The sequence below is a fragment of the Centroberyx gerrardi genome, chromosome 22, assembly GCF_048128805.1.
Source record: "Centroberyx gerrardi isolate f3 chromosome 22, fCenGer3.hap1.cur.20231027, whole genome shotgun sequence".
NCBI lineage: Eukaryota > Metazoa > Chordata > Actinopteri > Beryciformes > Berycidae > Centroberyx > Centroberyx gerrardi.
In genome coordinates, this window is record NC_136018.1 from 5,734,073 (window position 1) to 5,841,572 (window position 107,500).

The 107,500-nt window shown below is 42.3% G+C and overlaps 6 protein-coding genes across 9 annotated transcripts in view; 3 read left to right on the forward strand and 3 right to left on the reverse strand.

The window, feature by feature from the left end:
* The window catches only part of smpx (small muscle protein X-linked), a 13,515-nt gene extending 2,070 nt beyond the window's left edge, over positions 1–11,445 (forward strand). For all 4 annotated transcript variants that reach the window (XM_071895499.2, XM_071895497.2, XM_071895498.2 and 1 more), the window contains 4 exons: positions 3,081–3,140; positions 5,881–5,967; positions 6,676–6,828; positions 9,908–11,445. In XM_071895499.2, the coding sequence (XP_071751600.1) occupies positions 3,105–3,140; positions 5,881–5,967; positions 6,676–6,825 (273 nt within the window). In that variant the 5' untranslated portion in view covers positions 3,081–3,104 and the 3' untranslated portion in view covers positions 6,826–6,828; positions 9,908–11,445. The remainder of the gene's footprint in view (positions 1–3,080; positions 3,141–5,880; positions 5,968–6,675; positions 6,829–9,907) is intronic.
* A 2,242-nt stretch (positions 11,446–13,687) lies between these two features.
* klhl34 (kelch-like family member 34) lies at positions 13,688–15,556 on the forward strand. The gene is made up of 2 exons (XM_071895513.2): positions 13,688–15,089; positions 15,150–15,556. The coding sequence occupies exons 1-2, from the start codon at positions 13,688–13,690 to the stop codon at positions 15,554–15,556; spliced, it is 1,809 nt and encodes a 602-aa protein (XP_071751614.2).
* A 3,877-nt stretch (positions 15,557–19,433) lies between these two features.
* Positions 19,434–60,754, reverse strand: cnksr2a (connector enhancer of kinase suppressor of Ras 2a). The gene is made up of 24 exons (XM_071895397.2): positions 60,691–60,754; positions 49,092–49,255; positions 48,359–48,561; positions 43,502–43,589; positions 42,936–42,977; positions 42,032–42,151; positions 41,077–41,136; positions 40,601–40,669; positions 38,198–38,344; positions 37,280–37,392; positions 36,932–37,086; positions 36,418–36,507; positions 34,804–35,018; positions 31,145–31,196; positions 28,673–28,848; positions 27,454–27,527; positions 27,242–27,313; positions 26,276–26,343; positions 25,894–25,991; positions 24,613–24,831; positions 23,704–23,845; positions 22,774–22,998; positions 21,704–21,891; positions 19,434–19,631 (listed from the first exon to the last, which is right to left on the reverse strand). Exons 1-24 carry the CDS (start codon positions 60,752–60,754, stop codon positions 19,434–19,436), a joined length of 3,042 nt encoding a protein of 1,013 aa, XP_071751498.1.
* A 9,755-nt stretch (positions 60,755–70,509) lies between these two features.
* Positions 70,510–77,141, forward strand: LOC139908662 (uncharacterized). The gene is made up of 4 exons (XM_071895404.2): positions 70,510–70,622; positions 71,055–73,700; positions 74,621–74,738; positions 75,810–77,141. Exons 2-4 carry the CDS (start codon positions 71,183–71,185, stop codon positions 76,042–76,044), a joined length of 2,871 nt encoding a protein of 956 aa, XP_071751505.2. The 5' UTR covers positions 70,510–70,622; positions 71,055–71,182; the 3' UTR covers positions 76,045–77,141.
* Positions 77,142–77,248: 107 nt separating this feature from the next.
* ccl20b (chemokine (C-C motif) ligand 20b) lies at positions 77,249–79,737 on the reverse strand. The gene is made up of 4 exons (XM_071895408.2): positions 79,551–79,737; positions 78,919–79,021; positions 77,900–77,974; positions 77,249–77,747 (listed from the first exon to the last, which is right to left on the reverse strand). Exons 1-4 carry the CDS (start codon positions 79,630–79,632, stop codon positions 77,720–77,722), a joined length of 288 nt encoding a protein of 95 aa, XP_071751509.1. The 5' UTR covers positions 79,633–79,737; the 3' UTR covers positions 77,249–77,719.
* A 13,607-nt stretch (positions 79,738–93,344) lies between these two features.
* map3k15 (mitogen-activated protein kinase kinase kinase 15) overlaps positions 93,345–107,500 on the reverse strand; it is a 29,203-nt gene continuing 15,047 nt past the window's right edge. The window contains exons 18-29 of the mRNA XM_071895402.2: positions 106,822–106,927; positions 104,421–104,578; positions 103,436–103,619; positions 101,505–101,682; positions 100,093–100,267; positions 99,318–99,503; positions 98,603–98,708; positions 98,117–98,357; positions 96,218–96,330; positions 96,006–96,112; positions 95,765–95,841; positions 93,345–94,534 (exon numbers count right to left, since the gene is read on the reverse strand). Coding sequence (XP_071751503.1) covers positions 94,444–94,534; positions 95,765–95,841; positions 96,006–96,112; positions 96,218–96,330; positions 98,117–98,357; positions 98,603–98,708; positions 99,318–99,503; positions 100,093–100,267; positions 101,505–101,682; positions 103,436–103,619; positions 104,421–104,578; positions 106,822–106,927 — 1,722 coding nt within the window. The 3' untranslated portion in view covers positions 93,345–94,443. The remainder of the gene's footprint in view (positions 94,535–95,764; positions 95,842–96,005; positions 96,113–96,217; positions 96,331–98,116; positions 98,358–98,602; positions 98,709–99,317; positions 99,504–100,092; positions 100,268–101,504; positions 101,683–103,435; positions 103,620–104,420; positions 104,579–106,821; positions 106,928–107,500) is intronic.

Sequence of the window (107,500 nt, forward strand, 5' to 3'; positions counted from 1 at the left end):
GGGCAGCTGTTGTACCCATTCAAGAATTTTCCCATGGGCCAACATAAATATCATCACACTGTGTATGCATGAGTACGAGCGTGTGTGTGGGTGTGTGTGTGTGTGTGTGTGTGCATACGGTTGTGTATTGGAGTGTCCAGGCTTTTACTCCCGCCTCAAGGACAGCAAAGCCCTCACTGTATGTTGTTGCACAAACAGCACCGTGGAAACGGTAACTAAGTGCTGCTATTGAACGCAGCAGCAGCGGCCAGACAGACTGAAACACACACACACACTCCGCTTCTCCAGTCTGGATTCTTCTGCTCTGCTCTGAGCTACTTGTAGATAAGGTAAATAGGCCATGGAAACTTCACCGATTAGCAACCACTTAGGTCTGTGTTTATCTGCAAGATGACAAGAGGGAGAGAGGGAGGAGGCAATAGACGAAAAGAGACTGAGAGAGGATGAGGAAGAGGGGGAAGAGAGTGAGGGATGTAAAGAGAATGAACAGTGAATGAAGTTATAGAAGAGTTTGACCGATAGGGGTTTTTGATAGCCGATGCCGATATCTCTAGCTAATATTGTGTGCGGTATCTTTAAATTTGGCAAATTCCATGCTAAAAAAAATTCCAGAATTGTATTCTTGTCAAGGTGGAAAAGCTTCTGAAACTCCATCATGTGACACTAAAACTCTTATGTTATGTAATGTATGCATTGTTTATGTATTGTTCTTAAGAGGACCACAGTGGAATTAAGTCGTTGACTTTACTGTGTTTTTATCCTCGATTGTTATTTAAATGCATGTGCTGGGCTTCATCTGGAGCGAAATGTGCATGTATTTATTTTAACTTTCAAATAAATCCAATCCAATCCAATCCAACTCTCCACTGAATTATAAAGGACCAATATTGGCCCTATTATATTGGTCTGATTCTAGTTAGATGATGAAAAGATGAATGGAGAGGATAAAGAAATACAAAGTGGCATGCAGGAAGGCTGAAAGAGTGGGAAGAGGGAGGGAGATTAGAAGGAAAAAGAAAGAAAGAAAGAAAGAAAGAAAGAAAGAAAGAAAGAACAGATAAACAAAGGAACAGTGTAAATGTCTAGGACAGCTACTCAGTGAAGTACAGTGCGGGTCAGACAGGCTACAGAGTTTCAAAGAAAGGTGCAAAAGAAAACAAGACTACTGGACCATAATGTGAACAACCAGGCCAGGCAACAATGACCACAGATAAAAACAACAAAAGGACACACAGTAGTACACCCTGTTAACCCCGACGTGCCTGAATCTATTTCTAGACCTGAGCTGGTTTACCTACTTTGTATTGCAACTGTTGGAGAGCAAAGCCATGCAAACACCAGGAGGAAGATTTGGATGCACGTCTGACACTTCTGGGTGTTCATGGTTTCAGGCGCCACTGGAAAAATCTAACTTCACAAGTCATTAGCTCTTGTATTCAGTCTATTCAGCTCCATTTATCTAAAAAAGCAAGTAAAAAAATGTAGTTTGTAAGTAGAGCTAGGTTTTTTTCACTTGCATTTCAAGTGAGACAAATGGAGAGTGTTGAACTGTTTGAAGAAAATTCTTGTTTGGGGAAAAAAGCAAACATATCACACTCCATTGGTAGTTAATTTCACTTGTTTTAAGAAAGACTTTAAGACAGAATACAACATTTAAAGGTGTATTTTTCTTTTCTTTCCTTATTCCAATGGATAACTGGGCAAACGTAGACGATGTCACATCATAATATTTTCCAGTGCTACAATGGAGTTTGATTGCAGAACAACTGTCAACTATCTAAAACAATGTATGTAAAGGTGTAATGGTGATTTTTGGCCAAAAGCACCTACAGTCTACAGCTCCATAATACCTAAAACATCAACAGGTTTTGGTGTCAGTCCCTCAGCATCAAAGAGCGAGGGCTTCTTTCTACACTCACCATTTTGCACCGACATTCAACAATCATACAGGGAGAAATCCATCATGTAAGAGGCAGAGAGACCAGGCATTTTCAGTAATGGTCGTGACTTTATCTAGATTGGAAAAACTCTTGCTCTCTTGCTGTTATTATGCTTATCACTATCGCTAGTTCAGGCCTGTTCTCTAGGGGTTGTTGAGAGGCATTCTGGGAAATGTAGGAAATCACTAACTAGGAAGAAGAAGACGAGGCAGATTGGGGGGAAGTGGGTTCACCAAAAAAAGTAAATTACAACACTTCATCACAAAATAACTCCTGGAATGTATTGAGCATCACAGATTGATGATATATGACAGTGTGAGAGTATTCAAGGGTAGATTCTTCTTTAATGAGTTATTTCTGCAGTGCAGGCTGCTCATGTTGCTTGTTTCCTTCTCCTTGAGATGTGACCAGGTCATGTGATATGCTTGTAGTAGAGGTGAGACATAACTATTAGCTCAGATTAGTAAGGTGTTACTTCAGTAACGTGTGTAGAGTTCAAACAAAAAAGCAAACGGTTGATAGTTTGACAGTAAAATCACTAATTCTGTGTTGGTGGCTGTGGTGACATATAAAGGTTTTCTTCATAAGCATTTTGGAATCACATGGAGAGCATTTTCTGACTTACTCTGGGAAACCTTAACAGTATGTAACTCGAAGCTATTGCAAAATGGCATGACTTATATGGTTTGTTCAGATTTGAATTGAGGGCAATTTGATCGGTAAGCCTATTTAGAGCCTGTCACTACTGTTCCTATTCGGAGCAGACGACTGTCAGGGAAGGGAGATTGAATGCATTTAGATTCAGATTTCCTACTTAACCTGCCATACGCCTGTCATTTCAAGGCTTCCCTGACACATGCATGCTGAATTTGAGATACCCATGCGCTTTTATTTTGACATTCCCCGCTGTCTCTCTCTCTCTCTCTCCCTCTCATGAATGATTCAGCGAACAGTTCCTGTACCTGCTTCTCTCTGTAAGAGTCGCTAAGCAACTGAAATGCTATCCCAGGCCTTGAAAACCACAGAAACGGAGCCACAATGCCCCCAACACGCACACACACACACACACACATATATATATACACACACACACACACACTTGCCCCGAGGCTGAATGCCTGTGATCTGTGTTTTCTGTAGGACAGTGGACTTCCCAGGGCGATTATGTCCAAACCTTCGTCCAACGTCAAGGCCCTTCAGGTAAAAGATTTCCATCTGTGTGTGAGTGTGTGTGTGTGTGTGTGTGTGTGTGTGTGTGTTTGTGCGTACCTGTGCGTGTGACACTAAAACCTAGTATTAGTCCGATGTGAGTGTGATGTCCTGCATGGATGTATAACTTCTTTTGGGTACAGGCAGAATACAGGAAAATTGCATAATACTTTATTTATTTAAAAACACCATGGCCAAGTATTGTGGTCTTACTGTATAGCTCAATGGGTTGAGCATGGCATTAACACAGACAGGGGTTTGATTTCCACTCTGGCAACTCATGCTAACATGTATGGTACTGCAAGACACATTGGTTAAAAGCATAATGCTCCTGTTTAAAATGAAGATACCCAGAAGACAGAGATATTTCCACATTTAAGTATTTATTGGTAAAGGCAGATACAGTACTGTACTTTTTGATCTCATTTAGAGTTCAGACTGTGCATATATCAAGGCTTTATTAGTGCAGGGCTTTAGCAAGGCGAAGGGATGCAGAGTTGTCTGTATATATGTGTGTGTGTATCTGGAAATGTGTGTGTGTGTGCTAATGGTTGTATGTGTGTGTATGTCGGAGAGGGTTTCTTACATCGTCTCTCTTCTCGTTGTGCTCATTTTCTTGTCTAACCATGGGATAGGCAACAGGACAGAGAATTTTAAATACCGGTACAGTACAAACACGAGGTTCATAGTTCAGTCTCCAACCCTTGTTCTGGAGAGCTAAAGAATCCATCTCAGCACACATCACAGGTTTATTTCGCCATTTTCATCTGGAAAATCTTTCATTAACTATTGGCCTGTGCAGGGAAAGAAACCAGGCACTCACTGTTTTACCCGACAGATAGTTTAGAATAGAAAACAGCCACCAGACAGTAGTTGGTTCCCTGCCATAATGGCTGTTAGAACTGACAAACCTACCAACCCACAGCCAAAATGATAGTATTTAATTAACACTAGTAATTATAGTATCATAGTATTTGGTTAGTGGCTGGCATTTCACTCCCTGGCTGCAGGGTGAAGTTCAAATTTCTACATTTGTGTGAGTTTTGTTTGGGCTGAGAAATTCCCCTTCTCTGTTAGTAATGTGACACTTGATTGATCTCCAGAGGGAAATTCTCCTGTTGCTTGCCCTCCTCTGTGGAGGATAAAGTGCAGGCTCAGCTACAGAACAGCGTCCTTTCGAGCTGGAGTCAGTGTCTTGCTCAAGGACACTTCAGCAGGGCAGATGCTTGTTGACATGGGGCTTGACCACCAATAGAAAGTCTGTTGGTCGAACACTTGGCCACCCTGCTGCCCCCCCCCCCAAACACCTCCTTATCTAGACCTTCCCTTCATGTTCACGTAATGCTTTCACCAAGTTTAGTCAGGAGGCGAGCTTAAAGGATTAGTTCACCCCAAAATGGAAAGTCATTATTTACCCCCGTGCCAACTCCACTGAAGTTCGCAGGACCATTAAACTCACAGCGAGTTAACCCCTGTGGTTCCATCTCAGCCTTCTCCCAAATTAGTGAAGTTAATGGCGCCATCTTTTTACAGCTCCAAAAAAAGCATAAAATGTCCATCGGTTTTCTCCAAATGGCTCGTGCAGCGTGATTCAAGTGTTTCATAGCCAACAGAATGCACTGTGGGTCCCAAAGTCCAATATTTACCTCATTATCTGCTATATTTTCCTCACTGGCAATGCTCTGGTCGAACTGTGCATCCTTAGCAGAATCTAAACTGTAGGGTGTGTAGCAGAGCATTGTCAGTGAGGGAAACAAAGGGGATAATGAGGTAAATATTGGACTTTTGGACCCGCGGAGCAATCGATCGGCTACAAAACACTCGGATTATGCTGCATGGGCTGTTTGGAGAAATCTGATAGACATTTAATAACGTTTTTGGAACTGCAAAAAGGATGACCTTGTTAATTTTAATAGCTCGGGAAAAGGCTGAGATGGAACTATGGGTGTTTGGTGGTCCTGCGGATTTCAATGGAGTTTCAACAGACATGGGGATGAGCAGATAAAGACTGAATTTTCATTCTGGGGGTGAACTATTCCTTTAATCTTTGGTTGTGCCCAGTGGAATGTCAGAAGATGATTGCTAACAGCACGCTAAGCATAAATCAGTAATAAATCCATGCCAAAGCAACATTTATGCAAATCTCAGCAAACATGCTGCGGATGAGGCGATTCTGTCCAACGCTTTTTGTTCAATCTTTGTACCTTAATCTCTCTCTCTGGGAAAAATATAACTCTCTCATATGAACAACAGCCTCCTGTATACAGCTTGCATTTCTCCAGGACCAGGGTTGGTGACACACGCCACACTCCCTCTCTGTACAACTGTACAATATGAGGATAATATATACAATACAGTACAGTACAATACAATACAAAACACATCACATCCAAGTGACAGGACGTCTGAGCAGGCTGCATTACAGTAACATCAACTTAGCGGGCAGACTCTCATCTCTGAGCTTTGTGTGTGTGTGTGTGTGTGTGTGTGTGTGTGTGTGTGTGTGTGTTCATTTTCATAAAGACACAGGACTCTTTATGGACATGATCATACCAGGAAGTCGTGGTCATAATCAAAACAGAGGGTTTTGAGGAAACAGCAGGAGCACCCACACAGACACAGATGCTCACACACACACACACACACACACACACACACATACAAAAGGAACTTAAGTATTCGTTTGGGTGTTGAAAGCAGCATCTCATTGGTTGCTCTTGCTGTCCGTCAGGCTAATTTGAACATCCCGATGGGAGCTCTGCGTCCAGGGGCGGGACATCCTGTCAGAAGGAGAGAGGAGACAGTAGACACAGAAGAGGTAAGGCAACACAGAAGACACACACACACACACACACACACACACACACACACACACACTCAGGGGGTTGGGTAATAGCGGAGTACTTGTAGGGGTGTAATGTATTCTAAATACAACAAATTTTGACTGTATTCCATTACATCTGATTACAGGTGCTTGTCAAAAAATTGTAAATAGTTGCAGAAGATTTTGTTTTGTATGCAAACCACAAATATATTTCCTGAACTTTGTAATTTTTCACTTTTTCGTATCTTTATCTTTTCATACCTTTATACCTCAGATATGGCAAAGTAATCTGAAAGTAACTGAAAGTAATCAGAATACGTTACTGAGTAATCCCTTGGATTATGTTAGTGATTACAATTTTCATGAGGTAACTAGTAAATGTAATGGAATAATACATTTTTAAAGTAATCTGAGTGCTGCACACACACACACACACACACACACACACACACACACAAAATAGTTTGGGCTTGGTGATCTGAAGAACCAATATGTAATTTACTGTAGTAGTTTGCCAAAGAAATCCATTTTTTATTCCATTTTGAAGGACAAACAACCAACAAACTCTGGAGAACACTCAGCTTTTATAGTGATGCAGTTCACAGTTATCAGCCACCACCATACAAGCAGCAGCTTTGATGTGAGACATGCAACCCATTTTCAGTTTCTATTTCTGATTGGATTTGGCTGGCTGATTGACAGCCCCCTTCCCCAGACCTCCCCCAGGCCACGGCCCAGACGCCGGAGGAGAAGAAGACGTTGCCGGGCGCGGTGAAACTCCCCGGTCCTGCCGTCAACCTATCAGAGCTGCAGAACGTCAAGAGCGAACTACGATGGGTCACCAAGGATTAACACGTAGGTACTCAGCTGGAGTCACTCTTAAAGGGGAATAGCCCTGACTTTCAGCTGTGAAATATGAAGAATATCACTGCAAATTAAGATACACACTTGAAAAAAATGACACTGTTACAAAATGATTGATAGCACAAAATGTTAACAAATTATGGTGTTCTCTAAAGCATAGTAGTTAACTTAGCTTCACAACCGACAAATTGCTTCCACTCTGACAGACTGGATAACTTCAGGTATTTTATTTTTTTATCAAAAAAAGGAAATACAGCACTTTGGTAGACAATTTAAGTCCCATTATTCTGTCGCCCAAAGACAGAATGGGAACCAGAGTACATTTTCTGGTTTTTGAGTTAGTGCTACTATGATATGAACCTCATTTGGATGCAAAAGCTCTGGCAAACCTTGTAGGCTGGGACAGTGATGAATATACAGAGAATGAACAGAGCATTAAAAGGTAGCCTAAAAGTAAAAAACAGAAAGAAAGAAAGAAAGAAAAAAGAAAGAAAGAAAGAAATCAGAGGAGGTCTAGAATTCATAACACCTAGTATAGGGAGCTTCAAGGCAATGTAACTGGCGGCCATATTGGAGGTGCTCAGCTAAACGTACAATTTTGCTATCTCAACAGAATTTACTAGACAAAGTTAATTTCTGTGCTGTTTATGACTAGGACCTGATCAGCAAACACATCTAGTAAAAGTTAGTAGTTGCAAGTAGTTGTATGTTAACATTAACATCAGTTGCTGTGGTACATTAGCCTTCTGGCTAGTTAGCTAGCTAACACAGCCGAAACCAACTGTTTTAGCTGAGCTGACTCTTCTCAAGCTACAACTCGCAATGTTTTGGCGCATAGGGCTGAAGACAAGACAGTTTCCATGGGTCAATAACCTAAATTTGGAAATAAATCTCCCTTATCAGACTATTTACTTTTACTTCTAACATAACATTGACCTAAACCAACACCACAACAATCTCTTTTCAGGTGTCTCTCTTATGCTAGCCTGGCTGTTACATTTAGCCATTACTTGCATACAGCTAATTCTCCACTAAACCTCATCAGGCGTGTTCGCTACAGGAGATTTGTGACTAAAACTGCAAAGCCTATTCAGTGTTGTTGTTGTTGTTGTTGCAGATCAGGCAACAGAGTTTCCACGAAAAAATGCAAATGAAAGCAAAACTAAGGGACCACAAAACTGAGTAGGTTTTGAATAGGAGTTTCATGCAAAACACAAAATTGACTCTCATCTCATTTTGCCATATCATACAACTATTAAAATTAGAGTAGATAAGGCTATTGAATTCTCAACATTGTTCTTAGAAATAGAATTTGACTCTTTTTGATGAGCTGTTTTGCCTTCTGTGCGCACTGTACTGAAACTAATGGAATCATTATTAGCCATCTAAAAAGAGTATAACCATTAACATACATCACATGGTGACAAAAAGACATTTCTGAGCTATTTTAGAAGTTAATCAGTTATTTATTGACACTTTTCCATATTTAAACGTTCTAAAAATGTATGGGATGCTAGTGTCCAGCGGGAATATAGTCTTTTCTCAATCATCCCTTTTCTCCTCAAATTGCATTAATTATGAAATTGAGTGCTGTTTCCCTTGAAAGATCCAAAGCAACTCTTTGATGTTTTATTGGTGGCAAGTGAGGCTTTTTACAGCATATTTTAAAATCTTATCCTGGCAGGAAATATGTGGATGTGTTGATTGTTTTGATGTGTGGACTTACTGAACATTTACAACGACATCAGTGTCATTATGTCACTGTAACAGTATGGGAGTTAAAGGGTTGAATGCACAGATGTACTGGACAGTATTACTGGGACTTGCCTTCACAGTAATAACAACATGCAGTGGTCAGAGTTCACCACAGGGAGTCAGTGTGGGCTGCAGAGCGTTGTTTGGGTCAGGAGGAGGGTGTGTTGTTGATGCCTCTCTCTGTGTGTGTGTGGGCAGTAGGGTTTGAGTCAGGCTCTATTTATACATGTGTGAGAGTGTGTGTTTTGGAACGAAAGGGAGAGAGAGAGAGAGAGAGAGAGAGAGAGAGAGAGAGCAGCAGAGGGGCAGTCTGTGCTGTGACTTTCTCAGCGGGACACATAAACCACAATATCAAAACACAGTGGCTCCTGCCCTGCCCAAACAATGTGGGTATGCTGTGTAGGAGAGAGAGAGAGGGGGGGGGGGGGGAGAGAGAGAGGGAGAGAGAGAGAGAGAGAGAGAGAGAGAGAGAGAGAGAGAGAGATGGAGAGAGAGAGAGATGGAGATAGAAAGAGAGATACAAAAGCAGATTGTAGTTTTAGTTATGCAAACATTTCTCGGAGGCAGAGCTGCCCTGGGGGCCAGAAATAATCTCATTGGTTGAACTAAACTTAAATGGGCGGAGCCAATGAATGAGTTTTCCAGACCCCAAATTAGCTAACTGGCAAACTTGAATGGCAAAGGAGAAACAGAATTGTTTTCAGCCATTCATGACCATGCCATTCATGATGTTGGAAGGTCAGCAGGCAGATAACTATAGCTTAACTAGATAATAGGCTAGTATGGCTAGTTTGAGGTCAGCTAGGCTAACTAGCTAACCTAGATAACTTAGTATGGATAGACTGCATCTTTTCAGTTAGTAGCAGAGCACTAGGCTTCATAATATTAGCTTCCACCTCTTGCCTTTTTCACTGGGCTTCAGTCTAACATTACTCAGCCAGAAAAACTTTTTTGGCTTTGCCCATTGAGGTTTAACTCCACCAAAGAGATTATTTCTGCCTCCAGAGCAGCTCTGCCTCCAAGAAATTACTTTTATAACAAAAACTCCAATCTGTAAAGAAACAGAACAAGTGACAGACAGAGATATTTCTCTCTCTATTGCCCACAGGGGGCAATAGAGAGAGAGACAGAGAGAAAGAGAGAGCAGTGATAGGTGATAGATCAACTATCCATGAATATGATGACTTTGCCCTGTCCTTGTCGTCCTGGCCGTCCTGCTCTCTCAGGATCAGCTGCTGTAGTTGTGTAAACCTCTGAGACCAGACAGTGGAAATCCCTCACAGTGTCTCTCTGTGTCTCTCTGTGTCTCCTCCAGCATCCCCGAACAGAGTGGAAGGCAGATATCTTCATAGACACAGACTCGCCCATTGCCACTGAAGACAAACTACAATCAAATCCCTACATGTTGAGCAACACCAACAGCTTTCTGTTAAGCCAGGCCAACGATCTACGGGCAGAAAATGTCAACAAGAAGCAGGCATCCATGAACTGTCTTCCACTCAATTAACAGGCTGCAACACTGCAAAAAAAATGTCTGTCTTAGCAAGTCATTTAATGCTGTGTTTTGTTACTAAATCTTATTTTTTGAAAAGAATTATAGAAATGGAGTGAGACAATTTCACTTGTTTCCAGTGCCGCTTCACTTGCTTAAAATAATTTTCTTGACAACAGTAATGATGTATGAAAATGAGGCAGACAATTTTTTTTTGCTTGTCTAAAGAAAAATACGATTTTAAGACTGAATACAAGACTAAATAACTGATTAAGATGGACATTTGCTGCAGTGAACACGTGACAATCGACTCAAACCACTCTAACCCAAGGAATCAAAAACAGCAACTGTGATTTCCCACTAAACTCTGTGACCAACCAACTTTAAGAGACTAGAACCCTGACAAGTAACTGATTGGAAAAAAAAGCATTTATTCAGCTGCTGCCTTGTTCAAAAACATGCAGTTTAAGTGTAAGAACACTGTTTCTTTTCCCTTGTTGTCATCACTAAAAACTATTCAGCACTGCTTTATAGTGATGCTCTCTGTTAAATTATTCATTTCTAACTGCAGTTGTACACCATAATTCATGATGATGTTTAAGTTAATTTGTAAAACTGTTTTTTTTTTCTTGTTGTTTCATTGCTATGGTTCCCAGAAACAGATTTCTTCAGCAAACCGCTGCAATAAATCATATAATGGTTCTACAAACCCAAACTCTTCTATCTGCTACTGTATACATCTGGCATTAAAGGAGAACACCAGTGTCATTTAGAGTTATAGTCTATTTACTACTGTCTACATCTAGTTTACATTTCTAACATTCTAGTTTATATTTCTAACATTCTAGTTTACGTTTCTAAACTACAAACTTTACGGTGTCACACCTAGCTTTAAATTCACTGCTGTCCCAGCTAACAAAGACGCCTCAAATAAGAAGACATGGATGGAAGGACAATAAAGTTTGTGTAGTGACACGTTTTTTTAGGGATTATTTGCTGGAGGAGACTTCCATTTCTTCCTGTGTGATTGACAGGAAGCAGAGCGAAATGTAACGCGCGCTCTGGGCGCAATGAAATAACGATAAAGCAGAAACTTTACGGCTTCATGGCGTCATACTGTGAATGATTATCTTGCTCTGGTGATTTTCAAGTGTGTGGAAGTTGTTTTTCATGCTGTACAGGAATGGATGGCAGCAAAAGGCTTCTTCTGAATTTAGGAAAACGAGCGCTGATATCTCCAACTACGCTGACTGTGTGCAGACAAACCAGAAATAATGTAAATGAGAGGGGCAACCTGGACGATTGGCACAAACTTAAAAAAAAAACCACTGGTATTATCCATTAAAGGAAGTTTGAGAGTGTTTCTGTGTGAGTGTGTGTGTGTCCCTGCAAATTCACATTCATACATGGGCAACATTTGCGTCCACTTTTTTCTGTGTGTTGTATGTGATGGATGTACCGGGTTTTGGGGGTCAGCTTTGTATGTGGAGTCTCTTTGATCCCAGCCTAAAGCCTCAAAATCCATCTGATTCAGGAAGGAATGTTAGATAACATAACAATGTGACGGACCCCCCCCACACACACACACACACACACACACACACACACACACCCACACACCCACACGCACACAAATGCCCCCCCATCTCTCCCCTATCACTGCGTATCCATCATCGCATCACATGTCCACACACGTACAAACGCACACACACACACACACACACACACTCACACACCGCAGCGGACAGCTGTAGCTAACTTTAGCCTCCATCATGTCATAGTGGAATATTTTACTGAGAAAGAAACACTGTTTGTGTTTTACCAACTGTAAGAAAGGACTTGACATTGTGCGGGAAAGATTAAAAACATGTTGCAGTTTCAAGAGAGGCGAGTCTGTTTTTCTCTTTGGGAGTATGTCCTTTGCACTGTATTTTGGACTAGAGTAATGCTTCCATAAAACAAGCACACACACACACAGACACACACAAGCACGCAAATACACACTCATCGCCGTGACTGTGAGCCAGCGTCTATTCAGAGACGATGATCATAATTCACTAAAAATCTTGTGAGAGCGCCGCAAGAACTTGTAAGTACGCAATAAAAAGACATCGTTTGCATATTTATGTGAGTGTGTGCGTGTTTGTGTGGATCAGTGTGTGTGTCAGACAGTAGCAAATCACACAGTAGCTCAGCATTAATCAGACAACCGTAAACACGGCGGACACCTTGGAGCCCGATACTGCCAATAAATCCATTCCTTCATTCCTTTTTTCACCCTCCCTCCCTCCCTCCCTCCCTCCATCAGCTCTCTCCCTCCCCTCTAACCCCATCTACCGCTCCACACAAACAATAGCACAGCATCTATCCACAATGCTGAATATTTCAATAGTACGCTACAGGCCACAGAAAGGTTAAACGCCTTGCAAAAGGGCACGGCTTACCCTAATACCAAAAGCTATGCGCTCCTTTGACACTCGTAAAACCTTTCATACCTAGCTCACTGACAGCTTGGCAGAACTTTCTCCGGTTCGATATGTACCTCACGCCGAGCTGATGTGTGTCTGGCTGTGTCCGTGTTTCTATTCCTGTCGTCATGGCGATGAGGGCACAGATAGGCGCCGTGGCAACCGTGCCCTGGAATCTTGGGCACAGACTAGCAGCTGCATTTACCAATGAGTTCATCCACTGGGATAGACACTAAACCCTGCCAAGCTCCCTCTCTCTTTGTGTGTGTGTGTGTACGCGCGTGTGTGTGTGTGTGTGTTTGGTGTGTGTATATGCTGGTTTAGTGTGTATGTTTGATGCATGTATGATACTCCCTCCTGGACACAGAGGAAAGGGCAACACAAACGCCGAGGCACCATCACAGAGACAGACAGGAGGTCATGGGATGGTGCAGGTTTATGGGCCAGGGGGCGGGTACATGGGACTGTTTGTGTGTGTGTGTGTGTGTGTGTGTGTGTCTGGGCGCGTGTGTGTAGGGGGTAGCTGGTTAACCTTCCTATCATGCTGCTAACGTGTCACATGCCCGCCGCTGCAGACAGAGCGAGACAAAAACACAGATGGAGACACTTCGGCTCAGAAGACGCACTCTCTCCTCTCCTCTCCTCTCCTCTCCTCTCCTCGACTCTCTTCCCTTTTCCCGCTCTCCTGCTTTCCTACTAATCCCTAATCCACTTTGCAAATCTTTGTCGAGTGTGCTTCTTTTGTCTGGCTTTGCTTGTCGGTCACATTGTCTTTTTCTCTTCTTTTTTGTACTTGTCTGCTTCTCTTCGTCACTTCCACTGATTCCGCTTCTCCTTCTCATGCTAACTTTTTCTAAACTGCCCTTTTCTTCCTCCTTTTCCTTTTTACATTTTATTTCTTTAATGTTTCCCCCTGTCATGTTACTTTTCTCCTCAGCCTCCTGCTGCGAGCTCCCTCTCACTGCTGCTTCATTAGTCTTTCCTGTCTAGGCTTATTCTTTCTGATCTTTCTACTCATCCTCTAACTCCAGTCTCTTTTTGTCTTTCTGCCTTTGACTTTCCCCCACTCAAAGAAGCCAGTCTCCTGTCCTCTTTCCTCCTTTCCTTCCCTTCCTCCCTCCCTCGTGTCCTTTGGATGGAGAGTTACTCCCTCCTCTACAGTTCCTCCCACAGGACGGGACTTCTCTCGGGGTTCCAGCGCCTGCGCTCTGAGAGGAGGATGTGCGATGTCGTCCTGGAGACGGGGGGCACGTCGTTCCCCTGTCATCGCGCCCTGTTAGCCAGCTCCAGCGACTATTTCTGGGCTCTGTTTGGAGAGAGCACAGCGGAGAGATTAGCAGCCTCGATTAGCCTGCCAGCGCTAACACCTGAGGGTTTAGAGGCCATTCTGGACTTCCTGTATTCTGGCTGGCTCGGCCTATCGCTGCCTACGCTTCCCGTCGTCTTGGAAGCAGCCAGGTACTTGCAGGTGCAGACGGCCGTGTCGATATGTGAGCGCTTCATTACCGATGGCTTGTGTGCTAGCAACTGCTGCTGCTATGCTAACTTGGCAGAGTGCCACGCCCTCCCAAATGCACTTGCGGCTGCAAATCATACGATCGCCATGGAGATGGGGAGGTTACTACAGGAAAACAGGGAGGGACTTCTCGAGCTCAACATCCAATCACTGATGGAGGTGCTAGATGCCGACGACATACCTGCTGTCAAGGAGGTGGAGCTAATAAAACTGGCTCTGGATTGGTTAGATGCGAATGGCCCCCTCCCGCTGCTGAGATCCAATCTTCTGCTGAGTCGCCTGCGCTTCGGATTGGTCGCCGCTTCTGACCTCACTAATCTCAGCCACTCCCACAGAGCAATGGCCACGCCTCTAATAAGAAGTCAGCTGACTCGAGCGCTGGAGTACCATGGGCTGGGTTCAGCTCAACCAATCAGACAGAGCAGACAGTCCTCGCTCAGAGCGTTGCCCAATCGTGTGCTGCTAGTGGGAGGAGGGGCCAGTCCGGATTGGCCAGAACAACAGGTGCTGACCTTTGATCTCACGGACAGGAAGTTTTCATCGCTGACTTCTGGTCTCCCGCGGCGACTGAGAAAACAGTGCGTGTGCTCAGTGGGAGGTTTCCTCTTCGTGATCGGAGGAGAAGAGATGAGAGAGGGAGATGAGGATGGAGGGAAGTCCGTTCCCGTGACGACATCCAACCGGGTGTGGCGATACGATCCTCGCTTTGAATGCTGGGAGGAGGTGGGGTCGATGCTGGAGAGAAGGGCCCAGTTCGCCTGCTGCATCGTGGAGGATGTTATTTATGCCATAGGGGGGCAGCACACACGTCCGGAAACAAACACACACACCTCTGTGGCTTCGGTTGAGTTTTACGACATGGCAGCGGGGACGTGGAGGAGAGGAGCGGCAATGCCCCGCCCACTTTGCGGCCACGCTTCGGCTGTGCTCGATAATGGAATCTATGTGTCAGGTGGGGTTCCAGGTGACAATGGCAATATAGAGGGCAGTGACTGGGGTGGTAACCAGGACGGTAACCGGGGTGCTATCCAGGATGGTAACCAGGGTGATAACCAGGGTGGTAACCAAGGTAATCGGCAAGAGAGCAGTCGAGAAGTCCTGTTCTGGGACCTCAGAAGCAAAGTCTGGGAGAAGAGAGCCTCCATGTCCATTGCCAGATTCGGTCACCGCATGGCAACCGTCCACGGCCATATCTACGCCTTGTTAGGGATGTACGAGCCCTTCTGTGACATCGAACGATACGATTCGCGGGCAGACCACTGGAGCCGCCTCCGGCCTCTCCTCATTGGCTCATTCAGCTACGGGCTGGCAATAACGCCGTCTGGGAGCCTGCTGCTGTTTGGAGGGAGGAAGTGGAGCGAAGGGCAGGAGGTGACGGTGAGGAGCGTGTTGGAATACGACACGGAGAGAGACCGCTGGAGAGAGATCTGCCAGCTGCCCAGGCCGCTCACTGGGACAGAGTGCACGCTGCTGCCCCTGCCAGACTGAGTGCTAAAAGAAATCTCCATCTTAACAAGGGATGTGATCTAGTATCTAGAGTCTGAAGTGAGACAGTTTCACTTGATTCCAGTGCAAATCAACTAGTTTCAAGAGTTTTCTTAAATCATTATTGTGCAACACAGTCTCAAAACTTTGGGAAATGAGCACACATTTTGAAATGCAGAATAATGTGAAGATTATGTACCTCTATTATGAAAGGATTATGTGACAGTAGCTCAAATTGGACACGCCATTTTCACATGTTTGTCAAAGTTATCTAATGGTTACTTTTGGCAGAGTGTAGATATGCATTATTCCAAGATAAACATTTCAAACAAGTGAAACTGCAATTGAAACAAGTGAAATTATCTCACTCCAGTGAAGATTTTCGACTACAAAATTACACAAGTTGTTAAGATGGACGCTTTTTATGACAGAATGCTGGTTGAGGAGTTGAAAGAAAAGAATGAAAAAAGATGCGACCAAAATCTGTCAGAAAGGGTGATTTGCATCTGCATTTGAAGTATTGAGGTGATGCTGTTATTGAGAGCTACTTACAATGAGTGCAACAGTAGAATAAGCTTAAACTCCTAGATCACCAAAATGGTAAGAAACCACCAGTAAGGAGTGCAAGAGCTAAGGAGAGATATAACGGGGATTTAGAGTGAGTAGAGGAGAGGGGGTGAGATTTAGTGGCAAGAAAGTCATGTAAGGTACTTCTTGAAAAGATGAGTTTTCAGGCGGAGTCGAAACAAGAGATAAGGCGGCGAACGTTAGCAGGGGAGAATAAAGGATGTAATGGGAGGACACCTTTGAAAATAAAAACTACAGCAACGCTAAGCTAAATATTTAATGAAAGTTGTAGATAAAAGTATCATGCATGTAACATTCCTGTTGCAAGAAATGCTTGTTTTATTTACCAGTGATGAATGATTTATGCTTTCTAAATGACAGAAATGGAAGGAGGGGTATTGAGTGACCTTTTTCTGTCTTGTTTCCTTGTTTCATTTCCTGTATCTGCACTGACAAGCAAATGGACAAAGTGGGTCAAAAGCAACAGAGTAGAAAAAGCATTATCTATCATATGCATGAGTGGTAGCTAATAGCTGTTATCAGGTCCTTTAGTTCATAATTGAAGGACTTCTGTGTTTGAATCTATGTCCATTTAATTTTTAATGCATACTGTTTGCATAGACATTATTTATTTGGTATATTTTATTATGTTTGAAGCTACTATTTGATTCAAAATTACTTGGGTTTTGATTTATATCCTGTAGTGTCATTATTTTCAAAAATAATTGTTTCGATTTGATGCAAATTGATTGCAGAGTTGTACAATTGAACATTCCAAATGTTAATTATCGTGATGCCCTTTCCAGACATCACAGTCAATCTGCTGTAATGCAATTGCATCTCTATTGTTTTGAATTCTGATACACCAAATAAACTCGGTGTGATCAGATCTGCAGGACAAGAGCTTAAACAGATGAAGTATATTAAAACAAATGCAGAATAATTTATTCTACCAATAAAATAGGATTGCAAAATTGACTACTTTGGGTGTGTTTGTTTGAATGACGACTGTCCACCTTGCTGATTGGCATGTGAGAGGAAGAGCAGTGGTGGGTTATCACACTTGTTTGTGATTCTCTCTCTCTCTCTCTCTCTCATTGACAGAGACAGCAGCTGCTCATCTCCCCCTCTTCAGCCCCTCCTCTCCCCATAACCGAAAAACTAAACAAACCACAAAACACCTTCATCCAAATGACTAAACTTTATTGACCCAGGCTCTTCCAACAGAACACTCGAATGATCAAGTAAATAAATACTGTATATCATAAACTATAGATTAAACATTAAAACAGACTTTACTCAATGACAGCCCGTCCAAAAAAACGATAGAATTAGAGAACATATGCATGACACTTAGTTTGCACTCTATGTAGAGAGATCTACTGTATCTAGAGATTTAAAACACAGAAACAGAAAGGGAGTAGTGTATTTATCTACAACAAACACATGCTACTACAACCAACCACGGGCAGCAGCATATAAAGAGCATTCAAACTGTACGTGTGTGTGTGTGTGTGTGTTTGTTTATGTGTCTTTGTGTGTGTGTGTGCGTGTGTGTGTGCACATGCTCAAGCTTGTGGGTTTGTCTCTGCATGCGCACACGTGCATGTCTATGTGTGTGTGTGTGTGTGTGTATGTGTGTACGATTGCTTTCATAGTTTTGTGCAGTGTCTCTGAGTAGTAAGTCATTTGGCAGCAGCGGTACAAATAACAAACTAATATATTCTAATTAGAGTCATAATTCAATTCCTATGCAAATATTTCCTCACATTTCTATGTGGCATGCAGTATATGGAGAACCAAATGATCTTAAAGGAGAAATCCACCCTCAGATACTCTCACACTGTTAGATATCATCAATCTGTGAGTTATTGTGTAATTTACTTTTCTGATGTACCCACTTTTCCCTCAGCCTGCCTCCTCTACTTCTACTTCAGTTATTGATTTCCTACATTTCCCAGAATGCCTTTCGACAACCCCCCCCCCAGAGAACAGGCCTGAACTTGTTGCATTCAGCTGTGGGGTACATGTAAGTGGAGAGAGCGATTGTGATAGTGATAGCATGGTAACAGCAAGAGAGTGAGTTTTTCCAGTCGAGACAAAGTGGGAGTCACGCCCCTCACTCAAAATGCAACATGTCTTGTGGCTGCATTGCATTCTGGTCTATTGAGGCTACAGTCACTGAAGAAATTGGTATCTTTCCCTCTTCTACGATGGATTTCTCTCTGTAACCAAAACCTGACGTTTACCGTTGATGTTTTAGGATCTTCTGCTATCAAACTCCATTGTAGCTGCACTGGAAATACACCATCAAACAAGAAAATGCAATTGTCAATAGCTGCTTTTTTAACAGTGTTAAAGCGTTTTTAGGGTGGACTTTTCCTTTAACTGGGGTCCTATTCCAGGAGAGCTATAGGATGTGCATGCTTTAGGTCCAGCCCAGCACAGTACATAATTCTACCAAACCAGCACAAACATAGCTCTCTAAAACCAGATATAGAAACTACTTCATTAAAAAAGGCCTGTGCTTATTGTTCTCTGCTTGCCTATACAGTAACACCCACTGTACAGTAAATATCATCATAGACATCAAGTATAAGGCTTGATAGGATACAATGTATGTCACTCGGTGGCTATTAGACCATCTATGAGACTTTATTTTACACTGTGCAGTCAGTATAAACATGGCACAACAAGCAGGATGAAAACACTGTTAATAATATTACCAATGACAGCTCATACAGATACGGCTCTGTAATCCCATTGGATGGTACATTATCTCCATCTGTGTCAGGAGGGCCAATCAAGACAAAAGTCATCCAACGTAGGTTCCTGTTCAGCGTGGCGATTGGTTGATCCTGCATCGGATAGGTGAGTTTGTTTTATGTAAAGAACGCAAAAGCCAACATGGACTACTTTAGTATCGGTCTACCCTCCGCCCTCGAGCCAGCTGGAGTGGCATAACCAATCAGCTTGTAGATTTACTCAGATGTGACAAGAGGGCATGAGTAAGCCCTGAATCACTCAGACTTAACATTGACGCCTCAAAAAGCTGTCATGTCGCAGATGTACACTGTGGCTGCTGAAAGCGTATCGGGATGTGATGTCAGCTATCAAGTTGTCCCTACTTTCCTCTCTCTCTTTGCACAGTCCATTACTATCTGCGGTAATGCCAATGTTTCCCTTTCACTGAGTTCAACCCTGATGCATCGGAACTGAAAAGTCAGACATCAGCTGCAATTTGTTGAAATCTTTCTGGAATGACAATCAGGACATTTTGTGTCTGTGCATGTGTTGTGTGTGTGTGTGCTTGTCAAACGTGGGTCTCAATATAGGAGTGTGTGTGCGAGAGTGAGGGAGTCAAGGGCGGGGCAGGATCTGATTCAGCGGTTGTGATTGGCTCCTGAGAGAACAGCTCCTGATAGGCTCTCTTCCACTCCTGGAACTCTGCCGACGACAGCTGGGGATTGGCCAACAGCCTGTCAATCAGCGCTAGCTCCCCCTCCCTGTCCTATGGGGATGCAGAAACACAGGAGGGGCGGGTCACTTCTCTACCGCTATGCTGTAAAACGCACACACATGTAAAGAAAGACACAACACAGTTAAAGGAATACACTAAGCTTTTGGGAGATGGGTCAAGCATTGGTCAACTTACTCATTATGTAATGAGAAGATAGACGCCCAAAATCATCCATGTGTCCCCGGTACATCACTAGCCCTGGTGCTCCATGCTAACACTTTAGCATACACTATGTTGAGTGATAGTAGGCGACTAGCATTGTCTCAAAAGTGAGAAAATGAGAACTTGTAGCAGCTCTAAAGCTAAACGGTAAGTAATTGTAAATCATATGCGGCTAAGTCTGGCTTTTTTGTGCGGGATATTGGTAAAGTTTACATGAAATATGATACATACACTGTTTTAAAGTACCAAGGACTACATGGGAAGTGAAAGTGGTGGGCAATGGGAGACTGTGCACTGCGAAATATCACTGTGGAGGAGGAATATGTGGAGGAAGTGGAAGAATATGTGGTTGTTCACCTGGAATAGTTCCAAAAATAAACCAAAATAAACAGCATTATTGAGTTAATGACATTTAATTGTTAAAATGTATGATTCTACAGGCCATATAATACAAACCACTAACAACTTATTACTTTACAGGACACATTTCTTACTTTGGATAATGCTAGTGGTCTACTATCACTCAACATAGTTTATGCTAAAGTGTTAGCATGGAGCACCAGAGCTAACGATCTACCAGGGACACCATGGAGGATTTTGGTGTCTGTGTTCTCATTATTTGACGGGGAAGTTGACCAACAGGCCGATCTCTCAGAAACGTCGTGTTTTCTTTTAAAGAGACGCCAGACAAGAAACAAACATGTGAGAAAAGCTACTCCACCCAACCTATACCAGCAGACAAAGGGCAGCCAAAGCCACAGACCCTCGCAAAAAGCTAGCTACACACACAAGCAAACAAAGCCACACGCCCTTGGTGAAACATCCACGCCCATATACACTATAGAAGCAACAGAGATACAAACTCCAGAGACAACATGACAGCCACAGTGAAAGAGCCATTCACAGGCGACAGAGGCAACCAGCCCAGTAACATAACCATGCTCACACAGCATGAAGCCACAGACAGGCTGCTTAACAAAGCTAGACAGAGAAAGACTCAACCCAAACCGTGGAGACAGACTCAGACAGATGACTGCACTACAACTTACAGGACAGAGACGGCTGCCAGCAGTGTGTGTGTGTGTACGTGAGTGTGTGTGCATGCATATGTGTTTGTGTGTACATCAGGGTCAGAAATTAATGCGGGCTCTGGGCAAAAAACGCCCATGAAATTTAAAATGCAGCGGCAAAATAATGCTCCCAATAATCCGGAGTACCCGTTTTTTTCCATTTCACCTTGCTCGCATTTTATTCGTTGCGTTGTCACATATTCACGGGAGTGTGGAACGAGGTGATTCGTGGAAGCCCGTAACTTTCCCGTGCGCTCTGGGCGAGAAAGATGGGAGCGTTTTTTGATTGGAAAATAATTGAGTACGCAGCCTGAAGCAGGAGAAAATGTTGGCACCGTGTAGCCAGCGGTATAGGAAAATGCCGACCCCACACAAAGTGCTGCGTCAGCAAAAAATAAAACATCCAATATTGTAAAAAAAATGTAATGCTCTTCTATAAGGCCTGCCGCCAGTTTTCCCCGCAGTGGAGGAGAAGTGTGGGACAAGTGGTATATTACAATTCAAAATAAAGCAAATCTTTCTAGTGCAAATTGAGTGTTTATTTGCCAATATGCAGTGCAAATGTATTATTTAATAGTTCAATAAAAATCCTAAAAATCATATCAAGAGGGGAAAAAAAGCCCTCTGAAAAGTTTCATACCCATTTCATTCCCTGGTGCATATGCGTATGTGTGTGTGTGTGAACATATTCCTGTTTGTGTGTGTGCAGCATGGTGTATGCATTTGTGCTGTGTGTGTTTGTGCATGCACATTTATGCCTATGTGTCCTGCACATGCTCACGCTTGTGTGTGTGTGTGTGTGTGTGTGCGTGCGTGCGTGTGTGATCCTACCTTCAGCGTGGAGGTCAGTATACGGAGGCGATGCAGGCGGTCGTTGAGCTGAGGGTCGGCGGCCCGTCGGAGGAAGGACTGCCTGAACTCTGATTGACCTTTGACCTCTGGCGCGCGGCCCAGCGGACACACCCCGCCCTGCTCGCACGCACGGAACAGGTCGCCCAGGGACGCGCCCTCACTCCCACCTACACACAGACAGAGAGAGTCAGACAAACACACAAAAAAGAGTGATTGAAACTCTCTTTCCCTCTCTGTTATAGTTCTTTTCACAGATCTCACATGATTTGAACGGGTATAAGTAGTAGAACTGTCTAAAATCTAATTGGGTTGAGTTATATCCCACTGCAACCACTGGAGGACAGCAGCACACACATGACCACTTGTACTAGTATTATGTATTCACCTGTGTTAGTCATAGAAAGAATACTAATGATGGCAATAGCTCTCTCTCTCTCTCTCTCTCTCTCCCTCTCTCTCTTTCTCCCTTCTCGTTTCCTCTGCTTGATTCATTGAATGAGAACTCGGCAGGTTATTGCATCTCATTGTAATGCACAGCGCATGTTTACGATTAAACTTTGCCGTTTTCTCTGCAGGCCATTTCAGAAATCCATTATCACCCACACACACACACACACACACACACATCCTCTGTTTACGCAGATCAGCCACATCTATTTATTGTTTCGGCCTTGCTACTTCTCCCTGCGCACCCTTGGGTGCACCTTGGCAACCTGTGCGCCATCGTCTCATTAGCCTCAGTAGATCATTATATGGCTCGAGTGCCCGTTGTCCTATTAGACACTGATGATGATGGAAATCAAAACGCGTCTGTCTAACCATTGTTTGCCACTGTGCCTTTTCATTTATGCACATGTATTAAAGTCACACGATGGGAGAGTATTTTACCTCTCTGCTTTTTCCTGATACTCATACTCCCAAAACTGTTTTTATTTGCTTATTGGTCAAAGCGCAGCTCTTTCTATCCCTCTACATTATCTATTCATAACCGTTATACGTTTTGCACTGCAAGCCTGTTACTGAGTCTCTATCAAAAGCACTTAACTGACCAGTGTGTGTTTGCTGTTCCTCTCTGGTGGGGGGCGTGAGGAGTGTGTGTAGGTTGCTGTCTCGTGGCAGTGTGAAGCTGCGGGGTTTCCCTCCCTGGGTTGCCATGGGAATGAGCCTCTGCATCGCCATGGGCAACGGGACATTCCTCTGTGCAGGAAGAGTGTAAACTCCTCCCAGCGTCATCGTCCCGCCCCCTGGGCCTGGCTCGGCGAATACGGCGTCCTCTGTAATGAAAAGAGACAACGAGACAAGTAATAAAACAGCAATGAAATGTTCCGTGTCCCATTTGGTTAAAATGATCAACAACGGCATAACACAGTGAGACGATGCGGCATCACTGATGGAGAATGAACCACCAAGTTTCTGTGGAAAATGTATACAGTTTTACAGATTTTATCCCTCTAACTTTAGATACTTTTCTTGTCAGTGAACTACATTATATAATATATTGTTATCCATACAGCAGTAGCCTTGTAGAAGTCTGCCCTCTTGGTATATTGTACAATAGTACAGCAATTTTCTTGTGTGTGCAATAGTACAGCAATAATAACAACAGGCCTCTACAATACATTAGTCAATCAATCTCAACAAGTTATGTGTAGCTTGTTTTGTTTTCCTGTATTCCATAGTATGTATAGGACACAGGAATTGTAGCATTTAATTCAAAATGAGAGTCACCATTTGAAAAAAGTGACACTATCTCTTAATTATTGATAGCGCAAAATTATAACAGTTTATGCTACGTTTTAAAGGGTAGTAAGTAATGCTTGTTGACAAAATGAAGACACTTTTACAGGCTGGATCCTCGGTTTTAGAGAAACTGACTGCTGAACTTCAGGTAATGATGTTTTTTCTTCCAAAATGGATATGCAGAGTATTGTAAATGTGCTCTTTAGCTCGATCCATGCAGCCAGTGGTTTGTGCGTTACCTAGTGGTCCAGTTTGCAGGTAGTGCAGACCAGCCTCGGTCAGCGGGGTCTCAATCAGGTCCTGCCAGGAACGCCGCTGAGACGAGGAAGAGCGTCCCGGGGAGCCTGTCTCACTGCTGCCCCCCGCAGGACTGGAGCGGTACTGCAGGAAACACGGGAGAAGAATCAGACATTGATGGAGTATGTTTTTCAGCAATATTATTCACCACTGCGAAAGTAAAATTGCTGAGGGAATAGACCAAGTTTTTGGGGGAGATGGGCCCGTCAATTTACCCCTTAAGTGACAACATAGACACCAAAATCATCCATGTGTCCCCGGTAGATCATTCGCTCTGGTGCTCCATGCTAACACTTTAGCATATACTGTGTTGAGTGATAGCAGCATTATCCAAAGTTAGAAAACTGACTTTTTCTTGGTAATAAAAAGTTGCTAGTGGTTTGTATTATATGGCGTGTAGATTCATTCATTAAAAATTACGTTTCATCCGCTGCTCCGTGATTTTTCGCTGCACACAGTCTCCCATCACCCACCAGCTTCACTTCTCATGTAAACAGGGAAAGTAGTCCCTGGTATAAACAGTATATTGTTTTTGTATCATATTTAGTGCAAATTTGACCAATCTCCTACACAAAACTGCCAGACTCAGCCGCATATCATTTAAGATTACTTAGCATTTAGCGTGAGAGCCGCTAAACGTTCTCGTGTTCTCACTTTTGAGATCATTTTAGTCGCGTGCTATCGCTCAACATACTGTATGCTAAAGAGTTAGCATGGAGCAATGGAGCCAAGAATTCGGGGACACATGGATGATTTTTGTGTCCATATTCTTATAAATGAATGGGCAAACTGACCAACTGGCCAATCTCTTGGTATATTCCTCAACGTTAATCACACACACACACACACACCTCTACAGGATCACATCGGTACTGCAGGTCGCTGCTGTTGCTGCCCCCGGGCTTCCTGCCGCTGTGTGTGGTGCCTCCCCCTAGAGGGCCGGGGTGGTACTGCGGCTCCCCGCCCCCGACGCCGGGGTCACCGCACAGGAAGTCCTCCTGCGAAGAGCGAGAGCGAGACGTCTCCGTGGAAGACAGTCGGGTGGTCCTGCCTTCCAAGTAGGCGCTCATCTGAGAGAGAGAGAGGAAGGAGCGAGATTGGGGGAGGCGTCGCTTGGATCGCCCGGTCTCATTCAATTGTACTGACACACACTTCAAAAACGATCATGAAGCCGGGGAGACACCTGCCCGTCAAGGAGGTAGGGTGATGATAGAAGTGTGTGTGAGTGTGTGTGTGTGTGTGTGTGTGTGTGAGAGAGAGAGAGAGAAAGAGAGGCAAAGAGAGAAAGAGCAAGAGAGAATGTGTGAGTGAAAGAGAGAGGAAGGCAGAGTAAGAGAGGATGTAAGAGTGTGTGGATGTGAGTGGGTATGACTGCGTGTGTCTCTCTGTGTGTGTGCGTGTGTGTGTGTGAGAGAGAGAGAGAGAGAGAAAGAGAGAGAGTGTGGGTGTGTTTATGAGTTGGGTCCGGTTCCACAGCGGTGCATTAGAGTGCCTCAGATAAAATCAATTCACCCTCAGTTTTAAATGCCTGTTTTTTCCCCGTCTTTACTCATAGCTGCTTGAGAGCACTCCAAGTCATTTGATTTCAATTCGTTTGGCTAATTTCTGTGACTATACGATAAACTCATCTGTTTCAATGACTAATTCTGCTTCAATGACCAATTTGGCTTGAATGACATTAAGCGTCTTGCAAGTCAGCCTGGAATCAGTGTTGCTTGAGCTAAATAGCTTAAAAATCACTGTGATTTTAAATATTTAGGAGTTATTTTGTTGCAGCTATTTTACCAAACCAACTGTTCAAAGTGCAGATAACTGCAGACCAGTGTCCGATATTCACTTTTTGGCTCACCTGCCAAATGCTGGTAAACTTAAAAAAAAAAATAAAAAAATTACCTGCCAAGAATAAGTTTTAACCGCCAAATTTAGATCTCCCACTCCCTCAGGCTGAACTGGCATTAACCCAAACTGTTAAAATGAACTGCGGAGCGGAGGGACACTGAGCATGATGCTGCTGATGGAAAATGTGTGTTGCCTTTCTGAGTTTGCCTTCGTGAGTACATGTGTGTACGTGTGTGTGTGTGTGTGTGTGTGTGTGTGTGTGTACTACCACCATGCGTGTGTGTGTGACTCACTGATGGAGGCCGTGGGTAGGTATCATAAGGAGGCGGGGGGCTGTCCTGTTTGGGGCTGGAGGTGGCGTCGTCCTCGTGTTCGCTCTCACTCCAGTAATCTGCAGGAGACCCACACACAGTCAGTCAACTATCTATCTATCTATCTATCTATCTATCTATCTATCTATCTATCTATCTATCTGTATGTATGTATGTAATCCTATAATAAAGTTTAGGAGGTTACTAGGAATATTCTAGGAATATTACAGCGATACCATAGGAGATAAAACATATCATAAAGTATAAGGTCACTATAAAGTCCGCCCTGCTGAAATGCCCTTGAGTAAATCACTCAATGAATGTGTGTGTGTGTGTGTGTGTGTGTGTGTTTCGCCTCCCTCACCCTGCTCCTGGCGTATCCTCTCTCGCTCAGCATATCCCACGGCAGCCATGTTGAGACGACTCAGCCACCTACAGACCACACCCACAAGGAAGGAGTTTAGGTTTACTTATTTCATTTTTTACCCACACTAATGATAAAATGTTCAAAAAAAGTCAGAGAGAGGGAGTACACACTGTGAGGGTGTACCCACTCAAACACACATCAAGATAGCGAAGACACTAGTGAACTGGAGATTGAAACCATATGACATCAAAAATAAATACAGAGGAGATTTATACAAAAACAACTAAATGCATTAATAACATGTAAGGCGGAAAATGTAAAATAGTTCCAATGCAAATAATGATACAGGGAAAGTAAAGTGTTAGTGAGAGGGAGGCTGCATGCATGTGTGTGTGTGTGTGTGTGTGAGCGAGACAGCAACACAATAGAAAAAAAGTATAGAATAGTATTGAGTAGTAATGTATAGTAATGAAATGTCTAGTAAAATATAATACAAAGGTATACACATTACTGTAATAATGAGGATAATTTCACTTTTTTTCCAAGGCAAATCAACTTATTTCGAGAATTTTCTTGAATCTTTCTGGATACAAGAGGGGTGATGTGCCTTCTTTTGAGATGAATGAGTTAAAAGTGAATTGGAAACAAGTGAAATTATCTCACCAGTCATTTAGTCTCATTTTTAATGAGACTAAATGACTTGTTAAGACAGATTATGCAGCAGAGTTTGGAGCTTTGCCATAGGTCGCCATATGGACACTGGACCCTCCAGAGGAAAATGTGGCAAAATTAGATTTTCGATGTAGACATGAAAACAAATCTCGCTTTTTCATTATCAAATAAAAAAAAAAAACATCTTGGTTTTGCGCGATGGGGATGATAAACGGAGGCCTGCTCTCCTGCCACCCGGGGAGTTTGCCCTTCTGCATAACCTTCCTCTGTGTTTAGCACATGCTGCTCTACCTGTTCATGTCATCCACTCCATCTGCTGCAAAGTAGAAACTCTTGACCTTGGGGTGACAAGCTTTAAAAGCGCTGCAGACACATGGGGGAATAGAGAGAGTTATTCCTGCAGGCACACATATGTACGTAGGCGGCATAAGAGCATGTAAACTACACATACTGTCACATATATGCACATAAATATGCAATAAGATGTCTTTCTATGCACTTACTACTTCTTGCGGCACTCGCTGGCCCGGTCGATCTTAAACTCCGGAAGACTGACAAACCCCTCTGCCTTCTCGTCCTGAACGAAAAGGGAGGAAAGGCGGAGGGGGGAAACGGCGATAAATAACGAGCTGATGGGAAGCGGGAAGGACAGACAGAAAATGTTAAAGACCCCCTGAAGTGAAAAATGACTTTTCGGAGTTGTTAAGCAATGCACCAGACCATAAAACGCTCCTAAGAGATCGAATCAGTTCAAAGAGTTCGCGGAAATTAGACTTTGTAGAAACGTATGCTCAAAACAGGCTGAAATCTGTTTTTTTTTTCTCCTCTCTTGCAAACATGTTGTGAGGTTTTGATGACTCATCCTCTACCTGAGGGCGTAATATTTTGACTAGCGAGCTCGGGGTGCTGTGCTGAAGGCTCGTCTTCAAGGTAACCTGTGTGCAAAGTTCTTGCTCCATTTGCCTTTGCCACAATTTGGCTTGATAACTATTTGAAACTCTTGCATTTGCTCCCAGTAAGGCAGAGCAAGCACAGTTTTTTAACATATTTCATCACTGTTTCTATTCCAGCTTCCTTAGACACTGTGTTACCTGCCACCGTCTTTGGGAATTTGTTTTACCCCTTGCGCCCTGAGTTTATCCTTAAATGTCCTCTTAAGTAGCTTCGAAGTTAGAAAAACATTTTTTTTCCATACACTGTCACATACACATTCTGTATCTGCTCGTTCCAACGCTTCATTGAAGCTACAGCTGCTTATATTGAGCGAAATATTAAGGTTATTATTAATTAATAAGGTGCCATGTATGGCTTCACCATTAGATCAAGTGGAAAAAACCTAGATGTTTGTGCACCATTTTATACACATTTCCCTGTAATGCAGCATGACATGTTTGGTATCTTTGGAAACCTTGGGATCTCGACTAGAATTTAAAATTAAGTTCTGTGGGTTTGAAGAAAGTTTGGCTGTGAAACATGTGTTTGTACAGGGTAGAAATGACGCATCACATGAAACGTCGTCACTGCCAACCTTCAGCTCCACTTCAATTCCAGCTCATATTTCCTTTTGAAGCATGATCATGCTTCAAAAGGAAATACGAGCTTAATTTGTGATTCGAATCACAAATTAAGTCCTCATTTCCATTGTGTGGGGTCAAAAACACCAAGACTAATTATTCAAACAGCAGGTAGGAATCAGGGGGCGAAGATAAAAGAGAGACTCACCTCCTCGTTGATGTACCAGTACAGGCAGGTGTCCTTCAGCACAAACCAGTACTTCTTCCATTTGTGGGAGAAGTAACCTTTGGCGTCTCTCTTCCTCCACAGCCAGCCCTCACAGTCTCCTCTGCCCAGCGCCTTGCAGGAGACACGCCTCCGACTCAGCGAGGCCAAACCTCGGCCTGGACGGACGGGGGGGGGGGGGGAAGAAGGAGGCGGCGGCGATGGAGAGAGGAAGGACGGAGAGAGAACAGACAGAAAAACATCAAGAAAATGGGTAAAATGACTTGTCGCTCAGTGGGTAGAGCATGGTGCTAACGCTGCCTGGATGTGTTCAATGCCCACTGGGGCCACTCATGCGAAAAATGTATGCGCTGATGGTGGTGATTTGAATAAAAGCATCCACCAAATGGCATATCCTAATGTAGCAATAATTCCTGGCGAGAGATCAGTCTCTTGGCATGAGCTTTTGACAGCATTGTGCTGCACTGCAGTAAGGTAAGAGGAGTTTAAAATAAATTGCCTTTACTTCTTGCTTAAAAGCACTATCAATTGTATTCACAGCAGGCTCCTCATTAGAGATTACCAGGGAACTTGGCTCTCAGTTGAGCACCACTAAGAAACTTTAATTGTGCTGCATCAAAAGTTATGAGACTTTAAAGGGGAATGCAATTAAACAATCCATTTTTTTTTTTTCTATGCCGCGGGACAGTTCAGTGTATATTTGCAAATACAAACAACTCTCTCCCAAAGCTAGAAACCAGAGAACAAAGCCCAAACTTGTGATGTCAAATGGTATCAAGCCTAGAGTGGCTCCACAGATAATGAATGGGAGACAGATTTTTTGTTGACCTGAAAAATGTTTATTTGGGATCTTATACTCTGGTATAAAGAATACAGATACAATATGAAACAGAAAATAACAGAAACTCCCCCTGTGTGTTCTCCCAGTCACTTCACCAATTATTCTAAATTGTCTGTGCAGCAGCTCCAGACTAAAGACCAGATAACATCACAAGTTTGAGTGTTAGCTGTCTGGTTTCTGGCTTTGGGAGAGATTTGTTCATGTTAGCAAATATTGATTAGGCCCGACCTGGACCAAAAGAATAACACATTTTCAGACATTAATATAGCTGCTGTAAACAAACAAGGCCAACGGCGAGTAGACGGTGCAGATGGAGCCAAAGCTTTCAGAGTTTCTCACGGCGGCAGATGGTGGAACAACTGAAAGTCTGATGGAAAAATCACTTCCAACATGTTTATCCTCTTCAGCGGAGCAAGAGAGAAAACCTTCGGTCAAAGAAGCAATAAAAAAACAACGCCAGGGAGGAGGAGGAGGAGGTACTAACATCCTCTTTGAAATAACACGGTTTATGGGACATGTGGTCGTAATTTTGAGGAATATTAGCACTAACAACCACTGGTGTGAGACTGAGCCTTCTAATTGCCTCCACCATCGTCTCAGTTGTTTACAGCAATCATACCAAGGTATTACAATTAATCTTGCAGTGTCATATCGGTTTAAAAATGCTTCACATAACACCTTTGATGGCAAGAGGACGGTACAGTAATGTCCTCCTGATATAAAGAAATACTTAATCACTGGAACCTTGCATGTGAATGTGCAGTACATTTGGACTGTATGTACAGTACATGTCAAACAGAGAAACAGGAGACAGAAAGCTGTCTGGCCTGCAGTCCGGCCTGCTCTCATGACATTTTGTGAAATGAGCACGATGTGTTAAAATGCAAATAAAAAGTGAGAAAAACACATTTCCCCACCATGGAAGGATTACGCGGTGGAGAGCCAATTAGAAACAATTCCCGACTCAGAAGATGTAGATTGCTACTGTCAGTGAAGTTTTCATTTTCAGTGAAAGTTTTTCTTATCTTACACTTATTACTTCTGTACTCACACACATATAAGACAAAGCAATTTGCAAGGCAACAGGGAAACCCTCCCAGTGTTTTACTACTTTGCGCAGTCTTTAAGAGACAGAGGGGAAACAGCCAACACACACAAAGTGGGGCTTGCCGGAAAGCTCTACTCCTCTAGTTTCACAAGGGAAAAAACACATCTCTCTAGCTAGTACTAACTCTAATCCTAACACTTTGGTGAAGGTTAACCATTACTAAAACCTTTCCATAACCCTAACCAAATTACTTTAGTTGCCTATCCTTAACTCTAACCCTAACCTTAACCGAAGTTGTTTCACTTGCCTAAACCTAACCGTTATCTAAACTTTTCACGTGACGAACACTTGAAAATGTGTCCAATTCGTCACATAATCCTTCATATTATTCTTCCAGAACACGTAATCTGTAAGACTTCGTGCTCATTTCACAGGTTTTGGTGAGACCCGTGTTTGCGCAGCCGGACAGCTGATTGGTCAGCAGGCGAGGAAACGCCGCTCTGAGGAAATGGAACTATATAACCAGTGTCCATGGGTCTTAAGCTTTTTCTGCTTTTCTGCTTACCTTTATTCTTCTTCCTGTTCTTTGACTGCAGGGAGGAAGACTGTTGGTATGTCTGGGAGAGATAAAGAGAGAAAGAGAGATTGGAAAGGAGAGGGAGAGGGAGAGAGGGAGGGAGGGAGAGCAGGCTGTCAGGATGAATCAGTGGCCTTTGTTCACTGCTAAGAATCCTGGGATATAAGAGATGACAGATCTTAGCGAGTGGAGGAGCGAGGAGACGAGCAGAAGAGGCAGAACACACACGAATGCACAGGAAAACTCACACAAACACAACGCAATCTCTCTCTCTTTCTCTCTCTCTCTCTCATTATCTCTCTCTTGCACACACACACACACACACACACACACACACATGGGGTGTGGATGGAAAAGTCAACCTCATGGCGGACTCCAGCAACTCTCACACCTCTAAACATAGAACAGAGAGAAACAATGGATGCGGAGCGGAGGGAGGGAGGGAAGGAGGGGCGGCGGCCCGATGGGAGGTCAGGGCGAGGGAGGAAATGTGAGAAAATCGAGCCATATGGCCTCAGGGAATAAACTACAGAAAATACATAAAACATATAAACACAACATGAGGTACAAACATCTAAACACATACACTACCAGTCAAAAGTTTGGACACGCCACATTTTTCTTACTATTTTCCACATTTTAGAATAACGGTAAAGACATCAAAACTGTGAAATAACACAAATGGAATTATGCAGTGACCAAAAAAAGTGTTAAACAAATCAAAACTATCATATTTTAAATTCTTTAAAGTAGCCGCCCTTTGCCTTGATGGAAAAGCAAAGGCTTTGGACATAAATTCATACATAGGCATCAACTTCACTATTTATATTTGTCTAAGAAACACATTTCAAGCATTTAAGCAGAAGCCTTTAGATCAAAATGGCTTTAAGATAATGAAAAACGTAGTACATTCAATCAGGTGTGTCCAGACTTTTGACTGGTAGTGTGTATTGTCACCAGCATCTCGCAGCTTTGACCTCTCCTGACAGGTCAGATGGGGCAGCAGACCAGCTCTGATGTCACGGCTTTACACATGTCAGCGCCTGGAGCTCAGCCATTCACAGCCCTGCGCTCAGCAAGACAGATGACATGGGCCCGCCCACACCCACTGACACGCCATCTGCCATCGCAGCATCCAAACACCCTGCACGCACTGTACACACACACACACACACACACACACACACACACACAGGCACGCGAAACACGCACGCACTCAAACACATTTCATTTCCAACAAGAGATGCTGTCAAGATCTATAAGGTCGCTGCGGGACAAACTAACTGTCTGGATCGGAGAGAGCGGTCCACACAGACGGACAGACGGACAGACAGACAGAGAGACAGACAGACAGACAGACAGAGAGACAGAGAGACAGAGAGACAGAGAGAGAGACAGATAGACAGACAGGCAGACAGAGAGACAGAGAGACAGACAGAGAGACAGACAGACAGACAGACAGGCAGACAGAGAGACAGAGAGACAGAGAGACAGACAGAGAGACAGACAGACAGACAGACAGACAGACAGACAGACAGACAGGCAGACAGGCAGACAGAAAGACAGACAGACAGGCAGACAGAAAGACAGACAGAGAGACAGAAAGACAGACAGACAAATATACAGACAGACAGATAGACAGACAGAAAGACAGGCAGACAGAAAGACAGACAGAGAGACAGACAGACAGACAGACAGACAGACAGACAGACAGAGAGACAGACAGACAGACAGACAGACAGACAGACAGACAGACAGAGAGACAGACAGACAGACAGACAGACGGAGAGACAGACAGACAGACAGACAGACAGACAGACAGACAGAGAGACAGACAGACAGACAGACAGACAGACAGACAGACAGAGAGACAGACAGACAGACAGACAGACGGAGAGACAGACAGACAGAGAGACAGACAGACAGACAGACAGACAGACGGAGAGACAGACAGACAGACAGACAGACAGACGGAGAGACAGACAGACAGACAGACAGACAGACAGACAGACAGACAGACAGACAGACATCATAGAAGTGGCAGGGGGGTAATAACTACTCAGCATTCGTGCAGAACGGCCCGCTCAGATCGCATTCCACTACAGCCGTTTCCAAAGTTCAAACGTTTTTTTTTCTCAGTTCCGAGAGTCCTGTCTGTTAGATTCAATATCAAAACAAATTAGAGAGGAAGAGGATTTCTACCCCATCTAACCTTTTCCACAACGGTTTGGGGAGGCTGCCGGAGGGAGAGGCATGCGGAGGAATCAATGGAAGACACTTTGCGGCTGTGTTTCTATTCCATAATGTTCTCCTCCTCTCTGATAGATGAGTCTAGCCTATTAGTGATATTGCAGTATTGCAGAAGCACCTGCCACCTTAAATGGAATGAATGGCAGCTTTAACCCCTTAAAATGGTAATCCTTGAGTTCCTCATCTTTTAGATTTTGGCAACATCTTTGGTGCTCAGCGCTCATTGATGTGGTGTTTCTGCACTTCACTTCCCAGAGATCACCTGTCAATCAAACAGTGTGGGCGGGACTGTGACGTCTTTTTCCTTTGATTTTCTGTTTCCCTGGGAAAGACCTACCAGACACCGGGTGTTTAGAAAAGCAAACATAAAAACTTTCATGAACTGGGTATAGGTTGAATGACTATTGTGTTATGCTAATTGGTGATAGAGAGGAGCAAAACAGACTCTTATTTGCATGAAAATGTCACAGATTATTACTTTAATTAACCTGGCAAGTTGCCTAACCTCATGTCTTATTCACAGGAACTGCCTGGTAGAGCAGTTTCAGGGGGAGGGATGGATACACACATTCACACACTCACACCAGGAAGCAGCCCAGTCTGCCACAGGCTTATATTGTTGGCCACTGAGCAGCTCTGCTAGAGCAGCTGGGGTTTCAGTGCCTTGCTCATGGGCACTTAGACAGTAGTTGTTTAGGCAGTTAGTTCACAGCCAGACTGGGGGTTTGAACTGGCAACCTAATGGTCACAACTTCTCTAACCTTAAAGTCGAGATGAAATGAAAAATGCCTTTTTAACCCTTTTAGATCACATCCCCGGTCATATTGTGCACCTATTTAACAATATATGCCAAAAAAAATACAAAAAATCAATTTCTTTGTGTTCTTATATCAAAATTCAATCATGTTTTCTTCCTGTAAAACAAAATATGCCGTGTGCTTACGTAAGCATGCCCGTAACCAATTTCAACCAATAATATCATGACATCCACCCATCAATCAATCTTCAACTTTTAGCGCACAGAGCTAAGAGGCTAAGATTCATTAGTTAGCTAGCTAGCAACAGCACGGTACTTCGGTGTGTCTTCGGGTGTTATGACACGCCCACTTTTCAACGTTCAAATCAAATTCCTCCCAACGTTATGTCCCGCCTGTCTTTCCTGTTTCACTCGGAAATACGTCATGATACGGAAGTTAGATACTCTCGGAATGCCGTTTCATCTCGACTTTAACACTAGAAAGGTTTGTACAGAAATTGGGTCTAGGAAAAGTCATTGAGCGACATTTAGAAAGCTACACTATTTTAGTTCTGAAATTCAAAACAGCAGTCAGCTGACAGCGCTCAGTCTTTCTAGTGTTAAAAATATTGTGGAAAAAGAAAAATACGAATTGACTTACATGGTAAATGGAGGCTGGGTCTCTCGGTGGTGAATCCCTTTGATTTGTCTGAAGGACGTAGTGGGAGGGGCTTTGGCTGTGGTGGCTCCGCCTCTTGGCGCGCTTGGCCGTGTCATTGGACCGTTTGCCCGCACGTGCCGTGTGGGAGGAGTAGTCGTCAGAGCCGGCCCTCTCCTCCCCACTGGCCAATCCCACGTAGCGCATCAGTGACGCTTCTGTGGAACAGCCAATCATAACACAGATTTAACAAGTGAAACATATTGTCCCCCATGAATGATGCAGGCAGCCCCTTGGGCCAATCAGTGACAAGATTGATTTTTGCTCTCTTACTTATTATCCATTACCCTTTAGTGTGTCTTGTTTTGTTGCTGTTTGTTTGCTGGCTTGTTTAGTCTGTTTTGTTGTGTTCTCTTGTGTTATGGATGTATGTTTTTATGAGCGCACTGCAGCAAATCCCAAGCATCTGTCTAGTTGATGTGGCAATAAAGTAAAGTAAGTAAAGTAAAGATGCACCAGCCCTCCAAGTCTCATCAAAATTGGCCCAGTGGTGTCTGAGATGTCATATGTGACTTGAAAATTTTGTCCTCATTAGGCCAATCTGTGTTATTTTTAAATACTAGAACACAGTGCCAAGAAGCTTCAACTCTACAGGTTTTGTCAAAATCGGACCAGTGATGTAGCAGCTATGGCCTTTCAAAGTTAGAAATTTTGCCCTTTAATTATAGCGGCCCCATTAAGCCAATTAGTGTAATTTGTTTAAATGTCAGAACACAGTGTCAAAATGCATCATCCCTCCAAGTTTTGTCAAAATCAGATCAGTGGTGTCGCATTATGTCATGTTTGATGGACGGATGGATGGACAGATGGACACAGCCCGATCCATAATGATGTATCTGTGTGTGTGTGTGTGTGTGTGTGTGTGTGTGTGAGAGAGAGAGAGAGAGAGAGGTACAGTGAGTCTCTCCCAGCTTTTCAAACCAACTTCTCTCCACTGCTCTACCAGGGAGACAACTCAGGTTTCAGGTCCCTCTCCCTGCTCCCACCCTCTCCTCCCCTGGTTGCTAGGCAGCGGCCAATGGAAAGTGAGACACGGAGAAGAGCTGCTGTCAGCGTCACCATGGCAACTGTGTGAGTGATTCAGGTGGAGGTCAGAGAGAATAGTCTTTTTCTGTTTCTGCCTCCTCTCTCTCTCTCTCTCTCTCTCTTTCTCTCCCTCCTTTCCTGCCTCCTCCAGCTTCCCCCCTCCCAGTCTCTCTTCCTCCCTCCATCGCTTTTATTCTGTCTCTCTTCATGGCTGGCTTTCATTTTCTCTCCCCTTTGTGTCGACTGCCTTTTTTCCTTTTGCATCCTTCCTTCCTTCCTTTCTCATCCCCTCTTCTTTTCTTTCTCTGTGATGCTAATCAGAGAGAGAAAGAGAGAGAGAGAGAGAGAGGGGGGGGGGTGCGCATTGATCTCCGTGCATTGATCTCTTCATAATGCAGAGAGACAGAGGCATTTAACAGAATCTAACAGGCTCCCGAGGTGATAGACACGCACAGGCACACGCACACGCACACGCACACACATGCACACACACACGCACACACACACACACACACACACACAGGCACTCACCTCTGCGGCTTTCTCTGTTCAGCTTCGTTGGGTCTTCATAGTCGCCCACCCAGTTGCACTCCACAGGCATTGAGATAGGCCTCAGCCTGCCTACAGGTGTATATACACACACACACACACACACACAAAATTACAAAACTTAATAATCTCCTCAGAGTCCCAGCCTTTGAATACTGATGTGCAGAGATATTTAGGATTCTTGCTAAGATTCAGAGCTAAGTGTTTCTAGTCAGTCCCTCCCTGATGCACAGCAGATTCTGTTAGACCAGAGAAGCAAAGCTCCATCACTTTTAAAACTTATATGACATCATGCATAGACAATCACACACACACACACACACACACACACACACACACACCTCCCTGGCTGGCAGGTGGCTCCCTAGCTTCATGATTGTTTTTGAAGTGTGTCAATATAGTAGAATGAGATTGGGTGACAGATTTCTCTCTCTCTCTCTCTCTCTCTCTCTCTCTCTCTCTCTCTCTCTCACACACACACACCCTAAAAGTGTACCATAGGTGGGCGTGGTGCAGTAGACGGGCTCCTCCTCTTCTCGCCGGTGAGTCTCTTGATCCAGGAAGGAGTTTGGTGACTCAGAGCGCTTAGCAACCGCGACGCCGCCATGGTTACGAGATGCCTCATCTCCAGACAAGGCTCCTGTCTCATCTCTATGGCAACAGCAGAGGCAGATTTACCGGCAAACGTGTACACGCAGAAACAAATGTACATCAAGGTAATAGCTCCTCTTTGCTCTCTCGCCAGCTCCTCTTTGCTTTCTTTCAAGTTACAAATGTTCCTTCAAAGCAGCACACATTCTGGAAAATACACACACACACACACACACACAAACACACTAGTTACCTGGGTGTGTATGGCTCAGCTGGAGGAGGGGGGATGTAAAGGTCCTGGAGGGCGGAGCTCTTGGTGGGCGTGCCTGAGGGTGTGGCCGAACTGCTGCCTGGGCTCCTGGTTGGCTGCAGAGACACAAAAGTGGGCGGGGCTACAACAATCCATCTTAAAGGTTTCTGCAATCTTTAATGTCATGCATTGGTACCGGTTAGCTAATGTACGAGTCTTGGTACACTGCAAAAAATATTCATCTTAACAAGGCATTTAATCTCATGTTCACTCATGCCAAAAACCGCCAAGAAAACCTGCCAGTAGGGTGAGATCATTCCTCTTATTTCCAATGCAGTATCACTTGTTTTTTGCAGTATCACAAGGATTTTTTTTGTGTAAATATCTTGAAATAAGGCAGAAGAAGGCAGATCACCAACTAGTAGTGAGAAAATAACATTTGATTAAAGACAATGGATTTGCATTGGTGAGCAAGTGAAATGATCTCACCCCACTGGTAGATTTTTTCACTTATTTTAAGAAAATGACGTTTTTAAGACTCAATACTAGACAAAATGACTTGTTATGGTGGCCATTTTTTGCGGTGTAGTTGGTGTGGTCATATAAAACGGTGATGGAAGACTGAGGAAAAGTGCTATTTTTTCCTCTGTTTCCTCTTAATTGTGTAATCAGGGTTAATTAGGGAGATACATTTCATAATTTGTGCCAGCATGGGGAGTGTGGGTGGGGAATGCCACCGCTTTCCCCCTCAAAATCTCTTCAGTGTGTTTCAGCCGGCAAACGAAACCAAGCTGAGCCACAGCGCCCTGACCTAATTACACGCTTTGGCTGAAACCGTACAGGGAGAGGGAATGCTTCGGGGAGTTATGTGGGCCAGCGCAGTGCTTTAATAAAGTCTATAAAAGGTAGAGCGAGTCCCACCTGCAGAGCCAGGGGTTTCCAGCGCATGTTCTTCAGCAGCGCGGGGGCGGAGCTGAGCGTGCTCTGTGGACGCTTCTTCAGGGTCAGGGACACGCCCCCCTTATCGGCCCTCAGCGAGCCGACCAGGTTACGCAACTGCCAGCCCACCTGGGGGCGGGAGAGGACAGAGAGTCAGGGCATATAATGGACTGACTGATGCAGCGGTCTGCTAAGTGCCATCAAGAGCCATGTGTATTTTAGATTAGATTTGATTAGATTTGATTAGATTTGATTAGATTAGATTAGATTAGATTAGAAAACTTTATTATCCACATATGCGGAAATTTGCCTTTGGCTACCCGTGGCATATAAAAACACATAACAGGCATTAAGACATACAACACATAGGCATCGTATAATAAAACACATAGGCATCGTATAATAAAACACATAGGCATAGTATAACATAGGCGTTGTATATTCCATGAGTGTTTACAATAAAAAGATACGATGAAAGTACAAAGAGAGAAAGAGTAAAGAAGTGAAATCAAGGATTACTCAACAAGGATGTTCAATAATAATCTACCCTATGTATATAGTTACTATATAGTACTATATAGTATATTGCAGTCTAAATTTTAACAATTCAGAATGGTTACCACATTTGGGACAAAAGACAGAGACGGAGATTATGATTATTATAGAGATTATGCAGGTTTTCCTCCCAACTAAACACTGCACCAGCTGATTTCCCTGATTACTTCCTCCTCTCTGGTTGATGATGTGCTAATCAGTGGAATCAGCTGGTCTAGTGTTTGGATGGAATTAAAACCTGCATACACATGGCTCATGATTACAGACCACTGTGCTAATATAACATAAATTATATATATATATATGGTGAGGCACAAAAATACCTTATCGCAATCTGCATCTGGGTTCTGGATATCCTATTCAGATAATGACCATGCCCTTTCATTCACACCTGGTGTAATACATGTTCTCGTTGTGTGCATTCTGGCCGCATTGTATTCACATCTCATTTGTTCGCGCAGATTACACAAAGCGGATGTGTAGGTGGGGATGGAGCAAGTCTGTCTATAGAGGGCTTTCAGTTGACGGCCATATTAGAGGTCCTCATCTCTTGAGCAACAATGGCTGTGAACAGCTGATTGCGTTTCCAAACATACGACTGGACCGTCTGAATAGAATTGAATAGATATGGTTAATTTCTATGCTCTTTTTGACTGGGAACTGATAATTTCCCCACTGATACATCTGATAAATGGTGTGTTTAGATAATGTCAGCTTGTTAGCTAGCTAACCATAGTATCTGGTCAGCTAACCATCACTGTCTTGTTGTTAAAACATCTGATTTGCACACTAGTTAACGTATCTGGAAGAAGCTACTGTTAGTAGTGGACAGCAGTCACATGTTAACATTAACATGCAACTGTTCAGGTTAACTGAGCTGACACTTCTCAAGCTACAACTCAGTGTTTTGAGTAGAGACTAGGACTAAAGACAAGACAGTTTACTGTGTCACAGCAACAAAAACTTGGAAATAAATATACTTTATCAGACTATTTACTTTTACTTCTAGCAGCACTGAATTGACCTACACCTACATCATCAAAATCTTTTTCAGGCATCTCTCTTTTTCTAGCCTAACCTCCATGATGACGGTTGCTAGGAGATTTGTGACACAACTACAGCACAAAGCCCCTCTACCGTAAACAAAAACAAAAAATGGTAGGTGTCGGGTCACCAGAGCTCGTTACTGTACTTTGTTTTCCTTTGCTGTGGAAGAGCTCATCCTCTCTGAGCTCATCCTCTCAGTAGGAGGCGCGCTGATTATGTTTCTACTCCGTGGGCAGATACTTTCTCATTAATGCGAACACACTGTCTGGATCGCAGTTACACCTGGCTGACTCTGGCTGATGCGATCCCGTCATAATGCGAGCGCAGGTGTTCTGACAGATCTGATCACTTTCCGATCGCGGCGCGTGCTGCGAGTGTTGACGCCTCGCATAAACATGCATTTATCCTTATCCCAGTAGGAGATACAGATTCAGATTGTGTTTTAGCACCAGGTGGATTAAAGCGCGCATACACACACTCACATACACGCACACACACACACATATGGATAACAAACAAGCACAAAAAAAGCATGCACAGAACACAAGCACACACACACTCTTACTCACGTGTAGAACCGCACTACACGTGCATAGAATCACAATATACACATTCAGGCCAAAACACACTCTTAATCATAAATCACACAGTGTACAGTACTGCCCACACACACACGCGTGCTTGGAAGTACATACAGTACATAAACACACAAAATAGACACTGCTTTTAACGACAAATATACACACAAAGACAAACAGGCAAAGACAAACACTCAAAACGCACCACAGTCTGGTGGTTGACTTGAATGACCTCATCTCCAGCATGGATCTTCTTACAGCGGTCGGCCGGAGACTAGAGGGGAGAGAGAGAGAGATACAGAGAGAGAGAGAGAGAGACATGGAGTTGACTACGAATTGATCTGAGCTCATTGATCTCTTCATAACACAGTGTGTGAACGTTTTACGACAAGCTGTACTTAAATAAGCAATAATACAGCAGAGGTAGGCTACAGCCTGGCATGGCGGTTCCCTGTGGAATCCGACATGCTGGTATGGATTCCAATTTGCGTCATTTTTTTTTTCTCATGGATTCTGAATTGGAATCGGTTTTCAATCCCCTTCGACCCTCCTTGGGCGGACGGAGGGAAACCCGGTTCACGGCGTTTGTGTGAAGGAGTTCATTTCAAGTCACGGGCGAAACAAACTGCCTGGCTGCCGTACAGTAGTGAACGCGTGCAAATGGGATTGTAAGCGTCTCACCCCCTCAGTAGTTCCTGTGATCACATGTAGGCCATCATAGGTTGACTTGATGTACATTCCCTGATGGAGAGAGAGAAAAAGTGAGAGAGACGGTTTTGTGCGGCTCAACAGGTAAAGTGTGGCATTAAGGGAAAAATCCACACTAGGATATTTATCGTTGTTATTTACTTTTTTGATGTACTCACTTTCCCCAAGCCTGTGTCAACTACTTCTAGTTCAGTTAGTGATTTCCTACATTTCCCAGAATGCCTTTCAACAATCCCCAGAGAACTTTTGCAACAATTGCAATAGTTTTTCCAGTCAAGAAAGAAGTGAGAGTCGCGCCCCTCACTCAAAATGAAACATGTCTTGTGGCTGCATTGCATTCTGGTCTATTGAGGCTACAGTCGGTGGAGGAATTGATCTCTCTGCCTCTTCTATGATGGATTTCTCCCTGTATGAGAAATCCATCCTGTATGCTGTTATCAATGGGAATAAGAAAAACACACCACCAAACAACAAAATAAACCCCAAAAATGCAAGAAACATCGCCAGTAGCTGTTTTTTTTAACAGTGTTAAAGTGTTTTAGGGTGGATTTTTCCTTCCAGACTGTCAGGGTTGGAGGTTCAATTCAGCTGAGGCACTTTGGATGAAAACTACCAACTGGCGAATGTCGTCTTAGAGAGAGAGAGAGTATGTTCCTAACCCTAACCCTAGAATGAAGCACTTCCAAGAAAAAGTCAATGATGAAGTGTCATAGGTTCCTCGTTATTGCAAGACACAGCAGACACGCGATGACACACAGTTCATGATACACAGCTCATAACAAACACATAAACAAAAACAGTGATGATACCCACACACAGTTTGTGCCACACACACAAACACAAGGTTGGACACCCGTAGAGAGTTTATGACACACTCAAGCACACACTCAAGCACACACACACACACACACACACACACAGTTATTACCAGGCCTTCAGAGGGTTTGATGTTGGTGAGGTGGACCAGCTCGAGGTGGGCTGACTGAGAGACCAGCGGGTCCGATGACACACACACAATGTGTTCACACACCTCCGACAGAGTCTTACACTAGACAGATAAGAGAGAGAGAGAAGTCAAGTAAAATAGAACAGAGCTTTTATCAGGCAACAGATTTGCCACATAGTGCGTGACACAGGACATAAAAACAGATGAAAACGAGACAAAAGGAAGAACCTGTAGCTTTTTTAAACATCCATATATCATTGTCAAATTAATTGTGATACCTTGCTATAATTACCGTAAATAAATGAGACCATGGTCAAGACGATTGATAGCAGCTATTGTACACTAGTATTGTTAGTGCTAGTATTTCTCAAAAAAGACCATATTTTCCATAAACCCCTTTGCTGCTTTGCTTCTTCGGTCAAAGGTTTTCTTTTTGGCTTTAAAGGATAAACATGTTGGAAGTGATTTTTCCATCAGTCTTTCACTCGTTCCACCGTCTGCCATTGCGAGAAACTCTACAAGCTTTAGCTCCGTTTGCTCTGGAAGAACAGCGCCCTCTTCCTGTTTTGTGCCGTAAAGCGATCCAGCAGATTTCCCGCCAAATCCAAGCAGGTGGCATACAATGTAAAATGCAGCGTAGAGGCTGGCAGAGGCTGGCAGTCTCCTTGAAGATGGTCTACGGTAATTATACTGTCTCATAATTAATGTGGCAATGATTTATTGATGTCAGAATGCCACACATAGCACCTTTAACATATGGGTCTAGAGCTACGACTTGCGTCTGTGTGTGTGTGAGTGGATTTGAGGGAAAGTGATCTTACAAAATGGAATGCTACCCATCTACAGAGCGCAAATAGCGACAGCTGGCTGAGGAAACAAGACTCACCACATGAAGGATTTTGTTCTCCGTCTCAAACACCGTACAGTCCTGGGAGACAAGCAAAATTTAATGTAGCGCAGGCAGAACATCCTGTCATGCAAGCACTCAAACACACACACACACACACACACACACCATCTCACGTCTCACACTGCTACTGCTGTACACTATCCAGGCCTTACTGTGCTCAACCGCGCGCACACACACACACACACACATACAGACAAAAATACACCCACACAAACAGACGCATTGATCATTTATTTATATCCACATCAATCATAAAAAAGACATACTGTAAGGATGTAAATAGTAAAGATACAAGTCTTGCTCAAGGATACAGAGAGCAGAGTCTTCTATATTGTATGCTGCTGCCATACACAGACAAACACACCCACACCCACACCCACACACACACACACACACACACACACCGTTCAGGAGGATGTGACAACCCACAGCAGCCCCCCTCTGCCTCACACTTCAAGTGGAGCAGGAGAATAAGAGCTATCAGCCTCCTGCAAACACACACACACACACACACACACACACACACACACTATTACACACACCTGCTGTACAATGGTGGTGAGCTCCAGGCAGAGCTGGATGACATTATTTCGGGTTACGGAGTAGTCTGCCACCGCAGCAAAGGGAGACCTGGGAGGAACAGATAACACAGCAGTATGTTTTATAATGTTTCTGCTTCATTAGATAATATACAGAGGAGATGGACAGCACAAGGTGGGAGAGAAAGGGGAGACGGACACACACATTCATGTGAGGACCCATTTATTCGGCGAGTACAATGCATGAATGCTCTTTCTGCTACTTAACATTAAAAAACATATTTTGGAGGGAGGTCATGTTGTTAAGGCAAAGTAACAGCCTATCACACACAGGTGACCAGCCTACGTAATTGTCACCAAATCATAATTTATATTTTTCTCTGATTTTGAAATGGTTAATCTAGCGTGACATATAATGTTTTTTAGATATTGTAATAGAAGAAGAAGAAAGAAGAAAATGGGAATGACAAAATTGGGAGAAAAAAAGGGAAAAACAACAACAAAAAAAGAACTTAAATCAAAGCTAAATCAAGTCAAGGTCAACTTTATTTGTCCCAGAGGGCAATTTGAGATGCAACAAGGCAGCACATAAAAATGCATAACATATAAACACATAGCATAAGAACACGGCACATAATAAACACATAGCATAAGAAGACATAGCAGAAAAAGGAGCTTGATGGAGTCAAGATGGATTGGAGACAACAAAAATGTTGGATTTTTCCAAAATATACGTCACTCCGCTGCCAACAGAACCGCTGACCACAAGAGGGCGTTGTGTCAAAATCATGTCCCATAGTAATGAATGGGCTGACGTACCGTAACAAAACAGACTAGTCAAACGTGAACGAGGTGTTAGTGATATCGGTACAAGGTCATGTTGCAGCTAATGGAGCACTAAGAAGTGCAAACACAACAGAAAGTCACATTCAATGCACATCACTCAACATACATGCAGTCAGCATTATATCACAGTGCAGATTCAGGCAGAATGGCTGAACATTGTGGTTGCAGCTGTAGAGATGGTGAGCGTTCAGAACCGCATTGAAACAATGCACTGAACAGCAAGAACGCACGCATGCACATACACACACAGACACACATACATGTGCATTCACACACATAAACAAAGACACACACACACATACACACCCCGTTACCTCACTTCTTTGTTCTAAAGACCCAGATTCAAATTCGGCCACAGCCTCTAGTGTATAGTGTATCTGTGTGCATGTGTGTGTATGTGTGTGTGTGGTGTGTGTGTGTGATTTGGGTCATCAGTATTGAGGCTGTGTGCTATATATACGCAGGACCTAAGGCTACACAGACTGCTTGCTAACCATCAGGCTTCAAACCCTCAAACAACTCTGAAGCAACACTCCGGTCCAACAACGGCCAGCTCAAACCTCGCCATGGCTAATCAGACCGTCCGTGGGATATTACAGCAGAGAAAACCCCATATCGGTTTAAAAGGGTAAGTTTCACAAATATCACAGTAATAGGCCACTGCAATAAACTGCCTATTCAAATCAGCAAGCAAGTAATCACAGGGATTTTTTATTTTCCTTACAGTTTTCGCCACTTCTTGCCACGTTTCATTGTTATTTTGATTTTTCTTTTTCTCTCTAGGGGTTAGATGCTTTTTTTCTTACTTCAAAACTAGCCAAAACCCAGAGATCCCATTATAAGAATCCAGCGTTTTGAAAACTTTCGATATCTTTTGGCACCTTTTGATGTCTTATCATCAATATTAGTAAGGTACCAAGAGGTTTCGTCCTTCAATAACCCGCCCTGTCTACGACTTACACCAGAGAAAAGATAACTATTAAAGCTTACTTGCCAATTCTCTCGATTTTCACTGGAGACCCCTGATTTTCACGCCCTTCTCCTACAGTTCTCCCATGGTCTCATTTCTCCCAATCTTCTCCCATAATTCGATCAAATGGCCAACTCTGCTCATTTAGGTCTACTATATTTGTTAAAAACATTAATACAAAAAATCTAGGCCCTATACAGCCAGCAAAATATGTCACACAAAATGCAGTTTTTATTAATTCAGGGGCGGTTGGAGTTCAAAGGAAAACCGTAAGTTTCAGTTGTCTTGGAAGGACGAGTTCACCTTTCTCACTGACAGGTTTAAAGGGAAAGCGTTTGCCTTCTGCAAAGTTTCTCGAGTTGATTTGTGGGGGGTTGAAATAATGTCTGTCACCACAAAGAAACAGTTAAGCATAAGAAGGCGATGGCAGGGCAAAGATAGGAAGGAAGATACTGCACACTATTCCAGCAAATAGAAACCCTGGTCCGCTAAACACATATAGGGGCAGGGAATCCATTTTGCATGAGTAAAACTGTCTAAAACTACAATATTAATGAATAATAATCATTATATATGCAATAATTAATGAAGAATCCTCATGAATATTCATCACATATCACATTTCACTATACTACGCATGTGCGAAACGGAGGCACCTGCTCAGCAAGATCGTTTTTTTTTACTAATTTAAAGGCGAAGCTTGCCAAGACTTTAAAGATGACGCAGTTTTGCCTAAATGAAATAAGCCCCTGGCATAAAAAGAGATGTTGGTATGAATGTGAGACACTGTCATTGACTCCCAGCCAAAAAAAGGAGCAGTCTAGTCTGCCTAACGGTGTTTCTTCAGTGAAGACGTTAAGTAGCTGGAAGTGAGAGCCGTCGCTTCGCCTGCATACTGTCTGGGCAGGGCATCAGAGGGAAAGGAAAAGGAAGATCTGCACTGTATTTTCATTGTTGTTTTATGCATGAAAAGTCACCGGGACACAGGAAATGAGGTCTCTGAATCTTAAAATCCTCCCCCAGACCCCACGCTTTGATTTTGAAAATCACCCTTCATTTCTAGACTGCCAAAGTTGGCAAGTATTTACTCTCGTCATTTATTAAGTAGAGAGTGATAGAAGAAGCCGTACATTTACTGCGTGCCTTCTGAACTACTGCTGCACTTTTATTCCATCCCAGAGGGTTATTGCTTGGAAAAATCAAGTTTTGCTCTTTTCAGCAGTTGAAAGTTACAAGGAACGGTGTAATAACTAGCTGACTGAGAGACATGAGAGTTCGGTTTTAACATATGCTAATTTTTGCTCTGCTGTACAACATTCAAGAAACAGTGGTGTCCGCAGTATTAATGTGGGATAGATGCTAGCCCGACATATAAAGCACAACATTTTCCAGATTGTTAGGGTCCACTAATGAATTCAACATGCATAAGTATGATCCACCAAGCTGCTCTTATTCTAATAAAAAATTCAACTTGTTTTACTGGTTTTCATCTGTTATTCCTAAGCTGTGCAACTCAATTTTACAAGATGACACTTCACTGAAATAAAAGCTGCTCGGTGGATCGCATGCTAAATTCACCAGTGGATCCGCACAGCTGGAAAATGGTCTTTTAGTCACGTTTGGTGCGTAGATGCAGGATAAATTCATAAAACGCTGTAGGTATGTCTCGCAAATTATGAATAAAGAGCATGAAGCACCGGCTCTCCTCAATCTATCACTTTCTCAATGTCACTTCGCCATTTACAGTTGCATCATCGTGAGTGGGCGAAAGTGTGAGTGTGTGCTTGATTGCTTGCATAAGTGTATGTGTGTGGATGTGGGTGTATGTGTGTGTGTGTGTGTGTGTGTGTGTGTGTGTCTCTGGGTGTGCGTGCATTTGTTGATGTGTCTGTATGCATTTGTGCGTGTGTGTGTGTTTGTGTGCGTGTTAATGTGTGTGTGAGTGTGAGTGTGTGTGCGTGTAATTAGCTAAGTGTGTGTGTAGATGGCCTGAGGACAGATGTGGGTGCCTGGCATTTCAAGAACCAATGTCAAAGACCTTTAGTTCTGTGTCTGATGTGTGTTGTGTGCAGCGGATCATGTCGTGTCATAAATAAATGAAATGACGGAGCGAGATGGAGAGTGAGGGAGACAGAAGAGAGAGAGAGCGAGAGAGAGAGAGAGAGAGAGAGAGAGAGAGAGCAGGCCTATAAGTGAGAAAGAAGTCCTACATTATCCATTTAAAAATCCATATTTCTCAGAAGATGCCAACAACCAACAATTGCAGGAGAGTGTATGGTATATCTGTGCTTTGCAGATTGGAGCTTTAGCTGTAATACAAACACTATCTGGAAGCAGAGCTGCAATAATCTCATTGGTTGAATTAAACCTCAGTGGGCGGAGCCAAAGAACCACAGTCTTCCAGAGCGCAAGTTAGCTAACTGGCAAACTTGAATGGCAAAGAAGAAACTCTGGTCCAACCAATAACAATATATAAATGGCAATGACTTCATTTTTTCACTCATTCATGAGCATGACATTCATGATCTGGAAAGTCAGCAGCTAGCTAACTAGCTTACCTAGATAGCTATAGGCTAGTATGGCTAGTTTGAACTTGGAAGGTCAGCTAGCTAACTAGCTAACAAAGATAACTTAGTATGGCTAGATTGCATCTTTTCAGTTAGTAGCAAAGCGCTATAGGCTTCATAATATTAGCTTCCTCCTCTCTTACCTCTTGTCTTAGTCACTGGGCTTCAGTCTAATGTTCCTTAGCCAGAAACTTGTGGTTCTTTAGCTCCGCCCATTGAGGTTTAACTCAACCAATGAGATTATTGCAGTTCTGCCTCCAAATAAACAATTATTCCCGCCTTTAGAGCAGTTCTGCCTCCAAGAAATGTTTGTATAACTAAAACTCCAATCTGCATGTGCTTTTATGTGCTTTTATGTGTGTGTGTGTGTGTGTGTGTGTGTGTGTGTGTGTGTGTGTGTGTGACTCTAAAAGAAAGCAAGACAAAGAGAGAGAGAGAGATAGAGAGCAAGACAGTGAGAGTCTCCAGATGTGCTACCTGTCCAGCCAGGCTAGCAGGCTCTTGGCGGCGGTGATGAGGTCGACCACAGAGGTCAAGAGGTCGTTGGGGAGCCGCCGGGAGGTTCTGCTCTCTGATTGGCTGCTGCGGCGGCGGCCGGAGATGAAGTTCTGTAGGTTCTTGGCCGAGGCGCCCAGCTTGTGGGCCAGAGTCCTCACGCTCTCTGTCTCCAGACCTGAGTTCTACACACACACACACACACAAACACACACACAGAGAGACACACACACACACACAAACACACACACACACACATAGACATACAGTACAATATGAAGTAGACTGTAATTATTACTCTGCATATCACTGTTGTCATGTGAAAACCTCTTAACTCCAATTTAGTTTATTTTCATGTTTTCACTTAAATTGTAGTATTACTTGATTCTCTATGGGTTGAGGATATTCCACAAACCTTTGGGCTTATGAAACCCTTTCAAAACCCACAGGATAAACTCTAAAATACACAGCGGTCCAGCTGAAAACAAGGCTGTTTATCTTGCTATTTGGGAGATACGAGGTTTTCACACGACAGCGACTATATACTTTCAGCAATCTATCGCAATGCGCATTGAAGCAGAAGGGCATACATTATGGTTGCAGCTGTATAGACAGCTGATGGGAGTCCAGCACTGCATTGGAGCAAAACAATAAAAACGCACAACAGATACGCGCACACACATACACACACACACACACACACACAGAAACTCACCAGAGCACAGAGCAAGTCGACAGCCTCCAGAATGAGCTCCTGGTGTCCGATGCGGGAAACTCCCAGTTCCTCCAGCTCGGCGTGGCTAATCCTCAGCAGCCTCTCCCCACACACACCTCCACGCTCAAACACACACACATACTGCTGCAAGCAATCGTCCAGGCCTACAACACACACACACACACACACACACACACACACACAGAAAAAAAACATGATTAGAGTCATTCACAATAATATACACACACTTTTACATATTCAGGAGGTTCATTCCAATATCAAACACAAGAAAAAAGTGACATCTTCTTTTGCAAACTGATTGTTTGCAAAAAAAAATAAAGCAATGTATGATCAATTTTATAGGATGGTAGGTATGATATTAAATATATACCATGTTTCCCAGAATGCCTTTCGACAACACACAATGAAGGGTCATGAACTTGTTGCTTTCAATTAAAGGTGACCATATCGGTATATAAATATATCTAGCTAGCCAACTCATTTGTGAACTTTGGTACAGGTCTATGATCGCTTCTCAAAATGTTATGTCTTCTGGCTGCATTGCATTCTGGTCTATTGAGGCTACTGTCAGTGGAGAAATTGGTGTCTCTCCTCTTCTACGATGGATTTCTCCCTGTATGATTGTTGAACTTCGGTGCAAAATGGCAGCTCTAGAAAGAAGCCCTCGCTCTTTGATTCTGAGGGACTGACACCAAAACCTGACGTTTACCACTCATGTTTTATATAGTTTAACCTTTTTCTGGCAGGAAATTACTGCTGCTCTGCTCTCTATGGGTTGAAAATTTCAAGCATGTTGCACTTCTGGCCACGCCCCAATCAGTGATGTCAAAGCAGGTGTTCTGCCTTTGACAGCTGATGGAAAACACCTGCTCTGACATCACTGATTGGGGCGTGGCCACAAGTGCAACATGCTTGAAAGTTTAAGCCCATAGAGAGCAGAGCAGCAGCAGTTTTCTGCCCAATGTGATTTAGTGTTGATTCGTCCTTTACGTCCTTGGTTGACAAAATGATGACGCCGTATCAACTGGACTAAATCTATGAAATCTTCCTATACATTAAATCTTGAATTATTTAATGGCAATTCTGCTATGTAAGATATACAAAGTGAAGTAATAGGAAAAAAGAGGGGATGACAAGCAAGTAAGGTCATGAACAGGATTCAAACCCATAATGCAATGAGTCCATGTTGCACGTATTAGATCACTGATCCACTGGGACACGCCTTGCAGATCTATTTAATCTGTCTCTGGTGGATTGTCACTGCTGTGATGGAAAATGAGAACCGGGTAAGAAGCGTTCAGATTATTGCCCTCGCCTGTCTATTCTTCCAGCTCAGAACCATCTCCAAACTCCAGTCCCCTCCTCTCGTTTCATGACCTGGAGAAAGTGATTCATGCTTTCATCTCCTCCCGCCTCGATTATTGTAGCTCCTTGTACACAGGTGTGAGTCAGTCATCTGTCCCGCCTGCAGCTCATCCAGAAAGCTACCACATTTACCCTCTCTCTTCACTGGCTCCTGGAATGCTTTAGAATTGATTTCAAGGTCTTCCTGTTAGTCTTTAAAGCCCTGAATGGATCGGCTCCTTCATATATCTCTGATCTCCGACGCCCCCACTCATCTTCTAAGTCCCCCGGGTCCTCAGATCAGAAACTATTGGCAGGTTCAGGGTCTAGGTTGAGGCTTAAGGGGATCGAGCCTTCGCTGTTGCAGACACTAGACTGTGGAACAGACTTCCCGATCGCATCAGGTCTGCCCCCGCCATCGACACAATCAAATCCCATCTTAAAACCCATTTTTACTCATTGGCATTTGACTTTGATTTACCTGTGTGTGTGACCGTGTTGGTGTGTGTTGTGCCTGTGCGTTGGTGTGTGTTGTGACTGTGCGTTGGTGCATCTGTGTGTGTTTCTACAGTTTTGCACTTTGTTGTTGTCTCTACTTGTTGTCTGCACTTTTTTGTACAGCAATTGGTTGTTTTTAAATGTGCTTTATAAATAAATTGACTTGACTAATCAGAATTCTGTCTTTCCCCCCCAGCGAAGTCTTCTGAAAAAGTGTTATTATACTGTAATAGTAGTGAATGGGTGGCTAAACTGCTGCGTGGAGGTGGGTATCCTGTGATGTCTGCAATCACATATATTACAAGGGCAATTATGAGAGGGGCGTACAGCTAGGAATTATGGGTCCTGTGCACAGGAGGTGACTCTGGGCCCCCCCCTCCACTTTCCTCTCCTTCCTACACCACCATTATTCCATCTATGACAGACATCTATGTACCCATCCACAACTCAAACACATCCCCACACATTCATTTAGGCTACCGATCAATTGTCGGACACATCCCCAACAGCCCCAAAATTATGGGTTTTTACTCGCTGCCATGATAGCGCTAATCGCCTGTCATTACCGCACTTTCCCCAGTAGTCTCTTTTCAAAATCTATTTTGTTTTACTCTACACAGGAAAAATCTCACCAAATTGTATTCCTGCTTGTTCCAGTTTGTCTCAGATAACAGTTGCTGTATCATATTTTTAAGGAAGTTTTATTCGTTTGCAGTTTTGTAGATTTCTGCCAAACCCTGTTTCAAAACCAGAGCGGTGTGAAATAAAAGCATAAAATATTTATACATTTGAGACACTTGAGGACCAGAAAAGGCAGTCCAGTCATAGTCAGCGCCCCTATTGACCATTTGCGAAATAATGATTGACATAGTGATCCACCAATCCGTGCTTAGCATCGACACCGCACTGAGAGAATTAGAGTACGGCTTCTGTTGCAGCAGTTTGACTCTTGACAGGGACATAAGACAGTAAAAAGGTGTTGTTGGGGAATCACTGAGGCAGACAGTAGAATCTATGGTAGCATCCATCTCCAAAGTTTGTCGGACACATTAACAGTAACTGAGGTAACTGAGAAATTTTGCAAATGGTCAATTCCCACCACTGCGGCACCCCAGAGTATTATGAAGTGTTTCGCTCCAGAGTGAGATACCCACCGTTTGAAAAACACCTACTCTAACAAAATGATTGATAGCACAAAATGAAAACAAACTCAATTAAATACAATTTTACAGACTGGATCCTCCAATCCCCCAACGCATAAAATGTGGAGGAATACTTTTCGTACCGCCGTATAAAGCCTATACTGCACCACAGGAAGGGACGGAGAAGACATTATAGCAAGACAGCTTAGCTTCATTATGATTTCAGAAATAAATTGGGCCCAGATCAGCAGTTCTTTATGGGTACAGGTCCAGCTAAGAGTCTCCGGAGAGCCTAAGACAAACTCTATAAGTGAAATAAGAGTCGAGAGACTGGAACAAAGGAGGTAATGGATGGGCAATCAGGCAGCCATCCAGGTAAGGCTTTACTCTCAGTTGGATTGTGTAACGTCTGTGTTGTGCATGTGTGTGGGTAGGTCTCTCTGGATCTGTGAGAGCGTGAGTGTGCAGGTAGGCGGGTGTGTGCATGTTTGTGTGTGTGTGTGTGCGAGTGTGTGTGTGTGTGTGTGTGTGTGTTCGTCTGGCCTGAGCAGGTTTGCTGAGTCAAAGAAAAGCAGATCAAGACAGAGCGGCTCAGCTGCAGCCCCTGGCTCCCAAAACAATGAATGTATCCAACATCTAACCTCTTAACAAACAGCAAACTGGCAAACACACACAGATGCACACACACACACACACACACACAACAGACATGCACACACCTCTGAGGAATGAGCATTGATTTCCCCCGCTTCGCGCCCCAGCGTCATAATACACTCATCTATCATAACCACACTAACAAAGATGGAAAAAAATAGGCTGGGAAGAGAGAGTGGGAAAGAGGGAGAGAAAAAGGGGAGGATGACAAAAGAGAGAGCGGGGGAGAAGGAGAGGGAGGAAAAGAAACTTCATAAGACAGCTGCTAAATTGCATCCAAACTATTTCACACACGCTCTCTCACACACACACACACACACACACACAGACACAAATTCCATCTCTCATCAGCAACGAGCAAACAGCATTTGTCGGTTTCTAATGTTCTGCCCCCTCCCTTCGCTTCCTCTCCTCCCTCATCCTCTGCATCTAAAGTCCAAATGAAGCGTTCAATTCCAAAATGCCACAGCCTATATGTACAATTCGAAAAAAGAAAATGGAGGCTGGAAATTCAAATTCAACACTTCAAAAACACGTCATTCCATCATCGAAATCATAACGGCCTTATAAGTGAAGGTCTTAAGATGACAAACTACCCCACGCTAGCAATCAATTTGTAAGACTAGGCGTCAGTGCGTTTTTTTTTCTTCAAAGCACCGCTATCTCATTTTGGGAGGAAAGTTGATAAATGGATTCCCCTATCTGAACAGCCAAACACTTCAAGTCGATGTGATATCTCAGCCCACAGCTCCCACTGACAAGCATGGCGGGGTTTGATAAGAATAAAGACATCAAAACCGTTTGGATGAGATTTGGATGAATTCCAGCAATAAGGTCAGGAGGGTCAAGGCGCCGTTAAGAGGATTGAAGTTTGATTTACACTTTAGATTCGCAGAGGAGATGAATGTGAAACCTGTGACTAGGCTAGGTGAGACGTGTGTGTGTGTGTGTGTGTGTGTGTGAGTGAGTGTGAGTGTGCCTGTGTCTATACAAATGGGGCTAACAGGCAGCCTCGTGCTTTAATGAGTGCTAATAGTTGATGATTGCTAATAGACGTGATGCTGATTAAAACAATGTTGGCTCTCGCTGGCAAAGTGTTACTACTGCTGAGAGAGGCCGAGAGAGGGAGAGAGGCAGAGAGAGAGAGAGAGAGAGAGAGAGAGAGAGAGAGAGGCAGGGAGAGAGAGAGAGAGAAACAGAGAGAGACAGAGAGAGAGAGAGAGAGAATAGAGAGGGAGAGAGAGGCAGAGAGAGGGGGAGAGAGAGAGAGAATAGAGAGAGAGGCAGAGAGAGAGAGAGAGAGGGAGACAGAGAGAGCGAGAGAGAGAGAGAATAGAGAGGGAGAGAGAGGCAGAGAGAGGGAGAGAGAGAGAATAGAGAGAGAGGCAGAGAGAGAGAGAGAGGGAGAGAGAGAGAGAGAGAGAGAGAGAATAGAGAGGGAGAGTCAGAGAGAAAATAGAGAGAGGCAGAGAGATATGTAGTGAAAGTTCACTGTTAATCTGCATCGTTTATCACTAGCAGTGAGAGAAAGGGTGAGTGAGGACCTGAATACTGATCAGGGAGAGTGACATTAACACACACACACACTCACACATACACACATGTACGCTGTACACACACAAAAACACAAACCGAAGCAGTGCTACACAGTTATATACGGCTGCTGCTGTAAGATCATTTCTATCCAGTGAAATATATTACACTCCCCCCCTCACGTTGCCATGCACTGACCAGGACATGGTAGGTGTGTGTGTGTGTGGGTTGGCGGTATTATGGTGATGTGTGCAATCATGCACTCATACATGTTTTGCATGTAAATGTGTATGTGGACATGTGTGTGTGTTTGCGTGTGTTTGACTGGTATAGAAAAGCGTGATTCATAGCTGACTCACACACTTAACTCCCACAGAGGCACACTTTTCACAACAGCAGGCGAGCCAAACTCCCACAAACACCCTCTCTCTCTCTCTCTCTCTCTCACACACACACACACACACACACAAGGCTAATAAAACTGGATTTTGCGGTGACTCCTGGGATGTAAGAGAGGCCTATAAAAGATCTGGCCCTCCTTATCAGGTTATGTGTCATCTGTTCCAAGTACTCTGAAGCTTCGGTAACAATAAAAGTTTGACAATTATTCACTCTGTCGCTGGGATTTGTAATTTAGGAGTGGTGGAAGCCTGCCGGTTATTAGAAGTGACTTTATGACCGGAAGGTTGCCAGTTTGAATCCCAGTGTCGTCTGGGAAGATCTGGCATGGGGGAAATAACCCAGACAAACTCAATCCCTCCGTTAATAACTACTGTTGATGTTTTTTGTGCTTTTTTTTCCTCGCAGCTCCCAAGTGTTTAACCGTGCGTAAATGTTGCTCTCTCTCCCTCAAAATTCACCCGCCAGCCCATCTACTTTCCTGTCGTTTCTACATCAATCTACTAGTGCCAAAATAATTATGCATGCTACTATACAGTATGTTCAACCTGTTGTGTAACTCATAATTGGTTTGGAGAATATACCGTTTAATGTTGAAGTTGCATCCAGGAATTTTAGAGCGCTGAATCCATGATGGGGAGAGTCAAGAAGCAAAAAATCAGGTATGAAAATAGATTGTTCCACATTTACATTCTAGGTATTTAGCTGCCACTCTTATCCAGAGTGACTTGGTGCGGGGATCAAACTCATGGCCTTTTAATTACAGAATGGTTTCACCCTGCCGCCCACGAAATTGGTCCTAACTCTGTGTTCAGACAGAATGTGAAAAAAAAATACTTAGAGGCTGTGCGAATACATGCAAAATCAATGGAAGGAGGCAAACAGAGCAAGATGGACGCAACTTCACTCTAGGCGGCGCGAATTGGGGTGAAGAGGTGCTCGCTTGACTTGAAATCGTTCCGCTTGAGCGAGAAATTTCCCTGATGCCGTAAACAGAAAGATAATCAGCTTCAAGCAGGACTCTATCCAGGCGGCTGTACATTTCTCTCCCCATCTAGTATCTGTGGTAACATCTGCACAAAAAGTTTAGAAAAGATAGATTCCCAAAAGAAGACATTGGTGGTGTTGGCTGCCAAGCCTATAGCACAAAAGGATTAACATACAAGCATAAGCAGTGTTGTAATCCATTATTACTTGTGTCATTACTTGTATTTTTCTAACGCATTGTTTCATTGTTGTTAGCGCAAATCTAAAAAATAAGTAGAAAACAGTGAAAATCCTGCAATATCTCATGCAGACAGCGTGCTGCTAATTGAAAAAACAAAATCTAAGTCTGCTTGATAAGAATGAGATTTGCATACTGTTTTAGCAATAATTTTGCGTTGTATTTTAAAACGATAATTGACAACACACTTGGCAGCACAAGCCAGCCATAATGCTACGGCAGGTGGGTAACGCAAAAGTAAGAGTCCAAGTTACTTTAAAAAAAGAGTAACTTTTTAATGTAGCTAGTTACTTTTTAAGGTAAGTAATGAAGTGAGGTAAAAAAATGCTTTTCCACTGAGCATGTTGGGGAAAAGTGCTTGGGTGGAGGTGTGGTGTGTGTGTGTGTGTGTGTGTGTGTGTGTGTGTGTGTGTGTGTGTGTGTGTGGGGGGGTCGACTTTGAAAACTCCAACACCAAAGTGCTGTGATAGCACAGTGCTGTTCAATGATTGATTCAATTCATTGATGATGATTCAATTCATGCCTCAGTAGTAAGAAAATCACCAATCTTCTTCCTGGTGGTTCCATGTGGATGTACCGCACAACAACCTTGACTTGGTTGATGCTTGTGCTACTTTTACCGTACTGCCTGGAATATGAGCACATACTGTATTTCCCTCACGCAGGGCTGTTGGGGCTCTGTGTGGCCTAAAGGCTGCATAACGTCATTTCCCTAAGCGCTGTGGGTTGCAAAAACAACTCCGCACAAACAAACCAACAAACGAAGCGGCAAAACCACACCGCCCGGCTCGGATATGTTGCGACGAAAAATATATAACGCTGAAGCACGATGTCGAGTAATCTGCATCCTCTTATGTCTCATCATTCCCCACCGTTAAAAAACACAAGTCAAGAAAGATGTCAACCAAAACCGCTGATCCTAATGGCTGTGACTATCGCTCTGGCAGCTTTCTGTTGTGGCAAGCGGTGGCATCCAACGCGCCCGCATGCCGTCACGCCAATTTCACTGCTGATTTTCAAGTCTAGCGATCACACTCATGCAAGTAAAATGAGGCAACATTTCGCCCGGCTTCTTGTGTGAACATACGGAAGCAGGACAGTGAATAGGGGGCCAAGTTTTTCCCGGCAATCCCAACATTGGAAGTATTTCACTAGTAAATATAGTAGAGGTAGAAATAATGCTATAATTCCTATATTGTACCACTGCTATTTTTTTAGCCTCAACCATGCTAATTCTGGGCTGTCACTAGGTCAACAAACCCCAAACCTTTTGGCCCCGGACGCCTCTGGCATATGTGTTCAGTGCATTATACTGTACACACACACACACACACACAAAATATATCATGTTTCTCTCTGTCGCCACAGACACACCCAAGAGACCCAGCATGAACCAAATACCACACTAAGGCATGCCACGTGTATGTGTGTGTGTGTGTGTGTGTTTGTGTGTGTGTGTGTGTGCGTGCGTGCGTGTGCGCGAGGGCCCGGGTGGAGCCTTCTGTTCAGAGCGGGTGTGTGTGTGTCTGTCAGCTGTTCTGCACAGACGGTCTGAGACGAACAGCTCACCATCCGCCCACACACTCACTGTGCACACACACACACACACACACACACAGAGGAGCACACATAAACACATGCCATATGCACATGACCGACCAATAGACCATCCATGATGAGGAATTGAGAAACTGACACAGTACATCATGTAAATAATTTTTTTTGGTCATGATTCCCATTTGCATTTTAATAAGGCCAGTGATCTAATACATTCACTGAACTGCTTTTAAACATAGTGAATAACAATTATCGCTAATGTTAGTTATTATTAGTCATTATTTCTTTGCGTAGGGGGGAACTATGGATCAGGCTGTGTCTGAAACAAAACTTGGAGGGATGATTCATCTTTGCACTTGCATCTTTGTCTTCCAGCATTTAAATAATTACACTGATTGGCCTGATGGAGGCGCTATGCATGAGTAAAGGTCAAAATTTCTAACTTTGTAACCCCATAACTGCTACGCCTCTGGTGCAATTTTAATGGAACTTGGAGGGATGATGCATCTTATTATTGATTTGCTCAAGGGGCGTCTGCATCATCTGTGGAGGATGACATGTAATATAGATGATGAATAAGCTTCCATGAACAGAAGGATTAATGGTTTGGCTCATCTTACTATATCTGTTATCATGTTATGGGCATTTTTGGGTGGTGACTATGCATATATTAGTTGGCAGCTATGCATAGTTTGTTGGCAATTATGAATGATTTCCTGTTATTACTTAATTACAGAGAGAGCAGATTTTGCTCTGACAAGATTCTGACAAAAAACATTTTTTACAGGAAAACCCATCCGCCATTTCTCCCTGTCTTCTGTTTCTTTCCCTTGCTCTTCTCTGTCATATATGATCATTATAGGGACACGACAATATTTGTTACGTCTGCAGGACACTGTGGTGTTCAACCGCACACTCCTCACTACTGGTTGCTTATAATGTTGGTGATCTAGGAATTCAAGCTTATTTTACTGTTGCACTCTTTGCAAAATACTCATCAGCTAGGGCCTAAAATGTAAATGAAAGTGCTTATCAAGTAGTCTAAAATGTCCTAGGATGATCATGTTCTTTGGTGAAATGCACTTCTAAAAGACCAAATGTATCTCTAAAGGTTCTTAATTGCTCTTACCTGCACACATTTTCCAATATTAGTTTTACTTAACCATTTTGCTTGCTGATCAACCCTTCAAATCAGCTTTAATAACATATTCAGTATGAGATATCTGTCATTTCAAAAGTGATGACAACTCTTACAAACTGATTGATAGCAAACAAAATGACAACACTTTTACAAGCTGGATCCTCTATTGGTCCATTCTGCAGGTTCTGAATGACTGAACTTAAATTGATATAATTGTTTTAGAATAGGACTCATATTTACAGTATTTACACAGTGACTCAAACTTGGCTCTTAATGTGAAGTAAATGAACCGTGGTAATGAACCTGACTAATCTACTATATTGTGGCAAGGCACCTTTTAGTGTTGTTATGTATAGTAGTATAGGCTTAGGTAATGATGGGTAAAATCCGCTTAATAATAACATATGGTGAGCCAATATGTGTTGTTACTAACATATGTTGTGCTGAACGGTTGTTGTACTTAGTGGCAAATAAAAAGGTGAGTCAACTATGACCAAGCTCTGAAGGAAAAATCCACCCTCAGATACTCTGACACTGTTAGATATCATCAATCTGTGATGCTCAGTGCGTTCCAGGAGTTATTTTGTGATTATATTTTTTTTGGTGCAGCCACTTTCCCTCAACCTGCCTCGTCTGCTTCTGCTCCAGTTAGTGATTTCCTACATTTCCCAGAATGCCTTTCGACAAACCCCCGGAGAACGTGACTGAACTTGTCGCATGCGGTACATGTAGATGGAGAGAGCGATAGTGGTAGTGATAGCATAGTAAGAGCAAGGGAGCGAGAGTTTTTTCCAGTCGGGGGAAAAAGTGAGAGTCACGCCCCTTACTCAAAACTCAACATGTCTTGTGGCTGCATTGCATTCTGGTCTATTGAGGCTGCTGTGGGTGGAGAAATTGGTCTCTCTGCCTCTTCTACGATGGATTTCTCCCTGTATGATTGGTGAACATTGGTGCAAAATGGTGAGTCTAGAAAGAAGCCCTCACTCTTTGATTCTGAGGGACTGACACCAAAATCTGACGCTGCAAAATTTTCTACTAATAAACCTGTTTACTGTTGATGTTTTGTTATCAAACCCCCTTGTTGCAGCACTTGAACCATCTCAATCTCACATCACATTATCTATGTTTTGCCACCACCAACCAACAAAATGGACCCAGAAATGCAAAATATGTTGCCAAAATATGTTTTTTTAACAGTGTTACAGTGTTTTTGGATGAATATTTCCTTTGGTTCAGAGGCTTCTGGCCTAATCAGCCTGCTTGTTAAATTATGCATGACTTTAGCCTCTAGAAGTGTGTGATCATCACAACCACCATTACAAACAAAAATCAATTATGTTTTCAGATAAGCTTTAATTTATGTTTTTGTTTTTCCTTATCCTTATGCAACTTACTTACTAACCTCAGATATATGCTATGCATTTACATTGTTAAGATTCATGTCAGCCTAAATGAAGTCTAAATTCTATTCTGCACTTAAAAAGGTTAGTAAACTGATCTCCACTGTCCCTGTTTGTACCCAAGTAGATCTCTTTTTTCAGAGTGTGATCATCTCTCCTCCAGCTCCCCGCAGGCCAGCGATGTCCCGCAAGTTTCCTCCTGTCACTCGCACATTACATCATCAGCAGGTATACAGCAGATGATCATCAGGTGCCAGAATGGGAAATCGATGACGCACGCACGCGCACGCACACACACACACACACACACACACACACACCACCCACACAACATCACGTCGTGCCACTGCCTCCCATGCAGTAAATGTTTTCATATATGATCAGTCGTGATCAGTTATGTGTGTGTATGCATGGATGGTTTACTGGTCGGTCATGCGCATGTGGCATGTGTGTGCGTGTGTGTGCGTGCGTGTGTGTGTGTGGGGGTGTGTGTGTGTGAAAGTATGTAACCAGTAAGTCTGTGTGCGTGTTGTGTGTGTCTGTGTGCATGTGTGTATGCAGGTGTGTAGCCTATGTGTGGGCGTGAGTGTGTGTATAACCAGTAAGTTCAGTGTGTGTGTGTGTGTCTGTGTGTGTATCTGTGTATCTGTGTGTGCGCGCGTGCGTGCGTGCGTGTGCTGCCTACCTTTCATCCAGTCCACCACCTGGTTCGTGCTCCATTTGCTCACCGGCTCCATCACCAGCGCCATCGAGGAAACTTTGCGCTGACTCTCCGTTGCGCGCAAGAGGTTTAAACCCAAAAGCTCAATCAACCGCCGCCCCCCCACCCGCCACCCGCCCCCCCTCCGCGGCCCGGTGACTCCTTTATGTTATCCCGGTCCGGTCCGTCCGCCCTTGGAGCCCGTTGTGTCCCGTTAACGCAGCGCAGCCCTCGGTGCGGGACGGCCCGGGTGTGTGTGCAGCGGAATCCGGTACATTCCTCAGCTCGATCCGGTCTGACACATGTGTCGCCTGTCTGTTGCTCTCTCTCCGTTACCCTCCCTTCTTCCCAGTGCGCCAGTCCGGTCCTGCGCTCCCCATGTGTGTGTGTGAGTGTGAGTGTGTGTGACAGAGAGAGAGAGAGAGAGAGAGAGAGAGAGAGAGAGAGAGAGAGAGAGAGAGAGAGAGAAGAGTGTGTGTAGGTGTGTGCGCAGCCGCTCCGTTACCGACAGTAGCAGTGTAGGATAGGAGGATGGATAAGTCACACCGGGGATAGGACTCAACACCCGGCAGCATCCGTGGTGCTCTCTCTCTCTCTCTCTCTCTCTCTCTCTCTCTCTCTCTCTCTCTCTCTCTCCATATGATTAAATCGGGCACGCGCCCCGTGGGTGGCTCTGCGCGTATCAGTGTATTTCCCTTGCGAGTGATAGACTCCCACAGATATGAGGGGGAAAATATATATTCCCAGGAGACGTTTAATCAGGCCGGGTGGGTGGGTGTGTAGGTGTGTATAAGTGTGTGTGTGTGTGTGTGTGTGTGTGTGTGTGTGTGTATGTGTGTGTGTGTGTGTGTGTGTGCGCGCGCGCGTGTGTGCGTGTGTGTGAACGGGGACGGGAAAACATGTGATACATCACTGGTGTACAACACTGTCCCTGCTCTAATTGGACACAGTAGACACAGATAGAACAGATAGAAGCCCATGGAGCGTCTTCACTGTCGGACTGTGGCTCAGGAGCAGCGTCTGCTCCGTGAGAAAACTTAATGATCCCTCTGCCTCCCCCAGGCTCCAAAAATCAATTAAGACCTCAATTAAGACGTCTGTACCTTCAAACCTTACCCTCTTTCTTTCTTTCTTTCTTTCTTTCTTTCTTTCTTTCTTTCTTTCTTCATATTTCTATCTATCTATCTATCTATCTATCTATCTATCTATCTATCTATCTATCTATCTATCTATCTATCTATCTGCCTTTATGAATGTATGTAATCCTATAATACATTTTAGAAGGATACTATACAAATATCATACAAACTATAATAACAAACTATAAATACACAAGTTAGACAATATAGACAATATAAATCCCAATTGAATTATTATAGTGATAAAGTACCACAAAGTTACTATAAAAACACTATAGAGTACTACAGGCAAACTACAAGTCCCTATAGGTATGTTATAGGAATATTATAGTGATACCATAGGAGTTAAAAATAAATTGCATAAAGCACTATAAGGTGACTATAAACACACAATAGAGTACCACAGGCGCACTATAAGTCCCTATATTATAGGAGTAATATAGTGATTGGTGGTTAAAGGCCACCATCCGCCATGTCAGCAACCATCCGCCCTACAAGAGAGAAGAGTTTGTCCCAACCAATGTCATACAGATGTACAACTCTATAGAGGTTGAATTGGATTGAATTGGATATTTTGGAGCTGATGTTATACAAAGCTCAGATATAAATGCAGAGAGGTTAAAGGAAAGACAACTGTTCACTCTCCATGTCAACAAGCATCCGCCCTGCTGAAGTGTCCTTGAGCAAGGCACTGGATCAGACCGTGAGCAGTCACTGTGTTGAAGAAGACGTAGTCTACTTTTTGGGGTTGATTTTGGAGTATTCTTTGGCCCTTTAGGACTGTATTGGAGAGCCATGCACCCATGGCAAGAAAGACATCGCAAGAAGTATTTCTGTAGTGAAGCAATGGATGAGATTTTGGCCAGAATTGATGATGGAGAAGGATGAGAAAATATGTGCCAAGAGACCATCCTGCAACTAGAGGATCCAGTTTCAAGCTCTCTTGTCAGCAAACATCCATCATGCTGAAGTGGCCTTGAGTAAGAAACCCAATCCCCACCAGCTCTAGGGGGCGCTGTTCTGGAGCTGTACCTTATAGATAAGATGATTGTGATAATATAATATAAGATAAGATTAGATAAGATAAGATAAGATAAGATAAGATAAGATAAGATATGTTTATTGTCCCCGTGGGGAAATTTGCCTTGGACTCTGTGTGCTGCGTCACCTAATAAAAACATACACATACACAGCATACTTCACATTACACATACAATCATACAAACAAAAAACAACATACTTACAATTTAACATACATATTCCTACATACCAATAAAAGAACGCAAAGCAACCCGTTGCACAACCCCATTGCATCATACTGTGCAACTAAAGCACTGAACACACAACTCCTATAGCCTAGTACTGAGAAATAAAGTAAAAAAAAATATCACATTACATTACAAAGTCAGTCTCCCATTCACTGTCAATTGGAAGGGACCTGCCTTTCATAGCTGTACATTGTTATATGAGTTAATTTACTTTTTTAGACCTCCAAAGCAACAGAGAGTGTGAAGGTGGAGCTTCCCGGTCTTGTTGAGGGAGTTTGGATCAGGACACATGGCTGTTGCAGGAAAAATGGAGATCTTTCGGTAATAAGACGGTCTGTCTCAACACCAGGCCACCATGCCAACCAGGAAGAGTGTTGCTGTCTCCATCTTCAGTTTTACTGTAACAATCTAAACTCTCTGGTGTATCAATCAATCAAACTTTATTTATATAGCACCTTTCGTGCAAGATTGCAATACAACATGCTTAACAAAATGAGAAGATAAATCAGAATAATACATATTTACTTTTATTATTAAGATAATAAAATAGATAAAGTTTTAAATTAAAAGTAATGCATAAAATTGGGAGCATATAGTGAAACTGAAACCAAGAGACCAATGCATTATAGTAAAATGGAAGATTAAAACAAAATGCATTGCTTAAAAGCAAGGTAAAACAAAATTAAGGTCAGATTAGCTATGATTGTAATAACGCATTCTTATATTCTCTAAAATAGTTTTGAGGGGCTCATATTTATATTTTTATAACATATGGGAATTTCCCTTTAAAATAACACAGTGATATTCAACTTTGAATTTCTGTGTCCAATAGTTACATCAAGCCAAATTCTTCTGCGTTGGAGAATAAAGTGCTTCCAATTCTCATCCCACTTTGAGGATGAATTTGTAATTATTTTGTATATTGATGATTATCAGTGGGAGGCTCAGCTAGCAGCATGCAGTGAGTTGAGTTGGTGTGTTCATATAAAATGAGTGTATTATTAGAAAATTATTCAAGTTACTCATGTCATGAAAAACGCATGAAAAATTCATCGTCTTTCAATTGTGTGTACTACCACAGGCCAGATGGCTCCCGAGTGGCAATGGTATACTGTTAGTGTGTGTGTGTGTGTGTGTGTGTGTCAGGTTGGTGTGTGTGTGTGAGGGGGAGGGAGGGGTTGATGTGTAGGTGTGTGTGTGTGTGTGTGAGAGTGGGTAGGTATAAATGGGTTAATGGAGGGGTAATGCACTTCCTCAGACACTTGGGTGCTACGGGTGTCAAATTTAACTCCCAGACATTACTATCATCACCTTTCAAGCATTTCTTTCACACACACACACACACACACACACACACACACACACACACGGATGCATGCAAGCACAAATACTGCACACACAGTACAGAATGGACTATGAATAAAATGAGGTCGTGTTTTGACTTGACTCGCTGCTGCGTCATCTCTTCTGTAGGTGTATATATGCACCTACAGTATACTGGGTGCTGTAATCCAGTGAACTCAGCACAGAGGAGGATGGCAGGTGTTTCCCTCCCCAACTCTGACCTCTGCTGGTGACAAAGTGTTGAGTGTGGTGATCTGTTAGTAAATGTTTCTTCCCCAAACTGAAGGAGGTCACTGAAGTTAAGTCAACATGTTGCAGAGTGAATGTGTGAATGACTGGTTAGGGTTAGAAATGGGAAATGAGGCACTTCTGCTATCTTTAATGGTTACACTACGTTCTGGGTTGTATTATTAACAATGTGGTTCATGCACAGACTAAAGAAATACAGAGAAGAAACAATGAAATTGCCATGCTAACTGTGAGAGGTGTCGAAATAAACTCCTGACATTCTACATTTTAGGCACTTAGATGTCATTTTACATATTTAGATGTCTTATCCAGACTCATTTACAATGAGCTGGTAAAGGTTCGCCGTCTTGCTCGATGTCACATGGCTGTTGATGCTAAGAAAGCATGACACTGAACTCTGTTGGTAAGGGCGTGATCACACCTCGAGTTTGTTCTCTCTTTTCCGGACCTTCGTGAAAAAGTTTAGCGTTCTGTTTAGGTTCCCACCGCCCAGTGACAAGGGAACCAGGGCATGTAAACAAAATTTACCCAGACTCACAAGTAGCTTGTTTATTGGACAGAGTTTTGGCAACCTGTCGTCATGCAAGCTTAGAGATTTTGGTGACGGGGAGTCAAAACAAATCTGACTCTGCATGTTCTCCTTGCTGTAATTTCCCTTTTCTGGTGGTCATACCAGCTCAGTCAAAACTGCGGTTTGATGTTTGCTGATGCATCAGTTAATGGAGATCCTAATAAAGAATAAAGAATAAAGCTCTCTTCGTCGGGCCTTGTGGCTCCTGAGGTGATCGAAACTCCTGCCTTCCTTCTCCAAACCTGTTCGCCACAGTTTCAGTGTGAGAACGTTATACAGGTCATACAGGTTCACTTAATTTCTAATCCCTTTATCACTTCCTCATCCGCAGTTCTTCATTATTTAGTTCCTCCATTGAACATTTGATGTACTGGCTTCACTCACTGTCTGTCCGGTGTCATTCATGTCCTGAAATTGGCCTCAAAAACGTGAAGCGATCAACTCACAACAGTTTCGCACAACAGTTTCCCACAACAGATTGTGAACTATTTCACAGGTCTGCTGTAGCTCAGTGAGTGAAGAAGATTGCCAGGCGTTCTCATGCCATCTAGTCAAGAAATGTTTGCATTTATGGTACAAATGTGGAGCTTAAAGAGTAACTAAACCCCAAACCCAAAGTAAATCTGTGTAAAGCCTGACATCTAATGGTAACAAGCCTGCTACTGAAATTGGTGTCAGGTGAAATTTGATGTCAGGTGGTAATTCATGTTTCTCACTTCTCACTCTTTAGTTTTGTTTCTCACACATCTTAATATGCGCCCATTCTCTTCTAATGGGTAAGTGAGGCGAAACATCTCGGAAGTCTATCAGCTATCTGAGAGTGTAGCCATCTACAAATGAGATATCATGCTTTTCTTATTTGTCTCAAACACTTCTTACAATGAATTCAAAAGTATGTTCTCATGTGCATCTCAATTGCTCCTAAGGGGGATTTAGAAGAAAGAATTCAGATATCATTGATTGCAAATTAAAACAATATTGAGATATTCCATATTTCTCCTGAGACAAAGAAAAGGTTAAGCAACAGATCTTTCCATATTTATTCATTCCAACACAGCATTTGATTCTTAGAAGTCTGCTTTTAACTGTATTACTATTGTTGTCATTAAGCCCTGTATTCACTAGACTCTTTCAAGCATCACTGGACTCACAAATAATTCCGAGGTCACAAATACTTCTGAGGTTATGGAAAATGTCTAAAATAATCCCACTACCTAAAAAGACAAATCCCTCTGAATTAAATGATTTTAGACCGGTAGCTTTAACTCCAGTAGTCATGAAATGTTTTGAGCGAATTGTTTTATCTCATTTAAAGTCTGAAACCAATGGTCACATGGACGCTTTGCAATACAATTTGCATACAGAGCAAAGAGGGGTGTGGAGGATGCAACAGTAACACTTCTGAACCAAGTTTACAAACACCTGGAAACCCCATCATCTTATGTGCAGCATACTGTTTGCTGATTTTTCATCTGCCTTTAATACTGTGCAGGCAGATCTATTGACAGTGAAGCTGGGTAGCATGGGTGTAAATCACACCCTCAATAAAATGGATATACAACTTCCTTACTGAGAGGCAACAGTATGTCCGTGTCCATGGAGGACAGTCATCTGTCATCAGCACTCAGACTGGGGTACCACAAGGTTGTGCCCTCTCACCTCTGCTGTTCACACTGTATACTAATGACTGTGTTAGCCATCAGGATAACTGTACAATGATAAAATTTGCAGATGATGCGGCTCTGATAGGCCTTTTAACCGACGATGAGACCAGTTATAGAGCTGAGATTAATCACTTCTATAACTGGTGTTCAGATAACTCACTGATTTTAAACACAACTACTAAGAGAAACAACTAAAGAAATGATCATTGATTTCAGAAGAAACTCCTCTCTGTCCCCTGTAATTTTGAACAACATAACCATTGAAAGAGTACAGGAGTATAAGTACCTGGGCACTATTATTGATAGCAAACTGACATGGAATGCTAACACCAATGCTAGGTTTGCAAAGGCTCAGCAACGTCTCTACTTCTTAAGGAAACTTAGAAGTTTTAAGGTGGACAGAACTATGCTGACACTGTTTTACAAGACCTGCATTCAGAGTATATTGACCTTTTGTATTCGGTGTTGGGGGGGGGGGGCATTGTCTGTACAAAACAAGAACAAATTGGACAGGGTTGTTAAACTGCGTGGCGAGATAACTGGGGAACCAATGTGCAGTATTACTTACATGACAGACCAGTACACCATGAATTTAGCTCACAAGATCATAGCAGATCCACTGCACCCTCTATCTGAATATGTACCTTTACCTTCAGGGTGGAGGTATAGCATGCCCAGGATGCGGACTAAAAGAGGCATCGCATCCTTCGTCCCACACAGCATTCAGCTGCTTAACAAGCTCTGATCACATGGTCTGAATTTGGCACTTTCTTGAACTTGCACTTGATGTCCTTTATCGATCACCCAAATTATGCTTTTTATGATGTTTTTACATGCTTGTGTTTTATGTTATATTATGTGCTGTCATGCATGGTTGTTGATGTTTTTGATATTCTATTATGCTCTTTGTGCAAAGCAAATTCCCTGAGGGGCAATAAAACTTTCATTCATTCATTCATTCATTCATTCATACTAGATGTAGCCATTGCAGAAGTTCTGCTTTTTGTTGCATGCTTGCTGAGCTGCACTTTCACTCAATCCCCGAGAGAAACTGTTTGGAAAAAGTTTTGCTTTCTTTTCTGTAGTTTCAAGGAATTGTCTGGTGAGTTCTTAGAGAGGTTGTGGTTTTGTTACAACATATGTATTTGTTTCTACTGTGTAACATTCAAGAAGAATTGTCTACCATACTAAAAAGCGACACACGCAGGACATATACAATGCACCAGATATATGACTTTAGGGTTTCTTTATCACACACAGACATAAAACTTGCCCGTTATCATATCTTTAAGAAACAAGCAGATGCAGTCAATAACACAGGCAAAAGAGAAGCATTCAAATCAATGGAGAGATGGGAGCGACTAAGGATACTTTACCTTTTATACTGTATATACTGTATACCGTGATTGCCATCATTCATGTTTTAAACCAATTCAAGCGTCCCATCTTGTCACTTTTTAAACTTATTCTCAAACGCACCAGTTCTCAGCTTCATGTTGTTTTAATGAATTTTAGCGGTAAAATTCCAGAGCAGCCAGAACATGCTGCTCCAATTCAAATGGTGTAAACAACACTGCTGGAGACAGAAAAAAGTAGTGTCAACATCCACTTAACATGCTTGAGTGGATGTATATAAAAGAAATGCTGTTTTTGGACTTTTTTCTCTACTGCTTCTAAAAATGCTCCATCTGCATCTGCATGACGGCGGTTGTTTATTTCATTCCTTTGAAAAATTAACGCAACCATGGAGGTTTTAGAGCGTTATTGCCAATTTGATAATTTGATTTATTTTGTTGTTTACAGACTGCCTTAATTATTTTCTCTGGATCATACACAGGAGTTTTTATTACACTGGATTAATGCTCAACACCACTTCTTAGTTTCCTTCATAGTTTTTTTTTATTAATGTATATTGCCTTATATCTTTTCTGCACCAGTTTTATTACCTTATTACCTTCCCTGTACTTTGTTCTGCTTTTGTACTGTACGTTGCTGCTGTGACAACCTGAATTTCACCTAGGGGATCAATAAAGTGCATTTACCAGTTGAGAAGAGGAATTGAAAGAAGCAACTCTTTCTTTCTCATTTGCAATAGTCATTACTGGACTTTGCAGAAGAACTGAGCCAGACCACGTGACATGGAACAGAACAAAAAAAGAAAGAGGAACTCGGACTGTTGCAAATGAGAATATCTTACATTTGTGTTATTTTCTTTCCTTTCCTTATTTTATTAAAATCAGCTATATTTATTTTATTTATTCAGTTTATTTCTCAGGGACAGTGTATATTAATAAATAATACTGTAAATATGCCAGAATTAGCCAGGAGGCTAGTTTTCATCTGTAGTCCCTGGCCAGGTGTGAAGTTGGCAGCCTAAATCAAAAACAAGTTTAAAACAATAATCAGGTAGTAAGTCATGTCAATTACAGTAAAAGTAGAACACAGACGGACATAAGCAGAACACAGACATGGGCAGCAATAAAAGCAGAGGAAATTACGGTTCAACAAAGCAGAAACAAACTATTTCAGGACAGCTTAAATTACAGAGCAGCTTCGCAAAAACAGACATAAGCAAAGACAGACATAAGCAAAGACAAATATGAGCAACAGGACAACAGTAGCACTAAGGTAAGTCAAGCAACAGGGCAGTTTAGCAGCATACAAGTTGTGTATTGACAGATATTTGCCAAATGATGAAGGCATCTAAACTAGTGCTGACAGCATACTCTAGGATACTCAGTGGAAAAAACTGTGAAATAAATTTGCATTTGCACCGAAACAGTATTTTCTGAAAACAGTATTTAAAACCCCAAATCTGCCTAACTGTGTGAACTGGAGTTTTAGCAAAAACTATGGAGGTGAATGATGGTGGTTTCATCACCCTGAATCATAAAGAAATGCTAAATCTGATTGAAAACAAACTTATCATTTTCCCAATTAGCTCCGTTTGCATGACATTGATTAACTGAAATTGTTTTTTCCCTCTCTGATGAGCCAATGACTGAACCTACTGTAAACCTAAAAGTTAAAGGATACGGTTGGTGTTTTTAAATACATTTCTTATCGTCAACAAATCCTATGAAAATAACAAAATCAACAATGCGTTTGCTCTACTCAATTTTAAAAATCGCTAACTGTTACCATGAAAAGTCAGGCTATTGTAATTATTACCAAATCAAATTCAAATGGGAACAAATTCTTCATTACACCGGGGACTATTTTCAGTGCCACGGAAATACAGAAATAAAGTTGTTTGAGGCTGAGTTCTATGGCTGCTGGGACATTTATGCTTTATTGGGCATCGGCTACATGGACGAGACTTGTTAGCAAAACAAATTCATTGCTGATTTTGTTATTTTCATAGGATTTTGTTGAAAACACCAGCCTTATTCTTTATGATTCTGTGACAAAAATAACATTCCTGTGAACTCTTTTCACTTCCTCATATTGATCCACATGACAGAGGATAAAAACCACTGGCGAAAGTACACAGAACAGTCATTAGGCATATCAGCTTAGCAGGAACAAAAACGTTTGGGGTTTTTTTATATGGAAAGAATTATGATTTTCAGTTATTTGGAACTCTGAGAGGAACAGTTTACTTACTTTACAAAAGAAGTCATTTAAAACGCAACGCAGTGTATGTGATGAATTATTAGTCAGCTCATCTTTGTGTGAAACAGTAAGTATAAGAAACTTTTTATTTTCATTATCAACATAGATTCATATTGCCTCTTATTTATTACTTCAATGCAAAAGCTCAGTTGATATATAAGGTTTGGACCACTTGTCATGTAAATCTAAGGTTAATGAAACAGTCAAACATGGGCTCAGTTGTCACTAACAATGTGAAAAATCTATTAAAATTACTTTGTTTTCCCTGAGGAACTTAATTTGTGCAGTGAACAGACAAGACAAATAGGACAATCACAAGGCAATCATAGCACAGTTATCAACGTAATAGATAATCATTGTCTGCAATCATAATTAAAAATACTATTGCACTTGAATGAGGCTATCATTTATGTTAGCGGTCTCGAATGTTCTTAATATGTGTGTCTGTTATTGGTTATTGTTGTTTATTTTGTACTTGTTTGTTTTATTGGAACCCCAGGATTGAATCTCTCAGTTTTATTCACCAGTTGGGACAAAGAAACTGCCTACAGGAATTCACCTCCTTGTTTGTTGGATATCAGTTGATCTTCTGTATCCAAGATAAAAAAAAAAACAAAGGGCCCTGAAATGAAACAAGAAAAAACAATGCGATCAAGAGAAGCTAGACGTTTTCAACTGAGCTTACTTTTCTGCCTCCTGAATTTCAGCAGTTTTGCTATTCCAGTCACAGGATATTCACTGAAGAATTGCAGAATCAATTACGATTACATTGCCATATGTTCAAAAAGTAAACTCAAAGCTGTTCCGCAGGACATCCCGTCAAGAGTGAGAAGTTTGGACTTGTCTGAAAACAAAATTTCAAAGATAAGAGAATCAGATTTCAAACATCTACCAAATTTGACAAATTTAAACCTGAAAGGCAACAACATTTCTAAGATAGATAAAGGTGCTTTCACTAATCTGAATTCCCTAAAGTGCTTAAATCTAAATAATAATAAACTTGTTCAACTGCAAGATAATCTGTTTCACGGTTTAAGCAACCTCACAGAGCTAAGACTGACTAGTAATCACATCAAAACTGTAGCTTCCTCTTCTTTTCAGGCTCTGACCAACTTAAAGTTGTTGGACTTATCTATAAACAACCTGCAATGCTTAACAAGAGTTCAGTCTATTATACAGCACTTGCCACGTCTACAAGACCTGTCCATTAAACAGAACAATTTATCCACTTTTCAGTCATGGGAACTATCAAACAAGTCAATAGAACTCGTTTCACTTGATTTATCTCAAAATCCCTTTGATGTCTTCAGGCTCACTGCAGATGTTTTTCCGAACCTTACTTTGTTAAACCTTGGCTACTCCGGTAAAAAGCATCCCATGATCTGGGATGTACAGAACAGGACTTTTCTTAGAAGAGTGTCCAAGCTTGATATTAGTGGGATTCACCTGTCTTTTGATGGAATGAAAACATTGCTAGAGAGCGTCAACTCCTCACTGACTTTTCTGAGGATGAATGAAATGAAAGGTAACCTTGGAGCGCTAATCAACATTTCCTGCAAAATCCCATCATTGTCCACGCTGCAACTCCAACAAAACCCCCTCAAGGTTGTCACTTCATCTTTGTTGCAGCTGTGCGTTAATGTGACTGATGTAGACTTAGCGCACAATCATATACAAAATCTCTCTGACAACTCCTTCAGATCTCTTCAACAGCTAAGGACTCTGAATTTGAAAGGCAACAGGCTTTCATCTGTGCCAGGTGCCACAAGAAATCTACCAACTCTTGTAGAACTGGATCTCAGCTTTAATCAAATAAGCGCACTTGGTTGCCATGATTTTGCCAATTTAACAAGCCTCAGAGAGCTCAGTCTTCAAATCAATTCTATCTCAACTCTAAAAGATTGTGTTTTCAAGGATTTAAACAAACTGCAGTCCTTAAAACTACAGACCAACAGTATCTCCAACTTGAATGGTGCTTTCAAAAAGTACCTGCCTAATCTTAAATTCCTGTATTTAAATGAAAATGAACTAACTACCATCACACAGAGGGAATTTGCAAGCTTACAATCACTCCAGAGTTTGGCATTACATCAAAATCAAATAAAAACACTTAAAAACGGGGCTTTTATTGGATTGACCAATCTTGTGAATATATCACTAGAGTCTAATAAACTTGAAAATAAAGAAATAAACGCAGGTGTTTTCAGTGGCGTAAGAAATTTAAGAAGATTGAATTTGATGGACAATCACATTAAATATAACACAGATGCAGAAATGCCTGATCCACCATTTTCTCAGCTGACTCGTCTGGAGACATTGCTTATTAAGAGCCAACACTACAGACTTAAGTCTCATCTACCTCGTAACTTCCTGCAAGGTTTGACAAATTTATTGGTATTCAATTCCAGGAATATTCAAATTACATCCTTGCACCTGCACACATTTAATTACACACCTCAGCTTATTGAACTTGACTTGAGCTCAAATACCCTTACAAATGTCTCTGCAGATTTGTTTTCCCCAATTCAAAATCTTGAAAAACTCTACATGTCTACAACAAACCTTCGGTCTCTAGATTTCTTTCTGCGTGCCAACCTTACCAAGCTAGGGTTCTTGCAGGTGAGGAAGAATGCATTTTCAGTGATCAGTGAGAGTGAAATGCAGTCTCTCCCGGCTCTTAATTACCTGGACATGGAAGGCAACAGTTTCACCTGTAACTGTGACAATGCCTGGTTCCTGCAGTGGGTGGAAAGCAACAACCAAACACAAGTTCATGATGCCTATAACTTTGAGTGTAACTATCCCTCCGAGCAAAAAGGTACGAGACTGTTGGACATTGATGTCCACTCCTGTTCCTTAGACGCTGGCCTCATCTGCTATAGCTCCACTACATGTATGGTTCTCCTGTTTCTGGTGGTGTCCTTTATCTATGATTTTCTGAGATGGCAACTGGTCTACGCCTACTACCTCCTCCTGGCTTTGCTCTTTGACACAAAGAAGAAGAATAAGCAAGCTCCGAACCAGTATGATGCCTTTGTCTCCTACAACGTCCACGATGAGACCTGGGTCTTCAGAGAGCTGTTGCCAAAGTTGGAGGGAGAACAGGGCTGGAGACTGTGTCTGCACCATCGAGACTTCCAGCCAGGTAAGATCGCCTTTACACCTGGCATTAACATGTATCTTGGGTCTTTTGAGAGTATTTGGAAAAAGCTGATAAGAAAAGGAAAGAGCACGCACACTTCTATGCTCCAGCACAACTTTAACGGACAAGAGTTCGAGCACAAAGACTCTTGGTCAGGTCAAACTCCTGAAGAGTGTGCACACGATGAGCCTTTATGCTCGAAACGTGGATTTTCTTCCTCAAGCTTTTGGGATAGAACTGAAAAACCGAATAATCCAGGTATAAATGCACTCAAGATGCATCCAATCATCCAAATCATGTCCAGAAGTGGTCAGATACATATTTGGCCTGTGCACTTTAAAAAATGAATATAAATATGGGCTTTCCTGAGTGCTTGCCATCTAAATATTACAAGGGAAAACAGGTAGCAATCAGTGTTTTGGGTGAGCAATGGTCAATTTCAATGGGCACACTGGAGATGCAATGCCAAATGTCACCCGGCAAAGTCATATCTTGAAGCAATCTGGATGCAAGATTCATGTAGTTTCACCATTACTCCAGAGGGTGTCGCCGTATTACTATGTACTCTATGTACTCTCTCCTAAAGGACATTAGAGACTCATCTGCACTCTCCACATTCAAAAAAATCCCTTAAAACACACCTTTTTAAATCTGCTTTTAATCTCTAATTCTCATTCAGCCACTTGGTCTTTTAATTTTATTTGCCATAATTAATATTTTAAATGTTTCATTCTTTGTCTTATTCATAGATATTGTCATTCATGTGTTTTCCTTGTGTATCTCATTTATTATGTAATGCGCCTTTGAGTACTTAAAAAAGCGCTACACATATGTATTATTATTATTTTTACTGCATCATAGATCTAGAGAACAGAGTACTGTTTATTATTGACCCTTTACTGCTTCTCTTTACTGCTCTTCAGGGAAACCCATCATAGACAACATCACAGATGCCATCTATGGGAGCAGAAAGACCATCTGTGTGATCAGCCACCGATACCTTGAGAGTGAATGGTGCTCCAGAGAGATGCAGGTGGCCAGGTAATGACCGGAGCTGTCTCTGTCTCTGAGCTGGGACACATGTAGAGCATGTCAACATGTCACCCACTAAGTCTGCATGAAGTGTGTATTCATATCAGTATGGTACATTAAGCTAAGTTTAATCTCTCACTGGCTACGCTCACACATTAGCCATACTCCGGTTAACTCCTATTAATGGGTTAAGCAGTTATGATGCACCTTTGATACCTTGATACTGAGTCTTGTTGCCATGAATAAACCAGTTGACAGAATAATTCCTGTCTACCTGTGGTGTCTCTCCCACAGATGAATCAGTCCACCAGCAAAAATAGGATAAAAAAGTTCTGCTGCCAATTCCCCCCTCCCTCTTTGGCTGAGCAATAGGTTATTTCTAATACAGGGGAAAGAAATGATGATCCCAATAGTAAAAGTAACTACTGCTCATCGGCATTTTCTTGTTTTTGCAGACATTAAAATGTAGGCTACCCATAAAGATGTGCGAGTTTGAGTTTGCTTGAGATGGGCCGGGCATCTTCAGCTTAGAGTTTCTCATAATCATAGAGTATGAGCTTAACTAAAGTATGGGCTTAACTGGGTTATCCTAACTGATGTGTACATGCATCGACCCAAAACCAGGTGAGGCTGTGATCAGATTGGACACTTTTTTCTCCTGCTCATCAGCCTCCAGCACAAAGCGCAGGCGTGAGCCTCGCTAGTAACTAACTAATAACTGCTAGAGAGAGCAAGAGCTCAAAGAGTACAAGGAGCATTACATCATTCTCCTTGGTATGCAACTATCTAATTATCAATTGCTAGCTAACCTGAAGTAAAAAAGGGGATTACGTTGTTGAAAATGAAAATGGGACAAGAGAAATTAGTGATTGCCCAGCTTGCTCTTGAAGAAGAGGATGAGGAGCACTCAGGGGAGCATGCCAAAAACAATGAAAATGACTTAAAAACGGCCCAGGTGTGTTCAAAAAATTTCCTTTGTGTCCATACTTGAGTATTCAGGTAATCTTCTCTGCATGTAAACAGTGACTCATACCATGGGGATAACTGGTGTTGCCCTCTGCCTCTCCTATCTCTGTCCAGTTTCCGTCTGTTTGATGAGAAGAAGGATGTGTTGATCCTGGTGTTTCTGGAGGAGATTTCCACCTCGCAGCTGTCTCCCTACTACCGCATGAGGAAGCTGCTGAAGAGACGGACCTACCTGAGCTGGCCCCGCGCCCAGCAGCACACCGGGCTCTTCTGGGAGAAACTTCGCCGGGCTCTGGAGACCACAGACCATCCTGCTGGGGACAACCTCCTCCTCACAAATCAAGCTTGATTTTCCATTTAGTTTTGCAGACTATAGCTGGTGGAAGAGCCTTTTTTCTGGTTTGTCTGTTGGCTTGAATGGGTTGTGATTGAAAGAAGGCAGGCCCTTACGTAACCACAGAGAAGGTTAGCTGTTGGTTGAAAGTTTTATTTTGGAGAGAAAACATAGTAATCGGATACAAGGGAGTAAGACGCCCCCTCCTGTCTCATCCAGGGTCTTGGCGAATGCGCGTATTAATATGAAATGGTGAACGGAACTTCTTCAAAATGTAAAACTTTATAGCCTGATATTTGCGTTCTGATGCAACTTTGCAAAACGTGATTGCCAGCCTCTTGTTCACAGTGATGGATTACCTTTACTAAATGAATTAGAAGTCTCCAGAGTTGTTTTCTATACTGTTTGGAATTGAATGGGAGTGAATGAGCCTGAGAGGTTTGGGAAAAACAATGTAAAATATCTTTAATCTTGGCGTTTGCATGTCGCATGTAAAAACTGTCATAGATAACATTAAATGTTTTACTGCCCATTTAGCACTGAATGACCATAATATATCTAGAGGGTTTGATTGGGTTCTTGATCAATACAACTCATTGATGATTATATCGCCAGGTGCTGAGATTTCTGGCTTTCAAAACCCACTTTCCAGACCGTACATTTTGACCCCGATTGTTTCGTTTGGCATGCATTCATAAATCTACTATTAAAACGTATATTTTTTTTTGTATTGTAGCTAAATCACATTGCTCATTATCAGCCAGAGTCCTGCTGAAGAGAGCTTTCTCGTCTTTGGGATGAAGAAACGCTATCCAAAAGGGATACTCATTTTTCAATTTTATATTCATGGCTCAGTAATGTTGCTTTACTGTATATTCTATAAATTGCTTAACTTGATTTCTTGCTGAACTCCTTCAATGCTGGCAGTCAAACTCAAATTCTAATCATATTGATTTATCACAGTAGAATATGGTGAAATCTGTAATGTGCATGATTCTACAGTAGTTAGTTAACTTAACGTGACTAGGTATCATTTATATATAACTTTGTGACAAAATGTGTTTTTTAATTATTTGTAATAAAAAAAGTATTCTTTTCAAGCATTGTTTTTTTTTTTTATTTCATCATTATTTACATCAGTTACATTGAAGGGTGTAAAAGGTATGGTCGATAACAGTTTGAATTTGATCAGATCCTTGTTGATTAAGAGACACTCATATTCTTAAATAAAACATGTTTTATTAAATTTTGATAGTGTCTGTTACAATTAGAACCTTCCACTTCTGAGAACAAAGTGTTTCATACACCATCTCTCCATGGAAGAGACGGTAAACATCAACACAAAAATACTTTGTGGTACATTCTGAAAACAATGTTTTCATTTGTTTGTTCAATATCACTGTAGCTACAGTTCTCATGTATTAAGAATACTACACTTCCTGTTTATAAAACAGACCAAAAATAATAACAGAATGGAACACAAATCACATAAAAGTCCCCAGTATTATGATTTGAAAAGCTTGCATTTAAGTGTAATTATGATACCACTCCATTTTCTATAATCAAATTAGGTTTTCAGCGCTGAAGGTACATGAAAATGCCATATTCTGCAGATACACTGATACTCTAGTGTAGAGTCTATGATGCTATAAATATCCACTTCACAAGACAGTCCAGGAGATTTCTCTCTTTAGGCCAGAGCTCTCCTCTTCCTTTGACTATAAGGAAAAGACAACATGCATTAGAACTGTGCAACAAGCTGTTTTGGGCACCACAACATGATACAGGTACAATAAAACAAATGCAAAAGAGACACAAATACTTTAAACACAACACACAGGACATGAATCAGGAAGATGATTGTACTCACTCCACACACTTCATCATTCTCTGAGTCAACTCCTTGGAGGGATCGGCACACACAAACCTGTCAGGAAGGTGGAAGCTGCATGACCCAGAAAACAGAAAGAATGAATACACACGAGACACATGAATACACTCAGTTACACTCCAGGAACACTTCACATTACAATGACCTTGTTTCAGGATATTAACTTGTGTATCAACACTAGAAAGGCCAAACTGCTGCCAATTGACGGCTGTTTTGAAGTTTAGAAATGAAGCTTTCAAAATGTTCCTCCATAACTTTTCCTAGACCCACTTTCTATTTAAAAAGTGTTGTTAGCTTTTCAAAATCAAATAGTAGTTATGACAATATAGAGAAATGTGAAAATTTCCCTAATACATAATAATACATAACAGTGTGACCACACAATGTACGCAAATGCAAATGGTACAAACTAAATGAAATAAAATAAATACATACATAAAGATTTGCAGCACTCTTGAATGATGAATTATTTTGGCTGACCAGTTCAAGCTCAAAATTGAATTTCAACTTTAACATGCCAAGATAACGCAAGCAAGTAAGCAGTCATTAAGCTTATTTTAGTGCACTGTCTTTGCACCCTTCTCACTTGCATTGTGTTGTTTCTTTGTAAATACATCATGTATTAGAGAGATTTTCATTGGGTACTTGAATAAGGCCATTGTGAAGTTGTTACTGAGTCTTATACTTTTCTTATGCAGTTTTCTCATGTGTAGCCTCTCTGAATCAGGGTTGGGTTACATTTGCTTTCACTTCATTCAATTCAGCAAGAGGATTTTCTTCAAAATTCAAAAGCTGAAAATCATTTTTTCATGAAAAAGGCTATCTAAATTCTCAGTCTATATTTGTCAAATAAGTTTGACAAATATATAGACTGATTGAAGGTGAATCACGCCCAGCCCTGCTGTGCACGCCACACATTTCTCAGATATTATAATCACAAGGGAGCACATGACATGGGATTCACAGTAATGAATGGTGCGATTGGAGGGTTAACTCACATAATGGCGTTGATGTCACAGGGACCGTTGATGTTCTGGTGGGTGTAGCCTGTCAGCCGTTTGCATTGCAGCCTACGCTTTGAGTAACTCACGCAGCAGCTTGCTGTAAACACACACACACACACACACAAACACAAAAAATGCAAGAAATGATGAGTGACTTTTTCATTTATAGCTGCACAAAGGAATTTCATATGTTGGCAGCACCAAGTGGCAGCAAGAGGTAACTGAAGTAAGTCATGTAATCATGTAATCTAACACCAGCAGACTGTGCACTCTTCGGACCTAAATGTCTCCTTCTTAGTGGATGGTGGAGTGGAGGGGGTGAAGAAAATCTTTTGACAGCTGGTTCAAACATGGTTGGTGAGTCCAGCTTACCATAACTACTACCATAACTAATAACCATTTTAACCACTCAAACCCTAGCCAAAAATCAGGAAAAAAGGAAAAATAACATACATAAAATTACAATGAATTAAGTGACACCCATCACAGATACTGTCGATGACCAACTTCACCCAAAAGAATTTGAGGCACCTTTAACCTGCTTTTCCCAAAATGCATCAACATTTTACAAGGATGACAGCAGCACATCAACGCTGGCGAGAACAAAAATGTTGCGCTACACTCACCTGACTGCGTGCTGCCGATGAAGCTGGTGAGGATGAGGAGGGAGCAGACAGCCGCCAGGAGACACAGTTTGCAACTCGCCATGGTTCCACGGTTGGTCTGATTGCTCCGCTGGTCTGAGTCTGTGTGAGGTGAAGCTGTAGGAAGTGTGAGTCTGAGAGCAGTAAGTGTGCGAGTGTGACAGCGACAGCCTGCGGCAATTCCTTAAGTAGGACGCAGCTGGGTTTTCCCCGCAGGACCGGTTGTGTAATGCCATATGTGATTGTTTGACAGTTGAAAAGGAGCCAATAAACTGAGGAAGGTAGGGCGACCTGCTGATGCTGCTCAACTGGGAAAGCAAAATGTATGTCGTATGTGTGTGTGTGTGTGTGTGTGTGTGTGTGTGTGTGTGTCTGTGAGTATGCGCGTGTGTGTGTTCAATTACAGTTTGGTCCCATTCATGGGGTGGATAATATTGTGTGTGTGGGTGTGTGTCTTCTTGTATTTCTAAAGGATAGAAAGATGAGGAAAATCGTACAAAAAGTGAGGGCATGTTGCTGCTCCTGATTTATTTAAGGGATTAGTTAAGGGTTAGGATTTGGGTTAAGGCTAAGATTAGGATTAGGTTTAGTTTTAGTTTAGGGTAAGGTTTAGGTTAAGCATGTAATGGAAAGGGTGGAAGTTAGGGGTTAGGGAATGAGTGTAGTCAATGAAGGTTCCTCACAATACTAACGTGTGTGTGTGTGTGTGTGTGTGTGTGCGTGCATGCGTGGGTGTGTGAGTGCGCACGTGCACATGTGTGTGGAGGTAAACTCTCCCAGCAGAGAGAGTGAATTATTTCTCTTTACTTCCTCGTTCAGGTTATTCATCAACGTCCTCGGCACAAACAAGGAGGAATTTCATCTTGTGAAATAGAGCGGAAACAACAAAATAAGCCTGACATGCCAGTATACTTCCTGAAGACTAGTGTAAGATTATGATGAAGCTGAAACTAAGGGCTCAGTTAACGTCACACCTCTACACAGAATGGAAAATGATAAGATTGTTTGAAAAACCATTAAAGTTTATCTTAGGAGCGCATAATTAAGATTACAATGCCACAGGAATGAAGATAGGGTTGGGCGAACTAACAGAGGCGGTATTGTTGAGTAAAATAGTATCTTGAAAAAGTCAAGGTAGCCATTGCTTATCCAGGATCACTGTTTGCTACTGTGCTTTCATTCACCAGTACAGGGAGGGAAGGGTCAAGAAACTCTTCATGTACAAACAGTAAACTGATACTCCAATTCACTATTTTTCTATTATGAAAATCCAGTTCCTGAAGTGGTGTGATTTTCTCTGTTGTATAAAGTTGATGCCTGTCTCTAAAATAGAGGCAAGTATTTCCCTAATTGATTAATGTGTATACTTTTTTACTCAATATTCATGAGTTGCAGTGATGTCACTGTTCTGTTGAAGCCACCATATTGACTCATAAAAACAAACATTCCCACTCAGTGAGAGAAAGTGCCTACAATTGCTATTGAATAAAATAACACTTTACTTCATGCGTGGCAATTAAAATGCCTCTTATGCTGTACTGTCGTAATAAACGTGTCGGGTTCATTGTTTGAGACGTGACATAGTAGCAACAATTTATAAAAGTAATGTTTCTTACCTGGCCAGTAGTAAAGCACAACTTTTGAAGTACTTTTGGATAGTTCACTCTAGGGGTGTAACGGATACTGAAAAAAATCCGAACCATTCGGTTCGCCACCCACGGTTCGGTACACGCATGCGTGCCACGGTTCATTCGGCTCTGTGTCCCCTCACTCCCCACGTGGGTCTGATCTCCCTGGAGAGTATCTGTCCAATCAGTCGTCAGAATTACATGTCAATCTACGATGACATCACAGCTGGATTAGCCTACTAACACAGGAGTAGCCTATGGAGCAAATTGTGGGATTTTAAGTTTCACTTTCAGACTCTGCTGCTCTCTCTCTGCTGGTCTGTGAATCGCCAAATGACAAACATGACGTGATGCGCACATCGGCGCATTAGAGATCGATTTGGATCGATTTGACCAACTTTTGATTTTGTGGCTTCCGTGTCGATATTGCAGCAGTGCGCCGCAGAAGAGCCTGACGTCACTCACACACACAGCAGGAGGAGAGGAGGAGGAGAGCCGGTAGGACCAAAACAACTTTTTGTTCCCGCAGCAGCGATCTCTCAGGGCGAGTTCAGACCGTTCAGACAGGCACAGAGCAATAACTAAAACATCGGGGGTAGTGATGCCAGGGTCAGGTTTTTTTTAACCCCGCCCAATCCGACACGTCAACATCCGAACCCGCCCGTTCGGTCTCAATATTATCTTCAGTCGACCCGACCCACCCCACCTGCGGGACATGCGGGTTTCAGGTTTACCCGCGCATCACTATTTGGGCTGTTTATAGCAAAGATTTGTAGCCCTGTTCAGTAGTAGAAGATTTCAGTAGGTAGGCCTACATGATTTAAGTTGCATTATGTTGATGCCCTGGAGTAAAGCCACTGAAGGTTGCATTTTATGTTGGAATTTATGTTGATGTTGGCCTACATAGCCTACAATGCAGGGATATTTTATGTTAAAATAACAAAGAGCCAGTATTTACTGTACTTTTGAAAGAAAGTCTGTTGATTTAGTTATACTGGACTTTAATTTTCAGTGAAAAAGTTTTAATTCAGGAAAACTTAAGATAAATACATTGAGTAAATTGGAATTTGCAATTGTACTTCCCCTGCCCAGTGCACCAGATATAGGCCTATATACCGTACCGAACCGAAACCGTGACCCCACAACCATGATATGAACCGAACTGTGAGTTTTCTGAACTGTTGCACCCCTAGTTCACTCACTCTGAAGTGAAATAGCGAAATGCATCGGTACTCTTAATTTGCTTCACTTTACAGGTGTTTTGTGTGGAAAATGCACATCCGGCTGACTTACAGTAATGTAAAGTAACCAATCCATTTCATTGCTGATGAGGCTGCTAAAAGGCCGGGGTGGCTGCCTGCTTATGTGTATTTTGTGTGTATCTACTGTAGACTACAGACTCTGTATTTTGCTATATGGTCAGTTGGCTTAGCACAGTTTAGGAGCAGGCTAACTAGAACTAACCTCTTCCTGTAGGCCTTTTTATAGCCTAGGTTCCACATAAAAAGCAAATACTTCCATGCACGCCAAAACCTCTGTATTTTCCATATACACATAACTAGCAAATTATTACAAAGTTCAATAAATTTTCATATTAGGAAGTAGAACCTGGAAAATAATGCATTACTGTTATTTTCACTGTGTAGTGGTATCTACTGTGTGGAGGCTTCTTCAATGTCATTATTCATTCTTGTTATACTGTATGTACAGTGTTGAAGACTATGAACAGGTACAGCTTTTAGACAATCAGATTATAATCAGATTATTATTAAATTATTATTATGACCAAACTCCAGAGTTCAATTCTGCACTGATCATTCATGCAGAAAACTGATCTTCTTATCTACACTTTTCTAAGTAAGAGCTTGTGATAAGGTGAATCTATTTTTATACCATGGCCTTGAAGGGCTAAAAATAGTAACAAAGTGACTGTGCTAAAAATAGCAGCAGATCATAAGAGGGGTGGCGCTGGCTGGAATGTCCAGGTGCGTGAGGTTGCGTGTGTGTGTGTAGGTGTGTGTGTGTGTGTTCTTGGTGAGGATTAACTGCTTGTTTGGTTTATGAAGCCATTTCCTCGTTGATGATGAAACCACATATACGGCCATCTATCATAATTTGTTTTATTGGCAGTAAGTGTAGTAGTTTGCATTATGAATCTGACTTGGTTGGTTGCTCCCATAGGTCACATAAAACACAAAAAACACACAAAAACTTTCAAAGTAGCATATAACATTTTTAAAGTAGAAATTTAGAGAATAGAATTTAGGGATTAAGAGCAGAGAAGAGCAACAGAAAAATCTATATGTAGGATGAGAATTTTACATTTTTAGCAAGGGTGGAAGTTTTTATTACGATTACTCTCATTACTGTAATTGAGTAGCTTTTTTGTGTTTTAAATTTTTTTTTATTCAGTAATTTACTTCTAAGTATGTTTTGACTGAATGTAATTTGCTACATTTTAAATCACATGGCTTTACTTCATTTTGATTTTTTTTTCCAAAGAAAGAATCTAGTTTGAATTCTAAAAAGCTTTTTAGAATTGCATGGAAAAGATCACATCTAACAGTATTCGCCTTTGCAAAAAGCAACTCGATAACTATTAATAAGTACATTTTAAATTAGCTACTTTTTACTTCTACTTAAGTATATTTTTACACTAGTAATTTTACCTCTACTTGAGTAAAACTTACAGCACAGTAACAGTACTTAGAACTACTTGAGGATATTTTGGTACTTTTGCCACCTCTGATTTTTAGTCATTTTTAGCTGATTCTCTTTTCCAGAGCGAATGAGTGAGCAGGTAGAGACTTACTCTGTTTCATCAGTGACACACAGATAATGATGGACACATTGGGATCAAACTTGTGACCTTCCAGTTACGAGACACTCTGTCCAGCTGTTAGGCCCACTGTAATGCACCAGAGTAGAACTGGATGGAATAGAATACAAATCTACTTCCTTTTCATCCTTCTACAGTGCCAAGGAAAAACCCAGATCAGTGACCCAGCTATGTCAGGTATTTTTGTTTGATCTTGATAGTTATCTCACATAAGACGGTGACGTAGAACCAATTCAGAGTAATCTAGAGTGACGTTCAAGTTTTCTTAGCTGTAAACTCACAGTGTGTAATGAAGTGTGCACTTTGATCTTAATCTCAAGTTTGTTTGGTCAACAGAAAATACGCCTAGCTCGTTGTTAATGGGCGGGCAAGTGTGAGATGATAAATGAGGGAGAAACCCATGAACACACACACACACACACACACACACACACACAAAAGCACATATGCACACATACACAGCAGAGCACATAACGGTGTACATACAGAAACATACATGTGCACATACATACACATATTGAAACATACACATACATATTTGGACGGCTGTTTTGGAGCATGCCTGCACATAAAGCGATGACTTCATTCTAGTCAGTTAGGGATCTGTGAGCATGTCGTCACCCATGAATGATGCAGGCACTCCTTCGGCCAATCAGTAACAAGCTGTTGCATCCCTCCAAGTTTCATCAAAATCGGACTTATATTATGACAAATTTTGAAGTGTTAACCTTTGATTATAGCACCCCCGTCAGGCCAATCAGTGTACAGTGATAAAATGCGCCATCCCGCCAAGTTTTGTCTGGGTTTTATTCCGCAAATCAACATAACTGTCATAACCTCAAAAACACATTCACCACTAGTGCTGGATTTCATGTTCCCTCTTTCGGAGGCGAGTCCAGTCAACAAAAATTGATTGCTTTTTAAGACAGGCAACTGTTTTAAAAACGGTACATGCAGACCAAGTGCGACCGCTAGCTTTGCATCGCTTCACTCCATCAAAAGTCGTCGCTTGTGTGTTTTACAGCATCAAACAAATTCTCTTTGTTTAATGTTGTTTGTTTATGGAAACATATTTTGTGTTTTTTACCATTTTCTTCATTTAATTTTGCCCAAATATAACCCATAAGCGTACTTATGGAAAACATAATTTTGACATTGTGCTGTACTCTCACAAGCTGGCTAGCTAAGTGGCTACAGTTATTTCAGTGTGCTAACATTACTTGTTTACAGCCAAAGTTAACAGCTTTTAGGTTACCTCCAGTAATGTTACACACCAGGAAGTCCAAGAATCTGCAGCTTTGTGCCTGACAGTAATTAGTTCTCGCACTGCAACCATCATGCTCATTTGTATAATATAACATTTTTATTTTTTCTCATTGTGTTTTGCGGGCCTGGTTCATGTCGCGCCTATCCCATCATGCCGTGCATACATGGTTATTTGCTTCTTATCGAAATAGTATTCCTACCTATTTGAAGTTCATTCTGCGTTCTCAAGCACATTATTCAATAAAAAAAAAAGAATCCAAAGACAGGATTTGCTGTTGTCACAATTTTATTTTCAAGATAGAATGTTTAAAAAAAAACAACGAACAAAATAATTTAAAAAAAATGTACGCATACATTGCGTACAGGATTACGGCTGCCGGCGCCACTGAGGTGATATATCTTCATGGAGTGTGATGATATCTGAGCGGTGTTCACTGCAGGGGAAGGCGTTGGTGAAGGATGATCCGACTTTGTTCCTGGGCATGACAGACTCCCATGGGAACCCTGTGGTAGAGAGAGAGGAGAGAGAGAACAAAGAACAGATAAAGTATACATACACACAAAAAGGTTAATTGGATGCCTCGTTGACCCAATGAACCGCTACAGCTCTCTCTGCCTCTGAACCATCTCAAATTCCCTGATGCCCACACACACAAAACATACAAAAACGTGCACTCGCACATTAAAATCAGCCTTTCTCTACTGTATCAAAATCACTGGAAAGCCCCTGCTGTGTCTTCATAGTGTAACTGAGTAGCAGAGAGCACCAGCCACACACACACGCACACACACACACGCACAAAGAACAATGGTACGCCCTCCCTCGGAGATCTCTTTCCCAGCAGTGAGTCTCAAGTGTATCCAAAACAAAAATCTTCCGCTACCACTTCTACGCTCACTCTCTTTTTATCAGACTCCCCCGCTTCTCGTCTCCGGTAAAATGAGGCTGTTTTCTGCTCTTTTATTTGTTCTTCTTTGGCTGACCTTCATGGCCTCCAGCACCAGCAGCATGGCTCAGGCAGCAGGTAAGTCTGTGCTTACTGTATAGTGATAAACTAAGTACTGATATGGAAGAATAGAGTTTTGACTGTGATTTTAACACATTGTTTCTTCCTTTAGAGGTTAATGGGTAAGCTGGCCCTTCATCCCGTTCTCTTGGTCTCTTTATCTTATATCTTTATAATCTTATCTTGTCATGCCAAACTGCATTCTGAAATTTGGCAGTTCGTTGTTGTTCATTTTTACTGTCCCATAGCACAAAATGATAAATCTGCATGGGGTTTGATAGAGTTGTTGATCAATACAAATGGCTCAATGATTACTTCACCAGCTGACTTCACTCACTTCTTTCCGGCTTGAACTTTGTTACAAACAAAAACTCGCTACTTACTGGGAGACCCCCCACACACACACACACACACACACACATACACACACACACACACACACACACACACACACACACACACATACACACGCATTTTCAACAGTGGAGGACAGCACTACCAGCGGGTGAACAGCATTGCATGACATTTCAGCTACAAAGGCTTAAAAGTCTCATTCTCAAACCAAAAAAGCAAATGAGAAAGATGAGATGAGATGAGAAAGATGAGAATGATTTTTATTACAGTATTTTGCATTGTGATATATTACCTACTTAACACACAGAATTAGCTCTAATTAGCTAGCTTAGTCGTGTTTATTGTGAAAATGTGACTTTATTGTTTGTATCAATTACAGGCCACTGTTACTCAAGGGGAGGGAGGGGTTGTACCTGAGACTTTTATAAGAGATACGTTCTATATCGTTGTTGCAGTTCCTACTGGTCGCTAGCCTGATATTCAGCCTGACAATGCCTCCTAGTTAACCGTTTTCTGTGTGTGGGGGTTGATTTCCCCTCGAACCAATCACTAGTGACTGACATAGTGACTGACATAGTGACTGACGTATCCGGCCTTTACCAAGAATGTCGGTTGACTTTGACAAAAATATAGTTTTTGCAAAGACAATATGTTAGTTAAGGGGGTGATACAACAAATCTATTCTGACAAAACGGCAATGAAAAACCGTTGTATAAACGGTTCAAAGTTTAGTCCCGCCCACAACGGCGCTGATTGGCTCGATTGTTTCGAGCGAGAACGATAGTTAAGTATTGTAACTCTAGTTCTATGATCACAGGCGGAGCCCTCTAACAGGGCTCTGTTGGCTTAGCCACTCATCTAGTCACCTCAGCGCCTCGGCGAGTCGGAGACACCGTCCGCGGCGTGTTCCGGGCCGAGGCACTAGAAACACGCCTCATGTGGGTCCGTCGTCGCGATCAGGCCGGGGCAGCCCGGGCAGTCTTAGATGTTGGTCTCGGACGATGCCATCCTAGGCAAACTTATTCATCAGGCGCTGAAGAAAAAGTGGATGCTGAATGAGGGGCCGCTCGCCATTTATAGTGCGAGGCCCCATAGAGGGTGTATAGGCTCATCCTGATTGGCTGAGCACGTGCATGCAGATTTCAGTGCGCTGAGGCGACTAGATGAGTGGCTAAGCCAACAGAGCCCTGTTAGAGGGCGACGCCTGTGTGAAATAGAACAAGCCATTGAGTAGACCAACACCAGAGTCTCTGAATTGCTTGACAAAATCTGAAGAGTGGGCGAGATGCAATTCAGGAGTCTGGAACCAGGCTAACTGGTCGCCAGAAGAGATCATAAATTGCTTAATGCCGCTTTAAGATTTTTCTGAATCATTAGCGTCCACTGCTCATTTAGGCGTAATTCCAATTCACCAAACAACACTTATTTTGATAAAATTTGATAAAGTTTTCAGTTACTGTTTTGTCTCCCCCGAAACACACAATGGGGCACAATGGCAAGCACAAATACAAGCACACACAAGTTTTAAACAAGAGAGATCTTCCTATCAGATAACTATTCTGTGTGTGTGTGTGTGTGCGCGTACGTGTGTGTAGGGCATGGTTGTTGTACTGCCTTCTCCAAAGCCCGTACGGTGCATACTATGTTACAAAAAGGAGGAGCGGTGAGGTGCCGACGGCAGGGCATCACAGAAGGGTGCAGCATTAACGCAGTGTAAGATTCTGTTTCTCTTTGTCCTTTTCTTTCATCCTCTGTCTGTTGCTGTCCCTCTGTGATATATGACTCCATGAGCCTGGTTTTCCATTTCTGTTGCTCTCCCTCTCCTTGACTCCATTTCAGGGTGATGCATACCATTTCTAATTAATTTTTCTTTTCCAATTTTTCCACGTCTCTTCCTCTTTTTTCTAGACTCTCTCATGTTTCCTCTTTTCAGAGTGGTATGGTTGTGGTTGAGGACCTTGACTCGTGTTTGTTTGTATTTCAGTGTGGTAAAGTGGAAACGCCGCAAAGTGTGTGTGGACCCGACACCCCAGAAAATGCGCAAGCTGCTTGCAACTTTGTGGTAATGTACACACCCAGATACATAAACACACACACACGCACACACACGCACGCACATACCCGACTAACACATTACGCAATGGAAACATAACCTATTGGGATTTCTTGGTGGACTTACCAACTGACAATGTTGTGACTACATCTTCTGGTGTCAGTTTTATTACCTGCACTCCCAGTTTCAGACTTACCAACCCACAATGTTGTAATTACGTGCTAGTCAATACCTAACGTTACCAGTTGGTCAAATTACCATCTGCTGACATATAAGCTAGGCTGTTCAGGTTAACTACAAATTATGAACTTTGAATAATTGAATAACAAATATAATATTTGAATATATTGAGATACAAAGCTGTCCCCTCTTAGGCTGACAATGTCACCAAGTTGTATCATAGTGATTTATCCTAGAATTCACTTTTCTGGTTGTGAACCTAAATTGTAACATTGGCACAATGTAACTTTGGTTGTGTGATTACATTGTACAATGCATTACGTTGCACAACGTTGTGGCTACATAGTTTGGTTAACTGGGTACATGCACACACACACATACATATAGCCTACATACCTACTCATCATACACACACATGTACACAAACACAGAATAAAAGAAACACAGAGACCCAATGTGGCTACTCTACAACGTAAAAAGCATTTTTATAAGCTATTGTTTCTACTTTGAAACTATATAGCATATAAGCTACATACTGTACATACATCATCTCAATATCACTGACAAACATGACATGCCCCATTACCAACTTGTTTCACATCAGGAGTTGCACACATTTTCATGACTGGACCTGAAATGGGACATGAGATCTACCTGTTCAAATTCTAGTCGATTATCACAACACCATGTGTCCAATCAGCACTATATCTGTTCAGAGGCCATTAGGGCTGCTTGTCTGCTGCACCAATTTTTGGAAAAACTGTCATATGTCTAAACCTGAAATGAGCTCTCCGGTGGCCACATGTTGTTTGATTGGATAGGGTTTGCCACTTCTTATGTCTGTTGATAGGTACACAAAGTGAGAACCCACGGCCGCCACCACGCCCCCGTTTGGCCAATCAGTATGAAAAATTAATCAGTTCTTCCTTTATGCCATGACCAACCTTTTGTGCAAATCCCTCAATATATTTTTGAGATATCCTGCTAACAGACAGACAGACCATAACCCACGTTCAACTCCTCCAGGCTGCTAGTATTGGTGTTGTGCCACAATGCATGCTGTCACTCCACAGTAATGTGGGCTCACCAGTTCTGTGTTTCCACCCTGCAGCAAACCTCATAAGGGAGGAAAGAAACCCAACCCACACAGGAGGAAGACCAAGATCTGAGACTCTACACACAATACTTTACTATGGACACCTCTTGTCACTTCATCACCTCTTACCATACTGTAACTTTTGTCTTCTGTTACTAGTGAGAGTCATCCTCTCTAACTGTACAACAGTATTTTTCTCTTCTAACCAACACAATGTCTAAAATTAATGCACTATGGATACTTATCCTTTGATGCTACGGAGAATCATCCTCTGTTTTAAATCAGACCGTTTGATGTCATTGACCTTGTCACTGAGTCACTGACCTTATTCCCGCGGTGGCCATTTTGAATTTATGTCCCACCTGGGGTGGGAAACTCTACCCATTGTCATATTCATAAAACTAACTAAAATACTTCAACTAATAAGTGAGGACTTAAGACAGACTCAACAGTTATAAAATTTGCTAGCAATATTGGGGATAACAACTACAACAACTGCTTGAATTTAGCAGGTAACTTAGTTAGCTTACTAGCTAATTAGCTCCTAGCTAGCTACCTATAGGCTAGATTCCAGTAGCTATAGTGGGCCAAATTTATTACCTTAAAATGTGGAGGGGTGGACAGGGTGTGAAGCTTGGTGGTGGATGGGCGTAAACATTTGCCTTCAACTCCCGACAACCCGGCTTCGATTCCCAACTCATTCCAAGAAGATTTCTACTGTGGTGAAGTTTTCATTTTTAGCTAAAGTTAAATAAGTTTATTTAACCATGACCAAAGTCTTTCCCTAACCTTAACCAAATTGTTTCAGTTAACCTAAACCTAACCCTCGCCTTCACCCAAACCTAACTGTTAGCTAATCTTTTCACGTGACAAACAGGTGAAAATGGTGTCTATCCAACTCATGCAACTGTCACATAATCCAATTTGTGGTGGAGGGAAGTAATTTTCACATAATTGGTGTCCACAACGCGTAGTCTGCTCATTTCACAAAATGTTATGAGACTGTGCTGTACTCAACAGCAGGACATAACTGGACTGTACTTGCTCTTCCATGTTGAATTTCCCTCCCCGAATATCATTTAAGTTCAAAATGTCCCTTAATACCAATTCTGACCACAATTCACAAGTCTTGGCTTTTGAATCTAGTGTCTTAGACTGTATCTGTAATATGACACCTGTTGATGACTGCAGTCTTGTCAGTCAGGTCTCATTAGCTTGTGGGAAAGTTGGCAAGGTCAGAATCACAATTACTTCACTTGTCAAGTGCAATTGGAATCTGGCTTGGTGACACTGATGCAGATACATATCAAGAACTGATATATGAACCGGTACATGGACAACATAATTCAGTGCAAGGAGATAGAGAATGACATATAATGGAACGTATCACTATATATTCAGCTTTCAATCATTATTATGTGCATTCAGGCAGTATGGCATGATGTGAGGTTGCAGCTATAGAGGATGGTGAGTGTCTTGCAGTGAATTGCAGTAATGAGATAGTTATGGAGCAGGTTTCTGTATCTCTGGCTTTAGATACAGAAGCATCCCTGTCCATCTCTGGTGAAGGGCTATCTTACAATTTTAACCTCCTCTGTGTTAAATCTGTGTGTTTCTATTGCTTATATAGGCCTAAATGTTATGCAACATTAAAATGTTTGAATTTTAAATTTCATTTTGATTGTTAGTTTATCTGTACTTTGTTGTTTTTTTGTTAATGAATAGAAAAGATTGCAGTTAGGGATTCACTGAATGGTGACTAATGGATTGTTGACATGTTTTCCAGAGTTCTTTCCTTTCTGCTGAAATTAAAGTGTTTTTGCTCAGTATGGTCAATGCTTAACCATTTATTCTGTCATTAACATGTACACCTGTGGGGGTATGTACACACACACACATGCACACACTCTCACACATACATAAACACACACCCACATACACACACACACACACACAAACAAAATACATACACAAAGAGAAAGAAAAAGGGCCGATAATGACAGTTCTTTAACAAGCTGTGACAGTTAAGTGGAGCTCTTTGATGTGTGTGTGTGTGTGTGTGGGGGGGGGGGGGGGGGGGGGGGGGGGGGGGGGGGTTAGGTATCAACAGGTTTTCCATCACCCATCTCCCTATTTCCGTTACTGTTAGGTGGACAGGCATGGAGGTGGTTAAGAGTCCGCTGTGTGCAGTTTCGTGACGTCACATGATTACCAGGTTTGGAGGTTTGCAACATCCAGAATTGCCTAATGCAGCTTTAAAGTAATGGGATCACATTCAACTCTGTGGGGTGAAGTGTTAACTTTCATTACCTAAGAAAAACCTTTCCTTTAGCTTGATGACCATGCATTTTTGATGCTATGCAGTGGGTTTTAGAATTTTCTCAACCCATAGAGGACCATGTGATTCTTCACCTGTAGTTCAAACATGAAAATTTCCCTACAAGGATCAATAAAGTACTACATGATTAATATTCAAACATTGAAATATCTTATTTGAAGGCCATCGTATTCCTTTAAATGAGATGAGTGTCTTGCTTACGTAATTTGACGTATTTCCGGTAGACTTGGGTGAGGACATAAGTTGGGTGGGGTGGGGTTGTTCAAAAATGGGCGAGGGTGGACCAGAGGAACTGGGTGTGCTTTATGTATGCCCATTGGTACGTGATGCTGCAATCACTAAACATATACTTTTCCAGGAGGGACAAGTAGGGTTTTGATATAATAGATGTTCATTAGGACATGGAAAATTGCCCAACAAGGTGAATATGTCATTTTTCACTTAATTAGAAATTGTACATAAAGATAACTCGCCAATTAGTATGACTGCAGTGGCCTTGCTACAAATACATTTTATGGGGCAAGAAACTGTGTTTGTACTCTCATGATCAAGAACAGCTGTTTGGATATCATGTCTGAAGAAACATCCATGTCTCCCCAGTTTTGTCCCTGATGACATTACCAGCTACTTCTTAACCAGGATATAAGCCAGTGACAACAGTTAACATAGAAGCAGAGTGGGCAACAAATTCAGTAGACGCTTTATTGCAGTTTTAAAGCAACACAAGAAACCATGACACAGACAAGCACATACAGATAATAGTCGGAATAAAAAAAGCATTTAAAATAGATATACAGACAGAAGACACATGAAAGGTTACAACATGTAGAACATAAAGGAAACCTAACACACCTAATAAATAACATGCATACAAAAAAACTGGCTGACATGGTGGGAATCTTCAATATGGTGTGTGTGTGTGTGTGTGTGTGTGTGTGTGTGTTTCAATGAATTATCTCCTATACAGAGCAGTGGTCAGTGTGGTCAAGTTGGCTGTATTGCTTTATTTTACAAAACATTTTAGGCATTTAGCTCACACTCCCCGATTTTAAATAAATGATCAGTCGTCAATACCTTAAGTTGTGGATTTCCTGTGCACAGCTTTGGAATAATTATCCATTAAATGATGAAAGTATTCTACCTCACGCTGGAATGGCTTCAGACTTTCACCAATTGGCTGAAAGACCAGAGGGACGGACCCAAACACCATAGGCAAGTTTGTAAGAAACTAAGTATGTAAGTATTAAAACCGGTTTTAAGGAATTCAATTTGAAAAAACCTACAGGAAACAGAATGGGAATAGAACTGAAACTTCACGAAGTAGAATTAAATTTCTTAGTTAGATTTTTTTTTTTTTTTAATTCTGTGAAATTCCATGTTTTTTTTTATCATAAAATGTTAATGGTTCCTTTCATGTGGTATTTGATGCACAACATGTAATCGTAACACATACATTATGATTGAATATATTTGATGTTGATTTGTTGTTTAACTGTGTTTTATTTGATTCATAATGTTTGATTCATAATGTTTGATTTATAATATTTGGCAAGTCAAGACAAACTCTCTTAGAAGTGGAATTTCATGGAATTTAATTCTGTTTTCTGTCATTCCAATTTAATTCACATTCTGTTTCCTTAGAGCTGGGTGACATTCCAATTCCAATTCCGACTCTAGGAATTGAACTGGAATTTACCATTTACCAATTAATGAATGGCCCCGACCCTGCAGTGTATACTAGGATACTTTCATCATTGTATAAGTTGTGGAGGCACATGTCATGTTGACAGTACGCAGGCACAAACACATCGCACACACTCACATGTAAACACACATACAGATACATAGTGCCTGCACTAAAGCGCTTTGGTCTGGTCTGTATAGACACGCACAGTCGGACACAGATTCAGTCAATCCTGTACATGCAGAGACTACAACATGAAAAGGCACTGTAACACTCTCATGTTCACACCGTGTCTCGTCTGTGCTGAGAGAGAGAGTGAGAGAGAGAGAGTTAGAGAGAGAGAGAGAAGACATCGCCGGCTTGTAGTGTGTGGTGTGTGTGCGTGTTTCTGCAAAAGTGAGTCCTCCAGGGTTGTAGTCCAGCTATCCCATCATGCCTCCTCCGTGCATTCGTCACTCCTCAGCCTCTCTCGCTCTCGGTGCCGCTGGATCGCCCGCCAGATGCGGCAGAGCACCCCGCCTCTGAGGGGAGAAAGAGTTACCATGCTGGTTTGATGTATGATGGAGTCTTATACTGTATTTTGTGAAAGAAAAAAACAAAACGTAACATCACTGGAAACAGGCAGAAAGGAAAAGCAACTTCAGCTGCTCTTGGAGGCCGATGGATATTAAAGAAAATGTCTTTATTGGTTCAGAAAAACCAGTAAAGACAGGCTTTCTGACAACATATTGTGGCAGAAAGCCTTCATCAGGGTTATATGACAAATGCTGAATCTCGCAGACTCAGCGTAGTGCGTAAGTGTGAGAACGTGTGAAGGCCTGAAATGGTATCAAAAGGATAAACGAGCTTCATGACATCACACGTTGCCTTGGATACAGTGAGGCAACTGTCTGACGTGGAAAGCCCACATGTACTTGACCATCTGTGGAAATCGGATGTATATGTCTGAAGATACAAACAACTGTATACACAAGTGCAATAACACACTATACTAGCAAGATAAATATTTACATAAACTTTTTTCCTTCTAACACCTGACATGCTTGATTTTATCATTTGTTGTTTGGTGTGTTTGCATTTTTTGGACGCTTCCCCATGCAGTGTCCTAATTTTGTGACGCCACTGACCCTATGAATTATGGGCAATTCCCTCTGAAAAGTCTGTAGATTTGCATTGAAGGCGCCAAACTTTCACATCAGAGCCTTTAAGCACTTGCTGATTTTGCAGATAAGACAGCCAGAAGCCCTTGTAGAGTTCAAAGTCCGTGAGGCTGTGAGTCTGGACATTGAGGCCACAAAAACGGACAATATCCTGAAGGGCAGTGCGTGAAAATATTGCACCCCGGTCTATAAAGAAAGCTGAAACTTTTGACGGAGAGCAGGTAAACATCATCCGCTAACGGACTTCATCAGCCAATGAAATGTGTACAGACTGCTTCAAAAGGCTTCAAGACACGCATAGTTGTCCATGAATGTGACGGATGCCAAATGCCCCATGTGACCGCCGCCTTAGTAGTTAGACACATGTCAAAGGTCAATGTCTAGGAGTCAACAATGAAGCTTTAAAGCTACTACAAATAATAAATCAATACCAAACTGTACATCGAAGAATAATAACCGTAATGAAGGCTTTCTGCCAAAACATGTTGGTTTTTCTGTTCCAATAAAGATTTGTTTTTAAGAACATCCATTGGCCTTCAAGAGTAGCTTAATTCGTTCTTCCTTTCTGTCAAATTTTGAGAGAGTAGATACCGTAGACGTAGATAGCGGAGATCGTCTTTGGTGACGTCAATGAGAACGTCATTCAGCGTGTATTCCTCCAGCACAAACTAGGATACACAGAAACACACAGGAAGCCTATAAGCTATCACATTACAACCACACTTCAACTATAAAAGTAATAAATAAGTAAAAGAAGAGTAAACGAAATCTAATTTGAAGGCAAGTTATAGACGCCCATTTCCCGCCGCCATCAGACAACAAGACGCCCGACCTTGTCTATGGTGTCAGGGTCCGCCCCCTGGTCTTTCAGCCAATCAGTGAGCTGCTTGTCAGGCTCGTGGTCAGCTGGGATTTGGAAGATGGACGGAGGTGAAACGTCTGGCAAAAAAAGAGAGAGAGAGTGAGAGAGACAGAATACAGACACAGAAAGGTCTTTCTTTCTTTCTTTCTTTCTTTCTTTCTTTCTTTCTTTCTTTCTTTCACCTGCTGGTCTGTGTCGGACCCTGGCCAGCTCCAGGTCATGTGTTCTCTGCTGCAGCGTCGTCTTCAGGACCTGCTGGTACTCCTTCTCCTTATGCAGCAGCTCCTCCAGCAGCCTGCAGGGGGCAGCACAGCACCAGCAACACTTGTTACACATTGCATTCTTGGTAGGCGTGTCTGCATGTGTGTGTGTGTGTGTGTGTGCGTGTGTGTGTGTGCGTGCGTGTGTAAATTCTCTGTCTCCTTCCTCCCACAGGTTATTAAGAATGTCCTTCCTTTGCATGAGAGAGAGACTTGGTGGAATTTAATCATTGCGTGCCTGTGTGTAGTACTATGCCAGCATGTGTGCAGCAATTTTGTGTGTGTGTGCGTGTGTGTGTGTGTGTGTGTAGGAGGAGATCTGTTGAAATGTTTGAATGGAACTCTCTCCTCTCACGTCACTACAGCAAAGGATATGCTTCAAAAAACAAGTCAGGTGCCATCTGGCAGCTTGGCATCCTTAGTCTTAGTCTATGTATTCAAAAAACTGAAATAAAGAAAAAAATAATAAAAACCTCTGAAATGCATTTTGTTATGTAATACAACTTTACTTTTTTGAGGTTTTAACTTTGTTTTTTATTGTGTTTTTTGTTTTTTTGTTTTTATCTTTGTCTAAATTGAATTAAATGAGCAGGCATGTATGTGCTGGATTTTCCAAGATCAGTAATGTGTTCTGATTACTTTCAGTTTACTTTGCCATATTTGAGGTATGAAGGTACAGATAAGAAAGAATAAACACACATTTTCTTTTGAGCCACATTACGCACCTGCCATTATTTAAATGGCCTTCTGAATTTTTCACTTTCACTTTAAAAGTATTCCCAGAAGCCATTTTTCAAAGGTACCTGTGTGTGTGTGTGGGTATGACTTAAGTCACTTTCAGGGACACACACCAGACTTAAGACCAGTTGATTGGGGACGGCTTGTGCAATTGGGGACAAAAGCCGTGTCCCCAATTGGTAAAAAGCTGATTTTTGGGTCAGTGGTTAAGGTTAGGGTAAGGGTTAGGTTTAGGCAAGTAGTGGTTATGGTTATGGTTAGGGTAAGTCTCCAGGAAATGAATGTAAGTCTATGTAAATAACCCAAAAGTGACTTAAGTAAGACTGTGTGTGTGTGTGTGTGTGTGTGTGTAGGTGTGTGTGTGTGTGTGTTGTAACGCGCTTGGTCGTGTCTTAGCTTACATTAGCTTTAGGGAAGTAGGCTGCTCCTGGATAGCATGACAGAGCCAGACGACGTCAGTATTGAGATTTCACACATGTACCACTTTATTCACCTATACTTGTCAACCATACAATGCCTGGTCTCTACGGCACTATAATCTCTCAACATACATGTAGATTGATATATTTATTTTTTATATTTATATTTAACACGTACCAAATCGTTACTGAAGAGACAAGCTACTCGTCAGGAGACAGACTGGGAGTAGTACTCAACCTGTTGCTGTAACTCTGTCTCAGTAAAAACAAGGAGCGCCACCCAGTGACTTAATCTGTTACTGCAACCAAACAATGTTCCAAAAGCATAGTAGGCATATTTCAACTGTTACAGTGTGTGTGTGCGTGCGTGTGTGTGTGTTCCTGTACTTCTGTCTATGCGAGAACCAATTTGAGTGAGGACACTGTTGCAAAGTGAGGTCATTTTAGCCGGTCGTCACTTCTTCAAGGGGCTGTTTTAGGGTTAGGACTTGGGTTTAGGGTTAAGGCTAGAATTAGGATTAGGTTAAGGTTAGGGTGAAGGATGAGGTTAGGCATGTAGTGCTAAGGGTTAGGGTTGGGGTTAGGGGATAGGGAATGAATGTCAGTCAATGTCAGTCAATGAATGGTCCTCATGAAGAGTGTGTGTGTGTGTGTGTGTGTGTACCGGTTGGTCTCCTGCTTGAGCCGTCCCAGCTGTGCTCCCAGCGGGTGGTGTGAGCGCTGAGGCTCCTGGGAGTGGGTGGAGCTGAGTGTGCTCGCCCCGGAGGCGGTGGGGTCAGGGGTCGCCCCGGAGTCGTCAGTGGGAGGAGCCAAGACGGGGCAGAACTCCGTCTCCTCCTCGTCCACCTCGTCCTCCTTCTCCGCTCCCTCGCTCTCCGACGCCGGGCCGAAATGGGTCTTCAGCTCTGGTGGGTGAAAGTTTAAGGTCATGGATCACAATCATGCATTTGTATGAGAGAGGTATTAAATATTTCATTTGGTATAGTCCTTTGTGTCACCAGTTTGAATTTAAGTATTCTCCGCAACACTTGCTTTTATGCAAAACACAGTCACGACACTGCATGAATATTCATACAGTTCTAATTTTCACTTGGAGTGTGTGTGTGTGTGTGTGTCCACTAGATGGGGATAAAAGCTCAGACCCGCCCACCTGGTATGAGGATGGTGACCGCAGCCTGCACCGCTCGCCTGATGATGTTATCCATTGCAAACATCCAGTGGGGTTTAATGTGATGGTTCCTCAGGACCTTGTTCACCTGAGAGCAACACACACACAAAGGCACAGAAACACACACGTCGACTTGGTATCACACTGTATGCAAGTGCAGAAAAGTTCATCCAAGTGTGTAAAGCTCAACAGTATGCCAGTGTTTCTGTAAGTCCACACCCATTAGAGTTAATTTAACACTTTAGATCGTAACTGACACTGACAAATCAACACTTATTAACAGTGGAAAATTTGCTGCACATGTATATATCTGTTTATTTTCAGTCTGTGCATCTGTGCCTAGCAAAGACTAAAGCCTCCCCTCATGAGTCTAAACAATATTGAACAAGCACCTCCAATCAAGCTAATTAATTCTCTCAATATAAGAAAAGGAGTGAAGTTTAACAGCTGTGTTTTTAACTCTAGACACTGGTATCAGCTATTCAGGCTTTCTATCAGCCTAGTTGTCATTTATGCATCTTTTAATATTTATCAACCTTGGATTTTGCACATCTGTGGCTACAAAGCCACTACCAACTATGCCAATGCTGCTATATTAGTGACTAATTACGAATGACTAATTGTTTGCACTAAGAGCGATGTCTTATTACGTGTTGTGTGTGTGACTCTGTGTGTGTGTGTGTGTGTGTGCACTGACTGAGTCCTGGAACCCAAAGAGCACCAGCTGTATCTGGTTGATGGAGGTGGAGTCGAAGTCCAGGTCCAGCTTGAGCTTGGAGATGGTGGTGGCCATGACGCGTCTCTCTGGGGAATGGATGAAGTCTCGCAGGATGCAGATGATCTGCTTGATGTGGTCGACCGACAGCTGGAGCTCCTCACTGCCCTGCGCACACACACACACACACACACACACACACACACACACACACACACACACACAAGCACATACACATGCAATCACGCGCACACACACAGGCAGTCAAGACACATAGCACACACATACCAAGACAACAGTGATGTAGTGGTAAAGTAACAGGTGGGTGAACTATGACCTCTAATAACCACCAATATTAACAAAATCAATCATATTTTCAGAAGATCTTTACTTTATGTTTCCCCCCCTTAAAAGACCCTATCCACATACAGCTTAAACCAGTTTGATACTTACTATCATGCATATTATGAATTTATGTGGTACAGATTTATGTCAACCCTAAAAAGGTGGGCAAACTCTAAAAATGAAGTTAAGAAAATACTAAAGGACTATCAACTTTCCTTTTTTTCTTTTTTCTTAAGACCAAAGTTATGAAAAAAATAGCACTTAAAATTTTTTCCTGAGAAGGTTTTGGGAATCCCCACTTGGATGTTGGGACTAGTCATGTCACTGCGGGGAATCACTTCTTTATCTCACACTCTGCCACTTCTTTATCACACACACACACACACACACACACACACACACACGCACACACCTGGATGTGGTTCTCCATGAGGTTGGAGATGACCTTGTCCTGGTCTTCATTCAGGACCTTGTACAGGATGGCCCGTCTCTCGCTGTCCTTCTTCAGCAGGAACAGACCGCCGTCCCGGTCCTCGGGGGAGGGGGGCGCGCTGCGGTCCTCCGACACCGAACCCTCATCAGGAACACTGCGGCACACACACACACACACACACACACACACACACACACACATACGCAATGAATCCAGAGGAATATAAAAGAAGCCATGGAACACACAACTGATTTACAACAGCAGGACACGCAGGCCGGTCTGTTTACAGATACAAGCCTCTCCTGGCTACTGTGTGTGCCCAAGAAAGTGGGGAGAGAGTGTGTGAGGGTGGACGGGCGTGCACGTATGCTGCCTGCGCCCGTTTGTTTGTGTGCACGTGTGTGTCTGTGCACGTGCATGTACTGGTGCGTGTGTCTGCTCACCCGCCAACCGAAGCTTGTAAAAATTATCAGACCTCATTATAACAATGTTGTAAAAAGCAATGGAGCGCACTGTGAGAACAGCAAGGCCACCTGCCACTCACACACACACACACGTACACACACACACACCCACATACGTACACACATGCACACACATTCATTCACATCCGCATATTCACTTTATCTTTATTGTCCCACCAGGATTTTGTTTGCAGCAGCCCAGGGACAAAAAATACACATAAATCCACCAAAACATGACATTGCACTTTCTTAATAGGCTTGCCAAGGGATGAGTAGGTTACTTTAAAAATATATTCCATTACAGTTACCAGTTACCTCATCAAAATCAGTAACGTAATACAAGGGATTACCCAAACTCAGTAATGTATTCAGATTACTTTTCCATATTTGAGGTACAGATGAGAAAAAGTGAGAAATTACAAAGTTCAGGAAATTTATTTCAGGTTTGCATACAAACACAAATTTTCTTCTGTACAACATTTTATAAAGACGTAGAATAGCTGCCACTATTTAAATGGCCTGCTGAGTTTCTCGCTTTCACTTTAAAAGTATTCAAGGAAGTAATCCTCTAATTTTTAAAAAGTATCTGTAACAAGGATACATTACTTTTTAAGTAACATGACAGAATAAAGCTACATTTTTTTGTATGTAGAATACACTGTTATAAATATTCTGTTGCTGCTGAACCCTGGACTTGCCTGGTTAAATGAAGGTTTATTATATATCAGTGATGGGATCAGTAAAGGCAGCGGACAGCAAAAGGAGCTGATGTGCAAAATCAGCAGACAAAGTGTCGTGTGTGCAAGGTCTTTTTTATGTGCAAATTCAGCAAATCAACAGCAACTGAGACAAAGGAGCTCCTGGATATTTCAGACATGACATCTAAAAATAACTTGTGTGTAGACTCACACACACACACACACACACCTCAGGTAGTTGGAGTTGGGGGGTTTGAGCAGGTTCTCGGAGCCAGAGAGCTTCTTCTTCTGGAAGAAAACGTCGTGTTTGGAGTCGCAGTCCGGGCTGACGGAGCCGTGTTCGCTGCTGCTGCTGCCAGTGGCCTCGCACTGCAGCTGCACCGGCAGGGACACGCTGCGGATGTAGTCTGGTCAGCACACACACACACACACAGAGAACACACACACACACACACAGAAAACACACACACATACAGAAAACACGCACACACAAGCAAGCAAAGAATCCATTTACAAAATGTTATGAATCCGTTTTAGGAAAAAAAAAAAACATTGCTTGAGCCATATAATGAGAAACATATTTTCATTTTATTCTGTTATATTCTTTCACAAATGAAGAGTTCTATTACAAAATGTTATATTCATTATACTTTAAAGAGTTAGCTACTATAGTTAGCTACTAACTTTAAAGAGTGCTACGATTTGTTTTAATTTGGAGTTAACTTAGTAACTTTGTAACAACTTTGTAACTTGTAACTTTGTAAGAATCATAGCTTTTTTCAAATGGCGGATACATCTGATTTTGGAACAAAACTATTCAGTTCGACAGTGTGTACACACAAGTTATTTTATTATTATTATTGTAGAATATGTATACTACTAATACTATTTCTGCTCTTATAATATACAGTGATTATCATATAGTAAAGAGTGCAGGAAAAAAGGAGAGTATTTCAAAGGTCATAAGCCAGAATCGAACCCACAACATCACAGGTACGGGGTCTAGTCCACTGAACCACCAGGAACACAAACTGTAACTGTGGAATTATAAGGCTCCATCTGACATTATGGTCAAAAATTAGTTCTTCAAATAATGTAGCATTACAACCAGGTTCTTTACATGTAGCCTAGTGACTTGGATCAGAGGGTAGGACAGGTTCTTGTGTCATCAAACTATTCATTTTTACTTCAAACAATTATTTTCAGGTATCTCTCCATCTGTTTGGATTTAGCCATTATTTGCGGACAGCCATTTCTCCACTGGACCTCCATGATGGCACCAGATGTGGTTGCTATAGGAGATTTGTGATGCAGCTGCAAAGCCTCTCCATCTCAATACTACTCTCAACTCAGATGGAGCATTATAATTCCAAGCTTATGGAATGACAGACAGGTTGAGGTCAACCAGGCACGAACCTCACAAGCCAGATGATCTCGATCTGAAAGACAGTTCCATTACTTAAAGGTCAGAGGTTTGATCCCCACCACAGTCAGTGAGTTTATCAGTAGTCATGTGTCCTGTCCTGATTCTGGACCGGCTCACTCATTATATGCTGCTCTGGATACGAACATGTAAACATTAAAGGAATAGTTCACCCACAAATTAAAAAAGTGCAACAAATGTCCATAAATGTCCCCCATACAGCTGCAGCATAATCCATAATTAGACTGTATGGAGGACATTTATGGACATTTGTTGCCCTTTTTGAAACCATTTTTTGCAAATCTGTTTGGAAGAAAGCTTCTCCAGCAGTGAGCCTGGCAAACTCCTGGTAAGTTGTATGAAAAAAAAACACTCATCCAATTTTGTACTGGCATGGGGATGAATTTATATTTTTGGGTGAACTATTCCTTTAAAGAAACTCAGAAGATGATGTGGCTTGTGAAGTTAACAGCACACAGTCATTCCCACAGACTGAGAAAATCCTCCAATAGACAAATACCTTCATTTCACCACAAACAGAACAGAAAATCAACATATTTGAACAGTATGTATGGTTCTGTGATACCAACCTTGCCACACTGAAACAATCCCGAGCAAAAACATGCAAAAAAATAAACAAAAACAGTCAGCACAATGCAGTCGTTTCATCATTTCATATTTTGGGAGTGTACATGCGTGTGTGTGTGTGTGTGTGTGTGTGTGTGTGTGTGTGCAACCTGATGGTTTGAAGGCAATCTTGCTCTTCTTGCCCTTGGTGTTGTGTCTTACGAATGTGTCTCTGAGCAGGTCGGAGGCGGTGGCTCTCTTGTGAGGATCAGGCTCAAAGCAGCGCAGGATGAACGACTTGGCCTCCACCGACAGAGACTCAGGGATTTCTGGGTGGATCTTAAACATTCCCACCTGTAACACACACACACACACACACACACACACACACACACAGACGTACACCACCAAACACACACACAAAAACAGTGTGGCATGAAAAGATTCTTTAAGGACTTGGTGTGCTGGTGGGAAAGTCAGACATCCGGGACTTCCAAGTCGGCTGCAAAACAAAGTTGCATTCATGTGCTGTTTTGAAAATCAAACCCGGAAGACAAACAATAAACAAACACAGACGTCCCGCAGCTAAACAAGTTACTTTGACGAACTTCATTCAAACAAATGCTGGGTTAGTCTGGCTAACTACAAACTTGCAATAAAGGAGCATCTATGTTTCCTATGTTGAAAAGGTTAAAGGTCACCATTGCGTCATAACTCTGCGTTACTTTGGAGGGCGTTCATGTGAAATTTCCAAGTAGGAAATTTGTTTTTCTTATATATCCAATAGCACATGAATGCACAATTGCTGATGCAAAATTATCCTAAAAAAGTTCAGATTCCATTGTAAATCAGCATACAGGTCCACTTTCCTCCATTCTTTCTATACCTTAGTTTTAAATTACATGTGTAGCTGCTATATTTTGGTATAATTACAGTCATTGTACACTGTAAAGAACACTGTAAATATATGGGAGAGTGCTAACTTTAAGCTAATATGATCAACACAAATAAAGTTAGAAATGGGGTGATGTGTTGTGACATTTTATATGATTCCCGATAGCACCTTTGGATGCACAAACTGGGAAGAATCAACAGCACTCAGTCTGTGTCTTTATTCAGCATCCATCCTTTAAATGCACATACACACATACCAACCTTAAACATGGCCGCCTGTGGTTCCCCCAGCTCATGGAAGGGGGGTTTCCCGGTAGCCATCTCTATGATGGTGCATCCCAGGGACCAGATGTCAGCTGGGGCCCCGTAGCCCCGCGGGCCTTTATCAATGATTTCTGGAGCCATGTACTGCAGAGTCCCTACACAGAGAGACAGGCAGATAGTGACCTGGGACAGCAATTACCAATGCCAGATAAGGAGAGGCCATAAATGTTCAGGTTATATACTCAGTGTCAATAAAGCTTGATTGAATTTAGGGACTGAGACAGAGATGTAGAGTTTAATCTTTCTAAACAAACTGCAAAAGCTGGAGCTCGTCTTGTCATTTTTACCTAAAAGGTTGATTAGAAACCTAATCCTAACTTCAGCCTCAGCCTTAACCTCACTCGAGGCCTTATGCCAAACCCTAACCTTAAATAGAAATGAAAAATAAAATTGTGATATGAAAATATAACAGCTTAGCTGGTTCTCAACAGATGTGGTGAAGCACATGGCGTCCCAAGCAGTCAGCTCAGGAGAATTTGCTCAAATATTGAGGAAATCAATGTTAAAAAGCAAACTTAATTAAACTTAAACTTTCATTAAAATTACATTTAATATGCTTATTATATCTTATTGGATCTCTCAGTATTTTGTGATCTGATATTTTCAAGCAATCAATAATTCTGAGTAGCTGAGCACCAAAACTAGTTGAGAGGTTGTAGAAACAGGCTAATTTAGACACTGGTCTAAACACTGGTCTAAACACTGGTCTAAACACTGGTCTAAACACTGGTCTAAATGCTGGTCTAAATACTGGTCTAAACACTGGTCTAAACACTGGTCTAAACACTGGTCTAAACACTGATACTGGTCTAAAGAGAGGCTGAAGAGGCTGTGGGGTGAGAGAGAGCTATAAAAGGGGGAATCTGAGGAGAGAGAAAGTAGCAGATGAAAAAGAGATAAGGACACACACACACACACACACCATGAGATAAAGTACCTCTGTCTTCTCCCTCCCCTTCCAGTGACACACACACACACACACACACCTGCTAATGAAAGGTAAACACCCTTCTGCCTCTGCTTGATTAGCTAATCTAATTACACTCCTCGCTGGCTGCTGGAGCAGGCCAGATGGCCATGAATGTGCATGCGTGTGTGTGTGTGTGTGTGTGTGTGTGCACATATTCGTACATGCACATGTGTTTATGAGTGTTTCCATAGAGGCTGATAGTAGCTCTTGACATTTTGAGGGTCATTTGATATTTACTCTTCTGGTTTGAGATCACAGTGTTACTATGACTCTGTTTATAGAGCTCGGGTTGAATTACTAGCTGTGTATGAATCACAGCACTTTGTGAAACTGAACTGGTTGTCATGGTCCCAGCCTAGCCCTTGTGTTTTCCTTGTGTTTCCCTTTCCCTGTGTTCCCAGTGCTCCCCTGTCTCTGTCTTGTTTGTGTGTGGGCGTGGTCTCCCCTCGTTCTCCTGGCTCCCAGCTCGTCCTGCACACCTGCCTGCAATCAGCTCGTCTCCAGTCTGTTCACCTGCTTCCCATCATCTCATCAGCCCACAGTATATCATCCCCGGCTCGCCATCCACTCACTGCCAAATTGTTCTGCCTAGTCGCTCTCTCGGTTACTCTGTATCTAGTGTACCAGAGTTTATTCCAGTGATGCCTCGTGCCTGACATCTAATCGTGTTTCTCCTGTGTCCAGGATTCTTCCTGTGTGTCTCTCCGCCTGCCCACGCCACTCCAGCCAGCCTGCCTGCTCATCTGCTTCTCTGCCTGCCAGCCAGCCAGCTCGACCCAGATCACCCGCACCGCTCTGCCTCGCTGCCTTCAGCCTCAACCCATCTCTTCGTCCTGTTCCCCAAACCAACCACCCACCTTCCAATAAACCTTTTTCCTTCTCCATCCACCCTTTCTCCATGTCTGCGTTTGGGTCCAAGAAGACAAACCGTAACACTGGTAGTGTGTATATTTTCTTTAAGCTGTTACTGTAGTGGTAAGACAGTGTTGGATGACGGATAATAAAGCTTAAATTGGTGATATAGTGTATAATGCAATGTTGATATTTGTCTTGGACGTTACCCCCCGAAAAACTAGGGGGGTCCCTTCAAGGGTTCCCTAAAGAACCCCTCTATGTTAAAGATTTGTCAAAGTGCCATCAGGGTCCATCAAGGCACCTTCTGGGTCTCCTATGGTCACAATAGGAAGAACCCCATACAGTTCCTCAAAGCCCATTTATATTCTAATATGTGTGCTATGAAACATTTTCTACAGTTGGAGGCATTATAGGAGCTGTAGGTTACAGGTTAAAATACATGTTTTCGCGCACAATCTTTTACCGTACACCAGTGGCATTTATGTTCTCAAGATCAGAGTGTAAACTAGTTACCGGTGAAGGTCTCTGTACAGGGGTTGACTCCCGCCAGCCGCTTAGAGGTGCCAAAGTCGGAGATCTTCAAGACACCGCTGTAGGTGTTCACCAACACATTATCCCCCTGAGGGAGGGAGAGAGAGAGAGACCAAGCAAGAAAGTTTATATTGGGTGGCAACAGATACAGTGGAGGGTAAACCCACCTGAACTCAGTTTACTCACTTTGTTATTTGTGAAATAGTTTAGCCACCTTTTTAGCCTCAAATAAATCTGACAGAAATTCAAAGTATTTAGAATAGTATCAAACTGATGTAAATTATATAAGGATAGGTGCGTATTTTTGGACTTCAAAACCCAGAAATCCTAACGCATGATGTCAGTGAACTGCACACTTCTCCTCGGACCTAAACTTCCTCTTCTTGGGCGAAGAGGTTCAGCCGTTGTTGGGGAGTCCAGCTTTCTCTGGATGGACCGTTTGCTTGCTGCTGTTTCTTAGAAAGTTTTGGATTTCACCCTTAAGTCTCAATTCGTCCCTTCCTGTGTGTCCTGCCGGTGACCATACCTGTACCCATCTATATCATACACATTTGGGCAAATAGGGCAAATCCACAAGGTCTGAATTAGTGGGGATGGGACGCTTATCTCTGTTGCAGCCCTTCTTCATGATTTAGCCTGATAAGACAGCTATATTTCCATA

What these genes read in the sequence shown, in the direction of transcription:
- klhl34 (XM_071895513.2), top strand. Translation starts at nt 13,688, where the DNA reads ATGGAGAGTTACTCCCTCCTCTACAGTTCCTCCCACAGGACGGGACTT. An exon ending in TAACCAGGACGGTAACCGGG is followed by an intron (nt 15,090 to 15,149) that starts GTGCTATCCAGG and finishes GTAATCGGCAAG; the next exon opens with AGAGCAGTCGAGAAGTCCTG.
- cnksr2a (XM_071895397.2), bottom strand. Translation starts at nt 60,754, where the DNA reads ATGGCGCTGGTGATGGAGCCGGTGAGCAAATGGAGCACGAACCAGGTG. An exon ending in TCGACTTGCTCTGTGCTCTG is followed by an intron (nt 48,562 to 49,091) that starts GTGAGTTTCTGT and finishes GTGTGTGTGTAG; the next exon opens with AACTCAGGTCTGGAGACAGA. An exon ending in AGAACAAAATCCTTCATGTG is followed by an intron (nt 42,152 to 42,935) that starts GTGAGTCTTGTT and finishes TTATCTGTCTAG; the next exon opens with TGTAAGACTCTGTCGGAGGT.
- LOC139908662 (XM_071895404.2), top strand. Translation starts at nt 71,183, where the DNA reads ATGAAACAAGAAAAAACAATGCGATCAAGAGAAGCTAGACGTTTTCAA. An exon ending in CCATCGAGACTTCCAGCCAG is followed by an intron (nt 73,701 to 74,620) that starts GTAAGATCGCCT and finishes ACTGCTCTTCAG; the next exon opens with GGAAACCCATCATAGACAAC. An exon ending in AGAGAGATGCAGGTGGCCAG is followed by an intron (nt 74,739 to 75,809) that starts GTAATGACCGGA and finishes ATCTCTGTCCAG; the next exon opens with TTTCCGTCTGTTTGATGAGA.
- ccl20b (XM_071895408.2), bottom strand. Translation starts at nt 79,632, where the DNA reads ATGGCGAGTTGCAAACTGTGTCTCCTGGCGGCTGTCTGCTCCCTCCTC. An exon ending in CATCGGCAGCACGCAGTCAG is followed by an intron (nt 79,022 to 79,550) that starts GTGAGTGTAGCG and finishes GTGTGTTTACAG; the next exon opens with CAAGCTGCTGCGTGAGTTAC. An exon ending in AGAATGATGAAGTGTGTGGA is followed by an intron (nt 77,748 to 77,899) that starts GTGAGTACAATC and finishes TTTTCCTTATAG; the next exon opens with TCAAAGGAAGAGGAGAGCTC.